The sequence below is a fragment of the Poecilia mexicana genome, unplaced genomic scaffold (assembly GCF_051168715.1).
Source record: "Poecilia mexicana isolate PSO_F unplaced genomic scaffold, ASM5116871v1 scaffold_21, whole genome shotgun sequence".
Classification (NCBI taxonomy): domain Eukaryota; kingdom Metazoa; phylum Chordata; class Actinopteri; order Cyprinodontiformes; family Poeciliidae; genus Poecilia; species Poecilia mexicana.
In genome coordinates this window covers 9,476,504-9,583,385 of record NW_028263390.1, presented here as the reverse complement: position 1 = coordinate 9,583,385, position 106,882 = coordinate 9,476,504, and the positions used below count along the sequence as shown (strand labels likewise).

At 41.6% G+C, this 106,882-nt stretch overlaps 5 protein-coding genes across 8 annotated transcripts; 2 read left to right on the top strand and 3 right to left on the bottom strand.

Annotated features, from left to right (window-relative positions):
• Positions 1–10,273: 10,273 nt before the first annotated feature.
• rhov (ras homolog family member V) lies at positions 10,274–14,957 on the bottom strand. The gene is made up of 3 exons (XM_014996138.2): positions 13,911–14,957; positions 13,700–13,758; positions 10,274–12,610 (listed from the first exon to the last, which is right to left on the bottom strand). The coding sequence occupies exons 1-3, from the start codon at positions 14,113–14,115 to the stop codon at positions 12,164–12,166; spliced, it is 711 nt and encodes a 236-aa protein (XP_014851624.2). The 5' UTR covers positions 14,116–14,957; the 3' UTR covers positions 10,274–12,163.
• Positions 14,958–16,046: 1,089 nt separating this feature from the next.
• Positions 16,047–22,964, top strand: vps18 (VPS18 core subunit of CORVET and HOPS complexes). Its single transcript, XM_014996139.2, has 9 exons — positions 16,047–16,444; positions 16,569–16,710; positions 16,886–16,977; positions 17,476–17,726; positions 17,841–18,194; positions 18,916–20,178; positions 20,709–20,918; positions 21,122–21,358; positions 22,215–22,964. Exons 1-9 carry the CDS (start codon positions 16,342–16,344, stop codon positions 22,509–22,511), a joined length of 2,949 nt encoding a protein of 982 aa, XP_014851625.2. The 5' UTR covers positions 16,047–16,341; the 3' UTR covers positions 22,512–22,964.
• A 1,326-nt stretch (positions 22,965–24,290) lies between these two features.
• On the top strand, positions 24,291–65,238 carry ino80 (INO80 complex ATPase subunit). 4 transcript variants are annotated; one of them, XM_088002233.1, is made up of 37 exons: positions 24,291–24,494; positions 27,148–27,212; positions 27,341–27,529; positions 27,606–27,760; positions 27,865–27,932; positions 28,190–28,336; positions 28,421–28,538; positions 28,635–28,837; positions 28,957–29,010; positions 29,116–29,319; positions 29,520–29,724; positions 29,926–29,993; positions 30,085–30,306; positions 31,355–31,435; positions 31,888–31,983; positions 33,495–33,554; positions 34,353–34,495; positions 34,957–35,041; positions 35,124–35,241; positions 35,350–35,435; positions 36,701–36,868; positions 37,047–37,180; positions 37,638–37,705; positions 37,786–37,879; positions 38,018–38,219; positions 41,612–41,752; positions 42,277–42,502; positions 52,829–52,956; positions 56,186–56,280; positions 57,245–57,317; positions 57,409–57,567; positions 57,661–57,763; positions 57,852–57,940; positions 58,353–58,508; positions 58,930–59,101; positions 62,411–62,626; positions 63,775–65,238. In XM_088002233.1, exons 3-37 carry the CDS (start codon positions 27,381–27,383, stop codon positions 63,984–63,986), a joined length of 4,698 nt encoding a protein of 1,565 aa, XP_087858359.1. In that variant the 5' UTR covers positions 24,291–24,494; positions 27,148–27,212; positions 27,341–27,380; the 3' UTR covers positions 63,987–65,238. The 4 variants fall into 4 exon arrangements, with proteins under 4 accessions (XP_087858359.1, XP_087858358.1, XP_087858357.1 ...); XM_088002232.1 differs by having other exon boundaries at positions 24,293–24,494; positions 58,350–58,508; XM_088002231.1 differs by having other exon boundaries at positions 24,294–24,494; positions 27,862–27,932.
• A 1,424-nt stretch (positions 65,239–66,662) lies between these two features.
• Positions 66,663–68,424, bottom strand: chac1 (ChaC, cation transport regulator homolog 1 (E. coli)). The gene is made up of 3 exons (XM_014973857.2): positions 67,789–68,424; positions 67,528–67,563; positions 66,663–67,418 (listed from the first exon to the last, which is right to left on the bottom strand). Exons 1-3 carry the CDS (start codon positions 67,957–67,959, stop codon positions 67,035–67,037), a joined length of 591 nt encoding a protein of 196 aa, XP_014829343.1. The 5' UTR covers positions 67,960–68,424; the 3' UTR covers positions 66,663–67,034.
• Positions 68,425–73,848: 5,424 nt separating this feature from the next.
• On the bottom strand, positions 73,849–85,581 carry dll4 (delta-like 4 (Drosophila)). Its single transcript, XM_014973856.2, has 11 exons — positions 84,155–85,581; positions 83,752–84,012; positions 83,255–83,312; positions 82,363–82,626; positions 79,473–79,533; positions 78,224–78,354; positions 77,889–78,058; positions 77,571–77,790; positions 76,372–77,101; positions 75,559–75,667; positions 73,849–75,121 (listed from the first exon to the last, which is right to left on the bottom strand). Exons 1-11 carry the CDS (start codon positions 84,206–84,208, stop codon positions 75,116–75,118), a joined length of 2,064 nt encoding a protein of 687 aa, XP_014829342.1. The 5' UTR covers positions 84,209–85,581; the 3' UTR covers positions 73,849–75,115.
• Between the last annotated feature and the right edge of the window lie 21,301 nt (positions 85,582–106,882).

Sequence of the window (106,882 nt, the reverse complement as noted above, 5' to 3'; positions counted from 1 at the left end):
TAGAGTCTAGTTGGGTCACCCCTATGTCTTAAATTTGGGGGGGGGGAATCATATTTTATTTATCACTACAGAAGGGTTCAGTGAATGCGCATATGAAACTGGTGGGTTCGGTACCTCAAAAAAGGTTAAGAACCACTGCTCTACAGGAAAGTCCCAAGCCACTTCTGAGTAGAACTGAATTTACTCTGTTCTACTGAGTAAATTCTACCGAGAAAATACCTCGGCCATTTTCTCTTTTACTTCCTCCTTTTACTGTTCAGTAATACGTTCTGCTTAACTCTGCAACCATTGTTCCACAAATCCCTAATCCCAAGCTCCTCTCTCTCCAACTTCCCAGCCAGTTTAGATGCAAATCCACTTTTCTTTTCTCTTTTAACCGCAACGAAAACAAATGGCTCTTTTGTGGCCACACCTTTGCGAGCGTCACCTGGCAGAGGTGAGGTAAGTGAGACAAATTTTTTGTCCGACGGGCTGGCAGCAGATAAGAGCGAGAAGCCTGCTCTGCAGGTCGGTCGGGAAGGCTAACAAGCAGAAGGCTCTACCTGCAAACGCACATCCGTTTCTTTCTGTTTGCCTGCACAGAAAAAAAAAAAGGGTGAGCAGAGCTATTGTCACGAGCCTCTTATTAGCATGTGGTTTTGTGTTTGTGTATAAAGGCAGGCCTTATAGCCACCGCATTCAAAACTGCCTGGACGTTTCGTACTCACGTCCGGCTGGTTATAAGTTGAATTCTCCCTTTTCAATTTATTGTTTTTATTCATTATTTATTTCGCAATATGCGTCACAGACGGCCGAATGATGACAGACTGTGAGCGCGTCCACTTGCTGTACTGTCTGTGACCAAGTGATTGTCGAAGCTAGCTAGCGTGGTTTTACACGCACAAATATGTATAAAAAGCCTGACCAATAAATAAATTAAGAGGCCACTTGTTAATTAAACTTGTCCATCTTTTTATTCTTTTCTTTTTAATTTTCAGTAATACATTTTGAAGAAGACCACAAACAAGTTGTGAAATCTTGGTGATGAATCTTAATAGTTTCATCTGCCATAATAGTGAATCATTCTGACTCTTATAGGGAGCAGGCTCCGCCTGTGTAATGACAGGCCTCCCCTCTCCACATGTCTGGCATTAACAGCTAGCACAAATGTGTCAGGGAGAATACGCGTGTTCTGTAATCAGCTGCTGTGGAGATTAGCATCACAGCGATGCTATGACATTTCTTCACAAACTACCCCTATCCCAACCAAGCGCTAAGACAGCATGACATCAGCTGAGGAGACGCCAAGGAGGAAGAGGGAGGGGGAGCAGATACCTGTGAGCGTTAGGGAAGTGACTGAGTCTTTCATTCATTTCTATAATTTCAGGGGAGGTGGGGTGAAGTAGCCAATGAAGTAGGAGTATTTCCAAGTAAATTGGACACAGCCTTGTATTAGATTAAAAGAGAAATCATTCAAAATCTTCTTCTTTGTTAACATAAAGATTTCCATCTGCATTAAGACCTTCTGTCTTATGCAACTAATCCAGCACTGACAACAACAGTCTGTGGAAAATCACTAAAAACGACCCTCCTCCAGACCGTCCTATTATTCTCGTCTGCAGGGAAACCCCGTTATAAGAACCTCGAATGTCACAAGAAGAGACATATTTTCTCAGCAGGTAAACAACATTGTCTCTAAATCACAGATACACCCTAAAAAAAAGCTGATTATATTACATTACATTACATTATGTTTAACTAGCTTCTATTCCCGGAGCTCTACTGTAGACATCTAGACATATTTACTGGAAATATGTCTAGATGCCTCTCCACGTTCTCAGAGAATGTTTTGATACCGACTAGAAAGTTAAAATTGAAGAATGTTAGCTATAATCACTAAAACACCTGGATCTCTGCTTCAATCAGCAAAAAATAAATAAATAAATAAATCCCGCAGAAACATTTGGACATCCTACAACCAGCAACAAGTATAACTACGACAGATTACCTATAAAAACTGAAGTAATGCCCTTTGAATCTTTTCTGTTTTTATTTTTTCTATTACTAAAGAGCACATTGAGAAATACAAGAAACTTAGCAGCAAAACACAAAGCAGTGAGGGATGACTCAAGAGGTTTATATAAACTGTTGATGTGTCTGTAATTAAAACGTTGCTAGTTTGCAGTTTCTTTGCCAGACATTTGGTGTTCCCTGAAAAATATTTAACTATCCAATTACTTTACTCAAATGGCAACAAAGTTTTTAGTTGTTTAGACACCTACATTACTCTTCTTTTATTATTATTTTTAGTTATTTATTGCTTCTTGAATTTCCACTTCCCGTTGTTTTGCTTGCACAGATTGTGCTGAGGAAAACTTGTGTGAACATTTATCCTTGAGTTCATCCAAAAGTTAGGAAATACTGTGTATGCCATGTAATCAACAGACACAAAGCAAAGTGTCCTACCATCTGTATTCACCTACAGTCTTTGTAATGGAGAGATCTGAGGGATATAAATCTCAGCTTAGACAGTTTCCCCACATTGACAAGTCTTATCAAAGTCGCTCCTTTCATCTGGATAAACTTGTGTTGTGTTGCAGACACCCTTTTTTTAACGCCGGTGACACAAACAGGCTGAGTAAGCCGATTTACTGTTCTGTGAGTTTCGGACAGCAAACAGTCACTTTCTGCTGAACAAGTCCAGACGCAGCTCACTGAGTGCTCAGAAACCTCGCTGTAATATACGTGGTCTATTGTAATGCATTATGCATTACTTCCTCAATCGCAGCCACATCGGGGGTGGGGGGAATCTTTCCCTGTCTTCCCAGTCGGACGAAAATGTATACATTAACCTGATCCTCAATGCACAGTCGTCTCATATGCATATTGGTGCCTGTATTTACACATGCGCTCGCACAGACATGCAGGAAAAAAAAGGGAAGACCGACCGGGAGTGTTGACTTGCATCATTCGCTCACTTTTTTACTGCCACCATGTGTGCTGTGTGAATGTCACAACAACACCCCCCCCACCCCCCTTGACACCTCTGTGAGAACGCCTCACCCCCTTGATTCCCAGACGAAGGCACACCCAAAGCACAGGGTCTCATCCAATCGGATCCTTCACTTCCTGGATGCAAATGGCGCTTAGTTTTCACTCCCAGACATGATTTAACTGTTGCCTTTTTAAATGATTGAACCATCCAATCATTTTCTTGTTCTGCAGTGTCGGTTCCCATTGTGTTTTCACTTGATAAAGATCACAAAGCACAACCGTCTGCTAGCATCGGCTTCATATTCTCGGTGTCTGTTGAGATTACGTTGCGACTGAAACACTTTCGGGACCCAGAGTGACGTTTGTAATTGACGTCTGCAGCTGCAGATTAAGATTTGCTCTTTCAGTCTGAATTATTATTATTTTTCTTTATGTTTGAGGTTTGTGGGTGATTTTGTCTCCATGTGTGAAACAGAAAGGTCAAGCAAGGCCTCTTAAACTTTGGGACTTTAGTAAACAAATATAGTCAAAAATATAATGATCACAACTAAAAAGTATGCTCATAACAGCATAGCGTATTTTAATGACATGTAGAAAATTGTATCAATAGAAAGCTGCATACACATATGATGGAAAATATAAGCAACCAGGACACAATGCCTTTATATATTATAAATTATGGCTCAGCAAGAATGGGATCTGGAAGAACATATTTAAATGGCTCATAACGCTGCCGTGTTGAGTCTAATAAACATTTCTGAAACTCAGCATTGAACATTTCTACTTTTAGTTCTATGAAAATCAGATTGTTATGTTACTTTGCACATAAATGATTCACATTTACATTCTTTTGATAATCTAATACTTACATTATAGATCTTTCACATATTGGAAAAAACATGGCTCAAATGTTTCCACATTTTGTCACAGCTGAAAACTACATGTTTTTTTTATGTGACAAACCAACTGAAAGTTGTGTATGACCGAAAAGGAAAACAATTCAAGGTTTTCCAAGATTTTCACTAATGAAAATCTTAAAAGTGTGGCGTGCATTTGCATTAAGCTCTCTCTACTCGGACATCTCTGAAACTATTAAGTGCAGGGACAGCACTTGAAAAAAAATTCATCTAATTATTAAATTGAGTCTGTATGTGTATAATTGAAACTCTATAGATTCAGCTGTTCTGTGAGGGCATTAGATGGAAACCAAGCAACACAACGGAGATGACAAAGATCAAGTGAGAAGCTTAAAGCAGGTTTAGGCTATAAAACAATATCTGTAGTTTTGAATATGTCAGTGCATCGTTAAGGTCATCGTCTGAAAACTGCAGCTCTACAGAGATGTGGCCGTCCACCTAAACAGAGCATTTCTCAACAAAGCAGAGGCCCAAGGAGAAGTCATAAAAATCCCTCTTTGCAGTTTGTCACAAGTTATACAGGGATTAGAGCAAATATGTGCAGACCTGATGAGACCAAAACTGAACTTTGTAGCCTACGTGCAGATCGGTAGCTGTGTCGCACATCACCGTAAAACACACGATGTCTATGTGGAACATGGTGGTCACATTATGCTGTGAGGATGCTTTTTTTCTTCAACAGGGAAGAGGCGTATCATCTCTAAATCCCAATATATACACCAAAGCTTCTAATAAGGCAGACATTTTGGAATTTAAGAAAACTCTAAAGTGGGATTTTGAGTTAGCACAGCCCTGATTGGTTGAATTTGGCTTTTGGGACGTGGAAGAGAGCGAACAACAGAATACCCAGAATAAAAATGACAGTCCAACTCGAGCTGACCTCATTCTAGAGCAAATTTGTTCCACCATCTGAAGTAACTTTACGCACAACTTATGCTTAATTGGAAAGTATTTCCATGCTCATCACATTTGCATGCGATGGTTTGTGGTATCGATTTTCTGGAAATCATGTACCGTGGATCATTTTCTGGGTTACTCACTCCACAACACAGCTCAGATTTTCCCCTCACTGGTTGTTTTCTGCTGCCAGTGCCCCTTAGGGATCCACGTGAAATCTTCTGCAGACACACAACTGCATGGAAACATGGTAAATAGCTCGTTGAGTTTTATTATATATATTATATGACAAAGTATTGTTTAAATTAATGCATCAGAGTTGGATCATATTTCGTTCAAACTGTCATTAGCAAAGTTGTTGTTTGCTTTGAATTTAAACTTAAACTAGAACTAATACACAAAAAAACAAACAAACATATAAACTATCTCCAGACTGCAAGCTCTTCGTCTCTTTCTTGCATCTGGACAGATGATTTCATCACCAGATTTTCACACCTCCTTCAGCCTCCTGAATAGTGGGCTATTAACAACATCTTGGGCATCCTGACATCGTCAGAGGAATAAAGGAGCCGGGAGACGATGCTTGTTTGAAGTATTGATCATCTCCTCGTCCGTCTAGTCTGAAAAGCTGCTGCTGTTCACTCCTTTGATCATGTGCGGTCATTGACGGTCACTCTGAAAGTCCTCATCTCCCTCTCAGTAATGCCAAATCAGGGCAGTAGTTCAAAACTAACCTCACACAATAAGAAAAACAAACAACTACAATTTCATTTTTGCCTATTCATGAAAAAAACAAAAAAACAAAGCTTTTGACCGTGCCTTTTCTGGCTGTTAGAAAGCGTTGGGGGTTAGTGTAAACATCAGCCTGTCTGTGTATTACACAACTGCATGATTAGGCCAGTGGATGAGATCTATCAAAGTGAACTTGTGTTGTTGACTGTGGGACAGGAGGAATCGTTGCTGCCTCCAGGCACAACCACTTGGGAACTGGGTGATTTCTCACTGACTTCGCTCAGCGCCGAAACTGACATTTTATGTTTTGACAGAAATCAGCCAGGCTGATGTTAAGCAGTGGATCTTGTTGGATTTCATTTTAACTTAAAACAGGAAGACAGAAATTATTTGAGGAAGTTTTACATTCTCAGAAGGGGATGGATTTTAAGACATCAGATTTCAGATATATTAGATGAGACACTGTTCTTGGTGTCTTCATTTAGTACAATCCAGATTATCCTGAAGCTAATGGCTAGTCCAGATTTACAAAATAATCAGCAGTTTATGTAAACAAAAGTCGATCATTGTTAATCACATAACAAATGGAGGTTGGAAGTGGTGTTTGCTAATAATGTTCCTATGAGAAACATGCTCAGAATAAAACATGCAAAAAATACCAGATCAGAGTAACTAGCACTCAAATTAATAAAAAACAAAAGTTACAAGTTCCCTAAGTAGTTTTCCTTTGTTTGTAAATTAGAAGCTGCACTCACCACAATTTTGCAACATTTGCCATTTATGACAAAATTTGACTGTAACCCATTCCTGACTAAGAAACCTGAAGTTATTTTCTGATTTGCAGCTTCCATATTAACTATAAATTAAAAGTGTAGCTCACTGGTTTTTGAGTATCAGGGCATCTAAATGATCTCACATTCATAAATTTACTAGGGCATTACATTTGGTTATGTGAGGGTACTATTGAAGTGTTGGGGGGCAAAACTAATCGATACTTAGTTTTGTCCCTCACTTGGACTAACAAATAGCTTCATCTTTGTTCATGCTAAAGAGAGCATGCAAGCGATCTGCTGCAGATTTACCAGAGCCTCACTTCGAAAATCCCGAACTACCCAAAACAGTTGTTTTGGTTCTGTTGAACCATTCAATAAATTTCACTCTCTTTCTCACACTCACACCCGCCACAGACTTTCATAAGCCCAAAGTCCATGAGAAAATAAATCCAACCAAAACAAAAAGCCTTCATCTATCTAGAAGCAACAGTGTGAGCGGTGCCAAATCCTCCTCGGAGCATAACTGTTTAACTGCCAGTTAGGAAGGCCGACGAGCCACGAGCCAATCAGATTTGTCGTGAGCCGGGCAGACCTGTCGGTGCACCTGCTGATTCCCAGGCCTCCTTGCCAGTCTCAAAGTAGAGTGAAACCTAGAGTGATACTGGCCGTGTGCCAGAAGAAGAGTTGGTTGATGACTTCTGACACAATTGCTTATAGCAGGGGATCCTGGGAGATCTTCAGTGAGAAGATGAGAGAGAGAAAAAAAAGGTGACTAATCATGAGAAGTCAGGGAGGAGGAGGATAAGTTCACTTAACTCATGGGAACCTAAAACCTGTCCAACATGAGCTATGATGATTGCTCAACGAGGGTATTGTGCCTGCACAATGAAAGCGACTGTGTTTGCATCATGTGTGAGTGTACTTTACATTCATCTCAACCTCTTGCTTATCATCACATGTTGTGTTAAAGGTGTTCGTAAGGCATTCTGTTGAGTCTTTCTCGAGGAAGAATCGAAAAATAATTTAATTGGACAGCAAAGCTATGAAAAGTCTTCCAACCTGTTCTCACACACACATAGACCGAGGCTGACTGGAATGGCTGGATTTCTTTTCTTTTATTATTATTGCTGCTCGCTCACTATGATGTTTGCTAATTTTACACGATGAACTTGATTCTTTTACCTCGCATGAGGTCATCGACTCAGACACACACAAAGCAGAGTTAGCCATTCTTTTGAAAAGCAAATTTTGACGAAAGGTCATAAAAGACCCAAGTACAGTTTTGATCTGAACTTTACTCTCTCTATCGAAACTGACGCTAACAAAGGAGGAATTAACTCCGCTTGAGCTAGTGACCATTAGTACCCCGTCCTGTGCTCTGGTTGAACGTAATCTTTTTCTTTTCTTTTTTTTTACAGAAAACACCTAAATTCATCTGGAGTTGGGGATGTAAAGCAAGTTTGCTGCGACACGTCTTGCAAAACCGGTCACTCACTTAGTTAATATAAACTAAAAGGTAGAAAGCAATATTTAGAAGTAGTTAGAATAAAAATATGTTTAGCTAAGTAAGCTGTGGTGTGCTAACTTGCTAACTGCTGGTTCCCGACACCATCTTCTTGCATATAAATGCTTTGACCAGTAATCACAGAAACACTGTGACTACAATCTTCCAAATGCATAACATATGAGATCAGAGTGCTGATTCATGTGTTTTCTTTTTTCTGATCGAGTCTATCAAGCAATTCATCAGTCAAGCCTTTGTGTCTCTAGGTTTCTCAGTTTTTCTTAAATCCATGGTTGTTTTATTTTTGCTTTTCTTCATTGATGAGTTTTGTCCCTAACCAGTATCCACCAGGCCTTACACAAATGAGTCTGCTCAGCATGAGTAGATTATCGCCACTTGAAGCTTTCCACACACTTGAACAGTCTACCCCTATATTTTCAAAACAAGTAACAGAAACATGCCTTATGCATTTTCTGAGGCATCAACAGTTGCCTAGCAACGGTGCAGCCAAGCATCCCTCCTGCTGATGTAATTTAAGACCTCTCTCTATGGGTGCTGGAGAATCATTTTTTTAGGAGCTAAAAAAAAAGCAGTCTGATATTCTGAAGAAAAAAAAAAAAAGAAAATCTATGCCAAGCAGATCAGATACCCAAAGCAAACTTTATTACACACTCATATTAATGTTTATATATTCATATCCATATGTTTAAAACTTCTTCATTTGAATAAAAGGCCACATTTAATCTGATATCTTAACCATTTTAGCCAAAGGTCACGGCTCTTTAGCAGCATCTGATCCGCGAGAGAGGCGCCTCAAAGTTCACTGCTCCAACTTGTGACAGCGTCAGATGACCAAACATCAGCTCCCGTGTGTGACCTCTCCAGACAGGGTCAGAAACCGGATGTCCCGCGTTCACCCGAGAACAGCAGAAGTTCAGACAGAGCCCTGACACACGAGCGCATGACGGAGGGCACACTGACTAACGGCAAACATACGGCCGCTGTACCACGGCTGAGCGGGTGTTTTTGTCCTCCGGCTCACTTGTGACTCATCTTCACCGCACAGCTGTCGGGTCCTCCAAGCACTTCACGACCCTTCTCAGCTCAGTCTTTTCCACTTTACGTCAGCAGAGCTCAGTCTTTAAATGACCATAATGGACCCTTTAATCTCTTCAGCCTCATATTCCTAACAGCAGACCACCGAAGAAGTTTATTGTTAATGACAGAAAATGACTTAACCTTGAGACAGTCTCTCATGGCTTCGTCCCTTTGAAATCACTTGTGCAGACAAAAGCACTTAGTAAGAGATTGCCACTGAAACCCGTCGTGCGGATTGCCATTAAAACCAGTCAGAAGTTACTGGTCATGTGACAAGACCTTCAAAACACAATTCAGAAGGTAATTTGGCTGAATCCCATTTAGTACATTTACTCTTTCCACCAGCCCTCCTAATCCCCCAGTTCCTGGGGAATAAAAAATGGGACACTCCTTCAAGACCAATAAAAATGTAAACATATGGAATAACAGGAGAATTTAATTAAACAATGTACATTAATTTGTATCAAACTACACTTTCTACTGATTGGTTTGAAAGTAAAACACTTTAGGTTGAGAGGAAGATATGAAGTGATTGACAATAATCAGTTACACTAAATTTAATATGTCATAAAAATGTAACCCTTTCATGCATAGCGCTTGCTGCAGTAGTCAGCCATCTAGAAGCCTTTTTTTTGTGTTTCTTGTGAATTTTTATGTTATAAATGCACACGAAGCCCTGAAGTGGACACTAGGGCATCATACAATACACTGTCAACTGACGGCCATTTTTATTAAATCCAATATGGCAGACAGACGAAAAAGCAACTCATTAATATCCATTCCCTTATTCTGCTGCAGAGGACTCGTGCAGATAAAAACAAAGATATTGTGACATCAAGTAACCCTTAAAGACTGATACTACTGTACTTATGTATTTTACAAATAACTTTGTATTTGGAGAAACTTACAACTGATCATCTTGAAAAAAAATCCTGGAATTTCTTTTATTTTCTTTAAAAAAAAAAAATTTCCCCTACCTTTTTTATGCCTTAAGAAAATTTACAAAAACACATTGTGGAAAAAAAAAATCCTAAAAGGGTTAAATTAGACATAACAGAGGTGCTTGTGCCTTAAAAATGCTCATTTGCAAGCCTGGCTACTTTGTTTTCAAATGCTCTCCTGAGAAATTGCCTGTTTTAGGGGCCCTGACGCCACAAAAACAGCTGCTTCACTTTAACTTTTAGAAATGTTTGATTAAGGGCCAAGAAGTAAAATGAGATTTATCTTTAGTGAGGTAACTACAAACCAGTCAGCTTTATAAGTTTTCCAAAACTGAAAACCTGTAGAAAAGAGGGTGAGTGTGTTTTGTGTCAGTCATTGCTATCAGACATGACAAATGCAAACTTCACAGTTGAGCTGCAACACCAACGACACACAGATTTACTGTAAAAGGCTTTTTGTTTATTGTTTTTTTCATCATGTCAATCTGAGATATAAAGCAAAGGAACAGGATGGTTTTGAGATGACAGTGATGCCAAAAATATAACAAATCATAGTTTTAAAGCTTGACAGCTTTTAAAACCCAGTGCCCCACATAAATATAAACTCCCTGGTGAAGTTGTGTGAAAGCCTTTAAGATGAAATAATATTTTATTGCAGTTGCATATTTTCTCACTTAAAACACATCCAGTAATTAGCTTGACATCATTTATCTTTATATTTCATGTTGCCCGCAGTTCAGAAAACAGACCACACACACACACACAAAACATTACATGTGATACATTGTAACACTTCTACTTAATTTTTTTTATGTGGTCAGAACGTCAATCGACTGTCAATAAGTTTTCCGTGACTTCCTGTTTCCTTGTGTGGTAAATATAACGTTAAATGCCGATTTCTCTTATCCCTCCTTAAAAATGGGAAAGACGAGAGAACAGGCCTTCATAAATCAGGAAATGGCCGCAGAAAAACAGCTCCATGTCTATGCCTGCCCATATCCACAGTCATTTATGAAAAAGCATCCAACATCTAGAACTGTGGCAAACAAGGCAAACTTTGCACATTGAGAAAGGTGTAAGGGAGGTGAGAAACCTCGCAAAAGAGATCCGCGGAGAGTTTTCTGTGTAATATCATGCAACTGCAAAACAAAATTAAGTCATTTTAAGGCACTTTACACATTTCTACATGTGGTGCCAGTAAACATGGCCCCGTACTTGTTTAAAATAAACAAAAACATCAAACTCACTTCCACAAGAAGCATAGTAAAGCTTGTACTTATATAGATATACATGTTCCTCATATTGTAACACTGGAGTGCAAAACTTTCAAAAAGGTTTTTTTTTCTTTTTGAAAGGCGTAAAGTTGAAAAGTGACATTCAGATCGAGGCTATTGAGTCTTTTCTCTGCCTGTGCTCACTGGGCGTCAGAGATCAGGAGTGTATTAAGCTAATAAACAAAGACGGGTGATTTTTTGAAAGGGGGGAAAAAAAAGGCTCCTGCAGTGCTTTGCTTTTACAGATGCACATTAAAGAGACAGAAAGCCAATGGTGTCTGCTCTGCTGAACCTTTACACCTCAGACAAGAACCAGTTCTCGTCTTAGCCAAAAGATTAAAAGGGCAGTGACATTACTTTTCCTTTAAATGAAAATATATATATATGCTTTTGTTGTGAATCATAAAAATCAGATCAAATACAAGTGTCAGGCTCAGCAGGTGTGTCACCTGGTTTCCTGGAAGAATAAAAAAAGTCTGACCAAACCAGCCGGGGAAGCTTTCACAAACAGGTAAGAATGCGGCGCCTAATTGTAGCCGGCAAATAAAAATAAGTCATTGCTGCGAGAAAAGTGAGAAAACAACACCCATTGGCCAGGACACAGAGTCCCGACACTTTCGGTTTGTAGCCAGTAGTAAAGCACAGCATGCAAATTCGCTGTTTTGCTTCTTTCTTTTCTTTTTTTTTTAATATATACTGGTCTGGCCTCTGCAGCTGCACCTCACAAAGCCTCAACTCAATGTACCGTCTCTCTGACGTATGTACCACACGAGTGGTGGACACACAAAAAACAGCATGTGCAAACTCTGCTTCTCCTGTCGACTTGGAACAACTATGCGAATATGTATCAATCTGGTAAGTGTGACACCAATCACAGGCTGGGAATGTCCCCGTATCTGCTTGGTTAGTTTACAGCACCATCCACCTCTCAATCTATACTATGCGTCAAAGAAAAGACAAGCCGAGTTTACTGATGACGAATCTAATGCATAAAAAGACAATGAGATACATGACTTAAATAAATAGTCTTCAAAGAACTGAATTCGAAAAGAGTTCAGATGAAGCAGAAGAACTTCTTCCAGCTGCACCTCGAGAATGTTTTGGTGCGCCTGTCGGAAAACCTCCTTTTCTTCCCCTTGCGCGTTTTGCTCTTGATGGCGGCGAAAATAGCCGCGTCGAACGCCTCCTTCAAGTTCTTCTGCGTCAGCGACGAGCACTCTATGTAGTCCGTGGCTCGGATCTTGTCCGCCATGCTCCGGGCCCGCGAGCTCAGCACCGGCTTGACTTTGCACTTGTCCAGGTCGATGAGGACGTTGACGTCCAGCAGCCGGTCCAGCTGAGTCCCGACGAGGATGATGGGTGAGGACGCGTTGTGGGCCCGGATGTCCGGCACCCACTTCTTGGTGATGTTGTGGAACGAGTCGGGATCGACCATGCTGAAGCACAGGAGGAAGACGTCGGCATGGGCGTAGGACAGAGCTCGGAACTCGTCAAACTCTTCCTGCGTGCCAAAAACAAAGAGGCGCAGAATTGTTTTAGTATCACTCAAGATCTCTAGACATGGCCGGGGAAGCGGCACGCACTGACTCACTGGATGCGAGCGGAAAAGATTAAAATTCATTAAGAAATCTCCCTGCTGAGTCACAAACTGGTTTCAACAGAGGATGTCAAGGTTTTCATGCATCACACCTTGAAACGATAAAAATCACCCTACAAAACCTTTTGTGCTTTTTACACGTAAAAAAAGTAGCCAGTTTTATGCATTGAAATTATAAAGTAGCATCAGCAAACAAATAATTACATATATTTATATTTGAATTTGTTAGGATATCATGTGCATGTGTAAAAATATCCAAGCATGCATTTCCATTGGATCTTGCTGTCCAGCTTCGTTTTTAAAAAATAATTCAGATAATTTCATAGAAGGCAAATAACTTTGGTCTGACATGATAACAAAACAAACATATTCACAAAATTGGAATAAAGTCTAAGAATTGTAACAATTTTTTTTAAGTACTGTAGATTTTGTTTTGTAGACATATGGGCTTAGAATCCCACTGAAAATAAAGGAATCACAAGATCGTCCCGTTTATGGATCAAAGCGTCGTGTTCCTTCAAAATTGGCTCTGATGAAACTCAAATAAATGTTGTTGGTTGATGTTGGTTAATGAGTTAAAGGCATCGAAATATAAATATTCTATTTTGACCTGCCGTTCAAAGATGATCAAGAGAAAATTGGCAATTTCCAATTTGTGTCTGATTGATTGGTGCATCTTCATTTATAACAATAGCTTGTTTAAAATGATTCCCATATATTGATAACATCAGAAGTGCTTATGTGTTACCCTTACAAAAAGTATCTACATTCACAAACCCAACTTGTCTGACAATTCTGGTGTCCCCTATTGGTTCGGATGCTCTATGCAGCTTCTTAGTTTACTTATGCATTTGACTGATTGGTTGTTAAACCACGAAAAGACAATATTCCAAATGGTTCTTTAAAAGTGTAACTTTAAGTGTCTCAAACAATATTAACAAATTCTACATCATTCAGTATGAAGTACTGAATGATGTAAAAGAAGAATCTTACCTGTCCAGCTGTGTCCAGAAGTTGAATTTTTACTGGAGATCCTTCCACTTGGACCTGACCTGTTGAAGAGCAGCAACACAATCAATTAGTTCCAACAACAGACCAAAAATGTCTTAGTGGTAGACACACACACACACACACACACACACACACACACACACACACACACACACACACACACACACACACACACACACACAAAAAAACTCACCAGAAAACACATCAAACCCCGTCTGCTGATACTCTGCCGGGTATCCGTTGGAGATGTAGCTGATGATCATGCTGGTCTTCCCCACCGCTCCGTCTCCGACCAGCATGCAGCTGATCACATCGGGGTCCAGCTCGTCCTCCCGGGTAAGCCCGCAAGCTGAAGGGACTCGGGACTCGTGGTAAAAGTAATCCATTTGGGGTGGCATGTCGAGGTGAGCATTAAAGTTCGGGACGCCAACTCTTCTTCTGCCTCCCACCTGCCTGCTCGTTTGAAATCGGAGTGTCGCTGCAGAGAGTTAAAGCGCCGCTGTGCGTGTCCACGCCGCGCATTACTGCTGTGACTGAAGGGACGCGACTCCTTCGGCTTGATGCGCAGCAACAAGTGTGGGAGGCGCCTTTCTTAATGCGACCAGGTTATGATTTGCATAGACACTCCCACGAAGATAAGAGAGCTTCAAAAGAGCTCTAAACAAAGAGGTTTAGCCGGGGTTACGTTTCAAAGTCAGGGTTAAAATCGCACATGATGATTTATAATTTATGCCCTCTTCATGTGGAGACCTTTTCACCTTTTTTTTTTTTTTTTTTTGTCTCGTAAAAAAATACAAACTCCAGTGTGTTTTATTGGGATTTTATGTCGCACACCTACACTACAGTGCATTGCAAATTAAAATCTGCAAACTAAAATCTGATGTGGCATACATTTCATTCAAGGTCTTTAAGTCTAATAATCCTATTTTTTGTTTATAATAATAATAATAATAATAATATAAGCATACACAATCAACCTTAGAAAGGTATCATAAATTATGTATTCCAACACATACGGAAAAACAAAAAAAAATTAAACAAAAAAAGAAACAAAACACAAATAAACAACCCAAAATCAGACTTCAGCGGGACAACTTGAATATATAACATCAAAACAAAACAAATAATAATAATAATAATAATAATAATAATAATAATAATAATCCTTTCAAAAAAGTAGTCATCTTTAAAGCATTTTTTTATTTCACAAAATGATAGCCCTAAATAAAACCCATTAAAATCAGTTGCTTCCAGAAGTCACGTGATTAGCAGCAACTTTCTCCATCTGTCAAGTGAAGACCTCGGGTTTGTTTAGTGCACAAACACCACAGCAAAAGGGTGACGGGGGGAAAGTTGAAGAGAAGATAAAAGGAAAGTTTGGTGATGAAATGACAGTGAAAAGGAGAATTACAGGAAGAAAGTCAGTATCAAAAGAAAGCCAAACTAATTTCCAAACTAATTTAAATTCAGCTTCCTGTTTGGCATAAGCGCTATGAAAGACAGTTGGACTGGTTGGATTGCTCTGAAGCTCTTAATGCCTATGGTCAAGATGCTTCCTGTGACAAAAAAGTAATACACATCACTCTGAATAGACGGTAACAGTGAAATATAGTGGTGGCAGCATCATGCTGTGGTGTATGGGTGGATGGGGGTTTAACGTTATCAGAGTTTGTGGGAAAATTGATGGACACATAAAACATACTTAATGCTGGCCAGGAAAATGTCTCTTCAGGGTGTCAAAAAACTTGAGACTCGGGGTGAAGATTGACCTTTTAACAGAAGAACAACTTTAAACATGGATGCACACAAGCACAATAGAATGACATAAATTAGACTGGCCCATTTAAAGTCCAGACCTGAATGCATTTAGGAAACTTTGGTAACAATTGTGTATTGCTCTTAAAGAAGACAAATCACAATGGCTGAATTTAAATTAGTTTGGAAAACTACGCGGGCAAGATTTTCCGTCCTGCTTCAGTTTTATTTATACGCCATGTTGTGTTGACTAAGCACAGAAAACCCTCCACAATGCTTGAAGTTTTTGATTGTAATGTGACAAAATGTTAAAAAAGTTGTGAACATTTTTGCAAAGCACCCTAAAAGTCCTTAAATTGACCTTTATTTGGCTTACAGTCAGATTCAGATACGTAAAAAAAGAGATATCTGCACATTATACACAAATCATATACATAACTTCATATTATCATATTAGATATTACACTTAAAGCTTTTCTAGCTTTGTATTTTAATATCTCAATACATACTATTCTAATCTGAACTCAGTGCGCCCTCTGTTGGTTCAAGACAGCACTACAACCACAGTGATCACATGATTCCCCGATCACCTGACTCTGAGGTTTCGCCTTGTGTTGTGCAGTCGGAAGCTATTTTGGCTGCTATTTTTGCACGAATTATTTAAACGTACTTTCCTCAATGCCTTTGAAGTTTACGTGAAAATTTTGCAGCCTGTTGTGCGTATTTATTTTAGACACAAATTGAGAAATAGGTTAGCTGAACATTTAATTGTGTATGTTGCCAAAGCTAGCTAGCTAGCTAGCTAATGTTGACCATCTGATTTAGTAATTTGCAGGGCGTAAAATAAGTGTTCCTCTGCTCATTTCATTATGGCTTCTATTCTTGATGAGTATGAGGACTCTCAAAACATCAGGCAAAGTTCTCAGCAACACAGCCGCCTGAGCTCTGCCAACATCGGGCTAACACATTCAGGTAAGGTTTCCATGCTCTCTCTTTAGCTAACGAGGAACCAGTGAATTAAAGAGCATTGCATTGCAAAACTACGTTCAAATCAAGGCCTGCAAAGTTGAAACGCTGCTCTCTTCTTCTACCCAAGGCTTTGTGAATGTCAGACTGGAGGAAGAAAAGCCAATATTCAACAAACAGAGGATTGACTTTACTCCACCTGAGAGGATAAATCACTTGGCAGTCTGCAACAACCAGCTCTGCATGAGTCTGGGAAAAGACACGTTGTTGAGGTAAAAAGTCCTTCTTTTTTAAAAATCGGTGGGGTTCTGCGATGTTTTCATTTAATTATTTTAAAACAAAGGCTATATATTTTTTTTGTGATTATTCAAGGTGTTCTGCTGATATTTGTCAGTTATTTGCCATCCCAGTCAAGCTTTTGACAGTAATGTTTTCGGTTCTGTTCAGGATTGACTTGGCAAAACCAGATCAACTCAATCAAACCGAATTAGGAAGGAAAGAGGACAGCAAAGTGTACAAGCTGTTCCTGGACCCGACAGGTAAAATTTTAAAATACACACGAATATATGGTCATATAAAACAAGTGGTCGAAAAGAATTCTGAACCCTTGTACTTGTTAAACATTTTGTCCAATTAAAAGCACACATAATACATTTTATTGGAAATTTGTGCAATAATGCACCACGGACAAGTGCATAATTGTGTCCTTATATTATAAGATATTCATACCTTTTTACAAGCAGAATTGGTGCATTTGTGTTTAGCCCCAATTACTCCAAAGATCCAGAAAAGACCTTCACCAAAGATTTTTGCTTATTATCTTTGTTGTCGTTACTGCCTAGCTATAAAAAAAGGCAAGTTATTACCTCACTAGACCTTTCTGCACTTTATTCTCGTTTTTCAGATGTGTTGTTATTCCAAACGCAAACGCACAAGCTTCACACACACCATCATTTATCACAGTATCGTGACAGTGGTATGATTACGAGATGCATAAAAACAACTACTAAATCCTCCTCTGTATTTTCCGTCCGCAGGCTCCCATCTGCTGATCAGCCTGAATACCAGCGAGTGTCTGTACCTCAACAGGAACACCCAGAAGGTGCGCAGTCTGTCCCGCTGGAGAGGCCACCTCATCGAGAGCGTGGGCTGGAACAAGCTGCTGGGCAACGAGACCAGCACAGGGCCCATCCTGGTTGGCACCAGTCAGGGGATCATCTTTGAAGCGGAGATCTCTGCGAACGAGGGCAGCCTGTTCAATACCAACCCGGATCAGTACTTCAGACAGGTAAGTGTTGGATTGAAGTTTCCCTTTTGTTTTTTTGGGTTTTTTTGCAAATGTTTATATTATTTATTCTTCTTGCATGTGACTAAATGCTTACTTGATTTTGCCCTGTGGCAGGTTCACTACCTGGAAGAGGATGGCAGGCCTGCACCAGTCTGCTGCTTGGAAATAGAGCGAAGCCCAGAAAACAAGTACTTCATCATCGCCACCACCCGCAAGCGCCTGTTCCAGTTTGTGGGTAAGGTGGCCGAGGGGTCGGAGCAGCAAGGTCTCAGCACCATCTTCAGTCAGAACCAGGACCTGCTGCCCAGTTTCCAGGAGTTCCCAGCCAACATGGGATACAGTGAGATTACCTTCTACACAGCAAAACTTAGGAACTTCCCCAAAGCGTTTGCCTGGATGATGGGTAATGGCGTTCTCTATGGCCAGCTGGACTACGTCCGGCCCGATTCCCTGCTGAGTGACGTCCAGGTAAATATCTGTTAGACGGCTTTACCTGTTAAAGATTAAAGGCTCCCACATACATGACTGTCGAAATTGGTTGTCGTCGACGTAGACGCGCGTTGAAAATTTCAAAAATAATTTTGTCTGCCTGCCGAACTCGACGCCAGGCCCTGGTCGAACTATTCCAGAAGAACTTTGTGCGAACTGTTGTCTGATTGATCAGAAGTTTGTTGCCGTGTTTTATGGGGAAATGCGTTCAGTCAGCAAAGTTGATATTTTCCTTCAACTCGTTCACTTTCCCTATCTGGTTTTTGTATCGGCAGGACACATGAATACTTTTGAGGAACGTTTAACTTGTGAGGAATTATGTGCATTTGTGAAATTCTTCACTATATGAAGCTGACTTCTATATAGTGATATATAGAAGTCATATATTGGTAAATGGTTAACTGCCGGAGACTGTCAGTAGAAATGTGTGGCGGTAACTCTGTGACAGTTTCATAAAAGCAAAATAGAGGATACAGGGAGAGAGGGGGAACCATGACGTATACAGAAAGGGGAGGGGTCTACCCACACTGGTCTGCCCCGTTGTCTGAAAGGTGTGCCCAAATATGAACGTACTGAATCCATGCGACTGCGCATCGCCTGTTCAGCTTCAGATGAAGTATGTGGGGGGCCTTAACTTTGGTCATTCTCACATTTCTCTGCAACAAACCTTCTGCTAATCTGTTCTCTTACCACCAATCAGGTATGGGAATACACACCGGATATTGACATTAGCCAGAACAAACCCATCTCCATTGTGCTGACACAGTTCCACTTCCTGCTGCTGCTTCATGACCGAATAAAGGCGATCTGCACTCTGAACGGACAGGTGGTGTATGAGGACGTGTTCCCAGATAAATTTGGCCCCCTTAAGAGAATGATCAAAGATCCGATTGGCGGGTTGGTATGGATCTACACGGAGCGAGCAGTCTTCCGATATCACATCCAGCGCGAGTCTAGGGACGTCTGGCAGATGTACATGAGCATGAACAAGTTTGACCTCGCCAAGGAGTACTGCCGCGACCGGCCCGAGTGCATGGACATGGTGCTGGCTAAGGAGGCCGAGTACTGCTTCCAGAACAAGAGATACCTGGAAAGCGCCAAGTGCTACGCACTCACTCAGAACTACTTCGAAGAGATAGCGCTCAAGTTCATCGAAGCGAAACAAGAAGAAGCGTTGAAGGAGTTCTTGCTGAAGAAACTGAACAATCTGAAACAAAGCGAGAGAACGCAGATCACCTTGCTGGTCACCTGGCTGACCGAGCTCTACCTGAACCGACTCGGGCAGCTGGAGAGTGACGACAACACCCTCATCTTCCAGGAAACCCGAGACGAGTTCCGCCAGTTCCTGAGCAGCTCCAAGCACAGGGACTGCCTGTTCAACAACCGCGGCACCATTTACGACCTGCTGGCCAGCCACGGCAACGTGGACGACATGGTTTACTTCTCGGTCGTCATGCAGGACTACGAGAGGGTCATATCCCACTACTGCCAGCACGACAACTTCAGTGCGGCCCTGGACGTGCTCGCCAAGCACTGCGACGAAAAGCTCTTCTATAAGTTCTCGCCGGTCCTCATGCAGCACATTCCCAAGAACGTGGTGAATGCGTGGATCCAGATGGGCAAGAGGCTGGACCCGAAGAAGCTCATCCCGGCTCTGATGAACTACAGCCAGATGGGCAGCACCCAGCAGATCAACGAGACCATCCGCTACATGGAGTTCTGTGTTTACGAGCTGAATGTCACTGAGGAAGCCATTCATAACTACTTGCTGTCACTTTATGCAAAGTACAAGCCAGACTCTCTATTGCAGTATCTCAGACAGGCGGGTACTCACCCCTCAGAGATCCACTATGACCTGAAGTATGCACTCAGGCTGTGTGCGGAGCATGGCTTTCTTCAGGCCTGTGTGCTGGTTTATAGAATAATGGAACTGCACGAGGAGGCAGTGGATCTGGCTTTACAGGTAAGTGATGCTCCTTCGTGGTTTGTTAAAGGGGGCTTGTTATATAAAATTCACTTGCTGCACTTTCTTGTACTTCCATTGGGGTCTCAACTGTTTCTAATAACAGCCCAAGCACTTTAAAAAAAACACCCAAGTCTTTTGTTGTTGACTTACAATGAAGAAACCACTTGATGCATTCTTGTTGGTCGTGCATGAGGCTCCACTTTTGCTTTTCAAAGATGTACATAATTACATATTGGTTTGCAGTCATTTTCATGTGCAAGTGTAAATGTTGAATTGGGGGGCGTGGCCAGCAGCAGCTTATTTGAATTTAAAGAGACAAGAGTCTGTGGAACTGAACTGATCAGAAAATCTCAATATTTAAGGATGATTTTGTGAAAAAAATTAAATGAATGTGTTTTGTACAGCCGATAGACTTATCAGAACCTGTTCAAGGAAGCATAATAGGTCACCTTTAATGCTCGTACAGCAAGTTCCATTTCTTCACATGCTTTGAATGTGGTTTTAGAAAGGTTTTCTCTTGTCTATAGGTTGACGTGGACTTGGCCAAGTCCTGCGCAGATCTGCCCGAGGACGACGAGGAGATGAGGAAAAAACTTTGGCTGAAGATCGCCAGGCATGTGGTGCAGGAGGAGAAGGATGTGAAGAAAGCCATGAACTGTCTGTCCAGCTGCAACTTGCTCAAGATCGAAGACATCTTGCCTTTCTTTCCAGATTTTGTCACCATTGACCACTTTAAGGTCCTCATTCATGATGATTTGAACATTGTAACAACAAAACCAATTCTGTGTGAATATAAGGTGTGATTTTAAGAAATGATCAGCTTCCATGAGATGTGGCTGATATGAGAGTATATTTAGGAGCTTTGCTTACAATCCTTTTAAAATATCACAATGTTGAATATATTTGTTTTGTTTTAGAAATGCAATCCTTTTTTTTTCAGGAGGCAATCTGCAGCTCCCTGGAGGAGTACAACAAGCACATCGAGGAGCTGAAGCAGGAAATGGAGGAAGCCACAGAGAGTGCTAAACGAATCAGGGAAGACATCCAGGAAATGAGGAATAAGTACGGCGTTGTGGACTCCCAAGAAAAGTGTGCAGCATGTGACTTCCCGTTACTCAACAGACCCTTCTATTTGTTTCTGTGTGGACACATGTTCCATAACGACTGCCTGTTTCAGGTAAAAACAGGTCTAAACTTCCTGTTTTTCCAGCTGTAGAAATGCTTTATACCAGTGGTTCCCAAACTTTTTCTTCTGCGCCCCCCCAGTGGTTTCCAAACATTTTCTGTGCCCCCCCCCTATGGATTACAAATGGCTGTCTGGTTGAAACGATGCGTGTGACGGGGGGGCGGCAGGGGGCATCGACTTTTTTGGGGCAAAATGAATGTACGTAGCTGAAAATAGACACCAACATCGGTAGCCTACAAGCTACTTGTTAACAAGCTTAAGGTTCTGTATTGATATTATCTAGTCATCTTTTAGCTAACATTACCTGCATCCAACAGCTTTACTCAACACAGTCGGTTAGTTTGGAGGGAAAAACTGTGAAAAGTTCTTTGCGTTTTGCTGGTTTGCTGCCGTGATTCTAACACAAACCTACGTAGCTCCGCCCAGCAGCAGCAGGTCTCCTTCACAGGTGGAAACCCAGCGCGAGCGTCGTAGCGCTCATGTTGCGTTTAAAGGCGGCTCGGAAAAACAGGTTACAACATGTTAACAACGGATTAAACAGTTTTAACTGCTGATAAAAGTGACAGAGGACACAAATATGGGAAGTGTGGAAGCCTTTACTGTATCAAATTGACATAGGTAAATAGGTTCTAAGGTAAAAACCCAGCGCATACAGTGTTCATGTTTTTTTTTTTTTTCATCCAGACGGCTTCCCGCGCCCCCCCTATGGGGCGCGCCCCACAGTTTGGGAACCTTTTGCTTTATACGAAGGCTTTATAAACTGAGAGATCTTTAACTTTAACCAGTAACGTTAATATAGCAACCAAGACGTGATTTCTTTTGCGTATTTTGTTTTCCTACCATATAGGAAGTGACCCCTCACCTCTCAGCCTTCAAGCAGAATCGCCTGGAAGAGCTCCAGAAGAAACTGGCTGCTACAACACAGTCCTCTAAATCTCGCCACCGTCCCACTCAAAAGGAGGAAGGGGACACGGCGAGTCTGGGAAAGGGCGTCGGGGCAACGAGCCGTGAGCAGATCGTATCGGACATCGATGACATCGTTGCATCTGAGTGCGTGTACTGTGGCGAACTGATGATCAAATCCATCGACAAGCCTTTCATTGACCCGCAGAAATTTGAACAGGACAAATCCAGCTGGCTGTGAAGGCATCTGTTTGAAAACGAAGATGCAAAAGCCTTTCTTTTTTTGTCTGTGAAACCCGTAGGACCAAGGAACTCCGTAGAAAACGATATTTGCCTGATTGCCTGTTGGTAGTGCCTATTCTGATTTACAGAATCCTTCTTATTTTGCTGTCAGTCTGATGGAACAAACTTTGCACTTTGTATATAAGTATTTAAAGAGCGATCGTCAAGAACTGACTTTGTGAAAGATGATGCAAGACAATGTAATATAAAATATTTGCAGTCAGTACAGTACATTGCATAAATGTGACAATAACTGCAGATGTCACCAAGTTTTAGCTTTTAGCATTACGTTGGGTGGTTGTTTGGCACTTAAAACATAACACACAACAGCATCTCTGTTTGTTCTGTTTCTTGGTCTGTAATAATTTACTATCCAGTAACTGTGGAAAATAAACTGTTACTTCATATTAAAGCCATTTTGGGATTGAATTGCTGTAACATCAAGACTTGGGTTTTGAGGTAGAAAAAATTTGGTTTAAAACTGATGAAATATTCAGACTCGTTTTAGGCTGAGGGTACAAAATTAAATGCACATCAATGTGGCTATAGAGGGAAATCTCTGTAGATGTGAAAGCACAGTATGAGCAGCAGATTAAGGCAAATATCCAGAAGTGTTTGGTTTTGAGCTCAAGTTTGTAAAATTATAAGTTACTTAAATCTGAAAGTAAATTGTACTGTCTAGATACCTAAAACATGAGCGCTCTTCTTAAATTGTACTTATATTTAAGGAAAATGGTTAAATGACAAGCAATAACTTGTTTTCTCCAACATAAAAGTTATTGCATATTTATAACAAGCTGTATAATTAGTTGGATCACACCTGCAAGACTTTTCCAGTTCATGTCATGGATATATCATGCTAGTAGACACACAGTGTTTGCAACTTGTTTTTGTGTGTGTGTGTGTGTGTGTGTGTGTGTATATATATATATATATATATATATATATATATATATAAATTTTTGTGTGGGGAATACTTAAAAAAACAGTTTTAAGCTATTCTTAAAATAGAAATATCTTTATGAAATTCGTAGTTAAGTTTATCTTAATTTGTTAATGTGCGCTTACGTTATTCGCTAGCTTCCACTGGTATGCCTTTGTGCCCATTTTGTATAAAAAAGTTTTTTCACCTCAGACATTATGAAATATTCCCTGCGACGCACAGAAACAAATTACTTTTTGGAGATGCATCAAAAGTTTATCTGTATAAAATTTTATTACATCTGTATAAAAATTTATCTTTTGAACTGAATATAATAAATTTAAAGATTAATGCATCCAGTCAGCCATAATCACAACAAATGTAAGATTTGTTGTGTTTTCTGGGAACAAGCATATTGTACATTACAGTTATAGAAATGAAAGACACGTTGCTTTATTTTACTATAGAATACTATGGAGGTTTTTTTTATTATTTTATTTCTTATTTTAAAGCAAAATCCGGTTTATTCCCTCTACCCTAAAAATTCTTAAACGTTGCTGCCTCATCTTACCAAAAACGGAGTTCCCTTGTGGTGACGAAAGACGTAGTTCGGCAATCTTCGCAGAAAGCAGACACTATCAATCGAGATCGGAAATTCATCGTCGTGCTTGTATTATGCATATTTATACGACTTGCAATGTCATATGTGAGAGTAATATAACATTTTTTAACCGTAAAGAAATCTTGCTATTTTTTTTTGGTTGCTGGTGTTGGCTCAAAGATACCGGTTGACTCTCGTCTCTCTATCTGGTATTGATTAAAGCGCCTGCTCCTTGCTGTAACCTGGCCATGGCGTCGTGTCTCTGCTCTCTCAGTAACAGAAAGTGGCCGCCTCTCTGCTGCTGCTGCCGACTCAAAGCTCACAGACTCGCTTGGTGCCTCAAACCGCCATTTTGGAGCCACAGAACCGAGAGTCGGCAGCAGCGACGAGAGGGACCGGAGGGGGGACACGGGGCTGAGGTGAGAGACTCCGCGGTGGTTGTTATGGCGAAGGAGCAATGGGGAAGATGGCCAGGAGGGAGAAAGAATTAAAAGATGGGGATCGTGCATACACCAGGCAGCCGAGCCTCTGCTATTACCCGCTGCAAGGGTACGAGAGGCGCGGGCGGTGGGCCTCGGTGTCGTAACAGCAAGCAAGCCAACAAATTATTATTAAACTGATATATCTTTATACATTGTTTAGGCTGGGAGGTGGTGGCCTTAAAGAGACAGAACCAGTTTGAATACTTCATATTTATGGCGTGAGACGATGTCCTCGTCAGAACTCCTTCGTTTCTGATAAGCTAGCCAGCTAGCATTTCTGATAATAAACCACGTTAAAAATGATACAACAAACAGTTGTCTAATTACATTTGGTGGCTACTGAAGGAATCTACCAATATTGACTTGAATATTAGGGCTGGTTTAATAAACAGCTGTCAGCGCATGTGTGCACCAGCACCTTGACCCCTTTCTATAACTGATCGGAGCCAGCTAACGGTCGTTAGCTTGTATGCTAACCGTCCGAAGGTTAGCTAGCAAGAGGAGCCCTCCATCAGCGCTCGTCTGGATGTGCTTCTCTATAACGAAATATGACAGACAAATAGTAATGATAAAACACATTTCTGCATTCTAAAAACAACAAAGCCTGTCTTTATTTTAATTAAATTTTTAACACTTCTAAAGCAAACCAAACATGCCAATTCACATTACAATTGGCAATTCTTGCTTATTTTTATCCTCACATACAAACGCACACACACAATATAGCATGTAAAAAATATTTGTGCCCTTCTCAGTTATTGTAAAAAGCTATATTGACATCACTGGATTCAAACACTGACCCCTCTTCAATTTTTGACTAAAGTCTGTCACTGATCTTTCCTGCCACTGCCATAGATTCTTTACCTTAGATTCAAGTTGGGACTCTTACAGCGTAACTCAAAATTATTTGTTCTAGGCATTAGACATTTTTTAGTTAAGTTAAAAGAATAATTTAAATATTTATCTGTATCTACAGATCCTCAGACAAAACAGAACAATTTTACAGATAGGATAATAGTATGACCAATTTAACAGAATTAGCCAGGGTTACAAAGGTTATATAACTCATGAGCTACACCTGTATCTCATAATGGGTTGGCAAGTTTGATCAAATATTTATTTAGAGTCTATGCTTCAAAACATATCTTGTTTTTTATAAATGGAATGCCTTTGTTATACCCTCTGTCCATATCTTAATTGTTGGAACATTCTTATTCTTCCATAATGTGAGCATTTATTTGTTTTTTCCCCCTGCTGTTATGAGACAATAGGAAATTGTGATCCAGTTTTGGTTAATGTATGTGAGGTTTCAGATACTCCAAGAATAATAAGGAGTCACAACTTCCATAATTTGAGACGTTACATGAGCCAGAAATGTAAAGGCTTTATCGCTGAGGCCCTGTAGAACAGCAAGGAATTTGGGAGTGCCAATCCTCCTGAAATTTTGGACCGCATAAATGTATTTTGCTTATTTTATGAGCTATACATGCTCTCAAAAATGGAGTCATTAAAGAGTCCAAATGTTTAATAAAAACCTTTTGAGCAGATCAAGGTATATTTCCAGAAACATATTAAAGTGTCCTCCAATTACCAATTCGTCTGTAAAATATAAAACTATATATATATACACACACACACACATACACACACACACACAGGAGTTTCCATATTAAAAGCACATATCTTCACTAATGTAATGCAGGTGCTATGAACTACTATAACTTAGCAACAAGGACTAACATAAGTAATTGGATTAACTGAGATGAAGTGATCATTGAATTGATGGTCAACTAATTTAGCAGTTACTCATTAACTAGTGTGTACAGACTGAAAAAAGTAAAAAAAAAAAAAAAAACTACATATTTGTAAATATGTTCTATTTACAAATATGGCCTAGTTTTAGGCCATATTGGCCTAGTTTTAGCTTCACTTGGTTCAAATTAAGTAAAACAAACAAAAAAAATCTACTGCTATCCAATTACATAATCCAAAAAGTAATCACCACTTGATGTTAAGTGAAGCAGAAAGGGCTGAGCTTTCCACATTTTCATGTTAGAAGTATTATTTAGCAGCTACCTGGATGCATCCTTTGCTACTAAGGATCAAGTATACACCAAAGGAATGCTGTTATTGCATTTTATACAATAAAACAATTGGATTATTTCTATTTTCATATATATACGTATATTTTACTTTTAATATTGTAGGACATACAATATTAAGTAAATGAAAAGTCTTGTCAGATTAATCATCACAATAATCAATAGAATAAACGATTACGAAAATAATTGTTAGTTGCTTTCCTAATAGTTCGCATGGTCTTTTCACAAGAATTCACTTCTTTACTTCCTCCATTTCATAAAATTAGAGAAACTGTGCTGCTAAGCAATAATACAGCAGGGCTGTCAAACTCATTTTCATTTTGAGCCATATCAACATCACACATGTCCTCTAAGTTGTGGCAGAATTAAACTGTTAGAATTTAAGTAAATAACTTTCTCCGCACTTTGTGGAGTACGTGTAACATGATGCATGTTACACGTACATGCATCACGTGTAAGAGAAAATGATTGGATTTCTTCTTTTCTAGACTCTTTCACCTTTGTGAGGTAATTCATCTTGGACTCAAGAGGAATGCCATTTCTTTCCCAAAAGGTAAAGATCCTCTGTGGCCTTGTGCATGGATTATGTGCTTCTAGAATACTGCGCATCCTGGAATTAGCCTCTTGGCCCCCCTCCAGTCGTGTATAACTTACTCATCTTCAGTGTGTGCATTTCTTCAGTAAAGGGTTCTGCCCTGCTGGGCGGAGGAGTAAGTGCTGCATGGCGTCAGGGCAAGATGGCCGCCAGGAGGACAGGACGCCGGGGCTCTCTGGCCTGGCCAAGCCTCTCTACCTGCAGCGCTTGGAAAGATCTCTGAAGTTGGACAGTTTCCTGCGACAAACCGCTTCCATCTTTAACAGAGACATAAGGTATAGAGAAGAGGAGGGGGATGTCACAGGGACGGACTGCAGATCAGTGCACTTAAGTTTCGTGTTGTTACTGTAGCGACGATAGCGATGACAGCGACGGCGCTTTGGGGACGGGCCTTTCCCTGGACGCCTCCAACCAACACGCAGCGTTGTCGGTGAAGACTGAGCCATGCGAGCAAGAAGATGCGCTGTCAGACTGCAAACCCCTTAACGGAGTACTGCAAGGCAAAGGTAAGAGGACGTTCAGAGACGAGATGTTTTTCTCCTGCACAAACCTCACTGCATCACGTTTATTTATAAAACATGACATTCTTCCCCTCGCTTCAATCCAGCAGACCAAAAGGCCGACAAAACGAATCTCTACAATTTTTCAAAGTTGAAAAAGAACAGGAAATGGCTCAAGGTAATGACAGCCGCTTTCTTTTAAGCATGTAAACATATTACACAAATGACCAGTTAATATATAGTTAACTATATTATAATTAACATTCAATAAACAACTATTTGATAGTTTATTAGTGAAGGATTGCCATATATAGCTTAACAATCTGGTATTTACAGTTAATAACTACTTGAAGTGCTGCTCCCATTTTTTTTTAAATTGGCTTATTTTGAACCATTTGCATTCCGTTTTAGCCTCCTTTCTTGTGTATCCTGCAGAACATCCTCCTGAGTGACGACACCACAGACTCTGACGCAGAGTCCGACGACGCTAACTTCAGTTTGTCTCGGGAGGAGCTCCACGACATGCTTCGGTTACACCGCTACAATCGGCAGCATCAGAGCAAGTTCTACTCCGACCGAGAGGTGCCGGCGACCGGGATCCATGCTAAGAGTCCCGCCCACTTAGGAGTTCCCCCTTCTGATCATTTTGTGCATCTCTCTGTGCAGCTCTGTCAGTATCAGTACTACAGCACAGGACTCCTGTCAAGTCACGATCCTTTCTATGAGCAGCAGCGCCACCTGGGAGCGAAGAAAAAGAAAATTAAAGATGAGAAGAAAATCAAAGGTAAGGGAAGATGTTGATGATGTTGGTGCTAAAAAGCATAAAAATATTCCACGTTTTTCTTTTTTTTTATTTTTTATTTTTGTTGTTTTTGTTTAGCAAAATTAAAGAAAGTGAAGAAGAAAAAGAAAAGAGGAGAAGAATTTCTCAACGAGGAGCGTCCGTACATCACCAAGGTGTTTGCAAAGTTTTCCCACGATGCTCCACTGCCCATGGTGAAGAAAAAGCATCTCACTGTTGAACAGCTGAACGCACGGCGGCGTAAACTGTGGCTCACCATCGCTAAAAAGGAGATCCCTAAGGTCAGTGTGTAAGAACCAAGGGACAAACCCGCATTTGCTCTACGATTGTGGACAAAATATGACCTGAAGATTGTTTTTTGCCCTTAATAACCTTTTATTTTTCTTCATCTTTATTACAGTCTTTCAAGCAGAAGACGTCTGCCAAAAACGTAGTACTCACCAACGCTAAAAAAGTAAGTCAACTTCACAGACAACTACATGCTTAAAATAAACTTTTACTGACGTCGTCAAGTCATTTTACGGCTCTGAGCGTTAACAGCTGCTTGGTGTTATTCCAGCTGGCCCACCAGTGCATGCGAGAGGTCCGGCGTGCCGCCATCCAGGCTCAGAAGAACTGCAAAGAGACGCTGCCCCGCGCGCGGCGCCTCACCAAGGAGATGATGCTCTACTGGAAGAAATATGACAAAGTGGAAAAAGAGCACAGGAAGAGAGCCGAGAAGGAAGCTCTGGAGCAGCGGAAACTCGACGAAGAGATGAGAGAGGTGGGTCACTACTGGGTCGATGTGGCTGGAGACGTCAGAACGGGGTTTCTACACAGTCTGGACAAGGCTTTCAATTGGATTAAACTATTTTCTGACTAAAAAGGACTAAGAATGAGATTTGTACAGCAAAGGGATTGAATTTTGACATGAAAAATGTTCTTTTACAATCTTGGATGGACTGACGTTTACTCCCTCCGCAGGCTAAACGTCAGCAGCGCAAGCTGAACTTTCTGATCACTCAGACGGAGCTGTACGCTCACTTCATGAGCGGCAAGGCCAGCATGGGGACACCGGGAGGGGACACGACGCAGGAGGACATTTTGCGAAAGCTCGAAGACAATTCGTCACAGAGACAAATCGATGTGGGGGGAGGCGTGATGGTCAATGTTGGACAGGAGGATTATGGTATGATAAGCAGCTTGAGGAATTTATTTGATTTATTAGACAAACGCAGTGAGGCAATCGTAAAAAAAAAAACAAAAAAAAAACATACCAAATTTCCAGCTTTACTTTGTTTTGTTCAACCAATACCGTATGTGATCAGTAAAAACTTCATATTGAATTTGATTCTAATCGTTTATATCAAATGATTTTATGTGCTTACAGACAGCGAATTCTACAAATCGCAGGCCCTGAGGAATGCTAGAGAAGCTTATCAGATTCACCAAGAGAGAGTAAGCTGATATCCCTCCATCAATGGAGATTCTGTCATCGCCTACAGAAAAGAAGAACTCTTAAATATGCCTCTGTCGTCTCTTCATGTAGACAAGGATGTTTGACGAAGAGGCCAAAGACAGCCGCAGTGCCTCTCTGCATGTTGCGGGCAGCATGTCCTCAGGACTGGCCTCTGGGTTTGGAGAGAGCTACAGTCTGTCAAACCCCTCCATCCAAGCAGGCGAGGACATTCCTCAGCCCACCATTTTCAACGGAAAACTCAAGGGTTATCAGCTCAAAGGCATGAACTGGCTGGCCAACCTCTATGAACAGGTAAGTTAGACTGTCTCTCTCAGTAAAAACTTGACTGGGAAACTGAAAGCTTTTATTTATTTATTTATTTTTTTATTAAGTTTTTGGAGTATTGTTTTGTGTTTTTGGTTTCCTAATCGCATCATTAGCATTAGCCTAAAAATGTAATCGGGCCTCAAATAGTTTTTTTTATTTTTTATTTTTTTTAAAGTTTCATCTAGGGGCAGCTACTAAAGGCTGAGTCTCTCCAAGCATGGTCTGGGTCTGTTCTCACCAGTATGACTTCACATGATGAATTATCCTTTAAAAAAAAAAAAAAGTATACCTCGAAGATGAATTGTAAAGAAAACAAACCTTTGGTCTTTCAGCAGCAATATTCTGAAATATTGCAGAAGGTTTTGGGAAGTGTGAAAAAAGAAAGGGGGGAAAAAAAATCGTCAGATACTGAGTCTAGCTACACAGTCCGCAGAAGAGATGTAAAGCGAAACCTTATTACACAAGATGGAAACCATAAACAAAAACACTGCAGAGGTTTTCTGGGCACGGCCTCGTCTCGGATTGTTAGAAGGACATGTGTTGTGTGGTGAGCTGAGTCAGCGTTTCAGCTCGCCTCAGGGGAAAATGGATTCCATGTTTCCGATTTAAACGTTATAATGTTGAAAAAGCGCTACGTGTGTTCTGATCTGGCATCACAGTCAGGGTTTGAGAACAACGAAAATCCAAAACACACTTTTCAGATAAAAAAAAAAAAAGTACTTTTTTTTTTTTTTATTTTTTTTTTACTTCACAATTTTGTTGCTGTGAAGGTTGCGAAATGAGAAATGCGGAAAAACTTAAAGCGCTGCAAACACTCTTGCACATTGGTAGCTTTTCTGTCTGTATTACTAAAAGAATCAAGTGTTTAGATGAGAGTGCGTGGTCAGCGTACATCAAAAAACACAAACTTTAAGGTGTTTTTGTTGTGCAATCCTTGCTTTGTATAATTTTTTTGGCAAACCATAAAATTACGCTATTAAACGCCCACATGGAGTAATTTAGCTCTCCGTTTGTTTTCTTCTCTTTGCCACAGGGGATTAATGGAATCTTGGCTGATGAAATGGGACTTGGGAAGACGGTTCAAAGCATCGCCCTGCTGGCCCACCTAGCGGAGGTGAGAGAGAGAGGACTGGGTCAAAGGGGCAACGGGCTCATTTACACCTCTCCTCCATAACATGCTGGAATTTTATCTCGTCTCCATTGTTTTTCACTCGTGGAAACATCTACCGGGCTGCCTCTTTGTGCACCTGCTTCCTCTAAAGAGTTCCTGGTTTGCAACTCTGCTTTTTTTTTTTTTTTTTTGCAGGTGCTGGAACATTTGACTGCATAAGTAAATATGTCAGATTTCACACATGTGAATAGTGAAATTGCCAGCTTTAGTCTCTTTCCTCTTAAGAAGGGAAGAAGTGGTAATCAAAGGTTGTATGCGGCTTGTTTAGATCGATGACAGAAAGACGCGCGCTGCGTTCCTCGTAGGACTTCCTGTTTTTCGGGTCTCACTTTCAACCGCATACGCAAAGACCACCTGGTGTGGCGGCTGATGAGGTCTCCTCTTTTCCCCCGCAGAGAGACAACATCTGGGGTCCGTTCCTGATCATCTCTCCGGCGTCCACGCTCAACAACTGGCACCAGGAGTTCAGCCGCTTTGTGCCCAAATTCAAGGTGGGAATCTGTAAATGCCGACCGAATGCGGCAACGGAAACACCCGCAGAAAACGTTCCTCTTTGAAACCTTTCTCTTTTTTTTCTGTTCCTCTTCTCTATTTATGTGTCAAAAATGTAAAACTGGTTGATTTTTTTTTTTGTACTACAAACATCCATTAGGGGACAGTATTGTAACATAATACTTTTTTTACTCAATAGAAGGCTATTTTGAATTTTTAAGATTTTTTTTTTTTAACTAATCTTTTCGCATAGCATAGCTGGCCTTTCTGGCCTTTGGATGAATGTACTTGCCAATGTTTTCATAACCCTTAACCCTTTTTTTCTCTTTTTCTTTTTTTCATTTTTTCCTCTTTGCAAGCACAAATCTGAATGTAACTTAGCTGTATTTTACTTGATAGACCAACACCAAGCAGTGCATAATCATGAAGTTAGAAACAAAAGGATACATGGATGTTAAAAAAAAATTCTAATTGTTTTCAACACTTTTGTTCCTCTGATACCCCCAAACAAAAGTGAGGGACATTGTCTTCAAACATCGCCGAAATGCTAAGCGAAGTTCAAACGTGTGTAATTTAATCTCAGCATAAATACCTTTGTAAGGCACTTAATATTAGCTGTAAGTTGGCTCACACACACACACACACACACACACACACACACACACACACACACACACACACACACACACACACACATGTTTGTGTTGCTATCTTTGTGGGGACTTTCCATTGACTTCCATTCATTTCTACAGCCTAAACCTTACCTTTACCCTTTTCCTTACCCTAACCATCACATACCTAACCCTGACCCTAACCAAAACTCAATTCATACCTTAGCCCTAACTCTGACCCCTGACCCAAAAACAGGGTTTCCCCTCGTGGGGACCAGGCTCCGGTCCCCACGAGGAGCAACTGGTCCCCACAACGTAGCATATGTCAGGAAAATCGTCCCCACAAGGTATTACAAACAAATGCACACACGCACACACACACGCGCGCGCACACACACACAGACACACACACACACACACACACACACACACACAAAATGTCTTTGTTATCCTTAGCATTCAGCATGCTTTATCATTAATTCTGGAAGCGAATCAGTTCCAGTTTGTTTTGCTAATGGGGTGCAAAAAGACCCCATTACACAATCTGAAGATAAGCTTCCTGAGCTGTGAGAGCAAAGCTGACCGAAAACAATGGAATGACAGCTGGTGTTGAGTTATGTAGCGACATTTACATCTTTTCACATCATGTTCTACATCAGGAGGTTCGCCTGTGATTTACGGCGAGTGCTGTACCCTGAATGTTTCCCCTGTGAACATCCCTGGTGTTTGTTTGTTTTTTTTCTTTCTCTCGCTGATCATCGTAGCCGTGAAGGGTTTAGAGGAGGGCGGTTTCTGGGCGAGTAGATTAACTCTGCGATTATTTTGATCAGCGCAAATTCGCCGATAACAGCTGACGCAGCTTTTTGCGTTTTGTCACGTTGCTGATTTGTGTCCCGCAGGTGCTGCCGTACTGGGGGAACCCCCACGACCGCAAAGTTATCCGGAAATTTTGGAGCCAGGTACAAATAAGATTACACTGAATATATGGAGTGTTATTTATTTTGGTAAAATAAGTAGCACTTAAAATCAAGATTGTCTGGTCCTGAAGTCTGAAGGTTACAGGTAGTAAGAGACCAAAGTGGACTCCCACTGTTTTAAAACAACCTAAATGTGGAGAAAAGTAAAAAAGCTCATATTAGTTCATGAGAATAGTATTTTATTAATTAGTTATTTTGTTTATCTATTTATTTTTACATAGGGACCATTAATAATTCATACAGAAAATGGAGGTAGGAGGCGATCCGCCACCAGTAACTTATTTTACATGGAATCTGGTGAAACATTTCCTGTGCCTAATCATGAACACTATTATATTAATTTTTACACTGCCTTACTTTTTTAGGTAGTTACTTTGAATATAAATGGTTTAAATGTTCTGAACCCAGTTCTTGTTTCGCTCAGGAAGGTTTTTAGTGACACACTGCCTCCAACCACCATTTCCTGTGTAAATAATCTTTGGCTTCTATGTAAAAATATGGCTCAATGCAAACATGATGACTGTTTATAGGTTATTAAAATTGCATTGCATACATTAACCGGATTTTGTTGAGATGGCAGGAGTTGTCTTTGTCTTTCTCTGTTTAGCTGTTAGCTTCAGGCTAGCTAATCTGGATTTATGCTAAACGGAGATACTAAAACAGATATCTATTCAGAGACGATAACTGCTTATAATCTTTTAAGCAATAATTTTCTCTTCTGTCATTTTTCTTTCTCTTGTAGTCGGTAACCGTCTGTCTCTTTTGCCAATTCTTACTTAGAAAACACTTTATACACAAAACGCACCTTTTCACGTGGTGATCACGAGCTACCAGCTGGTAGTCCAAGATGTGAAGTACTTCCAGAGGGTCAAGTGGCAGTACATGGTTCTGGACGAGGCCCAGGCTCTGAAAAGCAGCTCCAGGTAAAGCAGATTTTTAATATGTCTGTTTTGCTACCTGTGCTAGTTATGTTGATATTTACGCTTGGCTGTTTTAAGACTCAGTCTAGCAGAGTTACGACAAAGGAGAAATTTTGATCTCTGCAAAATGAAACGATCTCTTGACATTGAAATCAAACAGAGTTTGCCAATTTATTTTTGAACTAACACTTTGTAGAGCTGATACCAAAGTTAAGCTATTCAGTGAGGTCGGCACATCATAAATCAGGCAGGATATAGATTTCAGGGACACTGTTCTTAAGCTCAAAATCGACCAAAAACATCTGGAATATGTTCCCACTGACTTCCACAGCTGTGCAGCTATGCATCATACGAGTTTTTATTGGAGACGGATCAAAATGTGCTTACTTTAAAAAATACATACTGGTGGATCGTATGTTAATACCAGTGACAAACGTGTTTGTTTGCTTTTTTTTTTTGGTTAGCGTTCGGTGGAAAATCCTCCTGCAGTTCCAGTGTCGGAACAGACTCCTGCTGACCGGGACGCCCATCCAGAACACTATGGCTGAGGTTTGTAGTGTGTATATAGACATTTAAATACATGTGTTCTTATCAGAAGTGTTAACAACGGTATGTCGTTGCTATTTCTCAGCTGTGGGCCCTGCTGCACTTCATCATGCCCACATTGTTCGATTCCCACGAAGAGTTTAACGAATGGTTCTCCAAGGACATCGAGAGCCACGCTGAGAACAAGTCTGCCATCGATGAGAGTGAGCGCAACAGAAATGTTCCTCTCAGTTTGCCATTTATACTTTTGCATGTAATATGTTGTGTGTTGTTTTTTTTTTTTTTGTTTTTTTTTTGCTTTCTCTTTTAAGATCAACTTTCCAGATTGCACATGATCCTCAAGCCGTTCATGCTGCGCAGGATCAAGAAGGACGTGGAAAATGAACTCTCAGACAAGGTAAAAAAAAACAAAAAAAACTTTTGTTTGTTTGAGCAAACCTCATGGTCAAACTATCTTTTGGATTAGTTGCAGTTCTGAACTGCCTTCAAGAAGAAGGAATGTGGGTTTTTAATTGATTAGGCATATTTTTATTGTAAAAATGCAACGAAAACTGATATATTTCTGAGATGAGTTCCGTCTAAAACTCTACGGTATAAAAGCTCATATCCTAATTGTGTGAATTATCCCCGCTCTCCACTCTTTCTGCCTCTTTGCTCACCTCGGTGACACGTAAAGTGTTGCAATAAGCCTGAGAGTGAAGCTTTTATTGGCAGATCCTCCTGATTGTATGCTGGACTCAGGGCCTCCTTCTACACACACACTTAAGCTTTGGTATGCAGAGGAATGGCAGAGTTCATCACTCCCCCACATCTGTCTTTTTTAACTTCTCCATCTCGGCGCCCACTAGCAGCCCTGCCAGCGTACTTCTCCTCCTTCTCCACACTCATTGGTCGTCTCTTGTTTTTCTGTTGATTTTTGCTTTTCCTTTCCTTCTATTATGTTTCTGCATAGTGAGGTCATTCTGGCATTTGATTATCTGCTTACCTTCAGCTTGGGATTATAATGTGGGATCCAGCTTAACAGTGCTCGGTACCTGATGGAAAAACTTATTATATAAAAATAGTAATTGTGTATAAAAGAGATTTAAACTGCTCCTTTCCTTTGCTTCTTCTCAATGGTATTGTTATATAAAACTAGTAGCAGTACTTTGAAACAGCTGTGTCCAATTCGAAGAAAGAATCACACAAACTGAGCCGGTCAGGCTAGAACCTGAAAACCAGAAAATTTGTTCTCATTAAAACAACTTTTCTTTTTTTTATAATTTTAAAATGTTTTTTTTTTTTTTGTCTGGTAACATTGTGGCTGTTTTTGATTAATATTATGACTATATTCTCATAATTGAACAAAACTTTTCTCTGTCTTACAATTCACAGAAGTTCTGATTAAAATAAAGGGCCACTTTTTTGAAAATATTTTCTGTCGTTTTTATTTTAGCAAAGAAAGCGAGCAAAAACATGTAAACATATATTTTTTAAGACATATCATGATAAACTGTGAGTCCCGTTGATGAATGCGATGGCCTGTATTGACAGTTACCAGACAGGAAACTGACACATCCAGGACCATAGCCACTTTTTACAGGTCGCCCGTCCCACCGTTACACCGCGAGAGGCCCAATGAATGTGTTGTTCAAAGCAACTTTGTCTTCTCCCGCTCTGCAGATCGAGATCCTGACCTACTGCCAGCTGACGTCCCGCCAGAGGTTGCTCTACCAGGCTCTGAGGAACAAGATCTCCATCGAGGATCTCCTCCAGTCTTCCATGGGCACGTCCCAGCAGGCCAGCAGCACCACTTCCTCGCTCATGAACCTGGTCATGCAGTTTAGGAAGGCATGTGCTGTTTGTTGCCTTTGTTTTTTTCTTTCTGTTCAGTCTCCAAAGTAAACCCAATTAAGTGAAACTACTTGACTTTTTTTTCTGCATATTTTCCTAGTTATCCACAAAATCATGTATTCACAAATTGTATTTTCAGATAGAACCACTTTTCATTGCATGGTTTTGTGTGCAGGTTTGCAACCACCCCGACCTGTTTGAGCGTCAGGAAACCCGCTCCCCTTTCCACATGTCCGTCAAGCCATACGTCATCTCCAAGTTTCTCTACCGTCATGGTCTCGTCCGCACACACAACCAGGCCAAGAACAAGTACGCTCTGCTCCACTCAGTCTTTCTAAAAAAAACCCAAACAAACCAAAAAACACCAGCTCAATCAAAGCTGCTGCTTAATTTCCAAAGTCGTTAAAAGCTAATCATTTCCTCACACATGTTTTTAGTGTCTCCACCAGTTTTTTTTCAAAACGCATATCTCAGGTTCAGTCAGATTGGATGGAAACTGTCTGTTCAAGTCTTGTCACAAAAAACCTCAGATTTAGTTCTGGACATCTCATGTGCATTATTCTATTTTGTCTTTTTCCAGCTGTAATAGTTATACTGAGCTAAAATTTCTTTTATGTTGGTCTGTCACATAAAATCCAAATCAAATTCCAGTGAATCCTGGATATCTAAGGGTGTAAATACTTTTCTAATACCTGGCATTCTGATGGTGTTGCTCCTCACACCTAGCGTCATAACCCAATCTTGTATCTGTTCTCATCTTTCTCAGATTACTACAAGTGCTGTTAACTCCTTTTTCGCCACATCACATCCAGCAGTCCCTTTTTCATAGGAAAGGTGAGCACCAAGCAGAAAACCTAAAAAAGTGGCAACAACTCCTCTCTGTGTGCGACGTCATTTGGCTGTTCTTTTCTCAGATGACGAAAAAGGAAGCTGCTTCTCCTTCTTGCGCTTTATTGACGTGTCACCAGCAGAAATGTCCAATATGATGCTGCAAGGCACCTTAGTGAGGTGAGCGTTGAAAGTCATCCGTTTGCTCGCTTGGGATTTAATCTGATGGAAGCGATTATTCTGCATCGCTTACCTTACTTTTGTTTTGGGGTTCAATGTTTGTAATTAGATGTTGTGTTTTTTGTGTCTGCCTCCCAGGTGGTTAGGTCTTTTCCTGTCCCTGAAAGCTGCTTACCGGCTCCACTATCAGCGCCTGTTCGACCCCGTCGGGGAGCATCAAGACGAAGGCGACAGAGGGGGGATACAGCACAAGAGTGTGTGTCTTTCTCACAAGGATCTGATCCTGTGGCTCAACAGACCGACCGCCTTCCCCAACACACAAACCAGTCCCGTCCTCCAGGTGAGTTAAATAAAAAAACAGAGAGACACACACGGGTTGTGAAGAAGAAAATTGTAGGTAGCTACCTTCCATTTTCTTGTGAAATGTTGAAGACATTAAACACTAAAAAAAAACATAATTAAAATGTGATTTTAAGGAGATAAAGAATCCAATATCCAATGGGAAAAATTGAAGCTGCACCAATTTCTGTTTTCGCTGATCCTTAAAACAGCCTGATCTGGTATGCAAAAGTTGCCAAGTTGACAACAGTGAGATGAAAAGTGTTAACTGTGCAACTACAGATGTGATTGTGGGCGAGTCTGTCAGTCAGCCCTCTAACACAGCAGAGCGAAACGTGACGGTGCCAGATTTTCAGACTTATGCAGATGTAGACAAGATCGGCGGGTAAGGTTGGTTCCACATGTAAGTATTGGTTGATTGCAGATCGTTCAAAATTAAGCAATAGTTGTGACTGCATGGCATAGCAACCAGAGCCCCATACACGCAAATGCTGCCCTTAAATATTCGTATTGCACTTCTTTAGGACAAAGAAATGTGATTCGTATCACTAAACGGCACACAGTAACTGTGTTTAGCCGTATTTTCAAATGTATTCTTTGGCTCAATGAAACAGCAGCAGAGAAAACAATAAAACCAGCGATCCCAAAAATCCACAGTTTAGCCTTAAAATGTCCTAAATTAGTTTTTAAACGTAAGTTGGCCTTTAATATGTTAATCACAGGTCTTAAATTTATCATGAAAGGACTATTTAACCTTGTATATTCAGTTAATGTTTTTTTGTGTGGGACTTTTCTGCCAGGCAAAAGTTTGTGTCGCACTCAGACATCCTTATTGCATTCGAAATTGTAAGCTAGCGGTTATTCACTGCTATTATACTCTAGCTGGCTAGCCAGCCTTTGGCTTCTCTCGTGGGTAAGTACAAATTTAAAGCTTGTTGGCTGAATGAAGGTTGAACACTTCTGTGAGGATATTGGTCTTAAATTCTAGTCACGATGGTCTTAAAAAGTCTTCAATTTGAGTTGGTGGAACCTGCAGCATCCCTGAAAATGGTAAATCAAAATTCCTATCATGATAAATAACAAACAATACGATAAATGCCCGGCCTTGTACTCGACAGAAATAAACTTAAAACGAGTGTAATTTTTCCCATACAAAATAACTGAAACTTAGCTCGTCTGCCAAACAACAGGCAAACGAGTCTCATAACAATGATTGGTTGTTTTGGTGGTTTGTGGGAGAGAACAAAACATTCAGTGAGGGAAAAAAAAAAGACATTGTATTGTTTTTTTTGTTTTTTTTTTGTTCCCTTAAAACAGCTTAGTAGTTTGAAATGCTTGCCAAAGTTTTACCTCGGGGATAGACGCAGCACAACACAGCTCTTTTCAGGCGCGCACAAACCGTTTCATGTGTAGGACTCTGCAGCTGCGAGGTACGTGGCTGGATCGAGACAGTGCATTATTCATAGTTTTTTGGGGATTTTTTTTATTTTTTATTATTATTATGGGAATCGCCGCCTCTGCCAGTTTAAATATGCAGACCACCAGGGGACAAAAATGCATCTGATTTGTTTGCTAGGAGCTTCAAGAGAAGTTCAGCAGTTCATGTCCAGTCAACTTTTGCCCAGTTAACAGTTGCTTGTGGCCAGATTTGTGTCATATCACCAACCCTCGTCAGTGTTGGAGTACACTGCTTGGGTAATTTCATCCTCCTCTTCCTCTGACGGCCTCATCACAGCTGAATTACATCTCGGCTTCCTCTCCCGGAGCGGCCAAAGTAAAACCTGGAAACCTGTGGATACCAGGAGTGTTTAGACTGTGTATGTGCTGTTTGGCCACGCTAACCCCCAGACTCCCACTCCTGTGATTTTGGCCCGCTTCCTACAGCTGCTCCTTTTGCTTGCAAAGCTCTGTGCCGCTGGCACAGAGCGCCACGGCTCTCTCCTTGGCTCATCGTTGTTGTCTGGCTGAATGATTGACATTGTGGTCAGTTTTTATAATCGGTTCTTCTGGCGCTCCTGTGGAGGAGCAGGGTCTGAATATTCCTGCACATATAACCACGGAATGCTACGCTTACAGTGCCTAGCAAAAGTTCATGTCATGCGCACAAACTTCAGGGTTTTAAATGTGTTAGACCAACATGGAGTGGTACGTAGTTAGTGAATGTGAATTTCCAAAAAGAGTCGCATGCATTTGTTTTAAGACACCCTAATGAGAGTTCTGTGCAACAAATTAGAGCAGTTTTAGAAAATCATTTAAACAGTCGCTTTCATGTTTTAAATTAAAATATTTGAATTAACAGATGTTTTTGTGAGTGTGACTAGCTTTTTAAAATTGCTCATTTTTGTACCATTATAAACCATTTCTTGTAATTTTCTGTACTTTATATTTTATAATGTACATTTATTTTACTACAGATGAAAATTAGCCCTTTGTTCCATTCTGGCAGGTTTACATGGTTGTTTTGATGTACTTGTGTTGATTAACATGCACTGTTCCTTATGAAATCATTGACATCTAAAGACTTGCACTAAAACGTGGTTTTAAAAAGTGTTGGTAAATGACAAATTCAAGCCACATTTTTTAATAAAACATTTATATGACATCATATGACTTTACAATTTGCAGATTTTGCACGATTTCATTTTGATCTAGCGCGTAAAATCCTAATAAACTAATAAACCTGTAGTTTGATTTGCCAAAAAATATATGTAAATAGGTTTTTTAATGCACTGTATTTTATGTAGAGAAACCATCAGCATTGGGTGTCTGCGCCTACATTTGGTTAAATGTTTTCTGCGAAGCTGTTTCTCTGTCTGCCACTAGGTGGCACTGTGTAGCCACAGTGAGACGACACACCAATGGTAAACACTCCTACATGCTGCCCTAAACTCAACCTCTCTGCATTATTCTTAGATTACTTGTTATCACGAAGTACGTTTGTTCCGAAAATGTATTGATGTATAAATTTGTTTCACACCTTCTTGGCCAAATGTTATATTCAGCTGTTATACAGTCAATTTTCACTCTCACACATTTTAATCAGCACATTTCAGCTTTGGTAATCTTAGATTTAGCACAGCGATTTAAGACTTTATGGGACTTATTATGTAAAAGTTTTAGTAATTTAGTCAGCTCAGTTTAATTATGCAGACAGAGAAGTTAGAAAATCCAGGAGCCCCTCTGCACTCAGTGACCCCTGGATACTCTTACTTAGTTTTACACATCTTTAATATCTTTTTTTATTACTCCATTTTTCCACAGTTCAACTTGAGATTAATTGCTGTTTTAGGAGTTCAGGAATTAACTCACCTCTCATCATTTATACACTTTTTGTGTGTGCGTGTGTGTGTGTGTGTGTGTGTGTGTGTGTGTGTGTCTGTGTCTGTCCTTCAGGATCTGGTGTTTACAGCCTCCAGGCCTGGCATCCTGGGCCACACAGATGTGAGGATCCACGACAGAAACTCTGCCACCTCCACGCTCCGACCCTGTGAAGCCACGCTGCCACCCAAGTTCCTGCTGGCCGCCGCGCCCAAGGTCAGAGCGCAACGAAAATGCGCCAGCACACCGATTTGTGTGGATGGTTTGACTGCGTTTGGGTGGTCGTGGCAGTAAAAGAGGGAAGCACTGCTTTTTGTTGGTTTTAACAATGAGAAGCTCTCATCTATTAAATGTGTGTGTGTGTGTGCGTGTGTGTGTGTGTGTGTGTGTGTGTGTGTGCATGTGTGTGTGTGTGTGGCTGGGGAGTGGGGGTGACTGTCAGGCCCTCCAGCTGCACTTAAAACAAACAGAGCCTCTAAAAAGAGCTCTTCACGCAGGTTGTTCTTCAGTTGTTAGGCTTCCTCCCAATCCCCCCCACCCCCCCACACACACAAACACACGCGGACACACACAATGAGAACCTGCTGATTCATTAAAACCGTAATGACATTATAGTTACATTACAGGAGCATGCATCTAATCTAATTTATTCAGATTCAATGTTATTTTAAAAAGCAAAAAAAAAAAAAAAAACTCTCAATCTTTCCTCTCCATCACTCAATTTATCTCTGGTTGCCTAGGTGACGGCAGTTCCCATGGAGCGGTATTGTGCCGACCGGAGTGCCGAGTACGAGTGGCGGGTGATGCGCGGCGGTGGGGGGACGGTCTACAAGCAGTGCTTTCTGTACGGCTCCCCTGAACTCGCCTCAGATTGGCGCACGAGGGCCAACGCCATCCACCCACAATGCCCCGGGGGGCTGATGGCCCTCCAGCCTCGCCACGGATGGTCCTTCATACGGATACCTGGTAAGCACCGGTCGCTTTGGGATACAGGATTTTAGTTCTGCGGTTTGAAACAGATTACTTTATGATTTTGTTGAACAGTGCCAATTAATTCACCACAACCTTTACAAGGTAAAGAGCCATTTTTGCTCTCGGGGCAGCCAAATGAAACGCAGTCAGAGCCGCGAATGTCACATGACTTTTGGGGAAAAAAAAAAAGTCAACTTATAGATCCATATAATCCGTAAGAAATTCATATAATGTATCATTGTTTTTATGGAACCACCGTTTTATTTCTGGTTTCAGGATTTAAAATGAAGATAAACATAAAAGAGAATAGATATCCTTTTTTCTTGTGGGATGGAAAATGATGTAAGCACATAGATGTGAAAAAAACAAACCGATCTAAACGCATATTACTGGTACTTTTATTGTCAGTCTTTGTGGAAATTCAGTGCAAATGCAGTGGGAAAATTTTCAAAAAAAAAACATTAAAAACCTGCATTTTATATCTATATTTGAAAACACCAATTGGTTATTTTAAATTTCATCATTAAGTTATTAAGAGCCACGTCACTATGGAAGGTCTTCATTGTGTCGGTTACTACATTCACAAATGACCTGAATGTTTACTCCAACGTTTGGAAAATTTCAAACCCACCAAGACGAGCAACCAAGAGGCCCATGGTAACCAACGGTAACTACTATAAACCATCTGTGATATCTCTTCCACTTCTTATTAGTGCTACTTTATGCATAAAGCATTTGTTGCAAAGAAAAAAAAAAGTGGAAAACATCAATGGATACGAATACATTCTCTGGCACCGCAGCTCTCGACCTAAAATCAAGTTGACCTGCAAAAGTCGTTCGCTGAAATTCACTCGCATCAATCAGAGCAGCTCATTGGCTCAAAGCATTAGTGCCAGTTGTGTCCATGTGCGAGTTTTCCTGCGGGAAAGGTCGGCTGAAGTGGAGAAGTGGAGTGGAAGATGATTTGCTTCCAGGGTTCAGAGGACTGATGGATGTCCGAGGCCACGGAGGGCATTGCCATTTTACAGACAACATGTCCGTTCTCACTGACCCGCTCACCCGCTCTCGCTATGATAAAGTGTCTGTCTCAGATTCTGATGACTGCTCCCTTTTGCGATGAATGTCTGCACACGTCCGACTTGCCAGCTTTTAAAATGGCTGACGGGTCTTCTAAATTATAAAGCTGCAATGTCCTAAGGCTTTCTATTCGGTCCTTTTTCCTCCATCTATGCATGCATCTGCTCGTAAAGAGTGCTTATATGTAAATGTGAGAAACAAAACAACTATTTGTGTGTCTGTGTGAGAACAGCCTGAAAGCTCTTGTGAAGTTCTACGGAGGCAGACAAAGCGAGGAAGTTTAGCCACTGCTCATTGTTCAAGTGCGTAGTTAGGTAACACTAATAAATGGTGCGTCCGCGTACGAGTGAGTGTGTGTGTGCGCGCGTTGTTTGTGTACAATCGGGCCCATTCAGGGACTTGTGCAGCGCTCACACGGGGGGGCCCCGAAGTGTCTCTCCCAGCTCGCCGCGCACACTCTCCCACGCTCGTCGGCGTTGGCTGTCCTCGCACACGAAACCGAAGACGGCCTCACCTCTGTTTCTGGATTTGAAAAAAAAAAAAAAAGAAAAAAGGGGCAGACAGCACCAAGCGCTGTTCTGGAATCAGTATCTGGCCCATGGCCTCTCGGCCCGTCTGGTCTCCCACTTCTTTCTCAGACCCAGTAGGAAGGAAGTGACCCAACGCGCCGGCACCCGTCCTGCGCTGAACACATTGTTGCCACATCAAGGCTCAGATATGTACAGTAGCTCAGCTGAAGTTTCCCACCCTCCCCGCTCCTCCGCGCTCCCAGCCCCACACCTTAGGAACAAATGGCAGAGCTGAATTACTGTTTGTTTGAGCGCCATGGCGTGAGTAGGGCTGCCTACTGATATCGATGGAGGAATCTAATCAGAGGACCTATTAGGAATCAGGACACAGAGGAGGAAAAAACAATTGAAGCCGTAATGATTTGGGCCACAGATTTTGCTTGTTTTTTGATCTTATTGTGCAGGCAGGATTTCCATGACGGAAAGATGTTTCATAAAAAAAAGAAGCACTTTTTCTAATGACATAAGTAAAGATGACCAAGACCTGACAGTTAGCTCTGTGGATGAGGAAGGGTAGAGGACAATGTTTGGTTTAGAGAAACTCACATGGAAGTTCGGTTCATGGGTATTGGATCGTCTTCAGGCCGCAAAGACAAGGTTATTTTCACCAAAGAGTGAAGATTAGAAGTGATCAAATCATCCGTTCAGTTCTTCCAAAGAGAAAAAGGAGTCACTGATGGAACCGCATCACACTAATCTTCACTAATTCAGAGTCGAGTTGCAATTCTGCCTGCAGCTCCGCAGTTTTACTTCCAGTCAGATGGAACATGTTGGCAAAATTCAAGTTTTACTTTATGCCTAAATATGCCAGCGGTTTGAATAATTGTGGGCTTGGGAGTACAAACTGTTTGTAATGATAAAAACTGACTCACCTCGGCATGCTGGATACTTGAAGCTGAGAATGAAACTGACAGCATGACTAATTTGTATCCTATTCAGGGTAAATTTAATTCGCAGTTTGTCAATTCAAAACAGACAGTGACGTCAAGGCAGGATTAATATACGCCGGCCTATTTCAATTCATAAATGTGAATTTCACAATCCTGATCCTAATAAACGTGCACTATTCAAACAGTCAAGTGGCTGAAGATTTCTTGTGAGGATAATATTTTGACTTTGAGTCAAAAAATGCAAAAACCAAACTCATCCTAAAGTTGATATTATGAGTTGAAAAGTCCAAACAAACCATAGCTTAATATCCTAAATGGCTGCCATGAATATAAAACAAAGGGTGCAAGTGTGAACTACTGTATTTATTAGCATCTCTGACCATTTTTACTTTGTACTTTGAACCTTGTGGACATTTATCCTCAGTGACTGAGTCCAGAAAATTGACACATTTGTATTGTTGTGTTTTAAACGCACACAATAAACAAATCCCACTGTGTTTTTGACTTGCAACTAAAAAGCTTTTTAATCAAATGCAGCATGAAAATGGAAAAAAGCCAAACACCTTAAAGTCAGGGCACTTGAATATCAGTCTACGCCAGAAGAAAAAAAAAAAAAAAAAAGAGGAACTTTGTTCCAATTATGCATCATAATCACAAATCAACTTAGAAATTGGTCGATTGCATGGCCATGGGACAGGACAGAAGACAGACACAGCCAGACAAGTTGGAAGGAATGGACTTTCTTCCTGGTTCAGATCAGGCCAAATACAGGAAAAGAAAAAAAAAAAAAAACATTGTGGTTTCACAGAACTGATGAACAATGAACCAAAACATGCTGTGAAGTCATTACAAAAGCTTTATTTTTCTAATTAAACAAGTTCCTTTCTCATCTCAAACAGGCTGCGCTGCTTTTTGAAGTCTTGATGACACAGCTAAAGGAAGAGAGCCACAAACAACAGACGAACACAGATGCTGTGAAGGCCTTTCGGAAAACAAGAATTATTCTTGGTATTTCTGAAGTTGAGCTGGAAAATGTTGCAAGTGTCGGCTCTTGTTAACCTGCTGTGCAACAGAACGCAGTCACATTTTCATTGTGATTTTATGCTTAGTTATTAATTGAAAGAAAAACATTGATGCATGTTTTTTCACTTTTTAAAAAAAAATTAAATCTGAAGAAGAAAAAAAACTAAAAAAAAAAAAATCCAGTGCAACCATTTCTCTTCAGAATTTCTGCATTAGTATATGGAGTCCACTTTTGTGTAATTTTAATCACAAAAGTGGACTACACAGCTGTTCTGTGAAGGCCTAAGAGGATTACCTGAATGTATGCACATTTTTACTTGTTTTTAGTTTTTTTTTTCCCCACACACTTTAAAATTAAGCATTACATTTTTTTTTTCAGTTTTTTTCTGAAAGAACAAAAACATTCCAGCTCATTACAGCGACGTAAGGTGATAAAATGCAAAAGGTTAAAGTCGTATAAATACTTCTGCTCGAGACCGCGTTCGGTATCAGTCACATTAACTCTATTTAAAGTGAAATACTTGTAAACTTGCCTGCAGTGAGAGTACACTGTGGTGCGGCTGGCCTCGCTATCTGTGTGGCCTGTGTTTCACATACAGTAATTAGAAGCAACCTCTTAACAAAATAACAGGCTTTCCACTGTAAACCCGACTCCTTGCATGTTTGTTTTTAGCTTTATTGTATGAACTGCAATCTGTCTGCTGTGAAAGTCTGCATGCATGTAGGACACGGCAGACAACTTTTTTTTTTATTTTTTAAATACCTAAGCTATTTATTAAACAGCTTAAGGAAGCTTTGGTGCCTCGGTATCAGCCAGACCTCAAGAAAGAAAGAAAGAGAGAGAGAGAGTGAGAGAGAGAGGCTTGTCACTTCTAGGCCATGAAGCTCACATTAGACTGTGGGAAATGCAGTCCTGCCTTCCTGTCCCTTCAAAGAAACCCGGCTCTCCGGCAAAATGGCAGGAAACTTCCCCGGCCCTCTGATAGACGGGCACAAAACAACACAGACGGCCAAGCCTCACCACACCGCCGACTGACTCTGCATTAAACTGGCACCGCCAGCCGTCTGTGGCATTTTTTTTTTTTTTAAACTCTCAGCATAAATAGGGAAACAAATTAGCCAGCCGAGTGTGCGTAAGACAAGGTTTCCTACTTTAATTTATGGGAAATAGTCAGCGACAAAAAAAAAAAAAAGTCAGCTCTAAAACTTGAAACTTTTGAAGTCCAAAGCAGCCTGAAGGGGGAGACATTAGCCACACGATTCTGCTGTGACTCTGCTGTGGAGGCTCTGATCTGCGCTCCTGAGGCGTTTCAGTGTCAGCTTGGGCCAGCGGCGATAATATACCTCTAATGACAGAGGCGCTGCGGTGTGGCGTGACTGTCTGTCTCTTCCTTTGCTCCCAGAAAACCCCAAAAGAAGAGCTCCGTCTTCCTCTTTTGCGGAGAGACGGCGGCTCGTATGCTTGTGTTTGTTCACATCATTGCAGCTCATCGCTCAATCTCTACCCTACTCTGTCACCCGGGCGTATTTTTGGGCTTATGGGAAATGCGTGTTCTTTTAACTTTGTACTCCCTCTCTCCAGAGGGTGATTTTTTTTTCTTCCTGTTTTGTGTCTGTAAACCATCACCAAGGTAAATATCCTCCTGTTTTCTGTCAGAAACCCCACCGCCGCCGCCGCCGCCTGGCCCCCAAAGCCTCCCACTGGCATCTGGCTCTTATCTCTCCCCAACGCTGCTGCTGGGAGGAAAAAATTAAGTTTAGATCTGATTTTGTTAATATGTGCAGAAGCAGCAAAGTTGTTCCGAGCTAATCTTTCCTTTATCGGCGGGTGGCGAACAAGTGTTGCTCATTGACTTATTGATTGCACAGTGTAATGTGACATTATACAGTGAGAAGCTGATCCCCGGTTCGATCCCGAATTCGACCTGTTCTCTGGCCCCCCATCTGTCTCTCTTTCTCACATAACCGTCCATCCATCTTCCTTTACCAGCTCTCACCCCGGACCCAGGCTGTTGTTTGTCGTCCTCTCTTTCGCTCGCATCTGGCCCACTCCCCTCGCCGCTCAGGAGAAGGTCCGCTTTTCGGCAGAGGGGACGGGGGACAGGACAGTAGTAGTGGCGTATTAATGAAATTAACGCCGTACTTGGGTTGGGAGTATCAGGCACCAGGAGCTGTGGCTCGGGTTAATTAGCTGCCAGCACGCCTCTAATTGGGTCAGGACCATGTCAGGCCCCTGGCTTTGGCCCTGCAGGGATTGAATTACAATGCCGGGGGACAGCAGCCGTGGGGAAGGGGTTGGGGGGGGTCTGAAGTGGTGGAGGAGGAGCTGGAGGGTGGATGAGGCAGAAAGGGGGAGTGTAGCTTAATCTGCCAGCAGGCGTTGAGGCCAGGAGGAGGTGGGGAGGGCTGGCTGCATGAATACCGCTGTTAGGCTGGGTTGGACTGAAGCGGAATAAGGGGAGGCGGAGGTATGGAGGGGTTAGGGGGTGTTTTGAAAGCGGGACAGGGCAGGTGGTGTAGCTTGATATGTGTACCCATAGCAACCGTAGAGTGGTGTGACTGCATTTGTTGTGGGGTGTGGCTAATATCCTTGATTTCTTTAGTTGTTGTTTTTTTTTCTTCTTTGCTATTTACAGTTCCAAGTAAGCTAAAAAGTCTCAGTGATTCCAGGTTTGGGTTTTGGATTCAGGGGATTAAATTGGGTTTCATTTCACCTTCAGCCTCCTCATAATGATGATGCTGTAGGATCAGTAAAGAAAAAGAAATGAAAATTTGTAGTGAATTTGTATTCCAGCCTCTACTCAGATAATCATAAATAAGACATCACTCAAAATTCACCAAAGTAGTAAATAAATTCCATTTATGTGTAAGACTGCAGCAAACAATTAGCTTAGTTATAGATTATTCTGATGATCAATCAATTAATATATATATATATATATATATATATATATATATATATATATATATATATATATATATATATATATATATATATATGTGTGTGTGTGTCATTCTGACAATGACTGTGACGATTAATTGATTATTCGGTTAAAAAATTGTCGCATTCTGCAGATTTTTCATTTATGCCCTTTTCTATACAACATTATGAATACATTAATATACAAATAAACATATTATTTAATTCCAATAAAGACATGCAACAACATAGCTTTTCAAATTAGTTTACGCTTGATTATTTGTAGCAAAAGATGAATCTGCAGCTAAAAAAAATATGTATAACATCAACATGTGAAAAGCTCTCCATGTTTAAGTTTTGGGTTAACTGATGAAAACCTGGATATCGACAAGTTTTGCTCAATTTAAACTAGACGAAGCTAAAACCGACACTTGAGTGATAGATTTTTTTTTATATCTTATTTGCAAAATGTTTTCATTTTTGTAAAGTTTCGCTTTAATATGTGCTCCCACTGTGTTTTCAGCAATAGATCTTTTTTTGAATCTTTATCCTACAACTAACGATTCATCGATTACCAAATTAGTTGATGATTATTTCAGTAATTGATTAATCGCGATTAATCACAAACAATCCGATCTAATCCGATTAATCGTTTCAGCCCTCCTTACGTGTTAGTCAATCTCAGTTTAAACCAAGCTGTTGTGCGAACATTAGGGAACACACACCATCGTGAAAGTTGGGGGCATAAAAGAAAAGTCAGACGTAACGCTGCAAAGTATTCCTGACCAAGGTTCGAGGGTAAAATTTAAAAACTCTGAACATTTCAAGGAGCCATCATGTGCCTTTCCTTTCACTTCCTAATTATGCTCTGCTTAACGTTGCCCAATAACATAAAACCCCAATAAAACACATCAAAGCTCGTGGGTTGAAAAGTGAAAGAAACCGAATGCTGCGCATTTCACATGGATCGATCTTTTAAGTTTTAGCTTCCCTGAGCCCCTAGTCATTCATTTTAAAAGCATTATTACTGCATGCAGTTTGCAGCGGTCGTGCATTTCTCTGCAACCACATGTAGCTCATAACGTGAGCCATAAGTGTTATGGCAGAATCGCCCAGACCACTGAAGCCCTCCCAAATTGTAATTATTCATTTTCTTGGCATCCCTGCGTAAAAGTTCGGCAGCAATATTTAGATTGCACGCAGCAGTAAATGCTTTTGAACTCAGCCACCTCCTTCTGTGCTTAGAGAAGTTTGAATGGTTGTAAGGATGTTTTTTTTTTTTTCCACCCTCCTCTGTCAACACAGTTGGATTCAATCTGTTTCCCTTCTGCCGATCACTTCCTTTGTAAATTGAATGCCGCCCACCGGTATTATTAAATAGGCGAATACACACAGATCTGAATGTAATGTTATCACTGTGGTCGACTGAGACTGAGAGTTTTAGCGTCTGGACACTTGAGTCTGCTAAACAGAAACAGATGAGCTTCAAGAGCTGAGGACCATTGCCTTATATGAGCATTTATGTCTGTGCCAAGTGGTGACTTTGTCTGCTCGCATGTCAGTGTGCCCCTCCGGGTTTTAGGGAGCCCTTGACTCAGCACCAGTGATTGATCGGCTGGCACATGTGGTGAGGAGGCCCGGTCCGCTCCAAAACCGCAACACCACCGCCGTCACCAGTGGGGCTAATACCCCCTTTTCACTCTGTCTGGACCATTTTCTCTCCTCGTGTGCAATCCGCTGCAAGTCTCACTGTCTCCTCTGCCTCACACTTTTTAAGATCACCGTCTCTTAATTCCAAAGAATGGTTTTGCGGAAACAGAATCGCCCTAATGCTCCCTCGCTGCACTGGCTCCAGCTGCAGCGAAGGCAGGTTTAGGGTGGTTATCTGAGACCTTGTCTGATGCTGACCTCCAAGAACACACCAAATTGGAGCCGCAGTGGGGAGTTCATGCCAGCAAAAGTGTAAAACGTGTATTTTGTCAAATCTGCTTCAGATTTTGATCACTCTCTTCCATTTGCGCAAAGTAAATAATTTATTCTCCTCCTTTTCTCCATTTCCTTCATCAGATGACAGAAACTATAAGTCTTTCTTGAGGAACGATCACGCCGACAAGAAACATTGCTAACTTATTATTTTTTTAAAAGTTATTTGTCCCGCATTTTTCATTTTGTAAAAAGGTAGAAAATCTGAAAGTCATCTGTCAGAGGGAGCGAATGACTTTAACTAATCCTGTTTTCAAGGATATTTACATCCATGTAACTGGGACTTAAAGTATTTACCAGGCTAACACCTCTTTGCTGCTAAATGTCATTGAGCTTTTGAGAACCTCCCCAGAGCATTTTGCCTATTCATCTTTTCCATTTGTTCCTCTTTAACACTTCTGCAGGATGTGACCTTTTTTTTTTTCTCGGGGATTATCCTGCCGGGGTCACAGTGCAGAGTTCAGTCTGGGTGCAGATTAGCATAGAGTTCTGTTGAGTAAATGTCAAAAGGATCCGAGTGATCCTGAACTCTCCAGAGGTTCATTTTTTATTAAAGTGTAAGAAATTATTGAGAAAGTGATGTAGAATACAGTTTAGGTTTAAACTGCAAACAAGTGCTTTGGAGACTTTTGTCAATTCAAACCGTAGATGGACAGACTCGACTGCCCCATTGAGACCCTCTTGTAACCCCTGGCCAACCAGGTCAGCCTTAGTTTGTCATCTCCCGGTGCCACGACCCCCCGGGTCAAACACCGAAGTGTGCCTGTCTTTGGGTCGATAGCAACGTGACCTTTTCCTCATTCTGCCATTGTGCCACATGTTGTTAATTCCTCATCAGAGAACCATTTCAGCAGCAGAGCCGGGGTCAGATTGCTGCCCAGTCTGCTCTCGCCGGTCAGTTGCTCAGAGTCGAGCGAACACCTGATGTGCCGGCAGCTCAAGCTACGAGGCTCAGTTGTTCACTGTTTGTGCCTCTTTCTTAAAATGCAGTCTTGTGCTGTCAGCTGATAAGCGCCACTGCTTTGCTTACTTAATTTAATAATAAATGCTAAAGATGAATTAGTTCAGTTAATATAACATCTGTCTGTTTTTACATCTGTAACTGTCCTGGGAACCCCAAGGCAAGACGGAACAGTCATGCAGTAAAATCTCCTATTATATGTGAACAGTCTCATGTGTGACGCTCAATGAGAAGTGACAGAAATGGGAATGTCAAAAAGCTGCGATGCATGAGAAAAATCAATCTGTTCTCCACAAAAAAGAGACACTTTTTGAGTCTTTCCTAAAGAACAGGAACTTCTTTGTGTCACTTGGAACTTTGCATCACCTGTGGAGTACCACAAGGTTTAATCCTGGGGTCCCTTCAGGTTTTTTTTTAAAGCATCTTAGTCACAGTGGCCTGTGTTGAGTGTGGACGTCTTTGACCACTGAGATTCTATCTAACATAGAAGGCTAAATACGTCATGGGCATGAAAAGTTTGTATTAATGACAGATGTAACAAGAACAAATATTCATCATTTAAGATTTTCCACACTGGTATAGCATGATATTATGCTATCATCATTAGATGATGATGATGATAGCATAATGTGCAGCCCTTAGTTAGAAGTTCATATATATATATATATATATATATATATATATATATATATATATATATGTATATGTATATATATATGCGTCCATATTTGTTTAAAAATCAGACATTGATGCAAACATGAAATTCTTTATGTAGAGAAACAAAAAGAAACGCTGCTAGTTTTTCAAAAACAGACTCCTAACAAATCAACGTCCGTATTTCTAGATCTTCTTTCTTGAATGGTTGTGGTTAATTAATCTTCTTTTTATTTTTTATAGATAAAGAAAGCCTGATCACAGAGAGTGGCAAACTCCACACTTTGGACATCCTTTTAAACCGACTGAAGGCCCACGGCCACCGAGTCCTCATCTACTCCCAGATGACCCGCATGATAGACCTGCTGGAGGTATGGACACAAACACACACCTGCAGACACCCTTCATATCCACAGCTTATCTGTTTACATATACTGTACATGTAAGCACACGAGTTTACTGATCTGTTGAATCACAGGCCTTCTGTTACTTAGCTGTTGAGCTCCAGCACCCCTGATAAGCCAGCCTGCCCCTCGTTAGCGAGCCTATTAGATGGATAATTATCAGGTCGGGGCTAATTAGAGGGGTCTCATCTGCAGCGGAACCAGGCAGATGGGAGGGATAACTACAAGCGGTGAAGAAAGAGGGAAGAGTTAGAAGATGCAAAGACCCTTGGGCTGGAGGGGGAAGAAATACGATTTGATGGGAAAGAGATAAAGTGAAAAAAATGATAGGTTTTTTTTCTCCCCCTTAGGGTAAAACCAGAAAAATTATCAACATGGCTACGTGCGCCTGACCTTTTTTTTTTTTGTTGTTCATTTCTGAATTGAATAAATGAATAAACAGATATATGAAAAATATCTTTAGATCAAAGGTTAGCGCTAAACCTGATCAGAGGTCGGGAGCTGTTAGGTTTAGAGTTATATCCATGTTCAAAAATGAATTTCACACAGCCTTGACGGCGATACTACAGCAACAAACAAACTCGATGCAGTTCTCTATTGTTGCCACCATGTTTGTTGCAAACATCACTGTGGAGCCAAAAATCTCCGACATGATGTCACTGGGAATTCCTTCCCCTGTCGAACACGGCGCAGCGCTGTTTCCATAGCCAAATTTCTTGATGGCGGATGGACTCGACCCAGGTGGTTAAGGGCCGTCTTCCTGCGTGTCTGGAAAACGGCAGGAATACCTCGCCTTTAAGACCGTAAGACCGGAGGACTGATAAAAGCACTTAAGATGGCCGAGATAAAGCAGGCTAGCCATTCTCTTTTAACATCCCTCTCGCCGGCTTTCCCAGCTCAGGTTTTGCGCCTCGTGAATCACTGAAGACTGTTGACAGGTGACCTCACAATGTAATGGAAGGGAGCTTTAGGGTAGGTGTGACGGCATCTAGTTCACTAAGAGGCAAAAGATATCCGGAATGAAATCATACGTTCACCCTATCCGGCTGCAGCGTTCCTGCATTGTGTTTCCTTTTTACTGGTAAAATGGAAAAAAGAAATCCTGCAGATGGTTTTGATTTCCACCAAATAAGAGCTCCTTTTTCCAGCAAAGCGGAGGCTGATGCTAATCTCTGTTAGATTTTATGAGTTTGTGGCTTGTTGGCTGCTGATTTATTGGGTGGCGTCATTTTGCCGGGTGATGGACAAGCAAGATCAGCTCAGCCTGAAGAAAATGAACCCAACAGCAAGAATTACCTGCCAAGACGATACCTTCAATTTTTTTTTTTTTTGAGTTGGCTGCTTAGGAAACAAGTTGCCAGTTAAAAACCTGTAACACTGTTTGCAACAGGGGTAGAAGAACATGACTGAGTGATGCCAACATCAGGAGGGGATTTTATTAATAATTTCAGGAATTAAATTTCCCTTTCAGATATTTCAATTTTCAGACTGTAATTTTCTTGTTTTAGATCATTTAATGGTAATAAAAGTTCTTCTCTTTGCTAGAACATTTTTAAACTGGCTGCGAACATCCAAAATAAAAATAAAAAAGGCAGAAAACAGGAACTGTGATGATTATTTTAAAATCATCACAGTTCCTGTTTTCTGTATCCAGTACTAAGATTCTTATAATATTATTATTATTATTATTATTATTATTATTATTATTATTATTATTTAAATTCAATCCCTAACGAGCTTTTGCTGGTTCAATGAAAAAAATAAAGCATAGAAATTGAGCATGACCTAAACGTATTCCTTAAATCATGTCATCTGTGTTAAACTACCCACATATTATGTCATCTATGCTTTGTGGGGGGAACAAAAGCCCTAAAGCTGACTATTAAAGAAACTTAGCAGCTGTTAGAGGTCAAGATCTCAGTCTCTCTGCTCTCTCTAAGAAACAACGGCCAAGATGCTGTCCCTGAAACTTCCGTCCCGATCGTTTCCGTGTTATTCTTGGGTGACTTTGTTCTGGGAAGAAACAAGAACCTTGTCCCGGAAGATTGGGAGCATTTTTGGAGACCAGAACGTGCTAATGGTTCCTAATGTAGTGTTCATTCAGAGCAGATGGGGTTGTTGGGAACAGAGCCAGATAGACCAAGGAGGGCAGGCCCTGGTGGGACCGAGGGCCCGGGTGCCATAACGGAGGTCTGGAGGGGGTGGTTGGTGGGTGTGGGTGTGTGTGTGTGTGTGTTGGGGGTAAGAGGGTCGCAGAAAACATGGTGTCAAATCGTTGCTATCGTCGCTAATGATTGCGTGAGGTGAACCCCGATTGGCTTTAGTGATTGTGACTGCTGCGTTGCTTTGGGGGGGGGCCACTCGCGCATTGTAACCAGGAGGTCGCAAGTTCACGGCGGTACTTAAAGAGGGATCAGCGTGTCACCTCATCAGCGCTCCTGCTCCTCAGACCCTCACACACACACACACACACCCATGTCAACACACTCAGGGCAGCTTAGCAGACTTCTGGGAGGATATAGTGTCGGTGTATCAGTGTCTACATTTCTTAGTGTCTCTCTGGGTTTTAGCAAATGAACGCAAAAAAAAAAGGGAGAATTAGGATATTTTTTGGACAATAAATGCTGCCATCGCAGACAGATTATTGTGATAAAGAGGAATATTTCTCAACTCCTAAAATGAAATCGATAGCACTGCTGGGTCTGTCTGTTCCTTAGAGGAAGACTTAAGTAGAATTACATATTTGAGATCCTGTTAAGGTCAATCTGCAGTCGCTGTGATGATTTTTTTTATTATTGTTATTGTTTCTGCAAGCAGAGGTTAAAGAAAAATCCCTCGGATTTCAACAAGTCCGCAGGAAAAACGTCAGTAGGTTTCAATATCCGATCCTTGACTGTTCACCGAATTCCCGACTTTGTGCTTTTTCAGAAGCATAATGCAGGATTTGACCCGTTTTATTCATTCTGTTTGAAAAGGGGAAGCAAGCGCAGTAGTTTGTCTAATCAGCAGCTACTCTGTCATTTCTCCTGGATCGTTTGTGACAACTTTGTTCTAACAAACTGTTGCCTCCATATCACTCCTCCGTCAGCGAGGGCCTCCAGGCCGCCGAGGTCATTCATGTTTGGTTGCTCTAAATATTGAAGACTGGACATCATCCTTCCATTTGAACATTTTCGGTCGTTTGATTTCCTTCCAGGAGTACATGGTTTATCGAAAACACACCTACATTCGCCTCGACGGGTCCTCCAAGATTTCCGAACGCAGAGACATGGTGGCCGACTTCCAGAGCCGGTGAGTCGTGTGGTTTTTGTCTGTGGCTGAGACCGAATGTTTCTCCTTGCTAATAACGCCGTGTAATTTGGCCTTTTTGTATATTATAGCAATCAGTAAACAGTTTTATCAAGTGTCCAGATATTAGAAGCATGTGTGTGTCCGCCTGTGTTTTGTTGTCCACGTGTTCTGGATCGCATTAGTGCAGTGGCTCACAGGCCCCTGTGTTACTCCATTGTTTGCATTCGGGACGGTGGTTTTCAAACTGGGAGGTGCAGAGAGTTACTGGAAAGAAGTGGGAGCGCGGGGGTGACCAGTGGGAACTGAAGAAGATGATTTATGTGGAGAAAATAAACAAAACAGACTTCTCTGATTCTGCTTTTTTATTATTTTTTTACACTAAAATTTGTTCCAATTTCTTCCTAATCATTGGATTTCTTCTACTACTTTACGAAACTTACGGATGTAAACTCTTAATGCAGCTTTATTGTTCAAATACACTCTTGTGAATCACTTAATTTTTTTTTTTTTTTTTTTACAGTCAGAAATATTTTTAAGAAATAAAACGTGTGGAAAAATATTTTATCACCAGATTATAACTGATGCAGCTCTTATCTAAAAGTGAAAAACTTTTAGATTTTTCACCTTTTTCTGATGATTTTTGCTTGATTTTTAATTTATTTTTTTTTGATCGGGAGGGGGGCAGGAGAGATTTGACATAACGCCCCAAGTGCAGTTTTACAAGCAAAAATAAGATGTAATTTTTAAACAACTGGCTGTTCACTTGGTTAAATTTCTGTCACAGAAAGCCAACCAACAACGGGTTCAACATTTCCTGCTCAACTCCTAAGATATTTGATTAGCTTTTTTCTTTGTTTATTTTGAAACTAAGAAAGAGAATGTGTGGGAAATTAGATGCAATATCAAAATATTATTATTATTATTTTTTTAAAAACCTCACCTTTTTGCTTTCTGCCCTCCACAGTACGGACATCTTTGTGTTCCTGCTCAGTACGAGGGCCGGAGGACTTGGCATCAACCTGACCGCTGCGGACACGGTGAGCTCCGCGTTTCGCCGACTACCGGCGCTTCGACAATTTGAATTGGAACAATCGCGCAAAAGGCTAACTTCCTCATTCTTGTCTTTAGGTGATCTTCTACGACAGCGACTGGAACCCCACGGTGGACCAGCAGGCCATGGACCGGGCTCACCGCCTGGGTCAGACCAAGCAGGTGACCGTCTACCGCCTCATCTGTCAGGGGACCATCGAGGAGAGGATCCTGCAGCGCGCCAAGGAGAAGAGCGAGGTCCTTAAAGTTCCCGCAAAACGCTAACATAAGATCTGACTGTGCACGTGTCTGCGGAGACGAGCTAATCTCACGTGGGATTTATGTCTTCAGATCCAAAGGGTGGTCATCTCCGGAGGCAACTTCAAACCGGACACGCTGAAGCCCAAAGAGGTGGTCAGTCTGCTCCTGGACGACGACGAGCTGGAGAAGAAACGTGAGCGCACGCCTCTCGGTGCAAAAGTAACGCTGGGAGAGATGTTGGGAAGAAGGGGAGATAAAAGGTGACGTGTCTCTTCCTGCAGTGCGCCAAAGACAGGAGGAAAAGAGGCAGCAGGAGGAGAGCAGCAAGGTGAAGGAGAGGAAGAGGAAGAGGGAGAAGTACGCAGAGAAGGTATCGGCACAGTGATAAAACCACACGACGTAGCAGGAGATGTTCAAGGTCTGAATTTGTGTGGAAAGAAAATAATGTATAGAAAAATACTGATTTCTTCAGGCTCCTTACGCCACAGCCACCCAATCACCTGCTTCAGGGTTTTGTGGTCCTTCAAAATGCTTGAATTTCACTGTGGGAAAAGTGGGTGAACCCTGCCACTTCCCCATATCCATCCTTCCTTCTTGTGTGTTTTTCCTGCAGTTTCCACATTTAAAACCCGACCACTATAGAAATATCCGTCGTCAGCTCGTGATAAATTTTGATATCTGTCTAGGAGAGTCCTCAAAAAGGAGTCCGGAAAAGTCGAAAAGGTCTAAATGAATCCTGACAAATCCACCGCATCCATCTTCGGCTCTCCTCTTTCTAGCAGAAGAAGAACGAGGAGTCGGAGAACAAGAGGAGGAAGGAGATGAACCTGGTGATCTCCCACGCGCCCTCGGCCGATAACTCCAACCTGTCCGCAGACGGGGACGACTCGTTCATCAGCGTGGAGATGGACTCGGCCATGCCCAGTCCGTTCAGCGAGGTGAGGCGGTTTGGGACTCGGAGGTTTGGGGGGTTTGTTGAAATCTCGGTCAACGACTAGGCGATAAATAGATTAAATAAGTGCGTCATCCAGAGTTTAGAGTCTTGGCTGCCTTTTACTAGCTTTATCTCCTGCTGTGCAACATGATGCTTCATATTTTATTTGCATTTTGAAACCTCTTTCTCTTTTTTTTTTCATATTTCTGTTTATTTGTTACTATTTCTCCCTCATTTTTTAATCGACTCTCGCTCTCTTTATTAAACACTCCTGTCGCGCCCTTTGCTTCCTTTCCTTTCCGTCCTTCTCCTCGTCGCCCTTTTGCACTACCGACCCGGTTCCTGATCCGCCTCCCCTGCCCCCCCGCCGTGGTTCTGACCCCCAGCCTGTGTGTGTGTCTGTGTGTGCGTCTGTGCGTGGCCAGATCTCTCTGAGCAGCGAGCTGCAGCCTGGCTCTCTGCCGCCGGACGCCGACGCCGACGAAAGCAGCAGCGACATGCTGGTCATCGTGGACGATCCCGTCTCGTCGGCGCCGCAGTCTCGCGCCACCAACTCCCCCGCCTCCGTGACCGGATCGGTTTCTGACAACATGAACGGTGAGGAGTCAAAAATACTGTGTGCTTGCCGTACGAATTTAGGGTTTTGCTGTTCCTAAATTTTTTCCTCTGTGGGAGTTTTTAAACTGTACACTACACACTGAGGACCTGTAGAAAAGTTACTGAATGCAAGTAGAAAGCTTAATATTGAACAAACATGAGATTAAGTCACGATCTGGTGGACTCTGTTTACGAAATAGGTGATTTCTGAAGGCTGCCGGTTGCCCTGGGTACAAACGGTTACTGGAGTAAATGAGGCTGAATATAAAAGTCACAATTTACTTTTCTGATATAAAAAAAAAAATAAAATTCCCTTCTCACCCTCCGCGGGTGGTCTCTCTCTTTCATCCTCTGAGCTCGGGTCCTCTACCAGAGGCCTGGGAGCTTGAGGGTTCTGCGCAGTATCTTGGCTGTGCCTAGAACTGCACATTTCTGGACTGAGATGTCTGATGTTGTTCCTGGGATCTGTTTGAGCCACTGCTCCAGTTTGGGGGTGACTGCCCCGAGGGCCCCGATGACCACAGGCACCACTGTGGTCTTCACCTTCCAGGCCTTCTCCAGTTCCTCTCTGAGGCCCTGGTATTTCTCCAGTTTCTTGTGCTCCTTTTTCCTGATGTTGTGGTCACTTGGTATTGCTACATCCACCACAACGGCTTTCCTCTGTTCTTTATCCACCACCACAATGTCCGGTTGGTTCGCCATTACCATCTTGTCTGTCTGGATCTGGAAGTCCCACAGGATCTTAGCTCGGTCATTCTCCACCACCTTTGGGGGTGTCCCCCATTTTGACCTCGGGGCTTCCAGTCCATATTCTGCACAGATGTTCCTGTACACTATGCCCGCCACTTGGTTATGTCGTTCCATGTACGCTTTCCCTGCCAGCATCTTGCACCCTGCTGTTATGTCCTGGACTGTCTCAGGGGCCTCCTTGCACAACCTACACCTTGGGTCTTGTCTGGTGTGGTAGATCTGAGCCTCTATTGCTCTGGTGTTTAGGGCCTGTTCCTGGGCGGCCAGGATGAGGGCCTCTGTGCTGTCCTTGAGTCCAGCTTTCTCCAGCCATTGGTAGGATTTCCTGATATCAGCCACTTCAGTTATTTGTCGGTGGTACATCCCATGTAGGGGCTTGTCCTCCCATGATGGTTCCTCCAGCACCTCAACTTCTGTACAGCTCTGTGTGTGTATGTGTGTATATATATATATATATATATATATATATATATATATATATATATATATATATATATATATATATATATATATATATATATATATATATATATATATAAAGTGTGTATATATATATATATATATAATTTTTTTTTTTTTTTTTTTTTTTTAAAGAAAACAAACTGTGAATAATTTCCAGTTTGAGTCACATCCTGCACCAGAGTTTAGAAAGGACTTAAAGGGCCAGAAGCCCAGAACCTCTGGGGGTCCTTTACATATCTTTTTATTTATGAATGCAGGTATTGCATTAGGTGTGGTTCTTTATATAAAACTTATAGCTCCATACCAAGCGAATTATATTAACATTTTTAACATTTTATAAACATAAACAATACCGAAGTATTTGGAAAATTATGAAGTTACAGTTCACTTTTGGGGGGAACAACATGGAGCTTCTGCCCAGAGGAAACATTAAACCCACCATGCCTCAGTTCATACCTGCTTATGTGTAGGACTACCTGTTAATGTATTATAGTTTACATTAGCAGAAGTTTTTTTCTGTAGTAGACAGGACACCAAAACTGGCTCTGGCCCCAGGGCCCAGATCCTTGTAAATCCAGCCCTGTTCACAACTTTGCAGTATTTTGCGTTGGTCTAAAAAAAAAAAAAACATTTGGAAGACATTTAAAAAAAGAAAACTTTCCCATTTTGACGTTCCACTTATGCCCATTATTACTTTTTTCTTTTTTTCTTTTTTTTTTGCTTTTTATGATTTTATTTTCATAGAGATTTGATAGAGATTTACTGTCTTTCATTTACTCTGAAAATGGGAAATAAATGACACACTTTGGACTCGCTGCCGTCATCGGGGCGTCGTTGAAACCCACTCTGGATTTCTTTGAGCCGTGCTAAGAGCCTCCTGTCTGTAAGATAATTGATTCCCGCTGATCGTCAGGCCTCGTGTTATTGGAGGGAAGTCGATGCCCTCAGAGAGCCGATGACGGCTTGATGAAGGGTCCGAGAGATCCGTCGCGAACGGAGGATCCGCCGGCCAACGCGGACATATAAGGGAAACGACAGAGACGAGTGACTTTCGAGCAGGAATGCAGCGAAAGAAAGGAAAACGTTCACGCATGCCTTGCTGCTGGTGATATTACAGGCTGTATGGCACATCAAATGGAGCGGATCATTCACATAAACTAGACCACCAGTGTGATGTGGGCAGTGGGAGAAGGAGAGAGGAGAAGCTAACCCTGGAGTAGACGCGCTGCCACGGAGCCAAGCACTGGATCCGATTTTGCAAGCAGTATGGAAAATGGAGAGTAATATTTTTGCTTGAGTCTGTATTTATGGCAATTATAAGATGATTAATGTTTTAATGTTCTTTAATGTCGTAAAATTGCCGCAGTATGTTTAGCGAAGTGAGTCGAGGCCAAGTCAAGCAGCAGCTCTCATGCATTATGTGTGGGATTTCTTTGTGATTTGATTGTAAAGTGGTAAAGACGGGCCTTTTTACGGAAACTACATGTCTGTGAAGTTGATAAATTTATTATCCTTACGAGGTTTCATAAACTGTCTTCAAAATTAAAAAAAAGAAATTATGAAAGGAAGGTTGAATTTCCAGACTTTACTCTTTTATTTTATTACCTAAAAGATAAAAATCTAGTTTTCTGAAAAAAAAAAAAATATATATATATATATATGATACTTAAACGTCATTTATCTTTATATTTAGCCCATTGCAAATGGAATATTAACTATTAATATTTGAGTTGCTGTCAGAGATCTTACAGATAAACGTGTTACGTGTTCAAAAATAAAAAAGGAATATTTTTCTGCCTTTTTTTTTGGCCTCTAGTTTGAAACTAAACCTGTGGTTGAAAATGATGAAATTAAAAGTGTTGCTACTTTTTATATTGGTTAAATCCATATTAGGTAATGATTTCATATAGATTTAGTAAAAAACACTTTCTCCAGTGACATAGTTTAAAAGTGCACTTCCACGTCTTGTCATTTCATACTTCAGTGTCAGAATATCTGGAAATCCGAGGATGGAAAAGTATTTTGAAATGGAGAACTTTTGCTGGAACCCAGTAGTAGAAAATAAACAAAGCTCTTCGTCTTCGTCTGCGTCTCTAGGTGTTTCAGCCTCCGACTCGATCAGCCCAGGCAGAGGCCGGTCCGGTCGGAGTCGCGGGCGGCCCAAAGGATCCGGAGGAGCCGCCAAGTCCGGAGGGAAGGGCCGGGGCCGGAAGTCAACAGCTGGGAGCGCGGCGGCCATGGCGGGGGCGAAGGCTGGGGCGGCAGCCGCCTCAGCAGCGGCTTACGCTGCTTACGGATACAGTGTTTCCAAAGGTCGGTCTCTACGGCAACGCGTTTCGCTATTAAACGCCGGTCTTAATTTGAAAATTGTGCCACTGACTGAACAGATGCAAAAACAATTTTAAATCGGATCTCTAGGCTCTTCGATAATAATGCCACGTTTCTCCCAGTTTTATATGAAGATCATCTATAAAAACCAACAATCTTTTTTTTTTCCACTTCGCAACCAGAAAAGACGTTAAAGTTTGTGTTACGATTGAAAGATTTGAATGGAGCAGCTTTGTCCCTACTGCTATGAAATAACGTTTGTGTAGAGCTGCGAAGCAAGATAGATTTGATCAAATATGTACTTGATAAAATGTTTCATTTTGAAAGCTAAGAAAGTTCAACTTTTTTTTCCAAATCAGACACAAAATTAATCATTTAACTTTTACATAGAAAGAAAACAACTTCAGCTGAGCGAGCCCTTTTCGTATAAAATCAAAATCCACTTTATAATATAAAAGCACATAGTTTGAATATAAAAATATATATATTTTTGAAAGCTTTGTACCATCGGTGCCTTTCTGTTGTAGATACTCTTTGTCGTTATTGCATAAGAAGATACAGAGGAGCTGCTGAAGTGCCTCTGTTTCCTTTATAATTCAAATTATTTAATCGGTTTTCTAAGGGCCAGTTTGGAGGGACCGGAGGGCCACATGTGGCTCTGGAGCCGCAGGTTGCAGACCTCTGCTCTGTGGCAATCTTCACTGTTGTTGCAAAATAATCCAGTGCTGCTGAAACTGTTATGTTTGGCCGCCTGCGGTCTTTGTGCTACTTGTAAAAACAGTTTTTCTTTCGACGCCGCTCCTTTTTTGTTTACTGCTTACGCCCGTGCCACTGGACCACCGCGCTGCTCCAAGCGTCTCATTGTTTCCTTCTTGGGCCGAGATTTTTCTTTTTTTCTTTCTTTTTTTTACAAGCAAACTCCCTGTTTCACATTAATTGAGCTAACAAACAAACAAACATTGAAGATCCTGTGACCTTTCCGGTTTGCCTCGTAGAAAACGTTCCCCCGGATAGTGAAAGAACGTCTTTGTGAATTAACAATGGAAACTGTGCACTAAAACTGTTACTAGGCCGTAACTAGTTTTTTTTTTTTACAAGCAGAGTAACAATGTGCTTTCTGTCCCTCCGTTCAGCCGGCCTCTCCGCCGCCACCGGCCCCCTGCAGCCCTCCTTGGCGCGACCGGCCACGGCCCCCGCCTTCAACCCCAGCCGAAGCTCCTCCCCCCTCGCCAAAGGAGCGCCCTCCGGCCACAGCTCCCACACGCAGCTGGCCCACGGCCACCACCACAGCAGCCACGGCGCAGCCAGGAAGGGCAAGGGCCCCGGCGGCCCCGGGGCTCGATGATGAAGGCACAGATTGGTTCCTGACCTGCTGCTCACTGTGAATCCCACTGACGCTTTATGCCTACGCTCATAAAGAGAGTGCAGTATTTACTACCCATTTTGTGGAAGACAACGCTCTGCCCTTTTTTGGCTCAGAAACTGAACACACACACACACACACACACACACACACACACACACATCAGTCTGATGGTTGGTCTTTTTTTCCTTGTTCCAGTTTTGTTTGGATGTATATTAGTTAGCCGAGGCTCGGGCGGTTTTCGTCGGCGTCACAACGAGAGCGCTTCCAAGTGCTTCTGGAGGCCAATCAGAAGCCGCAAAAGGGGGTTCTTCAATTTTTATTTTTATTTTTTCTCTCTTTGACAAGTTAGTGATGAACTTCTGTCACTGAGCCGCGTCTTCCATTCTTTGGGTGTTAACTAGTATCATAGATGTGCACTAGGTTATTTAATTGTTCCGTAGATATGTACGCTCAGTTCGACGCTATGGAGGAATCCGAATTTCTAACGTCGACTCCCCCTCCCCCCCACGCCGTCCCTCCCCAAGTAGATCTACAGCTTTTCTACTAAAGCCCTTATTTTTCTAACAGAGGATTAAAGTAGGCGAACCAACATGGCGACGGAAAACCCTTTTCAACTACGCTTTTCGAGTATTCCCAAATCCACGTGAAAATGATATTTTTGTCCAAAAAAAGAAGAATAGTGTAAAGAAATTTAAAAGATATATATTTCAAATGGAAGTGTGCTGGTTGACTCAGCCGTGCTGCTAACAATTAAAATACTGATTCAGATTATTTGGTTGTTTGCTATTATAAGTTATTATTACTTTTATTTCTTTGTTTGTTTTTTTGCATTTACAATGGGGAGTTTATATTAATTGTGATGGAAGTCACATGTACAACTGTAAAATGTGAATTCAGTCGCTGTTTTTACTTTTCATGACATTTCTGTGACGACCTGTTTGTGGATTTCTCGTGCGTTTTTAGAATAAAAACGAAAAGGTTCACGTTAAATGTCCCGAACCTGAGCACTACATTCGTTCTGGGTTTTTTTTTTTGTTTCTCTGTTAATATTGTGATGAAAACTGAAAGTTCTATATTTGATGTAAATAAAGATGAGAGAAGCCCTGTGGCTCTTTTCTCTCTCATCCGCCTGTTTTATTTTTATAGATTGGGTACATGTGAAGAGATGGATCAGCTGTTTTACTCCATGGAGGTGTGAGGTGAAAAATAAAGGTGCTTTAATTTGAACCTGCTCTCTTGTGTGACGGCTTCTGATTTTTCATCCCTCGAAGTTATGTCCAGAGAAAACGTATACAGTTGATGTCAGATGTTTAAGTGTTATATACAAATACATTTTCCTCACTGACCGTAAATCAAACTTTTCCTGTTTTAGGCTAGTTAGTTGCCAAAATGATTTCTGTTTGCTAAATGCCAGAATTATGTGTGAGGGAATTAGTTCTTACTTTCTTCAAGCTAACAATTTAAACACATTTCTATATATATTTTTGGTTTAGAATTGCCTTTTAAACTGACTCGGGTGAAACATGTCAGCTATCAATCCACAAGTCTATAGCAATAGTTTGCCGAAGTTTTGGCCCATTCCTCCTAACAGAATTGCTATATGCAAGTCAGTTTTGAAGGCAGACCTGCTTGGACACATCTTTTCTTTTTCTTCTTTTTTTTTATACATATCTACTTCAGAAAATCTGTTATTTTTAGAGAACCATTTTATTTCTATTTCCATGTTTCAAAATAAAGAAACTTTTGCAAAAAGATATATATCCATCATCTTATGTGTTATTTGCACACAGTTTCCAGCCTAATGCTGAGAGAAATGGATCTGAATGAATGTTACTGGTAAATCTACAGCAATTATTCAATGGAAAACCTGCTAAAAGCGACATATCTGTATTTATAAACTTTACTTGTTTATAATTTTTAGCCAGGGCCAAAAAACCCACTTGTGGCTCCAGAGGCCCCTGATTTATTTCGAATCCATTTTTGGCCAAGCTTTCACTAATGCTTTGATAAATTTAGTTATTGCTCCAATATTTCCACATGATTTTTTTTTATTAACTATAGACAACACTGCTATATCCAAGTGCATTTTTTATGCATTAATACTTCATAGATGCAATACAAGTCTGATTCTTCCAAAACAAAGTCAAATAAACCGTGGTGTGGATCCCCCACTCCAAATCTGCAAGGCTTAAATGTATTAAATTAGGGGAAATTTGGGGAGTTTCAATGTGATTGCCTAATCCAATTCACTGGGGTTTAAATAATTTCATGTTGAATCTCAGTCAAGCTCTTCAGAACCCTCTGTATCAACAGATCAAGCTTGTAAACACAGGACTTCCAGGTCTGGGTTTACTCCCGGCCAGTTACACAAACCGGAGCACCTAAAGAGACTACTTGAATGGTGTCCAAAGTACAAGCTGCCCCGGTCAGTTTGGGAGTGTCCAACCCTGTTACATGTATTCCTGGGGTCACACACACACACACACAATACACAACCCAGTCAAATCCAGACCATGGATTTAAAAAGGATGTGTTCCAGGCTTTACCTTGCGTCTCTAAAGCAAAATTGGTTAGGACACCACAGGTCAGTGGGGTTAAATAAACAGTTTGGTATAATAGATGCTGCTTATCCAACCCTGCACAATAAAGAGGCAATTTATTTTTCTCTTGTCCAGATTTTTATTGGTGTTTTGACATAAAACTGGATGGATGTTGCTTCACAAACACACCACAGTCATCTAGTGAGTTTTGTTTACAGTAAACATCTTCGGGTACCTTAATGAACTGGACGGCTTCAGAACAGAGGAAAAACGAACCGTGTTCTAAGCCAAACCACATAATGCTTACAGTAGAGTAATTGCACGTCTTAGTGATTTATCGACAGACTTCCCTTTTGTTACTCTGGTGGCATACACATTCAAATACTAGCATGATGTCTGAAACTACAGAAAATAACCGAACTGACGTGACGGGTTACAACTTTCTCGAGAGTTTGGCATCCTAAGCTAGTGAAACAAAGGGTACGAGCTACTGAGCTGCTAACAGATAAGACACCACAGTCAGAGCGGCCGTCTCTATAGCAAACAGGTGGTGATCCTCCACGTGAGGGCAGCTGCTCCTCATGAACTCCGCCAGCCGGAGCAGGTACTCCAGGTTGTGGCCGGTCTTCCCTCTGCACACGGCAATCTGGGCGCCGATCTCCTCCGGACTGGCCGGCCCCAGGAAGAGGGGGTTGTCGGTGGTGGCGATGTACACCAGCGCCTGAACGGGAGACCGGTCCTCTCCGTGCGGGAAGAAATCCACCATCTTGGTGATGTAGCCGCCACGGACCGTCTCTCGGACGTTGAGGTACTTGAGGGACTCCTCCAGCTGTGAGCCCGACACCTCGAAAGCCACACCCCAAGTGGTCGCCTGAGGGGGAAACAGAAAAAAAAAAAAAAAGGGGAAAGAAAGTCAGCTTTGGTGTCGGTGGGGGAACTTCCACAGCAGCTTCAGATGCGTAGGAAGAAGTTCCACTTACATCATCGTCTTCGATCAGCGTCACCACTCTTCCGGGCTGAGGGGAGGAACACAAATGGGTTACAATCATTGTAAATAATTGATGTTAAAACTGAAGTCATTCTTTAAGACAATAGCAGTTTTAATGGTAATTTTATTTAAAATTTCTGGGTATTATCTAATGTCCGCAACTAAGCGCTTCACGAACCACAATGGGGGTCCCGAGCCAACCTTTAGAAACCACCACGTACGTCAAGCATCTAAACCCGCCTTTCAAACTCACCGACTCATCATTCCCGCGATGGAAGTTGTCTCCATGCCAGAAACGCCTCTTGTAGCCTTCAATGTAACCGACCTCGCTCCTCTTGTACTTGAAGTCCGGCTTCCACACCAGCGACCCGTACCCGAAGATCCACAGGCTGCTCTTCCCTGCGATGATGTCTTGAGGTTTCATGTTGATCGGTAGTGTTGACGTTCAAATGGAATCGATGGGATTTTTAAAGAAATCAGCTGTGAGGTGACTAGCTGGTGGTTAGCGTTAGCTTCCTCCGGTCCAGGAGGAGAGGTACCGGTTGGCTCGCAGGGATACCGCGTCCGGTATTGGAGCCCAACTGCTTGGCAGTTGCGAAGATGGAGTTTCGGGGTTGGTTTTGCCTTGCGCTGTGCATCGCCATTGCATTAGAGTTGCCGCATTATGCCTTAAAAATCCATGGCAGCCGCTTGGGCCTTGTGGCTCGATACGAAGGGGGGAAAAAAACGACAAAATTGTTTGGCCAGCCGCTGCGCCGGCCTGTGAAGGTGTTAGCTTAAGAGAAATGAATGTAAAGATCGAGGTTTTCGAGATGTAACCGTTCTAAATACGCCGCTGGTTGTCGTGTTCTCCCCCCCGCGGAGATGTTGGTTAAGCCTGACGCATTTCCTCGATAAGATGGCGAGGTGACGTTCGAGAATTTATAGAGTTTTGGCAAATTTAGGCGGAGCCTCACTAATGCGTTCGACCAATGATATACATGCAGTCTTTCTTTCCAGTCCTTTTTAGCCAAACAATTTTCGGTGCGCTGAAGTAAGGCGGGACTTAGAGCTACACTCGACATATGATTAGTCCGAATTCCAGTTATGACGTAGTTTCATTTTACACACTGATTTGTCACTGAACTTTCACTCTAATGTACCCAATTTTTGATTGGTCCATCTTGCTGTCAGTCTTTTTACTTTCTCTGGCTGATGCAACTTAGCTCAGCATTTCAGATCTCTTGCAGCAAGCTAGTAACATACAAAGACGTTGCATCATATATATATATATATATATATATATATATATATATATATATATATATATATATATATATATATATAACTTTATTAATAATGTGAATGTACTATTTCAAGGCCTCAGGTTTTTCTGTAAATTCTGTGAACTGACCTTTGAATAATTAAACTGAACTGAATTTAATTACAGTCGTCTCAATTAAAACGTAAATAGCTTTCCTTTTCAGTAAAATTAAAGCAAGTACAAATGGTTATGATTAGATTGAAGGGAGTTTAATCAAAGCCTTATATGGATGTTTACATTAGGCTGAAACATATATGAACTGTAATCCGGTTTCACGGCTCAAGTATCCAAGAGTTGGATTAAGATCAACTTTCCTTTCATACCACACCTCTTGAACTTGCAGAGAATTGTTGAGGGAAGTGTTTATACACATAAATATCTGGTGACATTTCGGGTATTTGCTCAGTCCAGCAGAGGGTCACCATGACATACTCAATGGAATATGTGTGGCAATCCACTGGGTCAGAATGCAGTAAACAGGAAATTAGTTTTAGTTTCTATACACACACACATGAGCAGGTTCTGTTTGTCAAAACATGTTGGGTAATTATTATTTTTTTGTTCACGTAGACTACCCATCTGGAATAATAAATCTTTCTAAAATAAAAGTAGATAAAAGAAAAACTGACTTCTTTTCAACCACTGGCCACCATGGAGAACATACTGGATGAGGAGATGACCAAACAACTGTAGGGTTTGTTCAAAACATACCAAGATACCTCCCTCTACCGTCAGATCTTAAATACAGCAAACAGTACAAGCTCATCTCTGCTCAATAAATAGATTATCTATAAATAGGTGGCATTATCTGTTTAATAAGAGGCCACTCAAGTGTATCATCTCCTCATAGATCCAGTCCAGGAAAGGACTGAACGACCCTCTATGAGGCACGCGCTTGCAGCCCCTCACGCTTCGCTCTTTCACGTCCATGTGCACCATATCTCAGAGCAAGTGACTTCACTGACACCACAGTGTCTCTGTGAAATATTCACAGAAATAATCTGCAAATAGATTATTTGCTTTCTTATCTTTTGTGAGATAAGAAAGGGCAATAGGCTGCGTAAAGAGCCAGGCAGTGCTCCTGCTTTGTGGAAAGTTGGTGTTGTTTTTGTAGTTTCCTGCTTACACCTCTTTATCGGTCGAGGACAGGTCAGTCGTATCTGCACAAAAACAAGCTTTCACTCGCCAGGTGACGTCAACAAAACAGATTGATCAATTTGATGCAGCTCAAACCAGATATTTACACCCACTGGATAAAAGACACGTAACCTTCTTCAACTACCCAAAGTTAAATAAGATTAGAACTTTACTGTATGTATATCTAATATATCAAGGTATGATAAATCAAAGTTTTGGTCCCTTTACATTTTGAGGGACAAAAAGGGATAAAGTTGCAAGTCTGAGAACACCATTTCACCTGTAAAGCACGGTGGAGGCAGCGTCAACAACACTTAAGGACAAAAAGTATGTTATTTTGGAGTGACCTGATCCTTCGTCCATTATAATGTGCATGCCGAGCTAAAAAGATGTGAGAGCAAGGCAGTCTGCAAACCTGTCTGAGTCACAACCAGGAAGGATGGGCCAAAACTCTAGCAAGTTAATTTGAAAAGCTTGTGCAAGGAAATCCACATGTCTGATCCAAATTCTGAATTTCCCCTCTGTAGGGCAATAGACTGTTTTTTTTTTATTCTATTATTTTCAAATCACCCAGTAAAATTAAAGCTTCTTAATTTGAAGTAAAATTTAAAAAAAAGTCTTTTGGTAATTATTCTGGCATTTAGCTAACAAATGTAATTATAGTCATCTTAATCAACCTAAAACGGGAGGAAAATAAATGACTGATTTGGCTCCAGAAGGGGGAAAATGATGATTCTTTATCTACGGGGGGGAAGCAAATATCTGGTTTCAAAAACAGATCTTCTAGAGGGTTTATACAGAAAGGCATCTTTTCTTGTAACTGAAATGATTTTTAATGGGGAATGGTGTTTGAATAGCCAGAACGTGAGAGGGGTTGGAGTTTTGTTTGGTTTTCTGCTGACCACTTCCTTCCTGTGCATGGGGTTCTTACTGACACCTAGTGTTAATTAAAGAGACAACTGCAGCTGAGGAGAGGCATGACTGCTAGTCAGCTGCAAACACAACAGCAAAAAAACAAAAGAGTAAAGCACAATTTTAAGTTAAACCAATCAGAGATAACAAAACAAAACAAAACAAAATAAACAAACAAAAAAAAACCACACACACACACAAAACAACTTAATTTTGAAAGTGCAGCTGTAACCATCACGATTTGTTTTCAGGTGGCTAAAAAACAAATGTATTGCATTGAACTACTGAATTTCTAAAATATTAAATGACTACAAATGCTAAAATAGAAACTTAAAGAAGGTGACAAGCAGCTGTAGCTCCTGAGTGGAAGCAACAGTTCTTTAAAGAAAAGGAAAACAAAAGCAAAGAGCACGGAGGAACTTCCAGATTCCTCGACTGCATTCGAAATGGGAAAAGTTGCTGTGGCAATGAGAGAAAAAGTTACTCATTTCCTCAGTGTAAAAAAAAAAAAACACTGATTGGGAGTGTTTGCTTGTTGCTTCCTGAGACTTTGAGTCATCTGCGCGAGCCAGAGCAGAACGAAGGGAGATCGATGCGTGAGAAAAACCGCTGGCCCTCGCCGGCATGTTCTGCATTTTTTAATCAAGGAGGAAACAGGAACTGATGTCACTGGGTCACAAACAGGATGCTGTGATTATAATACAATGAAAATGCCGGCCTGTGTTATGGACACCCAGAGGCCAAAGAGCAGAGCCCTAGCAAGTGCAAACCAGGGTGTGTGTGTGTGTGTGTGTGTGTGTGTGTCTGCTGATTGGTGTGAGGACGGTGACCATGGGAAGAAACTCTTGAGAGCTATCAGGTTGGGTCAGGTAGCAGACCAAAGCACGATTTGCTTTAACTGGATGATTAATCATTGCGGTAGCATCTAAGTTTTTCCTGAGCGGAGCAGGAAGTTCCCGTTTCTAAACTTTTCTTCTTTTTCTTTTGCCGTAATTTTATAATCTGGGAGATGAGGATGCCCAGGTCAAACTGTTGACAGGATGTGTGCTTGGAGGGCAAAAAAATAAACAAACAAACTAAAAAAAACAAACAAATTCTACGCCGAGTGTTGACTGCTCTTGATTAGTGGGTGTTGACTCTTACAGGATCTCTGTTAATTGGAGGCAGAAGGTATTTTCAAAAATCCGGACGAGCGATGAAGAATAAGACAAGACGGGGTCGTTTTGAGCAACAATCTGTTGGGGCTGTCTAGATTAATCAGTTTGTTCTGACAACTTTTCTAAAGCAGATTCCTTTTTATTTATGTGGATTCCTCCCAGATTCACTGGCTCCCATCTGGTTTGGCCCTCCCCTCTGGTGACGTGGGGGACCCGTGCCAGGGCCTCTCCCCCAGCTTTGTTTACTGGAGTGGATGGTATAGTACCGGGCATTGAAATATTGCTCCTAACCCTGAGGGGGGAAGCAGGCAGTTGGGGAGCCTGCAAGAGCCTCAGTATTTTTTTATTTATTTTTTTTTATGGGAGGAGGTCTGTGCGCAGTGTGGGTCATGCACACGAGGTGAGAGGCATGGCATATGCTGCTGTTTTTATGGCACCGCAGACTCACTCTGCGAGCTCCCCCCACACGGCATCTGTTTGGCTGGCTACACGAGCATTACGAGAGGGGTGAGGGGCTTGAGGTTCCCCTTTGCCCCGCGCCTTGGCTTTGTTTCACCATTTCCAGCTCGAGGGGGTGGTTTCCCTGGAAACGGATTTGAATTTCAAGCCAATTTAGGGGCCAGAGAGAGAGAGAGAGATACAGAGAGAGAAAGGGCGGGTGAGTGGAGTAGGAGCCAAAAGCGTTTCCAGGAATTACTCGAGGTAGTGATGCTATAAGCAAAGGGAGCTTTTTGTCTCTATGTGACCTAGTCGTTGTGTTTAGGGCTGGACCTCAACGCTGCATGTGACACCACTGATTCCAACCTCTTATAGACAGTAGGATATCTAATCAGGATCGATGGTACAGCATTTATGAATCCAACATACACTCGATATGTCTTGGTAAAGTGTGCCGAGACGAATGTGATAACTGGACTTGAGCTAAGGATAGTTTTTTTCAGAAACATCGCTTCTGAAGAGAACCGATTCTACAAGAATTGTTGGGCGCTGCAGTCTAGTTGTCACTGGAGTCATGTTGTTTGAATAAAAACCATTATGTACATGTTTTTGATACAGTGACATGTATCAGTTTTGAATGGTACACTGATGACACCCAGCCTTATGTATATGTGAAGCCAGATGTTTTTGATTAGGTACAAGGCCTTTAAGTGCGTCCTGGGGAAATAGCGCCAGATGCAACTGTTGGGGAACCTTGGTGTCAATGCAAATACTCTCTTCAGCTTAATGTGGAGGATCCCACCCTTTCTCTAAGGGTGAGTGCAGCTGTCTGACAGTAGAAGACCATTTTAGCTGCTTGCATCCAGGGTATTGTTTTCCTGTTCATGATAAACTTTATGTGTTGACTTTGTTCGATTTCACCCTAACAGACCAGGCTGATTTACATCAAGACAAGACCTCAATGCATCTATCCATCTCCTGCTCCATTCTGCCATAACTCTTAACCAAGATGGTACCCAGAAACTTGACCTTCTGATACAAGACAAAATCTTAAATATTTGAGAGCTTCTTATTAGTATTTTTTTTTCATTTAAATTACACATTGCAATAAGCTGCCTGCACTGTACATGCTTATTTTGTTTTATTGATGTCAAAGCTATCTGCCCCATTTAAATTATTTTTGCATAAAGTTCTTACCGTATTTTAATTTCGACTCTCGAGATTAAAATACGTTATTTATAAAAATAAAATCCCGAGTTTCACTTCCTTAAAAGGCGCTACAAAATGTGCGAGTGCAGGGAAACAGCTGACTTTCACAACTCGAAATCTTTCAAATCAGATACAAATAAGCACACAACACATGGCATCGTTTCTGGTCGACGTCATTATTTAAAAAGCACCTCAAAAAAAATAACTTTCTTTTTTTTTTCCATTTAGTGACAAACAGTTTTATTCTTCAGAAGTTTGGTCCTTATAAATATGCATTATATACAAAATAATATTATAAAACATATAAAGAGCAGTGTCATATTTAAATTAAACTCTGAAAATAATCATTTAAAAAAAAAAAATTACATTATTGGTTTTTCTACTTTTTTGAAATTTACTATAGGCAGGCAGTGGTGTGACAGTCTTTTCCTTCTCCTTTTGACTCAGTTACTTTTGTCTTTTCAGTGAGCCTGCATAAGAAACACATTCCTATGCACACTTTCTCTGGGTTTTTGCTGGCACTGCGCTGACTGTTGGGCTCCTGTGGTTTTTCTCGCGAAATCCCTGTTGATTAAAAAGTGTTCTCTTGTTTTCCATTCTAGGTTTCTTTTTTATGGTAGTGCAAATGAACAAAGAACAGACAAGGGCACAAATTTAGCATTGAAACCCCCTCTTTTTAAGGCTTCTGTAGTGAATTTGGGCTGCATACAATCTCCACCCTTGCGCTGACCAAGTCCAACTAGTCCTTTCTTTTTTCAACGCGATGAACAGCCGAGGGATATTTTCGCATATTCGTAGCTCTCGTTGTTGCCGACGTTGGACTGGGGACAGCGGGTGAATTCACTCCTTTCGACCCTGAGTCTTGCATAGCAGGCAAAGCTGGCAGGAGTGATTATTGAGGAGGGAGCAATGGGGGGGCAGGAGGAGGTGGGGTGATTTGGAGAGTCAGATCTTAGGCACCTTTTATTTCTGATTGGTTGGCTTTCAAAGTCATCATGATTATCAAACAAGGCCAGGTCAGATACGAGGGGCAAATATCCACTTTTCTTCCTTCCTTTAGCTGTCCAGGTTGGCTGAGAATCCAAACGAGCATTTCCCAGATGCTTTGTCCATCTTCAGACCACATCTGGTCAGTCTTATTTGCCTTCCATCCACTTAGGGAAGGTCCATCATTGTACACTCTTTGCACACAAACACTTGGTCGACACTAGGTCGGTCAGCCCTGTCCTCCTTCTGCTGTGTTTCGATTTCTTTACAGGGCTAACGTCTCGGCCCTCAACAGTTCTTCAGTGTTTCAGAGCAGCGATGAGCATCTAAAACAATCCCCGGACTCCTCTCAGCATTTTGTAAACAATCCAGAACATTACATTCTGCCTCGATTGTGTCTCAGTTACGCGTCCAAAGCTTCTCTGACCCCTCGCAGTTTATACCTGTGGGAGAAACAAAGAGGCGAAAATGAAATTAGAGTAAAAACCAAGTCTGTTTGGTTGCTCTGAACTGTATGAATCAATTAAAACAAAAGATTTTCCAAGTGTCGTAACAGTTCATAAGTTATTTTCTTTTATATTTAACTTGGAAAGATAAAAAGAATTTCGCCAAATGCCACAAAAATAAAACATGGTACCTTTGAGACCAAGCAGAGCCAAAAATGTGTGAGAAAACATTATGCATAAGGATTTTAGGTTATCATGTGGCCAAGATAAAGAACATTCATTCTAACTTACAGAAACCAATAATGCATATATATATGGGGTTTCCCAATCTTAACTCCAAAAATCTACAGCTCTTCCATAAATAGCCTGATGATTATTGAGGGATAGGACACTTGGGACAAAGCAATGCGTTTAAAATCCAAGAAAACGCTTACCTCAGTTGCTATGACGCACTCCCTCCGCTCCTCCGCTATAACAAATACCGACTGGTACATGGAGTCTCTTGAGGAACATATTGTTGATATCCTACACTCTGGCTTTTCACTTCAAACACAAAGCGAAAGTTGTATTAATGTAACAATACTCACAAGGGACAACCGTGTGTTAGCAACTGCAGGTGAGGAACAAAGTAAAGTTTTCCTTCCGAGCTAGTAAAAACAATAAGCTGATGTGTTCACACAAACAAAATCCTGGCCTTAAGTAAGAGGGAAATCTTCTTAGCATTTCTACCGTAGCAGGACATCATTGATGCAGTTTGTGTGCTTTATATGTATTCTTCAGATTATTTGAAGGGAAGTTGTATTAAAAGGTTATAAACAGATAGTTTATTCTCTGTAATAGATGACTATATAGGTGTTTCTCGGCTATTATTTTTGTTTTAAGTCTGGCGTTAAAGCTAATGGCTAGTCAGAGAAGGTCAAGACTAAAGAAGAAAACAAATCCAATCTCCGATAAGTTGCTTTCACTTACACTGAGTAATATAAAAGAAAAAAAATGCAGTGAACCTTTTCAGTTAAAAGATTAATAAAATAGTATTTATGTAAATTGCTAAGATGTTTTTCATATTTGAGTTACATAAGCATGCTTTGACGTTGGACCATCCTGGACTAGCCGTTAGCTTTATCTTCCTGGACTTGAAGAGACAAAAAGATTTATCTACTGAAAGTGTTAAATGCTTAGAACCTCTTAACCGAACATCCCTTAAAAAAATCCCGAAAGTGTTATTTTGAAAGAGTGTTTCCCCTTACCTGTACATTCTGCTCAAAGGCATTTTATCTTCTAAACTCTTGTCATAAATAAGACTTTTATCTTCTTGTGAGTTTTCGTCCTTAAAATCCTTTGTTTTAGAGTTGTAAGAGTCCAAGTGATAGTTTTTGTGGATAAAGTTTGATTTTTCTGAGTCACAGTCCACCTCCAGACTGAGTTTCTGGTTGGTGTTTTTCAGCTGCGACGCTGGGATCAAGTTATCACTTTGCACCTTTGAAAGGTTGTTCATAGTCTCCGTTTCTGCTCCTTGACGCCGTGCCTGCCTGTGGATGTGCCTCAAAGCAAATCCCACCATGCACAGTAGAACCAGCAGGGCCACCAGACCCACTGCCAGAGAGACCGCCGCCCACTGGAAGCCGTCGTCGCCCGTCACCGGAGAGGTGAAGGTGGCGAAGGATTCACACCGAGGCCCGGTGTAGCCTGGAGGACAGGTGCAGACCGCCGGAGTCTTCCCTGGACCACTGCCTGCAGTGCAAATGCCTCCATTGAGACATGGCCGTACGAAACACTCGTCCAGGATTCTGTCACAGTTTCGTCCACCATAGCCCGCGGGGCAAATGCAGGCATAGTCATTTATTCGGTCTTGGCAGGTTCCTCCATTAAGGCATGGGTTCCCAGCACATTCGTTGATGTTGATCTCGCACCGCTGTCCGGTGAATCCTGCGCGGCAGCTGCACATGCGCATGCCACCTTGGAGCAGACACAGGCCACCTAACAAGGACGAAATGGACAATGATGACTAAGTATAGACATTTCATAGTGAGAAACAACTTCAGTGACAAGCATTTCAAAATCACAAAGAACTTGATCCCTCTTGGGTTCACACATCTTTGTCAAATCCATTGGGACCACAATACTGTGTATTGTTGTCCTCAACAGAGAACAATATCTTAGAGGGATGCATGTTTACAAGAAGACACAAAACTGAACTGTGTTTGGGTATTTATCGCCATACACCAACAACCGCAGCAAGCTGTGGTGACATTTACAAGCCGTTGCTCCGAGCTGCCGAATGTTTACGTGGAAGACAATAGACACCAAGTTCCCAACAATTCCTGTTGTTCCACACTGCTTCCAGCAGCAGGAATTTAAAAGCCTGGTGGTGGGGAGACAGAGGGGTAGCGAGGGGAAGTTCAGAAAAGGGGGGTATGGGAGGCCAAAGAGCAGAGGAAGACCGTACCATTAGCACAGGGAAGCGACGTGCATTTGTCCACTCTCTTCTCACAGTTGAGTCCGGTGTAGCCGGGAGGACACTCGCACATGTAGCTGCGGCCATTGTCTTTCTCCCAGCATTTGCCGCCGTGGAAGCACGGGGAGTCAGCACACGTCAGCAGGTTGTGCTCGCAGTGGGAGCCCTCAAAACCTTGGAGACATGTGCACCTGTAGCCGGTCTCCAAATTCTTAAGAAATGCAACAAGAAAAAAATAAAAATAAAATGCAGGCCTCAAATAGCACAAGCAACAATCGGCATGTATGATCCCTTATTCAGTCTACTTACAGTGCATAAGCCTCCATTCCTGCAGGGGTTGCTGTCGCATTCTTGCATCTCCAGCTCACAGTTAACCCCTGTGAATCCTGGCAAGCAAGTGCACGTGTAACTCCCTTGGCCTGTGTTCATGCAGGTGGCACCGTTCAAACAGGGATGGTGATGGGTGCAGAAGTTCAGGTCTGAAGAGGGGAGGGCAGAAAAGAGGGTTTGTTTACAGAGAGGCAAAGGGAGGAAAGCTCTGAATACGCTTTAGGGGAAACCTAATTTACTAATGCTTTCAAGTCAGTAATATGAGAGCATCTTTTCTCAAAAGAAACAAGTGGTAAAAGTTGTGTGTGGCATACCTTGGTCACATAATAGGCCTCCCCAACCCTCCTGGCAGTTACACTGCCACGGCAGCTGGCAGGTACCGTGCTTGCAGGCCGGGTACTTCCTGCACTCATCGCAGAACGTGCCCTGCCAGCCTTCCCTGCATCTGAAGAAATGACAACAGATGTTTCTGGATTACTCTCTTCAGAGTGAGCGTCAGAGTTTCTTTGTTTACAAAACTACAAAACATCAACTGTTTTAAACACGCGAGCTATTGACTTTGATTGATTAAGAGCAAACAACCATGTGTTATGGTTTAGTTAGGAATTTACTGGCAAGAACCTAAAGAAATCAGAGGGCAGTTCTGCAACATTAGCAGATGTTCCGTCACAGTTAAATCCCATTGATGTTGCATGATGATTGAATTCACTGCAGCAATAGGCTTTCGCTGAAGCAATATAAAATCATGAATAAGCAACTTATAATTATAGATCAATTGTTATGCGTAGTCAATATTGTTTTTATACGTTGTTTGTGCTGCAACTTCTGTCAAACCACCTGAGCCAAAGAAGGAGCACCACATTGTTTTATATTTCAAGTATTTATTCCCAGTCAGGGACAGTTTTTGCACTGCAAATGATGGATTTATGTCTAAAACGAGAGGAGCAGAAACTTGAGGAGGAATTTCTCCCAGGGACGGGGTTGAGTGTGGAAATTATTCTTGGTGCTGAGCAAGTGAATGGGACGGGGCAGTGACAGGAAGGGAACGTGGGAAGAGGAGAAGTTAGTGAGAGCAGTTTGTCATTTTCACAATTTGGTAGATCTGAACCTCTGCTATTGGATTACACTAAAATAGCTTCTCTACTACTCTTCTTTTAATGGTTTTAAAGCAAATTTGGAAGCTATGGTTGTTTTGCTGAAATCTTAGTTAACTACACTTTTAGTTTCTTTGGCTTTCTATCTAGTATGATGCTGAAAAAATTTTTTATTTTATACTCTACTGTACATATTTTTCTGGTTTTAGATTCTTCTAGATTTAATTTTTTATTTTTTTGCTTTTGTACCTTACATCCTCTGGTCTCTTTTTAAATCTTTGTTTCATTACTTTAGTCCAGATCTTGTTTTTTAAGGACATTGACGACTGTGTTGGTAAAGTGCAGTTTCTCTTTTTAATAAGCTATGATGCTTGACGAGAAGCACAAGCAAATGTGAAAGCAACAAACACTGTTCTCATAGCCTGTGTCCCAACACATATTTCAACACTTCATAATATTTGATACTTACACACACTCCCCAGGTTTGGAGCAGTTCCCATTCCTCTCACTGCACCCCTCGAGACAGATAGCTACAGTATAAAGAAAAAAACAAACAAACATAAGTCACTTTTTAAAAATAAGTGCTAAGGCACTGACTTTGTAGAAAAATACAATTGTTTAAAAATAACTACTGGGTTGTAAATATGTCAGGTAATCCTTTAATACTTCACAATAACAACCATGAAGGCTAAAGAGATGGCAATTTCTCGAAATAGCACACTCCGAGTGTCCGTGTTGAAGTACGTGAGGATTTAGTCTGTTTTAACTTTGGTCATTAATCTAAACCTGTCCGACACACCCTAGTTACAGCTGCCCCTTAAAGAGAGAGATGGGATGGTGGGGGTCTGTGGCGGGTGGGCAGGGCAGATAGTTTGTTTGTCCTGTTTTAAGTGCACCGGTCTTGCATGACACTGATTCGCAGGACAACATATCAGGCGGCTGACAGTAAAGCGGCCCGCTTTAAGTCCGGAACAGATGCTTGCTCTCAATAGCAGACAGCTGTCACTATTGTTGTTTGTGGTCCGCCGCAGCCATATTTGCAGCTGCTACTGCAGCGCGCCCAACAATGGAAGGGGCTAAACATCGGTGGCGCGTGGCGGATAATAATGCCGCGATTAACCTTGGCGCGTGCTGTCGCCCGGACTCAACCTATCGATGCTCGCGCGCCCCCTCCTCCTTCTTTCCCGCCTGCGGATTATGTTACGCGCGAATACAGTGTTCCCTGAAGGGGGAAATCGTGTGCTTATACTGATTGAGGGTTCACTCCAAGTTTTCTTTTACACGAATAGAAAATTCGCAAATGATTACTTTAATCGCATTACAAGACGGACATTGAGGGGAGGTAAGAAAAATGAAAAGTTCCGCTTCTGTTTCAATTTGTGTTAAAAGCTCTCCCAGAGTTGTACCCTGAGGCCGCTCAATGTTGTATGTTCCCTTTAGCGGAGTTTTATTTCGGAAAACCTTTTTCAAATACCCACAAGCTCTTACAGTACCACTAATTTTACACTTTTCAAGCCTGATTGTTTGGGTATTGTGCATTAAAATACATTCTACATCAACAATTTCTTTTCTTTAACTCAAATTCTTTAAATAAATAAATAGTTAGTAGTAAATGTTATTATTATTTTTTTTCCAGATATACTCAGATGCTCTGGAAGCTCATTTCCAGAGCATTATGTTTCACAACAAACTTTGTTGCATAGAGAAAAAAATATTGAAAGATAAACTGAAAATTACTTAAAACCACAAATATTTCCCTTTGTAATGCTACGACTAGTGATTTCTAAAGTATTTTAAATCCAAAGTAATTACAAATTTGAGAGATTCTTTTTAATGGCTTAAAATTGCTACTCATTAATCTCTCATTAAAAGTAGGTCCATTAAATGCAACTTAATTTCAAAGTTTTGACATTTCTATCTTAATGTTACAAATCCGGCATGCATAGGGGGCACCTGCAGACCTAAGAACCCTAAACAGCAGCTTAGCACCCTTGTGCCTTGGACTGGCTCTGTTTTTATCATCAATGTTTGAATGTTTATGCATTACACATCTTGCATAAGCATTATTATGGCTTACAACTAAAAAATATTGTTTGCTACACAGTAACCAAATGTGTGTTGCTTCATGTGATTTATGGATTGATGGCATTTAAATATCTTAAATATCAAAACAAATGTAGTTTTTAATCTTACAGAAAGGATGCCTTAGTTGCTGTGTTGGTAGAAAATGGTAGCTATCTCACAGACTATGCCTCCATTTTCATTTGGACCTTTAAATAAATAATTGAGATACTTTTGTGTCAAAATATTGACACTCCATTAGGTAGTTTGTCCTTAATTAGGCTAGTTTATGTGGCCTACTTCCAAAATGTTAACCTGTTCAACAACAATTTTCTGATTTACTTAGAAAAAAAGTACATTGTAAAGCATGTGTCAACTCTAGTTCTCTTTGGTGCCCCCTGTTGGTTGGTTTGGGTCCTCTGAACAGTTGCTTCGTTTGCTTTTGCATTGTGCCGGCTCAGCAGTCTCTAAGTGTAAGTTACACTAAACCCAAATGAACAGTCTTGCTCACATCCATCCATGGGAGTGTGGGAGCGGAGGGGAAATTATGGTGTCTGAAAGATGCTCAATCTGTCTTCTCCCATGTATATTTTCTGTAGTCACGCACGATTGATGTGTGTGCGTAATTGCAACACGTGAGCCCATCTGGTTAGAATTTGGCGCCACGGTCAAAATAGCGCATGCCAGTTTCTCTTTCGCCACCAGTGTGACACGGATGACAGATCCGCTGTCACCCGTGTGGTCACATATCCAGCACATGGTAGCTATTACTCTCACGGTGCCTCCTTCCAATCTACTCTTTGATTAATTTGTTTTTGGTGAAAGGGGAGGGGGCTGATGGGAGGCCTTTGGTATTTTTGGACTAAAATGACATCAGGGGCTCTCCTGTGGGCTCATTTGGAGCTTTTCAGAGTGTGGGTCTGCAATGTGGTCAAGTGGGTTCCAACCAGCTCAATGTTGTGTTTACAATCCCACAACCAGTTACATTTCAGAATTATGTGATAGAAATGGGCCATCAAGGAGCATTCCACAACAAAACCGCCTGACAGACAAAGGTATTATTAGGTAATCTCTGGCTGAAGATCTCCTTGGACTTCAGTGGGGATGACATCTTTATCTGTGACTTCTTTTCTTGGCATAAATACAATAAGAAAGTCAAACTGCACAGGGAGCAACTAATGGCTCATAATCTTAGTTTAGAAAATAAATATCAGTGGCTAAGTTCAAACCAAGACTTTCAGTTTATATCGCAACCAGAAGAAAGCCAGCCAGGCGAGAGACCAAAAGGTTCGGCTTACGTTCTTCACAGTATTTCCCCTTCCAGCCGGGGAGACAGGACAGCTGACCATCCCTGGTGCAGGTGTAGTGACCGAACCGGTCGTCTCTGGGCGTGCACTTTTTGGAACAACTTTCCCCATAGTAGCTCTCGTTGCAGATGAACCGATAGGAATATCTGAGCTCCGTCTGCTTCTCGGTTTGTGTGTCCTGGGACCAGTCGGTTCCTACGCCCAACTGTCTTTGGATGGCAAAAAAGCTAATCATAAAGTCTGGATTGTTGGTATCTGTAAAAGATGAAAGATCAATTAGAAAGAAATTAAAATAGTAAAATGTATTTATTTATCTTTAAAAGTGCCACTGTCTTGTGATGATTAGGTCAAAGAGTAATCCAGTTTCATCTTAATAACTTGCCAAGCACCCAAACTGCATCCCTTATCAAATCCCATATAGCTGAGATGAAAGATAAACTCAGGTCGAAATTTCCTCTTTTTTTTCCTGTCAGCAGAAAAAAAAAACATTCCCAGGCCCAGTCCCCTCTTCCAAAGGGCAGAACAGAGTAAGGTGTAAAATACAGGAAGATGTAGTCAGGGGGTTTTGGCAGGCGCTGTGTATTCTCACCAAGAGCCCACAGCTCTTTCCCACGCCAAAAATAAAACTAGAGGAAGTTCAATTGTATTGGGCATAAGAATGAAAAAGGTGCTCTGAAGTTCAAAATAAAGGGACGCAGAGGCGTGAAAAATGTCTCAAAGTATTCACATTTAGCATTATGATTAAGAAGTAAATGTTTAATCACCCCCCTTCGAATTAAACATAGCCATGTTTTAATTTGTATCTGTGAATAGGATACAGGAAAAAAAAAAAAAAAAAAAGCTAAGGAGAGCTCCCTCCTGTGGTAGTATATGTTGCACTCACCTACAGGTAGATTTCCATAAGGTGAATGCCAGGCCTCAATAATTAATGAAAATGACCCCTGAGGAGAAAAACACATGTAGTCGGTGAAACTGTTAAGTTTATAATTTCACAACTTTTAAATGTTTATGTAATGTTTTTTGTTGTTGTTGTTGTTTTCTGATTCTGTGTCGCAGTTCAAATGTATTACAGTTAGGATGCATGGAGAGATTTATGAGTTACAGTGAACCACATACAGCACAGCGTATGGGCCCTTGCAGATTTTAAAGTGAGCCACGTCGTAGCGGCGCAATCTGGTCGTCGCCAGAGCATTACCTAATGACATGGATTAGACGAGCGGACCAATAACCGGTGCGCTCCCAAAAAACGCACAGCTGCTCCCCCGTTAACAACAACAACAACAACAACAACAACAACAAAACAGCACAATAGGGACCGATGCTATGACACAAAAATAATAACGGGGATGCATTTATGCTGCGCGCCTTCCACGCCCTTACCGGCCATCCGAACTTGAAGGGGATTTGAATGGGTCTGGGTAAAGTGCCGCTATCCTTGGCGCTGAAAGAGTTCGTCCCCAGCACCGGTGTCTCGCTACTCCCAAAGATGCAGTCACCTGGCGACACCACAGCCTGGTAGTTCTTCAGGCAAATTTTGAAATAAGTCCTGCAGCTGGGCGTGCACGCGTTCCCGTTTGCCAGCAAGCCTTTGTGGTTTTTAAATTCATGCAGATCTACCTCAAAAACTCCCGAGCCAAATACCTAAAATAATGTAAAAAATAAAAACAAAAGAAGGGGTGAGGGGGAGGGAAAGTGAGACGTTATTTGAGAAAGCGTGAAAGCAAAACGACAACAAGCGTCTCTCCGCTTGTTTTCGATCCTCATTCTTCATCCTCCTTCATACCTGTAATATTAACGTGGTACTGAACGCGATGGTAAAGGTGAACCAGGCTGCCATCCTTCTCGTTTCTCCAGGGCAGCCGTGTCACCAGCCGCCAGAAACCGCAAAGCCTCCTTACTCCCAAGTATTTACGCCCAAGGAAAAAAAAAAAGATTTCTTTCTTTTGGCAAAAAAAAAAAAGAAAAAAAAAAGCAACAATCTAAAAAACACACATAAATCCTCCGAAAGCTCCTTGTTGCCGCGCGTCAAAAACGGTCCAGAGGAACGGTTCCCAAAATCTCAAAGTTATCCAGAAGCCGAGGGAAGACCAGAATATCCACAGCCGCGCGTCTTTTTCGGTCAGCAGGCGTCCTCTCCTTGTGTATACTCCACAGTGTGTCCCTCCGCTGAGTGCGTGTAAAGGCTCAAAGCTTGTTTTGGTGCTGAACTCGGTGCGCCAGTGCGCCACGGACGTTCATCAGCCTCCTTATTACTAGTGAATGAACAGTAGAGCGTCTCCTCCTGGATATATAGATGTACACTGCGCGGCTCATTACATAAACTGTCACTCACCCAACATGGCACCGCCCCCGTTCACATATTCAACCCCCTTCCTTTCCACCCTAACAACAATTATCCAGATTTAATTCTCTATGGCAATGAGATGCCCCACCACTATTAACGAACCCGGAACATTTGTTAATTTTTTATTTTATTTTATTTTTTTTACAACCGAGTGCGCACACTGGGATGCTTTACGCACGGGGACAATCTAAGAGGAAACAAAACTTTGAGTGTAGAGAGGATCAATTCAATTAGGGTATTTCTTCGTGTACTGTTTTCGCAGTTGGTTCCACTCAATTGCACGCCTAATCAGCCCCTCACTACAGGTTTGGGGACCACGCGTCCGTCCGGAGACAGCACTCTGACAGGGCGCACATGGGAGTCTCCCCGGGGGATGGATCACAGACAATGGCAACAGAAATAAGATTAAACGGTAAACCAACTTCAAAGTTAAACCAACTGAAGTGCAGTGGTACAATTGGTTAATTGTATATGCTTTTAGACGCCAAACCGATGCAATCTGAAAGATGTGTTTTGATTTAGAATGTGATCAATGGCCTCAAGAAAACATGAGCAATCCTTTGATTTTACGCACGATTGTTGGCGCTTACGTTAAATCACTGCTTTTTACTGCTACTGTGGGCGTGTTTCGTCTTGTACCTGGCGTGTGCCCTTTCGTGCCCACCCATACGTTTTACGGTTAACAGCAGCGTGCCTCCTATTGTTGTCGCGCGTGTCCCTCTCTCGCCCTCATGCGGGTGTTCTGTGCGGGACGGGAGACATAACTATTCAGCTGTATGCAAATCAGCACTCTCCCTCTCTCCGTCCCTCTTTTTCCCTCTACACCCCTCCTCTCTCTTTCTCTCTCTCTCTCTCTCTCTCGTTCTCTTACTTGTGGCCTTTAGGAGAATCGGGCTATTTCAAGCTCCAGGTTGTCAGGATTGAGATGATTCAGCCAGTATATCAAAAGGAAAGATACGCCTAGTTCTAAGCGTAAAAGCTTTACGGAAAATGCGGGCGCAAAAAGATTGTTTTTTTTTCTCTAGAATAAAAATGTTTATTTTTTTCTCTTTTTTTTTCCTTTTTTTGCGTTTTCCCTCAGCATTCCAATGGCACTTTACTTGGTCTTTATAATTTGATTTAAAGTATTTGTTATCCGATCGCCCATTTCTCTCATTTGTACCATCTGGTGGGTGATAGGAGTCCAAGCGCATCAAAAGGAGCAGGGAAACCAAACTTCAATAGCTACACTAATATATCACTAATATATATTTACTCAGTTACATTTACTTCATTAACTTTTTGGAAAAGAAAAAAATCCTTTAGGAGTAGTTTTACTGCACTACACTTTTTGCTTTTACTTTCTTCCTTCTAAAGTATCACGATCCAACTTACGCTTACAAAATGAGAAACGTAAGAAAATCAAGAAAAAAATATTTTCACAAAAATGTGTAAAACACAAGCGTACACATACAGTTTAAAATTAAAAGTTAAAGTGAATTTTTTCTTTTGCTTTTACACAAGTTTATGTTCTATTTGCTGAGCCTGTTTTGCCACTTTGCCTGCCTGTTGCTGTTAGCATCTACAGCAACTCTGAATTTTTCTTTGGTCTTAATAAAGTATATATATTTTTTAATTAATTAATATCAAAGCATCAACACGTTGCATTGTGCCATCTCACATCTTGAAATGTGTGGTTAAAGCTCAGCGTCAAAAGATCTTTATATTTTAAAGATGTAATTTGATACCTAAATGTGGTTGAAAGGCTTTTGGGATTTACCAAGCCTGACTTTCAACATCTTTGTTTAAGATACATTTCTATGAGACTTATGGAATAATGATAATAAAACAAAATTAACCATTTATCTGTTTTTCGGTGGCGATAAGAAGCAGTCAGCCTTAGATAGTCATAAAAAACACTTATGGTTGCCAATGTTTAAACAGTATTGTTTCAACTTACAAATAAGAATAAATACCCCCCCCCAAAAAAAAACTACATTCAACCCCAGTCCTATTTTAGATGATATTCCGTAAACCAAGACTTGGACAGTGTCTCTTATAATTTTCTCTCTGAGCTCCACTTGATTTCAGCGTGTTTGCTTGTCATCTGTCATTTTCCACCGATAAACTGTGCACAACCGAGAGTGAAAATGGAGATCGTCTATATTTGTGCAGTGTTCATGGGAGGCAGACATGATGGACTGGCTGAATGCATGTCATATTGACACACCTGTTGTCTGCAGCGGGTCCACAGAGACACAATGGCATTGGTTTGGCAGACTGTATTCTAATGTCTATATAGCACTACTTCTCCTTCCACTACTCGTTGACATAACATGCCTGATGGTTCTTTCTGATTGTTTTTTTTTTTTGGACCAAAGGAGGAATCTGTTGCTGTCAGGTGCACTTTGAACTTTTGTGCATTGTGCTCTTTTTTTTGTTTTTGTTTTGGCTTTTTAGTCCAGGTTGGTGCTCTTTAGTTGGTGCCGGTGATGGGTTTTAAGCGTGGATATTGCCTCGCTTATCTCGTTTTATAGCCATCTGTTTCAGTCAAGGTAACATGAAATGGCAATAAAAAAGTGCGACAACCACAGTTGATGTATCTAACAGGTGAGCAGAGATGATAACAAAACAAAAAAACTCCACACTGAATAGAGAGGAGAGGGTACTTATGGCCTTTTCTTTTCATAAAACTGACCTTTATTACAGTATCGCCTATGTCAGATGGCTTTTGTTTTATTACAGTGCTGCTTGCTCTGGGTACACATCTCACAAACCGAGGTATCGACAAATGGCCTAGGGATCGTTAGTAGTGTTTTGGAGGGTTATTAAGTTTAACGTGGAAAGATTTTCAAAAGGGAATGTTGTATTTTTCCAACCAATTCAAACCCAAAGACGTTGCTCCTTCTTTAGTGAGCATGTTGGGTTTTGATTATGAAAAATCCATCACTATCAGTAAGCTAACGTATCAATTAGCAAAATCCACTGGTGTTTTAATTTGGTTCTAGAACATTATCAGTTGGGAAGCCAACCAAATGAGATTACGGCAGATGGCAAAATTGACGACTCAGTGAAATCGATACGACTTTCTTACATTCGATGATTTTGTTCCAAATAACTCTCAGCTGTTTGTAGCTGAATCTATGGTTGATCAGATTGTATGGGTTTGAGTTTGATCAATTGCTAATTTATGTGTAATTGAAATGAATTTGACATTTTTCTTCTGAAATGCTTCGAGATGACATTTGTCATGAACTTGTGCTATATGAATAAACTTAAGTGAAATTTATTCGATGGAACAAAAACACAAATATCCACCAGCACTTTCTTGTTAGTTGTAGTCCACTACATCGCAGTCAGTGGGATATTTTTGCGATTAGAGCCAAACTGTCTTTTGATTATCCCCAAAGGATGCCAAAGTAGCACCAGCAGTACTTGTACCACAGTTTGGTGAAGTGGTTAAGAGCAAATACAGCACCATTTAAAATATTTCAGCGCATGCTGTTTGATGTCTACACATACAGACATCTGCAATAGTTGTGCTTAAACTGCTGTCAACAAAAGCTTTCTGTGGTTTTATTTATAACACGCCTTGTTGGAAAAGCATTGTGTCCCTACACTCTAATGCAAGGCAAGGCAGCAACTTGAGCCTGCAACAAACCAGCTGCTACCAGCTGCTCACCCTGAAACTATTTCATTTTCCTAAAGGCAAGCTCGGATCTTGCATTTATTACGGTGTTGCGTGAAAGGTCTTTCGCTTTCCAGCGGCACAACAGTTCTCCTGACCGGCAAAATGTAAGTTCATGCTCATAGGTCAATGTCTGCGTGTGCTTCTGTGACTAAAAAAACTTGAATTTGGGTTTCGTGGGCGAGCTTGTGCAGCTGCCATCCCAATAGGTCCCTTTGTCTTTCAGTGAGAGAACCCGCAGGTTCACGGGGTGACTTCGGATTGTTCCCGCTCAGATTCCTTTCCAGTTGTTTGTGGATTTGCGTGGCCGCTGTGGAGAAAGCCATAGTTCCTGTTCTCACCATTCTTGCTAATTCTTGTGACTAAACCAAGATCTGACAATGAAGTGTAAACAGGCTGATTTGCCAGAAATCGGACTTCAGAATATCTATTGTTGAGAGAGGAATGTAAGGAATGTTGTCATAAAAATTAAGCAATGTTCCCCCTATGATGTCACCCTCATACTTTCTCAGTGATATGAAAAAAACCTGCTTTTTTTCTATTAGTGTGAAGCTTTATAAAAGCTTTACACAAATACTATTTTTAATATTCTGGGTCTTTGCTAACCACATAGGGAACTCAGAAACAGACCTCCCTTTCAATCGTCCGAACTCGGATTATGACAAAGACAGGTGGGGTTCAAACAGAAAAGTCATAAAAATAGTGGGAACCAGTCTGAAGGGATATATTTATTCACCAGGAACCACCAAAGATGAAAGAAAAACAGTTCAGGTGAAGTTTTTTTTTTCCTTTAACAATCCAGGTGGTAAGCTTTGAGGCCAGCATGAGCGTAGGTGATGTTTAATGTGGGCTACAGCTGCTAAATGTAAGATAATAAGAGCAAGGTGAGGGAAAAGAATCACATGCATGACAGTGCAGGGTGTGTAGAATCAACAAGAGGAGAAAAATTGAAATGTTTTAGTTCTAAATATAATTTATTTTCCACGTTTTTGTTTAACCCGTCAGGACTCTGGTTGTCTGGTTGAAATTCAGCAGCTGTCAAAAACATTTCTGTGTTTACTTAGGACCATGTTTTTCTTAGCATTTCTCCCTATTTTGTAATTCAAAATAGGGACAAATTCAATAGTTTTTTTTTGTTGATGAAAAGAAGTCATAAAATGTTCACCTTGCCAGGCCGGAGTCGGCTCAAACGGTGTAGGATAACACATGAATTTATTTAAGGCATTGACAGTTTCACATGATTCTATGCATGTTGGAGAGAAGCAACAAAACCGGTAACAACTCAGGTTATATGACGGCAAAAGCGAGTTCGTCCTATGCGCCATATGCGTATACGTTTGGCCATTTTTATCTATTCTGTTAAGCTGTCAGAGGGCCAGCTGTTATATTGATCAGGAGGCCCGGGCCATATTTGCCCTCTTCAATGTGTCGCTTATGTTTGACGTCCAGCTGGACTTTATTGTAAAATGTGTTATAAATCTTGATTGGGGCAAAAGGAGGCCAATATGTTGTACCAGATTGACAATGACGTCGGCAGTAAGACCGGAGGAGGGAGGCGGATTTACGACCCGCTCTACGAAGGCCACCGGTTCGGTTCAAGCTGGAATCCCTCCTATGGCTGCACCTGAAAGAGCTCCTTTAAAGAAGAAACCAGTGACCCGCATAAAAAGACGAGGCACAGAAAGTCGCATATTAAAGCGGAGTTTTTCTGGGTTTCTCATTTAGCCCTATTACGGGTTAAGGAATTGACTCCTTCAACCAATCAGGCTCCAGCTCTCATCACCGAGCTGGGTTTGGGGCGGGCCTCCCCCTTTGGCAGGGTTCCAAGATGGCTTCCAAAAGACACACCCACAAGGTAACAAACATTTCAGCAACACACACAAAAGGTGCATTTACACACTGTAGAACCAAAAGGAGCTTAGAGAAAAACGCATCGCTTCTTAACATGGACAGAAAAATGTTCTGCAATGTATTGTTTTTCTTACAGCAATCCTCCTTTAAACTGGAAAAATCGGCAAAGAAATCTTTGCTACGTCTTTATGCTAAAGACTTTTTCTTGTTTTCTTTCTTTCATATATATATGTTTTTCTATATCTATCACTTTTGGGTGTAGAAATAAATTTGACTATCCTAAGATGCGAACCAGAACACAATGGAACGATTAGAATGAATATGCTTTAGCTGATGTATAAAAAACATTTTTGTTTACACAAATCATAAATAACACAGGTTAAACTACTTAATATGGAATGTTACACAGAGCGCATTCAACTCAAATGTAAGACGTCGGTGTGACCTGGCAGCGTTTCTCAAGTTCATTACTTTCCTACAAACTTCTTGACTTCACAGAAGCATAAGAAAGGGACGATGCAGCTCTGAGTTAATCTGCCCACTTTAACAATCTTGTGTTTTGGAACTTTCTTTTCCTTCCTCTGACTTTTTTTCGTGTTTACTCCAAACAGCGAGGTACCAGCACTGGCCTGGCCTTTTGACGAGTACAGTGGCAACACGAACCGACTGGGTTGTTCAGCTGTGTTGCAAACTATACAGAGAGAGAGAGAGGGTGTCGTCACCATCCTCGGAGTGCGGCTTTATTCTGAGAACATCGTGATCTGAGAAAATGGGAGTCAGGGAAAAAGGGGGGAGTCAAGGTCAGCTTTTCCAGATTTATACTATTAGGGAGCGGACCTTAAGTTGGATCAGCAGCTTTGTGATGTAAAAACCAATGGCAATTCATGAAACTCACTTTGCGTGAAAGCCAAAAGTGTCACTTGCTAAATTCTGGCTCCTTCCAGTTAAATATTCAATATTTAGGGATGCAAAACCAGCATTGTCATGGAAAAAAAATCCTCAAAATGAACAACAAATCTGTGTTTTTTTTTTTTTAATTGCAAAAAAATAAAATAAACAAACGTGTTTTGGGAAGCTTATTTAAGCAGGATGCAGGTAGCAGGTAAGGTGTAAATTTATGCAGGGTTGCAGGTGGATATTCTTCTGACACATGCCAACATAATCTCACAAAAATAGATTTTTATAGGGTTGGTGTCTTTCCCGCTCTTGAACTGTTGTAGCCATGGAAACACAGGCTATATAGGCTAAATATAGTGACAGCTGAAGCTCCTGAAGTTGATAAAAGCAGTGGATATAATTCAGCATAGGCAGCACTCATCAATAAGTCACGTAAGATACACACAATCTAATATTACCACTCACCTCAAATTGAGTTGCTACTCAATTTAAATGTTTAATTATAGACACAAACATGCTTCACGAGTGTTTATTTGGATATGGAGCTAATAGCGAAAATTCAAACTGGAAGACTCCATCCCCTCCGTTCGTCCATCGGCGCCATGCTCATCTCCGACCTCAGCGCTGGACCTCACCTGGCGTGTCCAATCATCAATCAAGTTCAGCATAAAAGGATCCACACCCAAGTCATCGGCCGCTTCCCAGCTGCGTTCAACCCACCACCTCCCCTTCTCCACCCTCATCCTTCGGCTCTCCAGGATGGCACCCTTTCCAGACCTCCACCACCAGTGTCGGGCCCCGGGGGAGAGCATCCCTAATCGGTTATCGGGATGTTCATCGAGTTCACATCAAATCTCGGCTCAGATCAGCTGCCGGGGCCCGAGCGCCAAAGAACTGTTATTCATTGCTGTCATTAAATCTTTTAATTGTTCCTTTTTCTTCGTCTGAGTCTTTCCAGATTGAAATAGAGTATCCTAAATTTGGATTTCCAGGGAATCATGTATCAGCTGTTAAAAAAAAATCCAATCAAATCGCCCATGAGATGAGCAATGAGCAGGAAAATCTACCACGCAAATCCCTCCCCGGGTGCTGAAAGCCCGGCGGATTGGTGCCACAAATGCGAGAGCATTTCGATAGGGAGAGTGAAGTGGGTGTATGCGCTGCCTCTCCAAAGCCTCAACCAGTCTGAGATTAGTGTCAGTCTGCAGCATTAATCCCAGTAGTCTCTAGGCATCAGGCCGGCCCACCTTCGGCTGAGGAAAACACCAGGGGAGACGCAGGCGGGTGGGGGACTTAACCAAACAGTGGATTAATCAGATACAGAGGGGGCAGGAGGTGGTGTGGGCTGGGGGTGTTTTTGACAGGTTGGGTGGAAGAGGAGGTGGGGAGCTGCTACCTGTAGCAGCTCATCATTGAAACATCCACAGTGCGGCGAGAAAGTACTTTCTGGCTTACGGGTTTCTTCTGCTTTTGCATTTTTGTCACATTAAAAAGTTTCAGATAAGTTTTCACATTATGAATAGAAAAAAATAACCTTGGCCAATGTAAAAAAGTAAAATAAAATAAAGTGACTCCTTGGTATCAGAGCTTGCTGACACATAGCTGGCAGTAAGTCAGGCTCATTTTTGGTGAGAGTTGCCTTTCGACACCATAAAGTTCATAACTTTTACAGACAGAATTCCCAAAGCATGGCCTAGGTGTCGAAGGAAACCGTTTTGGTGGCTTCAAGATCGTGTCTCTGTTCACTGGAGATGACATGGGCCTATTGGCTTCATCGGACTGTGATCTACAGTTTTCACTGGAGCAGTTCACAACTCAAGTGGCCAGGATGAAGATCAGTGTCTTGGGGAAGAGGTTCGGCCCCAAGTGGAGGTTTTTCAGCCTTGTGAGGGAAAAATGGAGCTGGAAATCAATAGGCAGATTGGTGCAGCATCTACAGTGTACCTTTCTATATTGGTGAAGAGACAGCTGAGTGAAAAGGCGAAGCTCTCAATTTACAGGTCGATCTATGTTCCTCCTTTGGGAAGTGACTGAAAAAAGAAGCTTGTAGGAAAAAGTGGCCAAAATGAGTTTCCTCCTCAGGATGTCTGGGCTCTCCTTTATGGGGTGAGGAGCTTGGTCTTCCAGAAGGGGCTCAGAGTAGAGCTGCTGCTTCTCAACACCGAGAGGAGCCAGTCGAGGTGGCTCGGGGATCTGGATGCCTCCCTGGCAAGGTGTTCTAGGCACATCCCTCGATGGGGAGACCCATAGGAAGACCCAGAACCTGCTGGAGGGACTATCAGCAAGTGTCACTCTAATGGATTAATGTGCGGCTCGGTTCTAACCCAGACTCATAATTAAATTCAGAATTATGCTCCTCCACACTGCAGCTCCCTGATAGCAGACGCCGTGTCTGCCGCTCCACTCTTATGCTACATATGAGAAATGTTATTTGGAGCTTACAGTCACGTAAATAACGGGCAAATCAACGAATGTCGTCTGCTGTCAATCAAATTGCTTCCGTCCAATAGACACGGCTTGTGCTACGCCTGAGGTGAACACAAAATACGGCAAGTCAATGACTCAATGCAATCTGCTGGATTACCTTAGAAATACATTTTCTAAACTAGTTTGAGTATTTAACTGAGCTTACTGCACTTTTGGACAACTAGGATCAATTGAAATCTATGTGATTGAATTGAAATGATATATTTTTGTTGTTTTTTTTAGGAAAAAAAAAACAAGTCAGCATTTCTGTTCATATCTGTTGAAAATCTAGACAGAAAGTTTTTGTGCCTTCTCTTTGTTTTGTGATGGAGTGAACTGACCGTCTGTAGCTGGTGTCTTTTTAATTCCTTTGATGCTTTACTTTCGATTTTTGCCAAAAACATTAAACATCAGTTCTACCCTTTGATTCCCCAGCAGAGACATCTCCTGGCTGCTGTCCCCTCCCTTCCCCTCCGACGTTGGTACGATCCAAAAAACCAGTGGTTTGTTTGCTTGGGAAAGGAGAATATCCTCTGAGGTCAAGTCAAACAGGATGTGCTAGAGTGTGGTCCTTCGCTCCTATTGGCTCTTTGTAATAACGCACTGAGTGCGGCCGACACACACAAATTCTTACAAACCTGTACGCGTACACACACACATCCGACATGTCATATCCAGTAAACACAAACTCAGCTTAGGGAAAATGCCTGCCTGACAGTCTGACGCTTGTATTTACCTTAAAACAGGGGTTTGTGATTAAAGCAGCATGCTAAGGGCAGACTTGTTTGAGAAACATATTGCGTTGGGAAAAATGTCAAACACTTGAACCAATAAACAAGAAACTTCTGCAGATGAAGACACCTCTTAGTGAAAGCGAGAGAGCCACGGTGTGAGTCACAGGAAATGCAGCGTCAGCAAACTGGAGAAGGTTTACTTCAACACGGGTCTTTTCGTTTTACTGCGCTTTGCGCTCAGACTTCCAAACAAAATTAATCCACGCATTTAGCAATGTTTGCAGGGCTAGCATATCTAAGCAAACATAAGATTAAGGTAATTTATGAAGAATTCCCTGCAAGTGATTTCACCGCCTCAGGCCAAGCGCCAGCAGTGTAGGAGAAAGGAAGAATAAACAAATAGCAGTTGTTGGCTGTAAAGCGATCTGTTGCTGAAGTAGCAACTTTTTATGGACCATTAGAAAAAATATCAAACTCGGTAAAAATAATTAGAACAAATGAAGCTGGAAGCGTGGACTTCAGCGAGCGATGACTCAATGAATCAACAGTTGTCAGCATATAGATCTCTGCAGATGTAGCGTTTTTAGGCGTTACGGTTGGTGACAAAATAAAATGCACATTCCCATATGTGAGCTTGAGAGGGATTCTTACACACTCCCAGTTAGACAAATAGCCATGAAATAAGGGAGGCATCACCTCAAGGCAAAATAGTGGTCACATGGAGCCGATCGGACGCATGGCACATGGTTTGGTGAAATAATGGTCACGTGTACGGCTACAGTCGTCTGGTTACATAAGAGGGCGTGGAGTCGTACTTGAAGAAATTCTGTAGTTTATTGATTATACGTATTGACTTTTGGCAATAATTGTGAAAAATGTGGTCTTAGAGGGGTTAAAAAGTGAAGTTATGTAAGTAGAACCTATTAATTATAACTCACCTAATGGGTATCCTAGTAAACAAACAAGCAAACCTGCTACAGATAATTCTTGTGGATTCTTGTTAAACTAATAGGAATGTTATTTGCCTGCTTTGCACTTTAAACATGTTCCAACAAACTGGGACTGCCAACTTCTGTTGGAAAACTCTGGCAGTGCTACTTATAAAAACACTGTTGCTGATATAAGTTAAGAAAAAAAAACTATCATATGGCATTCTGGGTCGCACGAAAACCACAAGGATGACTAAATTTTTTTATCAAGTTCCATTTAATTTAATATGTCTAAGTTCAGTTCAAATCAAATTCACAACAAATCTCAAGGTTTCGCAAATTTGGATCAAATCAATCCAGCTTATTCCAGCATACTCCACTTATGTAGTTTTATTCAGATGAAGTTCAAATATAGTTTTTTGTTTTTAATGCAATCTAGTCAGATGTCAAACAAAAGGCGCCCGTGAGAAGCTTTCTAAAAACACTTCAGCTTACGTTTCTGTGTTGTCATCTAGTTCAGGTAAACTGATGACTCATGTCACACTCATTTTTCTTTGTTTTTCCATGTCGCAATCCCGCATCTTCGGCACGCCGCCTGGATTCGGCGTCGGACGTCATCACATCCCTCGAAGGTTAATTGAGTCATCCGAAGGTTATGGCCACATCTGAGAGCAGAACTAGGAGGAGGGAAGAATTCACTTAATGGGTATCACATGTTGATGGCAGCACAAAGTCTGGGGACAGAAGGGTTTTCAAAGGAGACAGCGTGAAATGTGTTTCTTGTGGCGACAAAAGCAAAGGATGTTAGAAATGAGGTAGGCTCTGTTGGAACATCCTAATAGAGGGCCAATGGGTTGGAAATTGAATCAATTAGGAAAGAAGAGGTCAAAGGAAATGCCCTCTGGGTCAGTGAACCCCCCACCTCCTAGCCACAGGAAGGGCTCTGTCAGTAAGTTGTCTACTCATCTGGCAACTTGCTTCATCTAAATCTCCTTAAAGATACAGATCTTTCAATAATTGGCAATCATGGCAGAAGGCATCCGAGCATCCTGTTCGTCTCCTTTATTTAACCTCGACGGTGTAAAACTAAATTGTCCAGACCAGAGGAAAACCTTTTAGTTGGACAGTGGGCGGACGCTAGCCTTCATCAACAAATGTCTCCTTAAGTGAGGCTGAGTCGCCAGAAGCTGAGCCCATCCTCCTGCCCAGGAAAACTCCTGGGCAGGAGGATGAGAGTAATGATATTTCTGTTTATCTGAGGAGATGGTTGCAGGGTATTTTTGGATGGCTGCTGTTTTTTCCTCCATAAATTCCAGGTTCCGGCTGTTTTTCCTTCTCCTTGTTCCCAGCCTGTGAATGCAGAGGCGCTTCCTCTCCCTCCTTCCTATTCTGAGCCTCTGATTGCACGGTGGGGGTGGTTTTAGTGCATGCGCACGTGTGTGTTTGCATCCGCGAGCAAGCGAGTGTGTGTGTTGCAAATCAGGAGGCAGGAATGTTGCAAAATGCGTTTCTTTCTTTATTTCTTTCTTTCTTTCTTTTTCTGTCCGACGTTTTGAACTAATCAAAGCGTGCGTTTCGTTTCGGAGCGTCTTGGGTGCAGGGTGTGGAGGATGTGACCATTAAAAGAGATCAGCGTGTCAACTGTTCCCCAAGTGCTGCTTTCTCAGATACAGCTGGTGAAGGGAGGTGTGAGTGTGTGTGTGTGTGTGCTCTACACCCAACACGCTCCTCTCAGCAAGAAACAGACAGATGGATCTTTCCTTTGGCCGATGTTGTCTGAATGTCCTGCTGCAGGCCAAATTACTCTGCATCCTGCCCTGTAAGACTGTAGCCACATTAAACGAAGCGCCACTCCAGTGGAGAAAAAAAAAAAGATAAATGCATGAAAATTCCAGGTTTGCACGGAAAATGATTTTATTTAATGCGTCTGCACGTCAGAGGGAGAGAGACATAAACAACATGGCGGGCGTGTGGCCTTTTTATTGACACGAGATCAATCATGTTACTTCGATGCTTATTATGGTAAAACATTTTTGTTTGACAATTTGAAGCTGGAGATTGACATTTTATCTCTTGACCTCTTCATGTAGTTTAGAAATGTCAGATAAAGGGGGCCAAATTCCCGTATTTCACTCCAAAATTCTTATTGAGAATGTTTACAAAGTCGAATTTTGACTGCCGCCTCGTGCGCTTGGAATTTAATCGGTGAGCGTTCCCGTAAACACTCGGAGAAGAAGGAATTCTGCAGGGAACAGGCGTTTCAGTTCGAAAACCAACGTGCAAACCGGGATTATTGAATCTCTACGACGCAAGCTTGTTCTCTCTGTGTCCCACGTTTTTACAGTAGATAAACAAAGAGTGATTTATTTCTTCTTTGCGCAGCCCAAACATAGTGGTGCATGACTCACACTGTACATAGTGGAGGACAAAGTACAGCAGAATTTATGTTTGAGCTGCAGGGAGATAAAGCTGAAGTCTAACAAGACAAAAGAGAAGTGCTTTTTCAGTACACTCAACAATTTAAATGTCTTAAAATGCCCTCAGGAAGAAATGGTTGTATTGTGTCTTATTTTTGGATGTACGGGTAAATGTAGGTATGTAAACAGTACATTTAAATTTTATGTTGGTTTGGAAAACTATCTCAAATGTAAAAAAAAAAACAGATTTTGGTGAAGTTGCTTTGAATGACCTTCAAGAGACATTGGTTTACAGAAAAAAAAAATTTGCTAAAGTTTAGCTTGAAGGCAAATTCCAATGACACATTAGTTTCCCGATCCTCTGGGGCAACACTTAACCAGCTGGTAATTTGTGAAGGACATCAAGTAATCAGGCAGCTTGAAGATCACAGAATGTTTGAACAAGCATCACAGGTGAATATCATCGGCGTAGAACTGATAACTAGCATCAAATTTATAGAAAATCTATCCAAGATGGTGTAAATACAGCAAGATATGATATACCTGTGAGATTAGTAGCATCTGACTGTGTACCCGTGAATATACATTCACTTTTCCAGGTTTTGATTTGTGAAACATTTTGAAAAAACTCTATTATTTAAAAAAAAAAAAAGGTTTAACAAGTGTTAGCCAAGACACGTGCAACCGCATTGTGTGTTATTGTTCGGCCGAACCGTTTCTCACCCCTGGCATTATTTGAACTAACTCACGGTAAGCTCACCTCTGCATTTGACCCACGTCGTGACCCAGTGCTGCACTTAGAGGCTCTTCCTTGTTGGCTTTGGTCTCACTCCAGATTTTACATCCATCATTTCTTTTCGTGTTTTGTTTAATGCGGTTAAAATGTGCAGTGTTTTATGTTTGAGTTGACTGTATTTACAGCAGATGGCGAAAGGTCAGAGAGAAAGACAAAAGATGTGTGCGTGTGTGTGTCCTCTAGATGAACAGCTACAGTGTTGACATCAAAACAAAGGCCCACTGTAGCCTTCGCCTCTCTTAATCGTGCAACAACCTTCCCAAGATGCTGCCGGTTTTTGTGAATGTTTTTTTTTTTTTTTCTCGTTCTTTAGTTTTGAGCTGCAAGAAGCAGATGTGTCACAAATACGGAGGGTAAACACGGCGACGTGTTTTAGATTTTCTTCATTTTAGGGGAAATCTTTGGTTTTGTGTCTGACTGTGTCACATCAGTAGGGTGTTTGCGAATTTATCAGATTTAAAACTACATGGAAACTTACAAAGAGGAGCGTTTTTCTTAAGGCTGGTAACGTAAACAGCACAGCGGCGTTCCCTCAGTTTTGCTTTTACATTCGCTTAGCTCTTCTACAAATGAAAAAGCACGACGGGCTTCGAGTTGCATCTTCAAAGGAGATAAATGTTACTCTTACTCTGAGACACGAACGCTGTTTCTTCTCCCTGCTGGCAATAGCTTTCTGATTCCTAACTTTTATCCTTATCCTCTTCCTCCATCGGCCAGCTGTCTGGAAATTCCAGCTGAAAGCAAAACGATGGGGGTGGCGTTGCCGATGTTTAGACTGTACATGTTTATCAGGAATACATTTTGGAGTGTAGCAAAGCACACATCACCAACACACTCATGTAGAGGGTGTTGGTGATGACACTTTAATATAAAGACATACAGATGAAACCCAGTATTTACATAAGATGATAAAGAGAGAACACCATATTCAGACCGTCTGACACTGAATCAGACTAAACTTCTGTTTCAGCTTGGCTTAGAAGGAAAAAAAAAAGCTAAATAGCAACATCATGGTTTAAACTAAGATATTTGCATGCACTACTATTGATTTGAATAAATTAGGAAAACCTGAGTGATGATGCCATGACTAATCAGAGGATGCAGTCCTCTGATTAGTTAACTTGTGGCCACAACTGAGGCTGCATTTTAAAACAACACCTCAAGCCACACAAATTTACCTTTCAAACAAAACATAAAATGATAGCTTTCTGCTTTCAAATGCATTTGTGGGCAAAGACTTTAATTTTTGAAGATATGTCCTGTCCTGTCAAAATCTTAAGTGTTTGAAAAAAAAAAAAAAACAACAACAAAAAACAATCATTTTGAAAGAACAAATAAATAAATAAATAAATAAATAAATAAGGAAGGCTTGCAAGACTGAGACCACCACTAAAAATGTGAAGTACGGAGCTGATGGAGATGGCAGCATCATAAGGAGAGAACTTTATGTGGACATGTTGAAGCAGCGTGCCATGACACCAGTCAGGACGGCAACGTTTGAGCCCAAATGGATCCAAGTAGACAATGACCCAGTATGTTCTGCTAAGTTAGTTACAAAGCGGCTTCAGGAGAGCAACGTGGAATTCTGGAAGCAAACAGAGATAAATTCGGTGACCTTAAATAAATGCCTGGACGGGAGTGTTTTTGTACACTGTTTTAATATCTGGTTTCAACACTATGACTCTAGAATTTCATAGAAACTCTTTCAAGTTAGAAATGGATGGATGTGCAGCTCATCACTGCTACCGTTTGTTTCACAGACATGGATGGAATTTGTCCTTTCCTGGACTCATACATCAGTATGGCAGATGTTTCCTAAAGGATGGATCACACGGCCTTTCAAGCAGATTCACAAACTACCTTAATTGCTGTTTGTTTTGTCTCTCTCTCCTCCCCCCAACCCCTCCCCTTTTTCTCTGCTCTTGATCTTGCATCAAACATCTGAAGATGGTTTTCAAGAACAAAAAAACACCTCACGTCGCCGCTACAGATTTGGCTCTCAGACACACGGGGAACGCGGTATTGTTTCCCGGCTTTCATCCGTCCACATTTGATCTCCGCTCTCCAGCTCACGGTCCAAAATGCGCTCGGCGCGCCCGAGCAAACCGAGTTACGAGGCCCGTACATGATAAGGATGGTGTTTTTCCATGCCCTAGATGGGTATTGGGTGCTGATGGGATATCGAGCACACCTAAGTGCTTCCCTTTCCTCTCTCACTTTATTTTCTTTCCTTTTCTCATCGGCCTCTGACTCTCTATCAGGGCCCTCACACATGCTTTGTGTCACGTCCTGTAGCGAACAACAGCCCTGTCTTCCCTGGAAGGCACGAGGATCCATGCCATGGATCAGTCCTCTCAGTGAGCAGCAGTGAATTTATCTGAAGCTTGTAGAAATATTTATTGTGAGCATGTTTTAGAAGACAGTGCCTTTAGGAAAATTTGAGCCCTCCACCCTTAATATTTCCTCGTTTTCTGTTCGTTTCACAGTGACACCTTTGAACTCACACCTTAGTGGCATGACTCTGTTTTTTTTTTTTACTTTCAAACTCTTGGATCATCTGAAATTATGAAAAATATTCGAAACTCACTCACTACGTAATTTACCGTAGTCAAATGTGTTCACTTACCAGAAGTCACCTTTCAGCCCTGATCGTCTTCACCAGGTCCGTGTTTGTTGATGTTGCCTTAGTAACAAGCACAGGTTGCCGTGAGTCATTTGGCCACCGATAAAAGGATTAAAACCCTGAAGCATTGTCTCATATGATACCACGTCTTTGAAAAGTCAAATCTGCTTATTGTTATTACTTTATACCAAAAATCCCACACAGCAAAGAGGTTTGAAAAAAATAAAAGACATTGTCGTCATCATCATACCCACTCCTCTAGAATGTCTGACAGTCAGAACGTGAAAGGTCAAAATCTTTGAAACGTCTATCCTGCTAAATGCCATGTCGGCTTTGCACCCAAACTGCATACATCTTCAAGTTTTCCTCAGTTTGTTATGTAAAAGTCAAAAATTCAAACTTTTACTTAGCACGTTATTACAAGTTGGAAGGAAGAGAACTCGTGGTTTCCAAGCATTTCACAAATATTGTCAAACTGTGAGATGTGTTAGCATTGAGTTAATACTTTGCAGAACTTTGCCTTCTCTTCAGCTACACATACAAACAGAAACATTTGTCGATGTTAGTTTGGAAAGCAGCTCATGCTCATTCAGACTGGACAGAAAGAGTCGGTGATTGATTTTTGGTTCTTGCCACAGATTTCCAGCTAGACTGACATCTTAACTTTGATTCAACAATTCTAACATTTGCGCTTTCATCTAAGCCACTTTACTGTTTCTCCAGGCTCATGTTCAGGGTTGTTGTTCTGCAGTCCGTCGACTTAGATGAGCATCCGTGTTAGTGCTGAAGACAACGAGCCACCATGGGAATGGTGTTCTCGGGGTGATGTGCAGGTGTTAGGCTTCTACCACACATATTTGCTGTCTTCAAATCAGACAAGTGCATGCAAAGGTACACTTTTGCTTGTACTCAGTGTCGCACGGTAAACGGCTTGGTGGGAAAAGGCGTTCACATCAAACGGTTTTGTATGGCTCACCGACCTGATACGGTTGAGTCGGCAAAGCCGCACATCAGCCAGGCTTCCACTTTGTGCCGCACTAACAGGCTCTTCTCTGACTCACACTCCCTTTTTTCAGCTTGTCTTTTTAGCTGAAGGGCCACATTTTTGTTAGGTTTTAAATCAGGCAACCATCTTTTCATTTTCAAACTTCCCCAGAACTTTCTCCTCGACCTGTCGGTTCTGCTCCTTGGTCTTCACGATGGTGTTTTGTTTCACTGTTGCTCTTGGGGGAAACCGTTGTGAGAGTATTAATGCGGGGATTAAATCACACAACTCTCTTGAGAGCTTTAAAATTGGAATTTTATTTAGGGTGTCAGAGTAAAGGGGGGTTTGGATACAAATGCAACACATTTCAGATTTCCATTTTGTAAAACATGTTCAAAGCCATGTGTCCTTTACCTATGGCTTCACAATCATGTAGTACTTTGTGTTGGCTTTTGACATAAAATCCCATGAAAATGGAAAATTTTAATAATGACATTAAATAGTATTGAAAAAAGTTATGGTGTAAATATTTTTGGAAGGGAGTGTACATGAGCTTGCCAAAGAGGTCGATTGGAACTAGCTACATCCTCACCGATTTGAAAGGGAATGGATGACCTCATCTTGAAGTGACTCAACATTTGTCTTAAGTCATACGCTATGTAAAGCAGACTGTCAGGGTTTCATACGACAATGTCCCCATTGATGCATGTGACCAACCAGCGCCGGTACAAAAGAGACGAAATGAGCTTACTGCAGAGTGAAAAGTACCGAACGGTGTGACTAACTGTGATTTAGGAGAGTGGTATAGTTCCCCCTTGCCTGTCGCCCTCTGCATGGCAGCAGTGATTCATGTGATTGAGAAGAGTGTGGGAGGGGAAGTGGAGTGGAAGGGGAGGAAGTGAGCCAGGAAGTAGGGGGGAAAAGCTGGTTTATCCACGAGGCCTGATAATGGAGACCCACAGGAAACCACAGAGGAGGATTTTCCACGATGTCGAACAGGAGCCCTGGCACTAGTGCCGACTCGCGTACTCTAATCCCACACAAAGAGAGCCACCCACACCCACTGGGGTCTTGTGTTAAGCAGCTGTGTCCCCCCCCCCAATCAAAAATAAATAAATAAATAAAACTAGAAACTTAATCTCTAAATCATTTCTTTTGGTCCAACCCCAGATCTGTCAGCAGGTTCTCCTTATCTTCTTTTCTGGTTGCACCTGCTCCAGCTAGGCAATGTGCCAGCCGTTATCCCAGTCTTTCCATTGGCTGACCGCTCTCAAGACCACAGGGCACACTAGGTCAGTAAACAAGATGAAAGGAGAACGTACGCGAAGATTGATGTGACGATCAACATAATCTCAGTACGAAGCTCATGCATCGCACGAGGCGTGGCTTCTTTACAGGACGTGGTTAGCGCTGACATAAAAAAAAAAAAAAAAAAAAACATCCTCCAGGCAAAGGTGTCCAAAAGGAACTGCATCAGCCTGAAAGAGGTGCAACAAGTCATGTGTGTGTGTATGTGTGCGTGTGTATTCGTGTGTTGATGTCTGTGTTGACCATGTTTATCCCATACTCGGACTGGGAGGAGCCCTTGTTTTCCCCCTCTGCTCTTCCCTTTGTAGCACTGTTGTTTCCCAGCTCCCCCCCCCTCCTGTACGCAACACATCCCATTAGGAAGGCTTCTGCTGAGACCTCCTTCACACACACAGACACGTGTACACACACGCACACACACACACACGCACACGCACGCACACGCACACACACACACAGGAGGAAAATCAGTGCTGAGAAGACCTTGCTTCTTTTCCTATCTAGCTGTTGTTAGGGAAATGAAAAGGCAGTCCCTTCAATAGACTCCTGCTGCTCACAGAATCTTTGGGCCCTTTGACTTGGCAAGACTGCGGTGACTGGTTTTCGACCCAGTGACAATTCTTAGAGCATCTGCCAATGTACATGCTCCACCCAATGTCACTGATGTTTAATGTGTGCTTTAATATAAGACGTGTCTGATCAGCGACGCGTACGTGCCTGACGTACAGCCGGATCCCCAGGACGTCCTGTGGAGCAGCTCCCTCCTCCAACAAATAAAAGCAAAACACGCCGACACAAACACACACCACGCACACGCATACTTCATCTCAGCAACTACACACCCACACCACCTACCGCCCCACTCCTCTTCTCACAGCTCCTGCTCCTTATCTTAAGCATCCAGGCAGCTGTGTGCTTGTGTGCGAAAACAGCGAGACAGACAAGTGTTTGTGCGTGCAAGCGTCATTGTGTGTCAGGTGGTGGAGGAATAGGTGTGAAGTACAGTCTCTGAGGTTGCCTTTCAAGTTCGGCCTCCTTCTGTTGCTGTGGTCGGTAGTCGAAGACGGGAGGGAGCAGAGTTAGCAGCTGTACTGGAACGCTCCAGACAGATGCCTGCTCCGGTGAAATGTGTCATAAGCACAGATCAGCCATGTCTATTTCGATTAAAGCTGTAGGATCGCAAGATTATTCCTTCAACTTTAAATGGTAATGCGTCGCATCTTAATCTCTGGAAGAAATGGATTGCAGATGGTTTTTCTCAGGTGGCTGTAATCAACAACGTGAAGAAAGACGGTCTACCCCAAGGGCAGCACAAACCTCTTAGACTTTCACAAAGCAGCTCCCAGTGTCCATTTGACTGAGGCGTGTTGAACCAGGAACACCAGCCCTTCAGGACTCACTTTGAACACCCGTGTTTTCACGAATGTACAGAAGTTGTTCCATATTGGGTGACCTCATGAAGGCAGTTGTTGCACTGGTCTTTGATTCACTAGACTTAGTGAGTAAAGTGCGGCTCATACAAATGTATCCAACACTTTTCAAATTTTTGCAACAACAATCAATGACCATGTCCCAGTTTCTGTCCACTTCAAAGTGATGTTTTTCTTTGTGTTCGTTTTCGCGTGAAAGCCAGTAAAATAGATTGAAGATTGTGTTTGTGATTTGACGAAATGTGTGAGAATTGACTGCATATGAGACACTGAGCTAACTTCTCATCGACTTATCTGATAGGAAAGCATTGTCAATTTCAGCAGCAGCATCAAGTTGAACATAAAATATGTGGTTTTGGTTTACGATGCTTTCAACGTTGTCTTTCGCACTAGCTGTTGCTTATCCGGCGCTGCACACATCTCGTGTTGTTTCTGCATGTCTGTTTCTCTGTTTTTCTGGATTGTTTGGATTTTATCTTGATTTTGTAGATCTGTGCATTCATGCTCGCTGCATGAAAACGCCGCGTGTTTATGTTCCTCTTCTGCTTTGCTCTTAGGCCTGCTGTAAGTTTGTGTAAGTTAGTATTTGGCGATGGCTTGTCTGTTTTCTGTCACGTCTTGCGGCGTTTTGTGATTGCTTGTGTATGTTTTTGCCGGGATTATTATGGGATGCAGCTCGCTGCTGGAACACTTCCTGTTTATTGCCCTCATCCTGGCCCCGAGATCATCACGGACATCACTATTTTTTCGGGGGCGGCGGGGGTCTGCGCGGGGGAATACGTGGTCCAAGGTAAGCTATTTTTATGAGGAGTGTAAAGCCATCTTGTAACCTTTGACCTTTTCGAGTAAACTGTAAGACTGTTTTTTTTTAAAGAGAAGACTCCTATGTACCAAAGGAAAGGCATATTAGCTGCAGAAGTATGCAGGTTTTATTCTCTATATTAATCACAAATGGACAGTATCCTTTGTGCATCAATTATAATTAAGCTTTATTTATTATCACTTTTGTTTAAGATGTATAAAAAGCATTACATTGAGTTTCCTGCTTTTTGTCCCAAACTGACAAATTTAGAAAAAATATTTATGAGGAAAATATGTTCCTACTTGTTTTAGATCGCCTGTGCTATCATTGTAGCCACCCTCAGGTTATCTATAAAATCAGAGGAACTGACGTCTTTTTGCAATTGATACTTTAGGCGGTGCTAGAAGCTCCGTTGTTGGTTCAATCCCCTTTCCACTGTTGTTGTGTCCTTGGGCAAGACACTTCCTGTTTGACTTCCTGTTCAACTTTAAATATGGAAGTGCAGCCGACCATTAGAGGGCTTCACATGCTCCAAACTAAAGAGTGTTTTAATTAAAAAAATATGAAGAAACAATGCCTTTGTGGTGCTTATCTGTTGCTGAGTTGTTGGAAAAATGAGTTAATCGAACCGAGTGGCGGTGTCTTTGTATCTCCTGATTGGAAATCACTGAAGCGATCATGCTGAGGCTTGATGGTGAAGCCAGCTCCTCTCATGTGACGCCTGCTCCTGTGGAACCTCCTCAGGTGTCCCCCGTGTCATTTTCAGAAGATCCCAGACTGCATGGTCCTCCTTCGTGGTTTGTCCACATTGAGTCGACACTTTGAAAGAAGTTTTGAATGAATTTCCAGTGTGAGTTTCGCCTGGATAATAAATATGCATTACAGTGAAGAAGCAGGGCTGACATAGTTAATATTGAATTTTTTGGATAACTTCATGTGGTTGTTTTGTGGATATATCTATTTATGTAATCAACCTTTTAGTATGACTGCAGTAGACATTGTGCATGAAGTTTAATCAACCACAAAGTTTCGATTCTCCTCCTGGCTTTCTTTAACGTTCCCTCATTTCCATATAGATCATAGCTTCCTTATTTGTCTCAATTTATTAGTTCGTTGCAGTTTTATTTAGGTGTTGAGCTGCATTAGCTATATTTTCATAAAGTGATTGATAAAACCAATCTTTTCAATGGCCTCCCAGTCAACCTAAAATGTTGATATTCAACGATCAGCAACCCACAACACCCAGTCCTTCATGAAATACC

What these genes read in the sequence shown, in the direction of transcription:
- rhov (XM_014996138.2), bottom strand. Translation starts at nt 14,115, where the DNA reads ATGCCACCCCAAATGGATTACTTTTACCACGAGTCCCGAGTCCCTTCA. An exon ending in GGGGTTTGATGTGTTTTCTG is followed by an intron (nt 13,759 to 13,910) that starts GTGAGTTTTTTT and finishes GCTCTTCAACAG; the next exon opens with GTCAGGTCCAAGTGGAAGGA. An exon ending in TTCTGGACACAGCTGGACAG is followed by an intron (nt 12,611 to 13,699) that starts GTAAGATTCTTC and finishes TTTGGCACGCAG; the next exon opens with GAAGAGTTTGACGAGTTCCG.
- vps18 (XM_014996139.2), top strand. Translation starts at nt 16,342, where the DNA reads ATGGCTTCTATTCTTGATGAGTATGAGGACTCTCAAAACATCAGGCAA. An exon ending in TCACCATTGACCACTTTAAG is followed by an intron (nt 20,919 to 21,121) that starts GTCCTCATTCAT and finishes TTTTTTTTTCAG; the next exon opens with GAGGCAATCTGCAGCTCCCT. An exon ending in ATAACGACTGCCTGTTTCAG is followed by an intron (nt 21,359 to 22,214) that starts GTAAAAACAGGT and finishes CCTACCATATAG; the next exon opens with GAAGTGACCCCTCACCTCTC.
- ino80 (XM_088002230.1), top strand. Translation starts at nt 27,381, where the DNA reads ATGGCGTCAGGGCAAGATGGCCGCCAGGAGGACAGGACGCCGGGGCTC. An exon ending in TACTCACCAACGCTAAAAAA is followed by an intron (nt 29,011 to 29,115) that starts GTAAGTCAACTT and finishes GTGTTATTCCAG; the next exon opens with CTGGCCCACCAGTGCATGCG. An exon ending in TCCAGAACACTATGGCTGAG is followed by an intron (nt 35,042 to 35,123) that starts GTTTGTAGTGTG and finishes GCTATTTCTCAG; the next exon opens with CTGTGGGCCCTGCTGCACTT.
- chac1 (XM_014973857.2), bottom strand. Translation starts at nt 67,959, where the DNA reads ATGAAACCTCAAGACATCATCGCAGGGAAGAGCAGCCTGTGGATCTTC. An exon ending in ATCGCGGGAATGATGAGTCG is followed by an intron (nt 67,564 to 67,788) that starts GTGAGTTTGAAA and finishes TCCTCCCCTCAG; the next exon opens with CCCGGAAGAGTGGTGACGCT. An exon ending in CGCTGATCGAAGACGATGAT is followed by an intron (nt 67,419 to 67,527) that starts GTAAGTGGAACT and finishes TTTCCCCCTCAG; the next exon opens with GCGACCACTTGGGGTGTGGC.
- dll4 (XM_014973856.2), bottom strand. Translation starts at nt 84,208, where the DNA reads ATGGCAGCCTGGTTCACCTTTACCATCGCGTTCAGTACCACGTTAATA. An exon ending in TCCAAACCTGGGGAGTGTGT is followed by an intron (nt 78,355 to 79,472) that starts GTAAGTATCAAA and finishes TCATTTCTTCAG; the next exon opens with ATGCAGGGAAGGCTGGCAGG. An exon ending in AGGCCTATTATGTGACCAAG is followed by an intron (nt 78,059 to 78,223) that starts GTATGCCACACA and finishes TCCCCTCTTCAG; the next exon opens with ACCTGAACTTCTGCACCCAT.